The 144,179-nt window shown below is 36.7% G+C and overlaps 9 protein-coding genes, 3 long non-coding RNA genes and 1 pseudogene across 19 annotated transcripts in view; 6 read left to right on the forward strand and 7 right to left on the reverse strand.

Annotated features, from left to right (window-relative positions):
* Positions 1-5,996: 5,996 nt before the first annotated feature.
* Positions 5,997-6,548, reverse strand: LOC111400749. The gene is made up of 2 exons (XM_023028136.1): positions 6,256-6,548; positions 5,997-6,129 (listed from the first exon to the last, which is right to left on the reverse strand). The coding sequence occupies exons 1-2, from the start codon at positions 6,546-6,548 to the stop codon at positions 5,997-5,999; spliced, it is 426 nt and encodes a 141-aa protein (XP_022883904.1).
* A 19,508-nt stretch (positions 6,549-26,056) lies between these two features.
* On the forward strand, positions 26,057-27,365 carry LOC111402801 (ethylene-responsive transcription factor ERF060-like). The gene has a single exon (XM_023031132.1). The coding sequence runs from the start codon at positions 26,134-26,136 to the stop codon at positions 27,232-27,234; it is 1,101 nt and encodes a 366-aa protein (XP_022886900.1). The 5' UTR covers positions 26,057-26,133; the 3' UTR covers positions 27,235-27,365.
* A 16,382-nt stretch (positions 27,366-43,747) lies between these two features.
* On the forward strand, positions 43,748-45,790 carry LOC111402521 (CBS domain-containing protein CBSX5-like). Its single transcript, XM_023030891.1, has 2 exons — positions 43,748-44,286; positions 44,693-45,790. The coding sequence occupies exons 1-2, from the start codon at positions 43,865-43,867 to the stop codon at positions 45,543-45,545; spliced, it is 1,275 nt and encodes a 424-aa protein (XP_022886659.1). The 5' UTR covers positions 43,748-43,864; the 3' UTR covers positions 45,546-45,790.
* Positions 45,791-47,898: 2,108 nt separating this feature from the next.
* LOC111402522 (nuclear/nucleolar GTPase 2) lies at positions 47,899-54,645 on the forward strand. Of its 3 annotated transcripts, none has more exons than XM_023030892.1 (12): positions 47,899-48,050; positions 48,122-48,368; positions 49,104-49,237; positions 49,363-49,492; positions 49,622-49,779; positions 50,072-50,173; positions 50,279-50,383; positions 50,838-50,966; positions 52,182-52,322; positions 53,340-53,440; positions 53,753-53,810; positions 54,176-54,645. In XM_023030892.1, exons 2-12 carry the CDS (start codon positions 48,137-48,139, stop codon positions 54,473-54,475), a joined length of 1,590 nt encoding a protein of 529 aa, XP_022886660.1. In that variant the 5' UTR covers positions 47,899-48,050; positions 48,122-48,136; the 3' UTR covers positions 54,476-54,645. The 3 variants fall into 3 exon arrangements, with proteins under 3 accessions (XP_022886660.1, XP_022886662.1, XP_022886661.1); XM_023030894.1 differs by having other exon boundaries at positions 47,942-48,050; positions 48,137-48,368; XM_023030893.1 differs by having other exon boundaries at positions 47,998-48,014.
* Positions 54,646-75,765: 21,120 nt separating this feature from the next.
* Positions 75,766-76,790, forward strand: LOC111402803. The gene is made up of 3 exons (XR_002704357.1): positions 75,766-75,897; positions 76,021-76,449; positions 76,559-76,790. It is a non-coding gene; the product is annotated as an uncharacterized LOC111402803 (long non-coding RNA).
* Positions 76,791-84,459: 7,669 nt separating this feature from the next.
* LOC111402524 (choline transporter protein 1) lies at positions 84,460-91,141 on the reverse strand. 3 transcript variants are annotated; one of them, XM_023030895.1, is made up of 10 exons: positions 90,737-91,141; positions 89,752-90,110; positions 89,380-89,525; positions 88,168-88,351; positions 87,575-87,648; positions 87,385-87,498; positions 86,689-87,045; positions 86,247-86,507; positions 85,566-85,793; positions 84,460-84,862 (listed from the first exon to the last, which is right to left on the reverse strand). In XM_023030895.1, the coding sequence occupies exons 1-10, from the start codon at positions 90,931-90,933 to the stop codon at positions 84,677-84,679; spliced, it is 2,106 nt and encodes a 701-aa protein (XP_022886663.1). In that variant the 5' UTR covers positions 90,934-91,141; the 3' UTR covers positions 84,460-84,676. The 3 variants fall into 3 exon arrangements, with proteins under 3 accessions (XP_022886663.1, XP_022886667.1, XP_022886664.1); XM_023030899.1 differs by lacking the exon at positions 90,737-91,141 and adding an exon at positions 90,247-90,439; XM_023030896.1 differs by lacking the exon at positions 90,737-91,141 and adding an exon at positions 90,223-90,245.
* A 1,131-nt stretch (positions 91,142-92,272) lies between these two features.
* On the reverse strand, positions 92,273-104,693 carry LOC111402525 (pentatricopeptide repeat-containing protein At4g21705, mitochondrial). Of its 2 annotated transcripts, XR_002704294.1 has the most exons (4): positions 104,255-104,322; positions 94,284-94,329; positions 92,583-92,812; positions 92,273-92,507 (listed from the first exon to the last, which is right to left on the reverse strand). XR_002704294.1 is itself a non-coding variant. In XM_023030900.1 (2 exons), exons 1-2 carry the CDS (start codon positions 104,594-104,596, stop codon positions 102,230-102,232), a joined length of 1,569 nt encoding a protein of 522 aa, XP_022886668.1. In that variant the 5' UTR covers positions 104,597-104,693; the 3' UTR covers positions 101,165-102,229. The 2 variants fall into 2 exon arrangements, 1 of the variants encoding a protein (XP_022886668.1); XM_023030900.1 differs by lacking the exons at positions 92,273-92,507; positions 92,583-92,812; positions 94,284-94,329 and adding an exon at positions 101,165-103,456 and having other exon boundaries at positions 104,255-104,693.
* A 1,549-nt stretch (positions 104,694-106,242) lies between these two features.
* LOC111402527 (thioredoxin 1) lies at positions 106,243-109,396 on the reverse strand. Its single transcript, XM_023030902.1, has 2 exons — positions 109,052-109,396; positions 106,243-106,778 (listed from the first exon to the last, which is right to left on the reverse strand). The coding sequence occupies exons 1-2, from the start codon at positions 109,281-109,283 to the stop codon at positions 106,465-106,467; spliced, it is 546 nt and encodes a 181-aa protein (XP_022886670.1). The 5' UTR covers positions 109,284-109,396; the 3' UTR covers positions 106,243-106,464.
* Positions 109,397-109,934: 538 nt separating this feature from the next.
* Positions 109,935-114,388, reverse strand: LOC111402526 (3-deoxy-manno-octulosonate cytidylyltransferase, mitochondrial). The gene is made up of 8 exons (XM_023030901.1): positions 114,004-114,388; positions 113,436-113,481; positions 113,229-113,315; positions 113,015-113,139; positions 111,868-112,007; positions 111,718-111,769; positions 110,855-110,965; positions 109,935-110,282 (listed from the first exon to the last, which is right to left on the reverse strand). Exons 1-8 carry the CDS (start codon positions 114,253-114,255, stop codon positions 110,190-110,192), a joined length of 906 nt encoding a protein of 301 aa, XP_022886669.1. The 5' UTR covers positions 114,256-114,388; the 3' UTR covers positions 109,935-110,189.
* A 7,869-nt stretch (positions 114,389-122,257) lies between these two features.
* On the forward strand, positions 122,258-127,546 carry LOC111402529 (annotated as a pseudogene).
* Positions 127,547-128,425: 879 nt separating this feature from the next.
* LOC111402528 (non-canonical poly(A) RNA polymerase PAPD5-like) lies at positions 128,426-137,006 on the reverse strand. Of its 3 annotated transcripts, XR_002704295.1 has the most exons (15): positions 136,499-137,006; positions 136,144-136,256; positions 135,980-136,036; positions 135,329-135,412; positions 134,028-134,123; positions 133,870-133,940; positions 132,045-132,087; positions 131,876-131,956; positions 131,739-131,798; positions 131,286-131,336; positions 130,410-130,507; positions 130,265-130,313; positions 129,935-129,979; positions 128,798-129,368; positions 128,426-128,649 (listed from the first exon to the last, which is right to left on the reverse strand). XR_002704295.1 is itself a non-coding variant. In XM_023030903.1 (14 exons), exons 1-14 carry the CDS (start codon positions 136,869-136,871, stop codon positions 128,868-128,870), a joined length of 1,722 nt encoding a protein of 573 aa, XP_022886671.1. In that variant the 5' UTR covers positions 136,872-137,006; the 3' UTR covers positions 128,779-128,867. The 3 variants fall into 3 exon arrangements, 2 of the variants coding, with proteins under 2 accessions (XP_022886671.1, XP_022886672.1); XM_023030903.1 differs by lacking the exon at positions 128,426-128,649 and having other exon boundaries at positions 128,779-129,368; XM_023030904.1 differs by lacking the exons at positions 128,426-128,649; positions 135,329-135,412 and having other exon boundaries at positions 128,779-129,368.
* Positions 137,007-140,349: 3,343 nt separating this feature from the next.
* LOC111402530 lies at positions 140,350-141,354 on the forward strand. Its single transcript, XR_002704296.1, has 3 exons — positions 140,350-140,496; positions 140,891-140,935; positions 141,078-141,354. It is a non-coding gene; the product is annotated as an uncharacterized LOC111402530 (long non-coding RNA).
* Positions 141,355-142,890: 1,536 nt separating this feature from the next.
* Positions 142,891-144,179, reverse strand: part of LOC111402531 — a 2,564-nt gene continuing 1,275 nt past the window's right edge. Inside the window, exon 2 of the long non-coding RNA XR_002704297.1 lies at positions 142,891-143,443. This is a non-coding gene — a long non-coding RNA (uncharacterized LOC111402531). The remainder of the gene's footprint in view (positions 143,444-144,179) is intronic.

A 144,179-nucleotide genomic window follows, 5' to 3' on the forward strand; every position in this document is an offset into this window, starting at 1 on the left:
CTTCCCTATGTTTAACCCGAGCCCTTTCTTGAGCTTCAAATGTAGTACGTTTGATCATGGGGCTGGGTTTTCATGTACCTCCTCAAATAGGAGTGCAACACCCGCAACCCTAGATATACAACTAATGAGGCTCGAGAATATCAGAGTGGAGCAGAGATCTCTCCAAGTTCCCAATATGTGTAGTTGATTGTATATAAGAGTGACGAGATCTATCTTGTTACCCCGAACCAAGTGGTACAAGAACCCTGTTGTCTGATCAGGAAATGTAGTCATGTGTGATATGGGCTCGATATTGTGGCACATGAAGAGCCATAGAATGGATATGGATGGGGTAAGCTCGATCTGATTCCACTTAGTAGTTGCAAGGGGCCATGCATTCTCCCGCCCCATCAAAATCTCAGCCACTTGATTCCAGTTAAATTCAACTGGGATAGGGATCACATTCTCCACGGTGAGCTGGTAGTAATCATGAATGACCTTGGGAGAGACCATAATCCACTTCCCTCGCACCCAAGTCTGATGGAAATGCTCAGAAACTGACGTGTCAATTTCACTGTTGAAGTTGGCGAAGAACTTTCGGCATAGATTCTCATAGATTGGATATGGTCGCTCCACCAACTTGTGCCACCCACAGATTTGAACTAAGTTGACCAACTCAAAATTCAAGAAATCAACAAGCTTAACGGGTCTTTCAGCGTGTATAGTACAATGGCGTTTGATATTCTCATATCGCGCCGCGTTTCTGCATTTAAGAATCGTCGAACTTCTCCCGCAAGCTCTCGAGTACGGGCTGTCCCGGTGGAGGAGCTTGCTTCTTCTTTTCCGTGCAAAGTCCTCTTAGGAGGCATCTTGCAAAGTTTGTAAAACTACACGCATTAAGTTTGATGTGAAAAGAATAGGCATGGAGTGAGAAAATAAAGTATGCATTGCACAAATTCCCCATACTTGCTTCAAAATGCATATACATGACATTGATGTGTAAAATGCATGAAACATGTTCCAAGCTAGTGGTAGTATCAAAGGAATGTGAAACACCAACAAAAATTAGCTCAAAACATACACTTTGATAAAAGTAACCCATGACCAAATTAGAACTTTCAGCCCCGGGCATCGCTTAGAAAATTGAAATTTTCCAGAGTGATCTCCTGGCATATGAAAGTGTCCATACTATTCTAGTACATATCCAAAATTTAAGTCAAATGGATGTCATTTGGGTTGGCAAAGTACGGTGCAAAGTGGGTAAAGTGAGGTGCCGTGACGTGACCTAGTCATGTTGTGCCTACAAGTGTTGCCTGCGTATGGTCAAGTTTGGTTCTTGTAATTTCCAATTCATGTGTTACGGGAATTTATCACATTACCCCACTCTCATTCATATATTACTCATGTTAATGCATAGTATGTATACTGTGTAATTCAAGGAATTTATTGAGTGGGTAAACAAGCTCTAGCTAAACAGTACATATTGCAACCATATTCACGAACCCCTCAACTGTTATATCCCATCACTTTAACAAGCAAAGAGAGCATCAACGTTATTCACATCCCAATTTGTATATCCAATGCGCAAATTCACCAAAATGCATAACTCATTTTACATTGACAATTGATCAAACATGTAGCATGCCATTGTATGGGATCTCTAGAATTTCAACAATTGGAGTCTAAGTCATGCCCAAAATGACACACATTTAACAGTCTAGCATCTACTACTATGAGATAAGTGCCTTTCAAGTTAATGTACATAGGAATGCATCACAATATGTATTTTAATTCATCCACCAATCACATGTAATGCAAGAAGCACCATAAAACATAGAATATTCACTGTGGCATTTCATCAAACATATAGCATGCATAATGTGAAGGTATTACCAATATAGTGAATTGAAGTTTCAAATCATCCCATAGTCCTCACAACACAATCACATCAAATCTACCCATACATGAACAAGCCCAATCTCCCTCAATTCCTCAAAATTGAAATTTCAAACGTGACTTACCCTAATGATGGAACCGAGAGGGAATTAAGAAACATTACCTTGTACTTATAGGAGTTGATTTGAGTTCAAAAATGATTTACTTTAAATGATATTGCACTTTAAAAATGATATTCGTGTGTAGTGTATGGATTCGAACTCGGCCGTGTGTAGAAATTGTGCCCTAGAATGCTTGTGGTCGTGAGAGAATTAAGGAAAATATTGAGTAGGAATGAAGGAACCGGGCGTGGGTTAATAACCCACGCCTGATTCTGCCATCGATCGCATGGCTTTAAGCCGTACGATCGCATGGTTCTAGTGGCTTTGGCCACTTAAATCCCGACCTCTGTTTGTGTGGTCACACTGTGCGACCGCATGAACCCTTTTTTTTTTTTTTACCATGCTAAAAAGAAAATGAATTTAAAAATAAAAACTTTGAAAATATATTCAATTCCCCCAAAATCACAAGTTTGATTAAATTGCACCCCAAAATTTGGTTTTCAATTTAGTGGTCGGCCTGACTTCTCAATGACCCCAACTTTTTCAAAGATACATTTCTAAACATTTTGGGGTATGCATAGACCATAAACTTAGTGCCCGAGACCAAATTTTTGAAATTCACAATTACGCATTGACACTTGAAATTTTGAAAATAGACTTTTGCCTTGAAATGCATGAATTACACCCCCAATTACCAAAAACAACTCCAATCAACCCAAACTCGTGTGTGATGCTTAGGACTCGTGTGGACAATGCTTGGACTCTTTTAACATGTATGGATGACCAATGACCTAATTTTAAAAAAATTTAAAAAATGAAATTGAAAATTTTCTAATCTGATGCAGAAAGCAAAATAAATTAAATTAAAAAGATACAGTGGGTTGTCTCCCACCAAGTGCTAGGTTATAGCTAATAGCTCAACTTTTCTACACCTACTTCATTCTGGCTTCTCGAGTTGAATGGTGGATTTTTTGTTGGAGAAGTCACCTTCCCAGTAGTGTTTCAGCCTTTGCCCATTAACAGTGAAGGTACCCTTAGTTTCATGGCTGACTTGTATAGCTCCATATGGTAAGACCTTCGTGATAGTGTAAGGACCTGACTACCTTGATCGCAAGTTATACAATAGCACTTTCTGCCCCACTTCGAACTCTCACCTCTAAATATGCATGTCATGCCAATTTCTTGGTTCATTCCTTGTAAAGTTTTGAATTTTCATAAGCTTCCATTCTAAATTCATCTAACTCATTGAGTTGCAGTAGGCGCTTTTCACCGACGGCACTCAAGTCCATATTCAACTGTTTCATAGCCCAATATACTTGGTGCTCCATTTCTAGTGGCAGATGGCATGCTTTTCCTAAAACTAGGCGGTATGGAGACATGCCTATCGGTGTCTTAAATGCTGTCATGTAAGCCCACATTGCATCGTCCATTTTTTTGGACTAGTCCTTTCTAGATGAGTTCATTGTGACCTCGAGTATTCTCTTCAGCTGTTGATTAGATACTTCAACTTCCCCGCTAGTTTGTGGATGATATGGGGTAGTAACACGGTGTTTATTTATTCAACAGTTGCTCAAACTGGGGATTGCAGAAGGGTTTGCCCCCGTCACTAATTATAGATCGCGGTGTACCATATTGAGTGAAAATATATTTCTTCAAAAATCCAATTACTGCCTTTGAATAGTTTGTTGGTAGTGCAACTGCTTCTACCCATTTTGATACGTAATCCACTACTACCAAGATATACTGATTTGAGAACGATGGGGAGAAAGGTCCCATGAAGTCAATTTCCCAAACATCGAATATCTCTACTTCCAAAATGTTGTTCAGTTGCATTTCAGTCCTCCTCGAGATATTTTCAGTGTGTTGACATCTGTCACACCTCTTGACAAACTCAAAGGCGTCTCTAAGCAGTGTAGGCCAGTAGAACCCTGATTGTAGAATCTTTACAGCTATTTTCGAAGCCCCAAAGTGTCCTGCATATGTGAATGAATGGTAGTGCTCGAGAATCTCATGTACTTCTTCCTCAGGTATACATCTCCTTACTATCTGATCAGCCCCTCGCCTATAGAGAATTGGGTCCTCCAAAAATAATACTTCAATTCAACGAACAACTTTTTTCTCTGGTGACTCGAGTTGTGGTGGGATGGAACTGGACAAGTAATTGATGATATTTGCATACCAAGGTGCTTCATCTACTCTTAACACCTGCTCATCTGGGAAGATCTCATTAATATCCACTAATTCTTCTGTCTCCCCAGGCTCTAATTGGGATAGGTGATCTGCTAATACATTCTCACTACCCTTCTTATCTCGTATCTAGATATCAAATTCTTGCAACAACAGCACCCAACGAATCAACCTCAGCTTTGCATCCTTCTTTGTGAGTAGATACTTCAATGCAGCATGATCTGTGTAGACGATGACTTTAGACCCGACAAGGTATGATCTGAATTTGTCGAATGCATGTACCATGGCCAAAAGCTCCTTTTTAGTGGTGGCATAATTGATTTGCGCATCATTTAGAGTTCTACTTGCATAGTAGATCACATGAAAAATCTTGTTCTTCCGCTATCCTAATACTGTACCCATGGCATGATCACTGGCATCACACATTAATTCAGAAGGCAGTTCCCAGTCTGGTGCTGCAATTACTGGTGCTGTTGTGAGCTTCTCCTTTAAAGTGTTGAATGCTGCGTGACATTCTTCATTAAACTCAAAGGTTACGTCCTTCATTAGCATATTGCATAGCGCCTTAGTGATCTTTGAGAAATCTTTTATAAATCTCCTGTAGAACCCTGCATGTCCCAAGAAGCTGCTAACCCCTTTAACTGATGTAGGTGGTGGTAACTTCTCAATAACTTGAATTTTTGCCTTGTCCACTTCAATTCCTTTTTCTGAAATCCAATGCCTGAGTACAATGCCTTCCTGCACCATAAAGTGGCATTTCTCCCAATTTAAAACCAGGTTAGTCTCCTTGCATCTCTGTAAGACCAAATTTCGGTGTTATAAACATTCATCAAACAAAGATCCAAACATTGAGAAGCCGTCCATGAAAACCTCGATAAACCTTTCAATCATATCAGAGAATATTGCTGTCATACACCTCTGAAATGTGGTTGGAGCGTTGTAAAGACCAAAAGACATCCTGCGATATGCAAAAGTACCGTAGGAGCAAGTGAAAGTGGTCTTCTCCTGATCATCTGGTGTGACAGGTATCTGATTGTAGCCCGAGTATCCATCAGGGAAGCAGTAGTATGAATGTCCAGCCAACCTCTCCAACATCTGATCAATGAATGGAAGTGGGAAGTGATCCTTTCGTGTAGCTGTGTTTAGTTTGCGATAATCGATGCAAACTCTCCATCCCGTCATTGTTCTGGTGGGAATTAATTCATTCTTCTCATTTTTCACCACTGTGATTCCCTCTTTTTTCGGTACCACTTGAACTGGACTGATCCATACATTGTTTGAAAATGGGTAGATAATTCCTGCATCCAGTAATTTCAATATCTCTGCCCTGACTACTTCCTTCATGTTCAGATTCAATCTTCTCTAACCCTCTATACTTGGCTTGCAATTTTCTTCCATTAGAGTTTTATGCATACACAGAGAAGGGTTGATCCCTTTAATGTCAGCTATTGTCCACCCAATTGCCGTCTTGTTCTCTTTGAGTACCCTGAGCAATTTTTCTTCCTCCACCTCACTAACTGTGTTTGAAATTATTACTGGAAGTGTATCTGACTTCCTCAAATATGCATATTTGAGATGTGGCAGTAGTTACTTGAGTTCTAAAACTGGCGGCTATTGGATGGAGGGCAGTGGCTTTGCATTTCCCGTCCTTAGTTCCTCGAAGTGTCTCTTTCGGGTGTATGGTGGGTTGGTCTCCATAAACCTTGCATATGTTTCAACTTCAAGAGAATCTGACTGGACTGATTGGAATTGTACAATGCATGCCTCATAGGCATTAGATGGGCCATGAAGTAAGAATGTTTTTTGTACTGCCTTGTCAATGATGTCAACCTGCTAACAGCTATCTGATTCTATTGGCAGTTTCATGGCCTTGAAAACATTGAACAATATCTGCTCCTCTCCCAATCTTAAGATCAACTGCCCCCTATGGACATCAATTATCGCTCTCCCTGTTGCCAGAAATGGTCTGCCAAGTATTAATGGGACGTCCTTGTCTTCTTCCATATCCAAGATAAGAAAATTCGTTAGGAATATGAACTTCTCAACTTTGATAAGCACATCTTCAATTATTCCTCTAGGATGTGTCAGTGACCTGTCGGCCAGCTGAAGTGTCACAGTAGTCGCTTTAACTTCTCCCAAGTCAGGTTTCCTAAAAACAGACAGAGATATTAAATTAATTCTTGCACCGAGGTCACATAATGCTCTATCGAAAAAAACTTCACCAATAGTGTAAGAGACAGTAAAACTCCCTAGATCCTTCAGTTTTGGTGGGAGCTTTCTCTGGATTCTGGCACTACATTTCTCTTTCAGCATCACTATCTCATTGTCTTCCAGCTTGCATTTGTTTGATATAATATCTTTGAGAAACTTCGAGCAGCTGGGCATTTGGAATAGTGTATCGGCTAGTGGGATGTTGATATGAAGCTTTTTGAAGACTTCTATGAATTTTTTGTAATGTTGCTCCAATTTTTGCTTCTTCAACCGCTGTGGAAAGGAAATCGGAGGCTCGTATGGGTTGACTATGAGTTTGGCCTTATCCTATGACTTTTTTAAATTTTCCTTTAGAGTTGATTCCTTTGGTTGTTCATCCTATACAACAATCTCTTCTTTAGCAGGAGAAGATGTCTCTACAATCACACCCGGTCTCTTAACATGGATTTCAGACAGTTGTACTCCACTTCGAGTTGTAATGGTCTTGGCTTGCTCTTTGGGATTGATTTCTGCGTTACTAGGCAAGTTACCCAGCGTTCTACCAGTAAATGAGATGGCTAACTGCCCCACCTAAGTTTCCAAATTTTTGATGGCTGCATTTTGATTTTGAAATGTAGCTTCGGCTTTCTCTATGAATTTTCCTATCATATCTTCCAACTGAGACCTCTTCTCTTGTTGTTGAAATTACCCCTGTCGCCTATTTTAATTCTGGTTGCTCCAAGAGAAGTTGGGATGCTTCTTCCAACTGGGAATGAAAGTTTCTCCATATTGATTGTGTTGTTGGTGTTGTCCCCACTGTGCATAGTTTGCTTGCTCAGTTCCTCACATGAGTATTGGGCATTTCGATGTTTTATACTCAGCTCCACATTTCTCGCGATTGCTCTTTTTTGCTTGTGCTGCTTGTGATATGATTTCCTCCTTGTGAGACAGAGAGTCAATTTTTGCAGATATTACTGAATAAGTATCTACCTCGAAGACTCCCAGAGTTTTTCTTGGAACCACCCTCTCAGAAGATCACATGGCTGATGTGGCCATTCTTTCAAATAATTCCAATGCCCTATCAACTGTTCGTGTGGATATTGAGCCATCTGATGCTGAATCCACCATGCTCTTGTGGTATGGAAGTAACTCTGTGTAGAAGAATCGGATTTGAGTCTTTTTGTCAAACCCATGTTGAGAGCACTTTCGAAGCATGTTCTTGAATCCGTTCCAAGCTTCGTCAAATGATTCGATTTCTCCTTGATTGAATACTGATATGTCATGTCTCAGCTTCGCTATCTTGGCTGGTGAGAAAAACTTTGTGCAGAATTTGTGTGCCAACTCGTTCCATGTAGTAATATTTGCAACTGGAAGAAATCCATTCAAGTGCTCTGTTTCGTAGTGTGTGTGGAAACAGCCTTAGCCTAATAGTGTCGTCCGAAATCCCTTGATATCTAAAATGTTGGCACATATCCAAAAATCAAGATATGTGTGTATGTGGATTCTCCTCGGCTTTGCCACAGAACTGATGTCCATTTTGAAATAGCTGTATCACATTTGTCTTCAACTGGAAATTTGGCTACCCAAACGGTGGATACACTATTCTGGATTGACTTTGAATTACTTGTGGAGTCAAGAAATCTCCCAAAATCTCGTTTCCTTCGTCCATTGGCTCTCCTTCATTAGCTTGAATAATGGGATTATTCAGTTCGTTAGCCATTTGTACTTGTGCTTCTCGGTGATCTCTTTGTAGTCGATGAAAGGTGCGCTCGATTTCGGAATCAGCTGGAATCAATTCTCCTCCAGTCGATCGTGGCATGCAAATTGAAAGACAAACCAGTACGAGCACTGAGATTCAAACAATTTAAATAACAAAAACACAAATAAAGGATAATCACCTAAAATAGAAATAAAAACAAAATTATACTAGCAAAATAAAAATTGAAGTTCGAATTAGTGCCTAGAAGAATAAAATTAAACTAAACTTAATCTCCGGCAACGATGTCAAAAACTTGTTCACAAAATATTTTCTTTCGATTTAAAACTATCGCAAGTGTATAGTTCGTTAACAAGTAGTAAAGTGGATTAAATGAGTCCGAATATCGTCCTACAGAGATTGATTAGTTCAAAATTAATCTATCGTAGCCTTAACCGAAACTAAATTACCAAAGTGAATGTAGACTTAATTAGACCCTGATTTTAGAAAGAAACTCTAATTATGCGAATTTTATGATTAAATTGAAATTAATATGCAAAGCAATATTTTAACACTCTAGAATGAAATCAAATTTTGAGAACACACGTTGTTGTAATCAATAGAATTTAAACACACTAGGATCACGATTTCCCATGCAATTATCACTTTAAACCCTAGTTTCACAATATGACAACACACTTCAATTGTTGACGAATCAATATTCCTAAGTCTATCCAATACTCTCTTTTGAGATGTATCGAACTTATTTTTACAAACCACCTGTCTATATTTCTATGACAAATGCATATGTAAAAATGCATGCAATTTTATGAACACTTAAAGATTTACGTAGGGCATATCGGTATATTTCTATCCCCTATTAGACTCTACGATGATTTATATTATGTTGAATATATACCAATTCTCTCGAATGCAAGAATAAATCACCCAAACTCACACAATTACGGGCCCTTAATTGCGGAAATAATAATTGCATTTAAATCATTCAAAACAATAGAAATATGTCTTAAAGTCAAATTGCAAAACTAGAAAATTAAAGATCTAATGACATGTTACATCGATCTCCTAGCACATGAGAATCTAGCCTAACATAGATAAAATAACAAAATACATCAGGTTTTGAATAAAAGACATTACCGGGTTATGAAATCTTGAAGAAATCTTGAAGCTCTTCGTTCCAATCTTTGTTCTTGCACTCAAAATCCTCTCCAAGAAGTGTTTTTCTGCCTCCAATTACGTTTTGCCCTTTCTGGACATATTTTGGTAGTTATATCGCGTGAAAATTCGATGACCAAAAGAGTTTCAATCGTACAAGTAAAATTTTCGCGTCGAAAACCTACCATGCGACCGCATGGCTTTAATCTGTGCGGCCGCATGGTTATGCCATGCTGTCTCCAAAATTCTCTGCACTTGCTCGTACAACCGTACGAGAGTTCTACCATGCGGCCGCATGGTAGACTCTAACTTTCATTTTCTCCAATTTGGTCCCTCTACTTGAATTTTTCACTTTTTAGCATCTTTTCTTCATTCTTTCCATTCCATCATCCCAAGATATCATCAATTGGCATTTGGCTCAATCAATTTCTTGATTTGTTCATCAGGTCAACTTTTGGATAATTGCACCTTGGTCCCTAAACTTTCACCTTGCGTCATTTTAGTCTTTTTCGCGTATTTTCTCTTGAATTTCACCATGTTCATCGTTGTTCCCTATAATCAAAACTGTAACGAAATTAAGTCACAATTCAATCATTTTGCTCGTGATTAAGTCATGTTTGTGACCTAAATAAGTGTGTAAGAACACACTTATCAGACTCTATCATCGGCACCTATAAATACATAACCTGAGCTCATTCTTGAGGTACTTTTTCATTATCTCCAGTTTATAATCTCATGCACTAAATTTCCTATCTAACTTAAGCATTGGAGGGGCGACGAATACACCCTCGTTGCCTTTGTTTCAGGTATTCGAAGATCGTTTGTGTTCATCCAATCTTGAAGTTCGATCATCCAGTTCGAGATCATTCAGGTACTATTTTTTGGTAGCATCATTACCTATTTTGCATTTTCAGGTCAATTTCTTTATCGTGTCAAAATTTCTGGGTAGTCAGTTGCTTTGCTGGCTGGTGAATTACTGAATTTCATATATAGTGTCGACCCTGGCATAAGGCAGACAAGGCAACCGCCTAGGGCCTCTGATTTTCTGGGCCCCCTGATTTTCTGGCCTTATCTAGTAGATGTCATTGTTGCAACAGCAAAAGTTTCTATATTGCAGGTTGAAGACGTTGAAGATAGGTCATTGTTGGGCCTAAATATTATTTTTGGACTTTTTTTTTTTTGAAACAGAGGCTCATATTGATTAACTGTATATTATTCATAGCCCATATAGGCTACCCCATATACCTCTTAAGAAGTTAAGAATTGAACAGAACTGATTGCAAGCACCAGGTTAGCAAAACTGATTGCAAATGAAACCTATTTGTTGTTGTTTTGTTTCGAATTAACATGGATATGCCATTGGGGAATTTGTCATCTGTGATAAGTTGAAAATTTAAACTTGATCATTGTCCCAAGACTCCCAACCTTGTTCACAAATGGTTTAATTTATGTTTAACGTGTTATTTATGTTTAATTTTCATAAACATCCTCCATACTTTGATATTTCCCTTCAGAGTTGTAGATTTGTTCGCTCTACAGGGGTGGCCTTTTGGGTAAATGATAAAATGTCCAGTGGTATACATTCCAACGATAAAAAATTGGATTACGAATCTACAAAGTTAAAATTTTAGCAATCTTACTGAGGTGGGTAAATTTTCATAGAGAAGTTTTTAAAATTCCATATATACTTTTACTAGCAATCCTATGTATACATTTTTAAGTTGTGGTCCTTTTGTAAAAAAAATTATTTTTAACACCCACCATATCCATTTTTAAAGTAGTATTACATTTGTAAAAAATGATGCTTAAGGGCCTCGTAATCATTGGTTGCCTATGGCCTCAAAATTCTCAGGGCCGGCCGTGTTCATATGTATTTACTATTGCTGCTGAACAAAGAAGAAGTACTGAATGTCTTCTCTTTCTTTTCCCACTTTTTAAATTTGTTTATTCATCTACCGCATTTGGATTAAGTGTGATTATGAATGTGTGGATTTGCAGTAAATTTAGGTTGTTAATTCAAGAAATGATTAGTAAGATAATATATATGGAATGTTATTTTTTTGATGAAGGACAAACTTCAATTTTCAGTAATCCCCGCTAATGCCACTGCGCTTGCAAGTGTAAAAGCGAATGAGACATGGTACTCTATGATGCCAACAAGAAACTTAGAACGACGTGAACTTTTGGCAGAATTGAAATTAGTGGAGTTTTGTAGTAGGAGCATCATTTATTTTCTTCACTGGAATTATCTCCGAGATCTACGATGTTTCTTATTCTAAGGCTCGAAGAAGCCCTGGACCATACGGAGGAGAAACTGATGTTGGTGTTACACTCCTATCTGATACGCCTCGGAACGCACACCACCATATATTCCAACCAGGTAAAGACCCGTCTGAAGTGTTTCCGAAGCGATGCCAGCAATGCCTGCAACCTAGTAGTACTGACCTGACCAAAAGTACCTCGCCCCCGAGGCCGAGGCCAAGTGGACCCCGGTTAGAAAATCCGTCGTCATTTTCAGAAAGAGATTTGTGCCAAGATCTTTCCTGCACCTAAGGTTTAAATTCATTTGACGTCTCCATGAGACTAGTTGATGTGACTTATCAACTTTATGTCAATTCAACTCAGAAGAGACAAGTTGTTTGCCCACTCTACAGACGCGGCTGATTGACGCCTATGAGCGAACGCCTTGTACCATCAGATGTATACACGCGTCCCACATCCAATAGCTCATACCACCTATAAATACCCAAGGTTTGGCAAGAGACAAAGGTAATGAAATTCTTACTACATAGCACAGCAAGCTTATATATTTTCTCCTCCCCCTTTATCATTAATTTGCACAACCCCTGGGTACTGTTCCGACCACTTAAACCTGACTTGATCGTCGAAGTGTATACGGCCGCCACCATCCTCACTGGTCCCGGTCGTGTGAGTCTGACCATTCGCTGATTGTGCGCAGGGAGGAATACGTGGAGTAGCTCTTTGTTGGCCACGTGGAAGGACCAATTTTCAAGGTCAACAGATTGGCGCCGTCTGTGGGAAACACTTCCCATTCGAAGTTTTGCATTCTCCATCGGAGAAGTTACCAGAAAACTAGCGACTAACCCTGAAAAAGGGACATTCTTGAAAAAGAACAAAGTCGAGTTACAATCCAAGTTCTCACCACCCTTGAGATAGGATGAGCTATAGCCATGAAGACGACAACCCCATGAGAGAGGCCTCTGAAGAAGAGGTTCTCCATAACAATGTTACTCATCAGAGACCATGAGAGAGGCCTCTGAAGAAGAGGTTCCGGCGTCGCAGAGGTGGAAGAACAGCCATACTTATTGAAGGAATGGCTCAGATAGCTGCAGGTATGAGAGACATCGCAGCTCAGAATATGGCAATGCATGAACTCCTCATGCGAGCCCAGGGTCATCAGGGCTATCAAATGTCCCAAAGATCTTATCCAGTGCGGGAAGTCCTAGTATCTCACTCTCGAAGCCACACTAACTGGCACACAGAACGTCCCCTCGAAAGTGAGATGAACGCCCAAGCCACATCTTATGTACAAGGGAGTCAGCCATCAGAACCACACTTGGGGGACAATTTTCCTCAAGAACATGAGGAACAAAGGTCGGTAAGCGTCTTCGACCGAATAGGGGAGGGTCCTAGCAATAGGGTCCACCAAGAAAGAGGATTAGTTCGTCCAGATCGCAAACAAGAACATGCTCCCCCTCCTCCTCCTCCTAGGAATAGGAGAGACAGGAGGAAGCTAGTCGATTGGGAAAGTCGAGGAGAAGCACCTCCACCTCCCTAGAACATCCAAGATGATGAAGGGTCAGATGGCCCTGTCGATCTTATGAGATTGACGATGATGATGATAACCTTCCTTTCTCAAGGGAGATCCAAAGCTTCCCAATGTCAGCAAATTTCGTGCCTCCTAAGATCCTCAAGTATGAAGGAAAGGGGGATCCGGAGAAGCACCTCACCAAGTATATGACATAGATGAGCCTAAGGGGAGCCTTGCCTGCTTTAAAATGCAGAGCCTTCCATTTAACGCTAAGTGGGGCCGTCGAGGTATGGTACAACAGACTTCCTCCCCTAAGCATCAGAAGTTGGCCAGATTTGAAGAAAGTATTTTTGAACCAGTACCTCTCACGTAGGGAAGAAGAGGCGCCAGTGTAGCGCCTGCAAGATATGAGGCAGGCCCCTGGGGAGATGCTGAAAAGCTATCTCGTCAGGTTTACAAACGAAATCACCTACTGCGAACAGGTCACTGACAGAGAAGCCCTTTCATCCCTAATAGGTGGGCTCAACATGAACACTTTGTTCTGGAGGGACGTGTGCAGCAAGATTCCCTCCACATATGACGAGCTGGTGGAAATGATGAGAGTGGAAATTCTTAGTGAAGAAATGATTGATCATCGCAACCATGCCGCGCAGGGACTCCCTCTTTCTCAGAGGCAGGTAGGTCAAGGACCCGCAGCACACCTTGTTACTCAGCAATGGGCCCAAGCAGGTCATACAATAACTCCCACATCCGGACATGCCCTGGCTTCCGCCACATTGAATGCAGTACCGGTGTTGGCATATGATAATGCCCCTGCCGAAGCGAGACCATCTGGAGGAGCTGATAACAAGAAGAAGAAGAAGAAAAGGTCAAACAGACCTTTGGAAGGGCCAAGGTTTTGTATGTTCCATCAACTCTATAGACATGACACTAGTGAGTGCCGAGACACCAATCAATACCCTGATCGAAGCAACCCGTACCCTTCCAGCAAAAACAAATACCCTCGTAGATTCGCCTCCCCGAGGAGGGGAGGGAGAGGTCACAGGAAACAATCTCCTCAGAGAAGAGAATCAAGGGACCGAGGTGAATCAAGACAGGGAAATCAATACTATCATTGGGAGACCCCACGTCGGTGGCAACACCAGGAATGCCCAGAGAAATTACACAAGGAAAGCAAAGGACCCCCCAATGATCACTTACATTGTCAATGAATCTCAAGCAGCAGATAGGATGACCTCAATCACCTTCTCCCAGGAAGACTCAAAGGGGGTTCACCACCTCCATTGTGATGCATTGGTTGTAAGAGCCGTAGTAGCTAGAAACGGATTAAAATGCATGCTCGTTGACAATGGCAATTTCGTGAACATATTGTTTGGCTCCACTTTTGACAAAATGCAAATTGAACATGGGTTGATCCCCATGACCGACCCACTATTCGGATTCACTGGAGACAACATCATCCCACGATGGTGGATCACCCTGCCTATCGAAATGGGTTCGGCACCCCTAGTGGCCCAGCACTTCATGGAATTTCTGGTGGTAGATCACAGATCGGCTTATCATGGAGTATTGGGCAGACCTGCTCTGAAAGATCTTTAGGCTGTCATGTCCATCCACTACTTGTGCATGAAAATTCCAACCGAACATAGGATTGCTACGGTTCGAGGCGATCAGATGGGCTCCAGGGCATGCTACTTAAACTCGCTGCGAAAGTCTGAGCCCCGAACTATTAATGTAATCCTAACTGAGGTACGCGCTGAAGTCAGTACGGACGTGAAAATGCTTGACGCCCCTGAACAAGGGCATACCTCTGAACAAGGGGGAGACGTCGATATGGAAGAGGTCCCTGAACAAGGACACCTTAGTTAGATCCCTGAATAATTGATTCTGAACCAAATTCGACCCCAATGGAAGAATTTGAGAGTTTTCCCGTCAACCAAGAAAACCCCAGTCAGGTCTTGCGTATAGGAAAGTCATTGTCACCTAAAGCAAAAGCAGAGATGATACGCTTCCTGAAAGGGAACCTGGATGTCTTTGCATGGAAACATGAAGATATGGTGGGAATAGATTCTAGGATCAGTTGCCATCACCTTAACATCAGCCCCTCATATGTCCCTCATAGACAAAAGAGGCGTACCCTCAATCCAGAAAGGTACGAGGCACTGAAAGATGAAGTAAACAAACTTAGCCGCAGTGGTTTCATAAGAAAGGTCATCTATCCAAGTTGGATATCCAACCCGGTCCTGGTGAAAAAGCCCAGCGAAAAGTGGAGTGTATGCGTGGACTTCATGAACCTAAATAAGGCGTGTCCCAAAGACAGCTTCCCACTTCCAAGAATAGATCAACTTGTGGATTCTACTGCTGGACATGAACTACTGAGTTTCATGGATGCATACTCAGGGTATAACCAGATACCCATGTTCTGACCTGATGAGGAAGCTACATCGTTCATTACGGAATGGGGTTTGTATTGCTACAAAGTCATGCCCTTCGGATTGAAGAATGCCGGAGCTACGTATCAGAGATTAGTCAACATGATATTTTCCGAACTCATTGGCAAAACCATGGAGGTCTACGTTGACGACATGCTGGTCAAAAGTCTCCAGGCAGCCGAACACGTGAGTCACCTCGACCAAAATTTTCAAATACTTAGAAAATATAATATGAAATTGAATCCCCTCAAGTGCACCTTTGGAGTGACATCAGGCCAGTTCTTGGGGTATATTGTCAATCATAGAGGAATTGAGGCAAATCCAGTGAAAGTAATGGCCTTGCTAGAAATGAGGTCACCTCAGAAATCGAAGGAGGTCCAAAGTCTCAACGGTCGGATAGCCGCACTCAGTCGCTTCATCTTCAGAGCCACAAATAAAAGCTTTCCTTTCTTCAATGTGCTGAAACAAGGAAAGAAATTCCAATGGATTTCGGAGTGTAAAGAAGCCTTTGAGGCTCTGAAAAAGCACCTTGGAGAGGCGCCCCTCTTGTCAAAATCTCAACCGGATGAGTCTCTACTGCTGTACCTAGTGGTTTCAGACGTGGCGGTCAGCGCAGTCCTAATCAGAGAAGAAAATGAGCGCCAATTGCCAGTGTACTACATCAGCAAAGTGGTTCTTCCAGTTAAAACACACTACCCAGACATGGAGAAACTGGCACTCGCCCTTATCAGAGCCTCAAGAAAACTGAGACCATACTTCCAAGCCCACTCAATACAAGTTCTCACCAACTTCCCACTAAAGCAGGTGATGCAGAAAACAAACGCATCAGGACGCCTGCTAAAATGGGCAATCGAGCTCAGTGAGTTCGATCTAACGTTTCGACCTCGACACGCCATCAAGGGTCAGGCCCTCGCTCATTTTATGGTTGAGTTTGCCAAAACCCCAGAAATGGAGGCGATAATGGAACCGATCGAGCCCCCCGCATGGAAACTGTTCATAGATGGGTCCTTAGGAGAGGCTGGCGTAGGGGCAGGGATTGTATTAGAAAGCTCGGAAGGCCACAAGCTAAATTGTGCAGTGAGGTTCGGCTTTAAAGCCTCGAACAACGCTGTCGAATATGAGACCCTTCTGGCAGGTCTTAGACTCGCTAAGGAGATGCGGGTCAGGAGGCTCCTGGCGAACAGTGACTCTCAGCTTATAGTAAATCAGGTCAATGGAAACTTTGTAGCCAAAGATGGTAACATGATTGCGTACTTGAAGTTGGTTCTGGACATAATTCCTCATTTTGAAAGGTTCGAACTGACTCAAGTCCCCCATCTAGAGAATGCACATGCAGACGCCCTCTCAAAATTGGCCAGCAACATAGATTCAGAGTTGCTAAACGTCGTCCCTCTTGAGCACTTATCAAAGCCCTCTACCTTCGAAGGTGAAGAGATACTGTGGATAGAAGGCATCCCATTATGGATGCAACCCATCATCACCTACCTGAAGGAGCAAACACTACCTGCTTCTAGAGGCGAGGCGAGAAAGTTAAGAAGAAGGGTTGTACACTTCGTCTTGTAAGAAGATACCCTTTACAAGAGAGGCTTCACCTCGCCGCTTCTTCGATGCGTAGGAGGTGAAGAGGCCACATACATACTCAGGGAAATCCATGAAGGAATCTGCGGAAATCACTCCGGAGGAACGGCTTTGGCACACAAGGTTCTCCGTCAAGGCTACTTTTGGCCGACCCTGAAAAGGGATGCTTGCCAGTTTGTCCAGAAATGTGACAAGTGCAAGCACTTCTCAAACATACAAAGACAGCCTGCTCAGAGCCTCTCCGTAGTAACTAGCCCTTGGTCGTTCGCCAAATGGGGCATTGACTTCATTGGTCCACTCCCAAAAGGGAGAGGAAGTGCAACTTTCACCATTGTCACCATTGACTACTTCATTAAGTGGGTCGAGGCTGAACCCCTTGCCAGAATTACCAAGGCTAATACTACCAAATTCGTCTAGAAAAACATCATTTGTAGATTCGGCATTCCCCACTCCTTAGTGTCTGATAATGGAAGGCAATTCGACAACAGGAAGATGCGAGACTTATGCGATGAGCTGGGCATAAAGAAGGACTTCTCGACACCTCATCACCCCCAAACGAATGGGCAAGTTGAAGCAGTGAACAAGACTATCAAACATACCCTGAAAAGGAAACTTGATATCTCAAAGGGGGCCTGGGTTGACGAACTCTCCCACGTCTTCTGGGCTATTAGGACTTCTTGCCAGACTGCAACTGGTGAAACACCATTTTCCATAACTTACGGAGCTGAGGCCATGAGTTCGGTCGAAGTCGGGGTCCCATCACATCGACGGATACATTTCAACGAGATCAGCAATGACGAGGCTCAAATAAGCGAACTACACCTCCTTGAGAAAAGGAGAGATACCTCTCAAGTGAACTTGGCAAAGTATCATCGAAAGATGACCCGCTATTACAATTCCAAGGTCAAAAACAGAACTCTTCGCCTGGGCAACCTCGTCCTCAGAAGAGTCTTCCAATCTTCAAAACCAATCGGGTCAGGAGTGTTTGGCCCGAACTGGGAAGGCCCTTACCCCATCCGCAGGGAATCCCGACCTGGTACCTTCGAAATCAAAGATATGGCAAGAAAGGCGCTGCCTCATTAGTGGAACATTGAACACTTGAGGAAGTACTATCAATAATGAGACTTTGTTCCGATCCGATCTCAGTATGTTATAATGAATCGATTGTTCTGATCTGATCTCAGTTTTAAATTCTCTAAGTGCTGGAATTGCCTTAGTAAATGGTGGTGCAATTTATCTCAAGTAATGAAGCTTCGGTTTCGAGCCACATCAGCTAGTAAATGGTTTCCTCAGTCCTTCAGTATGTTCATTTAAGCGATCTGATCTTCAATTATTAGCTGATTGACGTTAAGGGGCTCTTCGTGTTTGTTTAAGTGGTCCGCTTCATATTAACTTAAGTGGTCCGATCTCAAATTATTAACAAGTTAGCATTAAGAATCACTTCATACTCGCTTAAGTGATTAAACTTATATTAACTTGAATGGTCCAATCCGCAGTTATTAACTGGTTACTGTTACGAGGCAATTAGTCTGACGCTTGTTATTCATACAAGTATGAACAGATAGAAAAGATAAAAAAGCAGAAGTGCAAATACTTAGAAAAAATTTCATTTCATTGAATAAATTTAAGTACAAGAGGTCGAAGCCATTACAAAAGGTAACCCTACTCTGCTGGAGGGACTTCTACATTGGTCGCCTCCAGAGCCTCCTCGCCAAGCCTATCAGGCCAACCTCCAGTTGCCCCCCGAACTCTGCCTCCAATGAAGAGATGTCCAGAGTGGGGTGCACCTCCTTCAGTTGACCCAATAAGCTTTGGGCACTCCATGAGGCCCAGAAATTGGCGAAGTCGTCATACAGGGGATGGTCTTCAAAGTGGTCGATGAAGTTCTGGATTGCCACCTCCCCTGCAAACTTCAACTCCTCCTTCAAAGAGGCAATCTCCTCTGACTGAGCCTCTGCCTTCTGCCTTAGCTCCGCCTTCTCTTTGTTGGAGGCCTCCAGAGCCTCGGTGGCGAGCTTGTGGTGCTCATTAGCATGATGAAGCCACCAAGTCACAGCAGCCACTTGGCACCCCACCTCGTACAACTCCTTCTTCAGCCGCTCCACTTCTACTTTGGCGGCAGTTAACTGGGCCTCAGCTTCCTTCTTCCCCTCCTCCGCCTGCATGGCCTTGGCCAGGGCCGCTCGCACGGCATCCCCGTAGTGCATCGCCTCCTCGAGGCGCTTGGCGAGGTCCTCCCTCTTGGAGTTCAGATCCTTCACCAAGCCCTCAAGCTAGATGCTTGTACTTAGGGCCCGAGCCACGCAGGCGCTATTGGCAGCCACCAAATCCTCAGCTGTGTAGGAGGCGGTGTGGTCCCTCCACTCCTCGGTCCAGTATTTGCTGTGGACCACCGCCACCATAGCTGTTTCTGGAAGAAGAGCCTCCAACACTTTCCTTACGAGCTCCTCGAGATTGGTGCCCAGAAAGTCGACCTCCTTAGAGGGACGGAGCCTCTTTATCTTCTGCTGCCCCAGCACTTGATCAATTGGAACTGCAGCGAGGGGTGTTGTGGCCGGGGCAGTGGCAGGCTCAGTTGGGACGGGCCTCTTCTCCGGAATGGCCACCCCGGTGGGGATTGTGGTCTACCTCAAAGCAGGGGGTGGCCTCGCCACAATTGGGCATTTTGGAGGGGCAGTACTCTTCTTGTCCTTCCTTCGAAGGTCAGCCTCCAGGTCCTCCGGTACCTCCTCCTACGTCGGAGGCTGAAGCCTCTTACTGGCTTCCACCAAATCCTCCATTTACTTTTTGTACGAGGAGGAAGAGGCCTTCAACGCCCGTGCCTCTGCCATCATCTTTTGGATGGTCTTCAAATCGAGGCGCGCCGATATCTTCTTATTAAAGTTGTCTGCAAAGAGCAAATAACGAATTAGTACAAGTCTTAAGAGTTCAAAATAAAAAAGCAAAGATTTCAGTCCAGTTACCTTGGGATGCCATCAGATCGTGAGTAATGAAGTGGATGTTCTTTCGGATCAGCCTATGGTAAGACCTCTTCTTTTGAGGCAGCTGATAAATGATGCAGATGGTTTCAAAGTCCTCGGATGACAGCTCGTACCAAGGAAGAGTACCTACAAAGGAAATGTAAATGTTAGGCACAATTCGAACCTAAGAGAAATATAAGGAAAAACAACTACTATACTCACTAAGTGTTGAATACTTCGTCGGGACCGTAAGAGACGCCAGGGGGTCCACCTCCATCGTGTCCCATCGCCCTGCAGCCCAACTCCACGAGCTCTTCCATTCTTTGATGGAGCTCGACAGATCGAGCACGAATGGAGTGTGGGAACCCCATGAAGTAAGGTAATACCATCCCCGGGTCTTATCCCACCTCCCCCCCGATAGTAACCTTAGGTATATAAAGGGTCTGAAAGACGGAAAGGGGCATCTCCACCCCTAATGACGCCTCTTTCCACAACATCCAGGAGCCCACCATTTGGCTCCAGGAGTTCGGATTGAGCTGCGTCGGGGCTAGCCCATAGGATCTAAGCACCATCCTAAAGAATGGGTGAACTGGCAACCTAAGTTCGGCTCTAAGGATCGCCTCACTAATGGCCACACAGCCCGGCCTAGGGTAGCATACTTTCTCTTCCGGCCCGGGGAGGATCAAATCTATGCTATCAGGGATCCTATATTCTGTCCTAAGTCTCCCCAGGTCGGCCTCTCTTAATTTAGATGGGTAGTCCGATGCCCCCCAATGCACAGACGTATCTGCTGGGCTATCCGATCGCTTCCATATATTTCCCCCCATTATTGCCCCAGCTATTTCTGAGGAGGTCGTCACAACCGCCTCGTCCATCCTCACTAGTTTTAACCCCTTCCCCGAACCAGAACTTCCCTCCGAGGCCATTCTTTCAAAATCTAAAAGCCCTAAAAGGTATGAAACTTACGAGTTTGAAGGTTTTCCTAGCCGAAAATGGTGTAAGGTCGCCGGAAGTTCAATTTTCTCGCCGAAATTGCTTAGAAAATGCCGAAAATCGCCAATTACTTGAGAGCAAAGTAAATTGTTTGTTTCGCAAAGGTAGAAAGCCTGAGAAAATCTCAAAGTCCTTTTATAGAAAGACAAATCCAATCTCCTCCGTCGAATTCAAATGCGATCAATCTAAGCCGTTCATCGCATCTTCAATCTAGGCCATTGAAATGAAACACCAGATTTGATCTACGCCCAAGATGTCGCTGTGACATTCACGCTTACTTAAAACGTGTCACATCAGTTACAACCAGCCGTCAATAATAATAAGTACCCACAGTAGCCTTTTAGGAGAATGGGCGTGGCACCCAACTGTCACCTTGGAAACATGCAACAGTTGTCAAATCATTTGACATTTGAATCGCCTGGAATTGAGCTCCTCACTGAACTTTACAAAGTTTGGACGCACCTGATGCGAAGCCCCCTGTGGGTCATCGCCTCGGATGCTGCGTTTCCTCCCATGCTTTACAAAGTTTTAACCATCTCCCAACGCGTCGGCCCTATGGCTTAGCGCACCAGTGGCAGATAAACTCTTCACTCAACTTTACAAAGCTTGGACGCACCTGACGCGACGCCTCCTGTAGGTCATCGCCTCGGATGCTGCGTTCTCTCCCATGCTTTACAAAGTTTTAACCATCTCCCAACGCGTCGGCCTTGTGGCTCAGCGCATCGGTGGCAGATAAGCTCCTCACTCAAATTTACAAAACTTGGACGCACCTGACGCGAAGCCCCCCGTGGGTCATCGTTTCGGATGCTGGGTTCCCTCCCATGCTTTACAAAGTTTTAGCCATCTCCAAACGCGTCGGCCCTGTGGGTCAGCGCACCATATTTAAGAAGTTTCGAGGCACCTAACGCGAAGTCTCATGACGGTTACCGCCTCGGACTCTACGCACAGTAACGAAACTTTGGCACATCTGCCTAGGATCATAACCTCGATTATTGCAAAAGATCAACCCCCAAGCTCCCACAAGTCACGGTCCGATCAGGAAAGCAAGTCCACCCATGATATAAATATTCATACCTGGACTTGGGGGACCACTGTTACGCTCCGATCTGATACGCCTCGGAACGCACACCACCATATATTCCGACCTGGTAAAGACCCGTTCGAAGTGTTTCCGAAGCGATGTCAGCAATGCCTGCAACCTAGTAGTACTCACCTGACCAAAAGTACCTCGCCCCCGATGTCGAGGCCAAGTGGACCCCGGTTAGAAGATCCGCCGCCAATTTCAGAAAGAGATTTGTGCCAAGATCTTTTCTGCACCTAAGGTTTAAATTGATTTGACGTCTCCATGAGGCTAGTTGATGTGACTTATCAACTTTATGTCAATTCAATTCAGAAGAGACAAGCTGTCCGTCCACTCTACAGACGCGGTTGATTGACGCCTATGAGCGAACGCCTCGTACCGTCAGATGTATACACGCGTCCCACATCCAACAGCTCATATCACCTTTAAATACCCAAGGTTTGACAAGAGGCAAAGGTAATGAAACTCTTACTACATAGCACTCCATAGCAAGCTTATATATTTTTTCCTCCCCCTTTATCATTGATTTGCACAGCCCCTGGATACTGTTCCGACCACTTAAACCTAACTTGACTATCGAAGTGTATACGGCCGCCACCACCCTCGCTGGTCCCGGGCATGTGCATCTGATCATTTGCTAATTGTGCGCAGGGAGGAATACGTGGAGTAGCTCTCGGTTAGCCACGTGGAATGACCAATTTTCGAGGTCAACAGTTGGCATGGGACTGGTCAAGTGAACTCAAGGTTATGTCTGGATTGTCTGCCTCACGTGGGTTTTTGGTTTGCTGCTTATCATGGTATATGAGTCCACTGTAGTTAAAAAAAGCATAATACTTTATTACTTTTATACTTATTTCTTAATATTGATATTTTTACACCTTGTAATTGTTTTCCTTGTTATGTAAATATGCTTATGAGTGAATCTCTCAGTGTTCCTTTACCTTACGAGAAACTTGAGCACTAGACAAGAGAAGTCTGCATTAAAGTAAAGAAAATGCTATCTCATCGGTAGGCCCTCAGTGTGTTGATCATCAATTTCTAATTTGGCATCGAGGTGCTGTTACTCATAATTAACCAGTTATTGATCTTAGTCAGTGCTGAAAATCTGAGTGATATAGCTAGTTATCAGCCGACCCCAACTTCTGACGCTGATACGCTGATTTCAACCTAAACTAGGATATGTCAGATCGGGGTCAATCCTACTAATATTCAGTAAATATACCGAGCTCAAGATTCATAGAGAAATTATATGTGTTACTAAGTTCGACTTGTCATCAATGTTTAATTGAAATGAAAAGTCTCGCATTGCCATGAAGTATCAAGAGCTTGGCCTCATGTTGGCTCAAGATGCCAGGAGCATGGGCGGAGCCATGCACAGTCCAGTGCAGGCAAATGCCCGCACTGGACTTTTGGCCCAAGTCCATTGTGTTTTTTTTTTTTTTTTTTTTTTTAAAGGTATGTTTCTTATTTATTTAAAGTCCAACCCATACACTAATTTGCCCCAACTCCAAGTGTACGGTGACATTTTCTGACTCTCTTCCCTCAGCAGGAAATTAAAAAATTTTCTTTAAATCTGCTCTCGTTTTGAAATATTTTCAAAGTCCATTTCTTTCCTAAAACCCACATGTTTTTGGACCCTCAAATTTGCAGCAAAAATTTTCTTTATCATGTGATTTTTCTATTTAATATTAAGGATTTTGATTATGTGAATGTTAAATATTGGTAATATTTGTGATCGATTCTTGAAATTTTGATTTTTGTCAATTATTTAAACAATTAGTAATGATTTTATGGTGTTTTACCAATTTGTAAAAATTAGTAGTTCTTTTCTTATCAATTAGTACTTAATTGTCACTTGTGGTTTATTTTAGTGTGAAGTGTCAATGCAGAGTTCTTTAAAAGAAAATATTTCGTAGAAAATGTTGATGTGAAGATAGGGAATAAAATGAATTTTGATGTTGCATAACTTGCTATAGATCCTAGAATAAGGAAGAAGATAATTATCTTATTAGTGTTGTCGTTATGTTATTTTTCGCATTGTCATAATATCATTAAATCCTTAATCGAAAATTTCGACTTTGATTAAATTTTGCCCGCACTGAACAAAATTTCTGGCTCCGCCCCTGGCCAGGAGCATGTCCCAACAAGTAAATAGGGACAATATCTATCTTAGTTCAAGAATGTATTAGACACGTAAAGACATTATGACCTACTAAGGAGATCATATTTATGAAACCCTTGTGACGCCCGTAATGGCTTCTACTAGAAATTCAAGAAATAGAACAATTTAACAAGACAAATCAGTGCCTCCTAGGACGGTTGCCAACCAAAGTGTTGACTGTGAATTTCAACAAGTGTATGTTTAGTATATAGTATTATACAAATTTAGAGGGTAACCATATATGCTACAAGTCTTTTAAATTTTACGGTGTTTTAAGAGAAGAAAACGTAATATGCAATCTAACAGTGTGCAAAGTATTATTATATTTGACTTAGATTGTTTGTTACTAGTTTATTTCATAGGTGTGACAAAAAGCAGGTAGACAGATTTGAGAGAGACATTTTCACCAACCATTGTCATAATGTGGCACGCTTCTATTTTAGTAATGCAATTAGTAAAACTCAATGATATCACACTTTTTCACTTTCATTTCTCTCTACATCTTTCTTGAAAATAGTCGAGATAACATTAAAAGATCCTAATTAATTTATGATGTTAGTTCTTGAAATTATCCAAATGAATCATCCTTATCGTGGGGTTGTAACTGATGAATGCAAGTTGTAAGTTTTGCTTCAACGTTATGATGCATTGCCTTCATAAGCCTTTGAAAATAAGCAACATTGTGATTACACTAAAACCCAACTGACCCAATATAAAAATATTATTCAATATATAAAAGATTATATTACTCGTCTTAACAAGATTGACATTTTAAAATGAAATTTTAAATTTTAATATATTCTCATTTCTTATTTTGGAATTGCTGGGAAAGCATACAAGAATGGGGCTAAATTCAACAATTAATTTTAATCTCACATTTTATAAGATCCACAATGTTTATCAACTTTCAACAACACATTTCATCAACATTCATCAATATCTTTTAAAACTTTTATCAAAAACTTTGTCAAACGACCCTTTTATATACTTCAGGATATTTACTACCTTAATATCTACATTTCTGCTATATTAGTGACAATTGAATTGAAAAATTTGTCACTAATTTGTTTAGATTCAGAAGTAATGTGTTAGAATTGATCAAAGCTTCCCTATAATGTTATATAGACAATGACTGAATGAGTACATACAAAGAGACGTTTTGACTCATATTATATATCAAGAGCCATGCATCAATTCTGTTAACACTTTTGAATCATCCATAGAGACACTTTCTGTTGATTTTGGTGATTAGACTACTTTTAGAGTCTTAAATGTCTTTAGACTGTTAATAAAGCCCAATGGAGCTCTTATGGGACAATCTCTTTCATCGTGGTACTTGGAGATGGTCAAGAGATCATTTAAAAGTTCAACATTTTCAAAGTTCAAATAATTATATATTCTCTCATTTATAATAATAAACTTAAATTATAGATGAAATGGTTCAACATGATATTAGAACATATAAAAAGTATTCAATTCAATTCCTCGTGACTCGTATCTAAAAATTGTGCGCATATCAGGGTTTTAACTTTTCAATAGTTTCTGATCCTAGTGACATTACATGTATCGTGCGTGCATTTTCAAGCAGTCGTGCTAGGGGTCGATAAATTCGTAAATTCATTTATGCATATATGGAAGGCTAAACTTAGATTTCTTTAACCTCTTAAACTTTTAGACAGACAAATCTATATATATAAATAAAATAAAATTGTTTCCAACTTGTGAATATAGTTCTTGCTTTCTTCATCTCTTAAGCTTTTCAAAGTCACCTCAATTTATATAGGTCTTCAACCCATGCATAAGCCTTTCATCAGCAAGCATGCCTTTTGATTTATCTACTCTCACTATCAAAATATTATTCAACTCTATTTTTGAACTCTTCTTAATACAACTTTCTGCTGCCAAAATTAATCGATTCGATACCATCATCCATGGAACGTCCTACCAATGATAGTAGCACGCACAAGGAGAATGATGACAAAGAGATTCCTCAACCTGGGCAAGTTTCTTTGAATCGGCCTCTGAAGAAGATTCGGAGTCTTCAATTTCAAAACAATCGAAATCATTTTCAATCTTCTTGTTCTAAACTAGTTTACCCTTTCGCGTTAGACGAGCCTGATGAAACAGGCCTGTTTTCGTGGTTTCACTCATTGACACCACACGAGAAGAACCAAAACATGATTTCTTTCGAGCCTGACCATCATCGCCAGGGACTATTTGGCTTTGATTTACACAATCAACCTCTTCAGAATCGAAATGGCAAACGTAATCTGGATCCAACAGAAGGATTGTTACCAAGAACAATGTCAACAGATAGAACTGCATCTATCCCTAAACTCTATAGGGGAGTGAGACAGCGCCATTGGGGTAAGTGGGTGGCCGAGATTCGTCTCCCTCGCAATAGAACTCGACTCTGGTTAGGGACATTCGAGAGTGCTGAAGCAGCCGCTTTAGCCTATGATCGACAGGCCTTCAGATTAAGAGGCAGAAAAGCGCGATTAAATTTCCCACAACTTTTCTTTGGCCCAAAATCGGGTGAATCATCAGCAGCCTCAAATTCTAGTCATACTGCCCAAAATTATTTACTCGAAAACTTTCATCAAAACCAAAAACAGCCCGATTTTCAGCCTGATTGCAAGGAAAATGTTGTCGAAAACAATTTTGAAAAGGGCTGTCCGTCAGTACCAAATGAAACTGAAATTGAAGATAGTCAAGAATCGACAAGAGAGTTTGTATTCGGGGAAAGCTGTAATTTGGAATCATTTGATGAATCACATTGGGTGAATTCGTCAGATGTTTGGATCAATCCATTGCAACCCGATTTTTTTCCAGGCGGTTCAAATTCAATTTGGCAAAATACTACAAACAACGATTCGCTGTCCTCTGTTCCTGGATCCATTGACGAGGTTTTGGATGATACGTTTTTCCAGATACAAGAAGAGAATTTAAGTTGGAAAGGAGATAATTTATCATCCATAACTTTCGACCCTACTGAAGACAAGATTTTAATGAATACACAAGACCGTCTTTAAACTTTGGCAGAATAATCTACGTTTTCAGATTAAGTTAGCCATATTTTCTACTTACGAATTGCTCATTTAAGTTCTTGAAATTGCTCTTTGTTCTTGATAAAATAGAATCATGCACGAGTTGATGGGGTGAATGGCAATATATCCTTATACTGTATGCAGAATCATGCATGAGTTGGTGGCTTGAACGCCATTATTTTTTTCCACTAGAGCATGCTTGGAAGCTTAAAAATAACTAAACGTTTGTAAGCAAACAAGTAATAATTTAATTTATTATTATTTTTTATAAAAAAAAAGTTAAAAATAACTTGTTTTTCAATAATTTGCTCATAACATTCAAGTTTTCTTGCAAATGGGATAGGATTGGAGATTGTGTGTAATTTGAGAAATGCCTTTATCGCACGAAACAAATTTGACTATGAGTATTAATGGTCAGATCAGCAAAAGTCGTAATTAATTATGAATATTAATTGAAAAATTAGCAAAAGTCGTACGTAATTATATAACTCAAATCGTCATGAACCATTCGCATGGAAATTAATGACTAGACACAAATTTGGTCAGCGTATGTACATTATTGTTAAACCATTATTGAATTGGAATTTGTGATGGTTTGTAAGCAATCTTTAGATGCTTAGATGCTTGACAATTTGTAATTGTTGATTGTTAAGACTTGATATTCCATCTTAAAAAGTCAACATTATTAAGAGGAATAATCCAATCCTTTATAAATTATAAGTTGGTCTATATTTTCATCTTTAATCGATATAATATTTTATTCTTTAACATGCCCCCACAAGATGGTAGCTCGCTTGAGTGGATCAATCTTAAAATTCAATGCTCATTTATTGAGTTTGATCGAATTGCTCTTTAGAGTTTAATGAACTCTGATACCATCTTAAAAGTTGGAGTTCTATCTTAAAAGGTCAACATTGTTAAGAGGAGTAATTCAATCCTTTATAAGTTGGTCTATATTTTCATATTTAATCGATGTGAAATTTTATTCCTTAATATTGACTTTGGTCTATATTTTCATATTTAATCGATGTGAAATTTTATTCCTTAATATTGACTTGTGAAGTCCTTGGCTGTTTTCGATCGAAATCGAGAATTTTATGACATTAGAGTCTACAAAACAAGAATTGATTGGTCAATTTGAACAATGAATATAGCGGTGATCAATACGATTTTGCAGTTTAAATAGCAAACAAAGCTTTTAACATATTTTACGTTGGGCCTAACCTTTACAGAGAATGTCAACCATATATCTTAGAGTATGTTTGGCGAAGCTTAAATTATAATTTAATTTAATCAAATATACTTTTTATTCATACATTTTATAGAACTTGCAACTTAAAGTTCACTTATTTTTACCAACTGTAAGACTCATAGTTCATAAATACATGACAAAAGCACTATCAAGTAAGCATTTAAAAGATCAATGGTGAAGATGACACTAATTGAAAAGTTGGTGGCTAATAGTGAAATTATAACAATAAAACACTTTTCTATGACTTTTGGGTGAGAGCTATCTCGGACCATGGGCCCTTCCCTGGGCTTCAGTTCTGGAGGCCCAAGTTGGAATGAAGCAAAGACACAACATCGCCAATGAAAATAGAGACACTCAGACACGCGAGAGGCCCAAATTAACACTCTTGGGCTGGAAAAAGAAAATGGTTATGTAAGTTTTAGATATTTACGCCCGGTTAGCAGTTTGATTTAACTAAAAATCATGTTCTTAGTCAATTTTGATAAAAGATAATGAAAAATATGGATGAAAAGTTGATGAATGTTATGAATTTCATGAAATGCGTAATTAAAAATGAGGACTAAACAAGGGCTTTAGTTTCAGTTTGTTCAGGATTTTAGGCATGAAACCTTATATATGTTACAACGGTTCGCTATTTTATAATTTACTGCTGATTTGTGAGGGGGGCGCATGATATTCAGCCCTCGTTTGATACCCATTACTTGAAAATGAAAATGCGGGGAATAGTATTTTTTAGAAAAATGAGTGGTTGAAAAAGTAGGAAAAGTTTTCGATTTACGTGTAATATTATTTTATGAAAAATTGTGTGGTTGAAAATAGGATAGAGAAAAATGTAATGTAATGTAATTGAATTTAATGGGGATCAAACGGGGGCTCATTTTTTGGGGGTCGGAAAAATTTCTGGAAATGTATTTAATTAATTCCGAACTTGGTAGACCTTTTAGCTGCAACAAATTGAGTCCAAAATAGCGAGGGTGTCATTTTGAATGAGCTAGTCGATCGAATTCAAGATAATTCTTAAATTAAGATATTACCTCAGTCCTTTTGGCATCCAATTTAATTTTGTATTTACTGATATCAAACGAATGTACCAACAGGCATTCCCGTACCAAACAAGGTCAAGATTACAAGATTGAATTTAGCCCTTGTTTGACAATCGCTAAAATGAGTTTTTCGAGGAAAAATGAGTTTTGGAATAATAAATTTTTAGAGAATGAGTGGCTAAAAAGTAAGAAAAATTTTGATGTAAAATATTTTATTGTAAGAATTTATGATTTAAAATAAAATTGAACAAAAAAAAATAAAAAAAAATGTTTTTTTAATGATTGTCAAATAATTTCTTAGGAGTACAGAGTCTTATCACGTGGCTGGGACCCAATGTCATTTGAATAATTCAACTGACAAAAAAGGGAAGAAATAGGCCATAGATAAGTTGATGTACATTTCATCAAATTGGGTAGTTAATATTCGCTTTTTGTGTACGGCTTTCAATCTATTGGTCGCAACTTCTTCGAAGTAAGTTAAAAAATAGGAAATAATTGATTAAATTTAACTTGGTCACTCATATTTTGTAAAATTTATTTATCGATATTTTAGAATTCTTTGTAGTTCTAGGAAGAATTAGAATAGAATAGAATAAAAATAAGATCTTTTTTTTTTTTAAAAGTTGGTTACTAAACACCAAAAACTGAATATTCATTATTGTAAAAGTTTCAAATAAAATGAATAAGTAGAAACTCTTATATAGGTCAAAGGAAAATGCTCTTAAATAAAGAAAACAACAACATTGGATTGTTAGAGTGGGAATCTGCAATGACCACGAAAACAAAGTGGAAAAGTTAGAAAATTGCAGCAAACATATGTGGAAGATCAAATCAAAATCAAACCAATGATGAAGATGCTTCACAGTCACTAGAAAATAACAACTCGAAAATAAATTTTAAGGCATGTATTAGCGTATTTCTTAAAATGTTATTTGTCCCTGCTATCAGTTTTGCACATGAAAAATGTAGAATGCATCCAGGGTACGATGAAATCATTACTTTGGTATTTATGTAGCGCACTTGCGAAAATAACCTCAAATACAAAGGAGAGAAAAAACCACCTTCAAGAAGCTCGTATTTTGTATTTTCAGATTAACAAAAGATGAACGAACTTAAAGGAAAAAGTATATGGGAATTTAATATGCAAAAACAATTTTAGGATGAGGACAACAAGAAAGATTTACTTATTTCCAACATCTTTGATCTTCCCATCATCTTCAATCAAAAGATTCATGAAATTATTTATAGATTTGTTCCCAACTCTTCAAAACAATTACAATGCCTCATTAGAGTCACAACTATAGATGTTGTAAGTTACATGTCCAAATTGGGATGAAAAGATATCAAATAAGGGACAAAACATGAATGTGTCAAAACATGATTGTAGAAATCACTGCATGCCACCATCCAGTCGCTTAGATGCATTAGGTGGCTTCGCCATAGAGCCTATCATGGCCCTAGGCGATCACACCCCTGTTAGGCAAGAAACAAGTGGGGACAGGCCCCACATTTTTTTTAAATACGTGGAGCCCAACCCCAAACGGTGAAGGGCTTGTAAGGCCCCTGTGAAAATGTACCTGTACGTGCAGCTTTTTTCTTTCAAATATTCACCAACAATCAGTAAATTTGCCAACATTCGAGAGGAAGGTCATGTGTTTATGCTTTCCCTCCTCCCTTGTTTGTCATATATGGTCTAATCCAGTTGGCAATTTGGAGGAAAATTATCGATTCGTCCAAATTTTGATCAGTTCTTGATGGGGTCAATTGATTTCCGATCCAATACCTCATCGGACCGATTAATGGGTTGAGTTGCTGATTTTTCGATCGATTCAATCTGAGTTTGATAATTATGACCAAAATAATTGCATACATCGTGTTTAAAAGTGAAAATATGAAGAAAAATAATTACATTTGTTATTTAGTGTTCTTGTTCACTACTTCTCTGCCCCCATGAGATATGTAAGGGTTTTTGACAGCTCATGTGTATTATGCACCAATCCGCCAGCTCATATAGAGACCAAAACCAAATTGAATACCAATACTTCGTCCTTCTTTTTTTTTTCCTTTTTTTTTCCCACTATTTAAAATTCTGATGCCCATATGATCTTGTCCTTTTTTCTGGTTTTTTGATTCGTATACTCAATCATTGCGTTTATTATTATTTTTTTTTGCTACTTAATTAATTTATTCTATGTCATTCAAGAATAGTTTGTCGGAAGCAAACAACGAGAACACTGAAATCTTTAAAAGGAATCAAGGATTTAATGAATCAATAAACGAATAAAACTCTGATAAAAATAAGGTATTGATATAAAATAGATGATAAAATCCAAAATCATCCAAAAGGTTCTCCTAATCTTCCAATTAATTTACATTTTTTAATCTAGTAAAATTAAAATAAAACATAATTTATTTTTGTTTCGATTAATAAGTTTTCACAAATAATGCCTTTTTGTTTTAAAAAAAATCAGATTTTTAGTAGATTTTAATAAAAATCGATAGAATATGTGGTTGAAAGTTATGGATCACATATGTGATTAAAATTAATTGTTGATTTTCATTTAATTAGCTAAATCGCCAGAATTATATCGTTTTGTAACTAAATTTTATAAAACGAAAAGGAAATTTGATTCGCTCATCAAACTTCAAATTTAACCAGACATTTTATGAGACTCGTAGTTTTATCAATTTTTCAACCACACATTTCATTAATTGCTTTGATCAAAATTTTTATTCAAAAACTTCTTGACCCAAGGCCTAAATATTATTAGTTGTTTAGCGCAGTAAATTACTTTTTTATTATTGTCAAAGAAATACGCATTTGTTTCTTTAGTGTATGTAGTCAACATCGCAATTGAATGAAGATTCTTCCAAAAAGTATAAGAGGAAGCGGTTTTTGATAAGTAAACATAAAATAAAGAAGATTGATGTGGCAATTAGATATTTTATAGCTCAACTTGCATTTTCTTGTAGTGCGCTACAAGTGGAAAATAGAAGTCTACATTCCTACTTAATAAAGCAAATAATTAATAAACAAGTATTAGCAATGAAATTATTCTTCTTTAAGGCCATGCATGAAGATGAAGATAACAAGTGAAAGTTTGCCCTTATTGTGGAACATTATTTGTTTACGTCTTGTTTGCTTGGTTGGTTGTAATTTCTTTTTGTTTCTCTTGATTTTAGATTGCTTCGACTTCAACTACGATGTAACCAAGTTCATGCCTATACTCAAAGTGTAAAGTCAAAGTTTTTTTACGAAACAAAGTTTATTATAATTTATTTAGCCTCTATTTAATTCTCATTCTTTTCAAACTCTTTTTTTTCAGAATCATTTTTAACTACACATTCACACAATAAAATATTATGTACGTAAACCTAATATTTTTCCTTACTTTTTAACCACACATTCTTTTAAAACACTATTCAAAACTCTTTTTTTTTCTTTTTTCTTTTTTAAAGAATGGCCACCAAGCAAGGGTTTAGTTGAGTTAATCTTCTAGATTTAATTTTCTTTTTATTTGACTCGACAAACAAATATGAAAGGGTTAAATCTTTTATTGTTGATTTGACTAATATACTACAAGAAAAATGACTTCTTTTAAATTTTCAACGTACTGTGTATTGCTATGAGTATGCTTTCTTGACATCAGTTAAAGTAATTATAGGAATGACAAAAGTACCCGTCAAACTTGATACTCCAGGGGCTCTGCCTCAAACAGGTAGGGATTACCCACTTGATCGGATAATCGGATCGGGCCACCCCAGGCCAGGTACGGAGCGAGGAAGCCCGATTTCGTGCCCCTTTTTTTTTTTTTTTTAAATTCAATACTTTAAATGGAAAAGTTTCACGAAATTTCATTAATTCTAATAGAAGATGACAACTAAAATTATCTAAAAAATATGATAAACAATAAGAACCTTAATTTATCAAATATATTCGAATAATTTAACTTTTAAAAATAAATAAATTAATTAAAAATTTTAATAACTATATTATTGTCTCACTTAAATGAATGGGGACAATAAAATAAATTACCAAGAACTAAAATAAATAAATAAATGGATACGTACCCGCCCCACCCGGTTGCCAACCCTAAGTAATTAATTGTAGTCTCTTCATAGTTGGTTAAGTTTTTCGTCTCGACTCGTTGTCGACCCTAAATTATTAATTGTTGTCTCGTCATAGCTCACGAGCTCTGTTATCTTGTAATTCACCTAATCATCATAGTAATGCATTATCAAAGTTTCAATGCAGATTTTTTCCCCTGACATTATGATTGAAGGTCAAAGCAGTCTTTTGACCAAGTTATGGGTAATGAAATTGGTGAATAATTGTCTAGGAAGTTTTTATTGCTCCGCCACTCAAGTTTATTTTATTCATTTAAGGCCCTCTTTTACATGCTAAATAATCGATTTTCTTCAAACAATTGGAGTCGAAAAAGTAAAGTTTTAAAGCCACAATTAACTGAACAACGAAAAAAGGGAAAAAAGAGATTGGGTGACAATCCATTATAATCAGATGTAGTCACGTTTGAGTGGTTAATATGTCCATGTTGAAGGACCCCAGTACCTATAATTAAAATTTATGGCACATGGGAGCGGGTAAACAAAAAGATTTTGTCAAGGAAAATGACAACCTCGAACGGTCAAAATGGTTCCTCTTGTCATATTTTCAATACGAGCGTGAAAGCAAATAAGATCCACTGTTTGGAATTGTTGGATATTGGTTAAATAAATTGAGAATTGAAAATCGATTAAAGTTCGTATCGAATTCGGCCAAATACTCAATAAATTGAGAATTGAAAATCGATTAAAGTTCGTATCGAATTCGGCCAAATACTCAAAAGCTCGACTCAATCCGTTTAGGCAAAATTATTTGCCACTTCGCCGCTTCGGGGCGCACAAACGGTCAGGTCGCGAGGGTCGAGGGGGCAGCGCCCCTCGTGGGGGGTCCGGGGCAACGCCCCCGAAAGAGAATTTTGATTTCTCTGCATGTATTGAAGGGTATATTTGGCATTTCGAAAACCAATATCGGATGAATGAGAAATTACGAAAAAGACCTCAACCATTAGTGAATAGACACCTTTTCATAAAGGTGCATTGTTTGGAAATGGTGCATGGTTTGGTCTCAACCATTTCGTCCACACCCCTTCATGGTCTATAAATAGGACCCTTTGGGTGTCCTATTCCTCACAGTTTGATATGCAAAAACGTCTCTCATCCTCTCTTCTATCCAAAATCAAAATCATTTCATTTATTTTGATTTTCTTTCATTTCATCTGTGGAGTACATAAGCCTACATTGGGTTCGTTGTACTTGTGTTTTGGAGTGCTACAAACACAAGTGTAGCCGTTGTATCTTGGGAGTCGATTGCCGAAATCCGTAGGCACCGTTGCGGGGCAAATTCGACTTAAGGACAAAGAGTCCAACTCTTGCCTCGGCTTTGTCACCATCATTATACTTATTTCGGCGTCACTATTCACAAAATTCTTCCAACAGGAATCAACTTGGATTAAATGTATTAGTTTGCGTGTTACATAAAAGCTTCGCTAGAACAAAAATTTCTATCTAAACGACTTACGGCGAGAGGTTGGCATATCCTCTAGTTCGTTGGTTTGTTTGCAATTTTTCTAGAATCATTTTCAATTACGAATTATATAACCATACTTATATGGGATTCGAATAAAAATCTAATATCAAGGTCAACTCGAACATGCTTACAAGGTTTTCTAGTTGACTTGCTCAATGTGACCATGGCCATGAGATTTATTAAACCTTCTTATCATAATAAAACATATGACCAAACATTTTCTAAGCAAAATGACCGTGTATTACCGAAAAGGTACTCTTCAATATGAACCATTATGTCAAAGGCAATATCACATCAAGCTTAATCGCCCCTCAATTAATTCCACACCTAAATTGATTAATTTTGTTGAAAAATAATGTAGAGTGACATCAAAACTGAAAATATCCTTACCAAGCTTTTACCTAAAATTGGATGGAGTAACGGCAAAGAAGCAATAAAAAAAACAGATGGAAAAGGAAAGAGATTTTAATGAATACTCCAGAAAATGATGCAAAGTCGAAGTAAGAGTTGAACTCTTTGTTTTTAAGTTAATTTTTCCCTATAACAGTGCCTACGGATTATGGCAATCAACTCTCGAGATACAACGATTAGTCTCTTGTGTTTGTAGCATTCCAAAACACAGGAACAATGAACCAGAATTTCGCTTTTGCACTGCTTATATGAATGAAAAGAACTTTTTGGTATGAAAGGAGGAAAGAAAATGTTATGCTATGATTGCATATCATTGGAATCAAGAAATGGATGTCCCAAGAGTCCTATTCATAGAGGAGGAAATGTTGTGAGTGAAGAAATGCAGCCCAAATCTAAGCAACATTTGCCAAGGGTCGCAGCAATTGCCGTCACTCACTAATTGCCTTCACGTCGCTTGAGCATCAAAAATAGTAAGTCCGTTGCTTGCTCTTCACTGAATCGTCGCTCGAGCGACAGGCTAGCACCAAGCGAGCAATGATATTGTTGGATTTTCTAGCCAACTACCCATTTTCCTTCCCAACTTTTGATCGTAATTTCTTATTCATCCGAAATTGATTTTGCCATTTCAAATATACCACGACGATCTACTCGACAAGTAGAACAAGTTGTTCTATTTACTTTTATAATTTGACTATCAGATTAAGTTCGAATACTTGATCAAAAGTTGACAACAAGTCACTTTTCCATGTTTTACTTAACCAAAATTTTCAATTTCTCAAACTAACTCCAACAATCCTCCACATTAATGAAAATTCTGTGATATGTACTACACAATGCAAATGAAATGCAAACTCTAACAAAGAAGCACATGTGAAAAGTTATAGCTTTGAGATAGGTGGCTTATAGGCCTATGGCTTTGAACCTTCTTTAGTCGAGTATAATCAAATTTACTAGGCTAATTGGTGAACATGATGTTTTGAACCATTCAGTCGTTCGTGTAAATCAAAGAAATTGTACCAACACTATAACTCATCTAACCACTTCAGTTCTCATGGTTGTGTTCATTTTGGCCCCGAACAACTCTTAGTTTCATAAGTGCTTTAGAGAATTAAGCCTCAAATTTTCGTAAAAACGACCCCACTTACATAGATGATCTCCTACCTTTCCAATGCTAAGTGATAAGTGTATTTTCTACACTTATTCGGGGCTCTAAACTATATAATTTTATTGTTCTTTTGGCAAAATATGATCTAAATTTTATTGTATTATTTTTCTTAGGTAAAACTCATGTTTGAACGAAGAATTGAAGAAAGACACAAAAAGGGCGAAAAATGGAACAATCTAAAGTAGTGGACTAAGTTGGACGTTGGATGGAAGTTGGAGATCAAATTTTGCACATTAAAAGAATTGAGGACTTGAAGAAAAATAATCTATTACGTGGGCCTCAATTGGACTTGTCCTGGAATTCAAATTTAATATTATTTTGGACCCCTAATTGGGCTCCAATAAGGGTTTACTTGTTGAGGTATATATATACAAACACATGTAGAAAAAAGAGGGGAGCAGCCTGGGGGAACATATAGATATACATTGTCGGCTGCTAAGAGAAAAAAGAGAGAGGAGAATTCTACCTACTGCTGAATTAAAGATACATACACTTAAGGCTGGGAATTGAGCTTTGGGTGGCCAATTTAATATATTGATACGCACAGAAACCAAAGCCGGGTGAAGGAGGCAGCTGCCTTGGAATTCAATTCATAATATACGCGCAAGAAACAACAGTCTGGGAGAAAAAAAAAAAAGGGGCAGCCAATACTTTATATTATTTACACACACTTTGGGGCTACCAGTTGCTGAACAATATTATATATTTCTCACGCAATTTGAGGCTGAAACAGAGCAGAATATACATACGCACAGGAACGGCAGCCTGGGAATTGGTTGCTGAATTTTATTATACAAAGTACAAGAAGGCAGCAGCTATCGGAGGAACAGACGGGCAGAAATTGGAATAGTCGAACATTGAGGCAGAATATATATATATATATATATATGAAGAGGAAAGAGACGGCAGGATCATTGACACAAAAATTAATCAAGTTTCGTCGAATTTTTTGGTGATGTCGTTCCACTTTTATTTATTTAATTCTCGCATCATGTTTGGCTAATTCCTTTTCACATATTGGATGATGACAAAATTGTTTAATTTTTAATTTTAATTCGAGACCTATGTTTTTATGCTAATCATTGCGTTGTGATTCCAAAAATATGTATAATTAGATTGTTTTAATGTTTGCGCATCATTAGGATAATAAGTTGCTTTTTCGTAGTGTTGGAAAACTCACGATAAGTAGAACACTATTATTGAGACACATGGGCAATAAATATTAGGAATAGTATTTGTGGCGTGTGCGATCTTATATGATAATTCTAATTGTCAATGCATGTTTGCCATATGAATTCGACTTAGGAATAGGATCGTCTCGTGGTAATCATAGGTTTATTATATCTTGGGAAAGAATAATAAATAAATAAATAAACGGAATTATCGATCGTCGCAATTGCATAAATTGAGATAATTCTTGGTTGAGAATTAGAACTAAGAATTAATCAATGGCGTCGGAAATCCAATACGTTTACACATTTGAATCTTTAAACCAAATTTAATTATTTTCACAAGTTTTAGTTATAAAAACTATTTAGCTATTCCTTCGATCGTTTTTTTCTGTTACAAATACGAATTAACTATATCAAATATACAAAAATTGATCCTTATTCCCTGTGGGACGATAACTCTCTCATCACGATTATTACTTGTACAACGAACCCGTACGCTTGCGGGAATCTGACGAACACTAAGATATATGAATCATTAAAGTACATACTTATCCTTATATACAATTTACTTTAGCACTTTAAGTTTGCAGTAATTAGAGTAAGTGCTTTGCTTTGAATCTTTTATAACTTTTGTTATCCCATTGAAACAAGATCTCGGTATCTCCAATCTCCAAGGTTGGGTTTTCGTTATGGTGATTCCATTCGATAAGCTTTAGGCCCATTCTCCTTGAAAGATGATATACTTGATATCTTGTAAGTCCTTTCGTTAAAGGATCCGATAAGTTCTCTTTTGATTTAACATAGTAAATCGAGATTATATCATTTGATATCAACTGTTTAATAGTATTATGACTTCGACATATATGTTGAGATGTACCATTAAACATACTATTTTGTGCCCTAGCAATTGCAGATTGATTATCGCAATATATATTAATCGCAGGTACCAATTTTTCCCAACATGAAATGTTTTCAAGTAAATTACAAAGCCATTCCGCTTCTTCTCCGACTTTACCTAAAGCAATATACTCAGACTCCATTGTGGATCGAGCTATACGAGTTTGCTTAGATGATTTTCAGGATACAGCCCCACCTCCAATGGTAAATATATAACCACTTGTAGACTTCAAATCTTTTATGTCAGATATCCAATTTGCATCGATATATTCTTCTAATACCGCAAGATATCTTGGGTAGTGTAACTCATATCCAATCTTGTGTCTTAAGTATTTAAGTACTTTAGTCAATGCCTTCCAATGATCAATAATTAGATTACTTGTAAATCTACTTAATTTGTTGACTATATATGCTATATCCCGACGCATGCAGTTATATATATATATATCAAACTGCCTATAATGCATGAATACTCCAATTGAGATACAAGATCATCAGTATTTTTGACTAAGTTTAAACTTGAATCTACTAGCGACTTAACCGATTTATCGTCACACTTTAAATTTCTTAAGTATAATCTTAATATAGTGTGATTGAGACAATGACAAACCATCAATTACCTTAGTGATCTTAATCCCTAATATTACATTAGAAATTCCCATATATTTCATGTCAAAATATTTTACTAACATTTTCTTAGTTGGGGAAATGACGTTCGAGTTATTTCCTATGATTAACATATCATAAACATATAGACACACTATCACATATTCGTTGATGCAGTTTTAATGTAGATGCATTTGTCATATTCACTGATTTCGAAACCATTTGACAACATAATTTTGTCAAATTTTTCATGCCATTGTTTCGATACTTATTTTAATCCATATAACGATTTTACAAGCTTGCAGAAATTCTTTTCATTTCTTGGAGCAACAAACCTTTTCAAGTTGTTCCATATAAATTTTTTCTTCCCATTCACTGTTTAAAAATGCAGTTTTAACATCTATTTGATGTATTTCAAAATTATGCAACGCCATGATTACAATCAATATACATATAGACGTGATCCTTGTTACTGGTGAATAGGTATCGAAGAATCTAGCCCCCGTTTGGCTCCCATTCTTTTCAAAATTTAATGGTTGGAATAGTACTTTTTTTTTTTTAAATGTATAGTTGAAAAAAAATGAAAAGTTTTTTAGTTGCGTGTAATATTATTTTGTAGAAAATTGTGTTGTTGAAAATAAGAGAGAAAAAAGAAGGAGAAGGAGAATGGGTGCCTAGTCATTCCTTTTGTTTAACCCTTTGGATACTAACTTAGCCTCATATTTGTCAATTGTTCCATCCGATTTCAATTTCTTTTTAAGATCCATTTGCAACCTAAAGCTTTGTTTTTCGGAGGGAATTCAACCAATTCCCAAGCATGATTGTTCATGATGGATTCAATTTCATTGTTTACCTCTTCTTTCCAAAAAGGAGCTTCAGGAGAGGACATTGAATCATCTTCTAATAGATGGGTTATAAATTTTGGAACAAATGTCTTATGAATTTGTTGCCTTTTACTACGCCTTTGCTCCTTATCTACTTGAAGATTTCTATATTTTTGATGATTTCTAATTGCAGTATCATAAGTTTTGTTTGTGTGAACTTGTTTCCTCTTCCTTACAAGGAAAGATATCTTCGAAGAAAGCAGCATTCCTTGATTCAATAATTGTATCTTCATGTACATCAACCATTTTTGATTTATGAACAAAAATAGATATGGATTATTATTATTTGTATATCCGATAAAGACATAATCTATTGTCTTAGGTCCAATCCTCACTTGTTTAGGTTTAGGTATTTGTACATTGGCTAAACACCTACACGCTTTAAGATATTTGTAGGAAGGTTTCCGACCTTTCCATAACTCATAGGATGACTCAACATTACTCTTGTGTGATATTTTATTAAGGATATGATTTATAGAAAGGATAACTTCTCTCAAACGTTTTGAGTTAAGCCTGAACTAATCAATGTGGCATTCATCATTTCCTTAAGGGTTCTATTCTTACGTTCTGTAACCCCGCTACATTGATGTGAATATGGTGCATTAGTTTGATGAATAATTATAGATTTTGAATAAAACTCTTCAAATGGAGCAATATATTCTCCACACTGCGAATCATCTTTATTCGTTTTCCAAGCTTATTTTCAACTTCATTTTTATAGTGTTTGAACACTTCCAAAGCTTCATCTTTGCTTTTCAACAAGTATACATAACAGTATCTTGTACAATCATCTATGAACGTGATGAAATATTTCTTACCACCTCTTGTTTGTGCGAACTTTAAATCACATACATCCGTGTGAATAAGTTCCAAAGGTGTAATGATTTATTCAACCGAATGAAATGATGTTTTGGCTAACTTCGTCTCTACACATATCTCACTTTCCATAATTAAAATGCATGTTATGTAACAAACTTAAATTCATTAATTTGCATATAGAATTAAAGTTTACATGTTCTAACCCATGGTGCTATAAATTAGATGACTTAAGATATAAGCAGAAGAAGATATTTTATTCTTTGAGTTGTTCGGTATAATAGTAAAGATATTCAATTTGAATAGTTCATCTTTTATGTATCCTTTGCCTACATACATATTATTATTGGTAAGTATAACTTTATCTAATACAGAGACTAATTTGAAGTCATTCTTTCTTAACAACGAACCCGATACTAAGTTCTTGTGAATGTTCGGTATATAAAGAACATTGCTAAGGCTAAGTTCCTTATCCGATGTCATCTTTAAGATCACCTTACCTTGTCCTTCTACTTTTGAACTTGAGGAGTTTTCCATGAATAATTTCTCACCCTCAATTAGAGTGTAGGGAAGAGAACATTCCTTTGTCAGCACATATGTGATGGGTAGCACATGTATTAACCCACTATTCCATGGGATTTTCAACATTGTTGCATTCTGAAATAACAGTCGACGGATTCATATCTATTATACCATTTGATATGGCATTAGATTCGATGATATTAGCTTGGCCTTGCTTCTTTGATTTTCGACATGATGTCCAGCATTTCCATAGTTGTAGCAATTGCCCTTTAATTTCTTAGTATTCTTCTTAGATGCTTCAACGGAATGCTTCCTTTTCTAGCTTTTGTTATTGGATTCCACCACATTGGCCCTTGCTTGTGATATGTGATTCCCAATATGCTTGTTCGAACTTCTGTTATCTTCTTCAATTCTCAATGGATTACAAGTTCTTTAATATTCATTTCTTTGGGCTTGTGCTTAAGATAGTTATTGAAGTCCCTCCATATGAATGGAAGTTTCTCAATAATTGTAGCCACTTGAAATGATTCACTTAGAGACATATTCTTCGCACGAATGTTATGGAGGATAACCTGTAATTCTTGCACTTGACTGACGACCGTCTTTGAATCTACCATTTGTAGTCCAAGAACTTTCCCACGGTGAACTTTTCGTTCCAACGTCTCCAGTCTTATATTTTTTTCCAAGGATTCTTATAATTTCTTTGAGCTGTATACATTTTATAACACGTTGTCCAAGCCATTCAGAATGTAGTTTTTGCACAAGAAAACTGAATGTTTCCAAGCATCCAATGCAATTAGTGATGCCCTATTCTTTTCTCCTTCTTGCACGACTGGAGCATCTTCATTTACGAAATTTGCCAAGTTTAGGGTTATAAGATAGAACAACATTTTCTGTTGTCATCTCTTGAAGTTAACCCCAATAAAAATTTTCGATTTCTATCCATGTGGAACGAAATTTGTATGAACAGTGGAAGGAGCAATCACTACAGAAGGGATTGTACTTGTAGGAACATTTTCTCTCGAAGTTTTAATATTCGAATTATCATTCTAAGTAGAGTCGGTATTGAAAATTGTATTCATTTCCGTTTTACACAAAACAGAAGATCAACCAAAATCAAATTGAGTGTGTAGAAGACGCCAAACTAATGAGATCTGTTTAAACAGGAGGAAAAGGTAGTCACTCAAAATCGACTTAAGATTGCTGGAGAATAATGTAGAAAGTGACGTCAAAAATGGAAATATCGTTGCCAAGCTTTGCCTAAAATTGGACGGAGTAACGACAAAGAAGCAAGAAAGAAACAGATGGAAAAGGAAAGAAACTTTAATGGATATGCCAGAAAATGATGCTAAGTAAAGACAAGAGTTGAACTCTTTGTCCTTAAATTGATTTTGCCCCGCAACGATGCCTACGAACTATAGCAATCAACTCCCAACATACAATGCCTAACCTCTTATGTCTGTAGCACTCCAAAATACAAAAACAACGAACCAGAAATTGGCTTTTGCACTCCGTATATGAATGAAAAGAACTTATGTAGAATTTTGGTATGAAAGGAAGAAAGAAAATGTTATACTATGATTGCATATCATTGGAATGAAGAAATGAACGTCCCCAGGATCCTATTTATATTGGGAGAAAGGTTGTGAGTGAAGAAACGAGGTCCAAAACTCAGCAACCTTTGCCAAGGGTCGCAACATTTGCTGTCGCTCTCTTATCGCCTTCATATTGCTTGAGCGTAAAAAACAGTGAGTCTGTTGCTTGCTCTTCATCGAACCGTTGCTCGAGTGACGGGCTAGCACCAGGCGAGCGACGATGTTGCTAGATTTTCCAAACAACTACTCTCTTTTCTTTCCAACTTTGGACCATAATTTCTCATTCATCCAAAATTGATTGTCATTTCAAATATAATACGGCGATTTACTTGACGAATAGAATAAGTTAGTCTATTTACTTTCGTAATTTAATTATTGGACCAAGTTCGAATATTTGATCAAATGTTGACACCAAATCACTTTTCCTTAGTTGTACTTAACCAAAATTTTCAATTTCTCAAACCAACTCCAACAAATTTGACATCAATATATTGGTTAATTAACATTATTTTTGATGTCCATGTTATCGACGAAATGGACGCCGTTCTTGTTTGGTACTTTTGGCCCGTACATTCTAGTCCCACTCCAAGTGCTCCACAGTTCGTGTCTTGCTGTCACCTTCTCTGCTCAAAATTATAAATAACAGGCACTTCACACACCAAATGTACAAAATTCCACTATCTTCTTCAGTTTATTTCTCAATTTTGTACCCCAAATCCACACCCTTTTGGCTCTGTATTTGTATGGCAGCTGGCTTGTTGGCTTTTGAGGTGGCTGATCTCTGCCTAGGCAAGCCGCCGCTCCGTTCCCTTTCTGTCTCCGCTACAGTTGGTGATGCCCTGGCGGCGCTAAAGGCGACAGAGGATAATTCCGTCAGTGTGTGGAATTGTGATCACTCTAAGAGGGATTTGAATGCCGGCGATCAAAACTGTGTGTGTGTGGGGAAGATTTGCATGGTTGATATAATTTTTTATCTTTGCAAAGAAGAGAATTTATCTTCTCCGACTTTGGCCTTGAAGTCCCCTGTTTCAGTTTTGCTGTCAAAGTTTAAGGGTCTTGTGAGGCATGTGGAGGCCTCTTCAAGGTAATTGGATGATAACAACTCTCTCTTTCTCTCTAGATCTATGCTGGAATATTTTGTTCTTTCACTAATGGGAAATTTTCCACTTTCTTGAATTGGACGGGTCTGAATCTTGGATTTATTATTTCAATGCATTGAACTTTACCATGACGTGACTGTTTGCTTAAAGTCCTAGCTGAATTAATTCAAGCTTGAATGGAACAGGGAAATTTAAGATTCATGCCTGACGCGTTAAATTTCACAATCCTTGTGTTATCTACTTTGTTTCATGTAAATTCAGATTAAATTGATATTTCTTGGAGTTGGGATCATCAATTTCTCCAAATTCATGGAAAAAGGTTCTGAATTTAATCGTTGCAGTCTTTTTTCTATATTTTAATCAAATTCTGTTTTGCTATTTTTCTTGCAGCTTACTTGAGGCCATTGATCTGATTCTCCAAGGTGCCCAGAACCTCGTGGTCCCTATAAAGAGCAACAACTCGGGCAATTCAAAGAGAAAACAGCTCCTAAAATCATCATCAATGAGTCCAACAGTTCACAATGGTCTCGAATTCTGTTGGCTGACACAAGAAGATATAATGAGATTCCTTCTTAACTCAATTAGCCTTTTCTCCCCGATACCGACTCTCTCCATTGAAGCCCTTGGCATAATCAGCCCTGAATTTTTGGCTGTTGGTTACCACTCCCTGGCTTCATCAGCTATTGGAGCTCTCTCCCAATCCCTAGTGGATCAAACTTCGGTGGCGGTTATTGATGATGATGGAACTTTGATTGGTGAGATCTCGCCCTTTGCCCTCGCCTGCTGTGACGAGACTGTGGCAGCTGCCATTACAACCCTCTCAGCCGGGGACCTACTGGCCTACATTGACTGTGGAGGCCCTCCTGAGGAAATTGTGAGGGTGGTTGAGGCGAGGTTGAAGGAGAGAAATCTTGAGAATATGCTAGAGGACTTCGTGATCGAATCCTCCAGCAGTACTACTCTCTTCAGCTCATCTTCTGATGAGGAATTGCCATCCCCGACTAGGACATTGTCAAGGTCAGGGCGATATGGTAGATCTACCAGCTACTCAGCCCGAATGGTGAGAAGGGCAGAGGCAATAGTGTGCCATCCCGGAAGTTCTTTGGTGGCAGTGATGATACAGGCAATCGCGCATCGGGTAAACTATATTTGGGTTATTGAAGATGATTGCAGTGTCGTTGGAATTGTAACATTTGCTACCATGCTGGAAGTATTCAGAGAGAAATTAGAATCCATGATCTGAAGCAAAGATCAGTTAGTTCTCGTTAGAGTGAAAGTTCTTTCTTTTCATTGATAAAAATAGGGAGGAACATATTGTGAATATGAGCCTTTACTTTGTGGTTTTTTGTAAAATGTGGTTTGAGGACTTGCTCATCCAGAACCTGGATGGATGGTTTCTTTGGTAATTTAATTTCAAAATGGTTGGTTTTGTACTAAATTTTATGATCATAATCAAATTTACAAATCGTGCAGTGATATTTTTGTTCATCTCTCTCCTTTCTTTGACCCAATTTTTTTGATTGAAAAGGTCATGACAATGGTTGGGCCTGTGTCTGTGTTGAGCCTCACATTTTTCTGCATAAGCTAGCAAGACACGGCCTGACGTACAAGAGCTTTGGTCCTACCTTTTTGACACTTCTTGTTGAATTATCTAGTAAAACACTGTATTAGGTTTGAATTATTCTTATCCATCGTATTGTTCATTCTTGTTCAATATTGTACGTTAAATGTGTTTTGTGTGTAATACAATGAAGAGAAGTTTACGTCATGTCAAATTTAGTTCGACAAAACGAATATGGCTGTGGAGATTTCTGGAGCCACCTTATTCAATGCTAATAATGTACAAATACAATCAGTTGTTAGATCCTTATTGCTTCGATTATGACTCGTATAATCGCACCTAGCAGTTTCTCTTTACCTTCTATTTTCATTTGGTAGGAATGCACATATAAGTTAGTGAACCTATTGGTTTCAAATTGCAATTTCAAATCTACAACCAATTAAGAGGTAACACAGTGTGTCAAGAAGGCTTATTCCAATGACATGATTTTGCAAGATAATAGTACTCTTGTAATGACGAAATTGGTCATTTGGTGAAAATTAAAAAATAACCCTTCGGCTTGACCAAAGGAATTAAGCTCATCTTACTAGGGTTAAGAATCTAACTTTCTAAACACTCGTATTCATGTAGTTGTGTGGTGCATGGTTCTACGTGTTAAAGGGTATGTTTAGTGCACTGTATTAAATCGGATAAGAATTGACTTAAAAGTAAATGTACTTAATATGTAAATTATGAGTTAATAAATAAATAAATATACCTTTATCCTCCTCATTTTTATCGAGAAAATTTTGTTTTCCTTGCACTTGTAAATCAAATATTTGTACTGATTATTTTCTCCAACTTCCACTACGTTGAATTCATGACATTTGCATCCTTATTCTCCAACGCCTGGTTTGAGAAATCCTCCAAAATCACACGAAATCATCTTTATAAACAAATTTACTTGTAAGTAAATTAATTTACCTTAAACTGTTGTTAGTAACTATTCGAAAGTTAGGGGTAAAAAGTAGCAAATCAATCGTTATCCGATTTGATGAGCCATTTCTTTGCACAAGGAAGATTTGATGGTTAATTCAATGACGATAATATGATCTTTTAGTCTTAAAATCTCTAGTGGTGGTGCGGGGAAGGTATTAACAAAGGTGGGTTAGGGTCTAATCTTAATTATCATAGTTAATCAATCATATATAATCATGATTTGATGGTTGCCGATTCCGAATCTTCACTCGTGGCATCTTAATGCTGAAAAATAATTGACAAAACAATGTCGATATTGAATTATGTTTGGTTAATATTTATCGAGATATAAAAATGTAATATGTTAAAATGTGAACATGATTTGACTTTATATTTTTCTTGGATACTTTTCTCACTTTTTAGATTTATTCTTTTTGTATATTTAAATTAAAAAATAAGCTTGTCTTTTTCTATCACGTTACTAGCATTTTTGGATGAAATTGTTACCCAAAAAAAAGCAAAAAAAAAAAAGGGATTGAGGACAAGCTGTGACAAGGGTCAAAATTTGGGGACTACAGCTGTAACTTATGCATAATAAATAACGAGTTAATTGTTCCAATGGTCACTGAATTTATGTCCATGTCTTTGATTGATCACTGAAATTTAAAATGTCGAGTTTTGGTCACTGAACTTAGGTCAATATTCTCGATTGCTCACTGAATTTAGGTTCATATTTTAGATTGCTCACTGAAATTTAAAATGTCAAGTTTTGATCACTGAACTTTGAAATATGTCGTACGTTACTCACTAATATAACTGTTGAACTTTAAAAATATCGAGTTTACAGTGAGTCATGTACAATATTTTTCAAAATTCAGTGAGTAATGTACTTTTCAAAGCTTAGAAAGTAATATAAAATATTTTTCAAAATTCAGCAGTCAAAACTCAACATTTTATATTTCAAAGCAATCAAGACTTGGACCTAAATTCAATAATTAAAATTCGATATTTTAAATTTCAGTCACTAATAAAAAGCATGAAGCTAAGTTCAGTTAACTCCATAATAACATCTAACAAGAGCAGGAATAGGAAACCGGTCAAACCGATTCGGTCTTATGGAATAAAAACGGGATGACCGGTTCAGTCCACCGCTGGGGACAAACCATAACCGAATTAGGGTTTCAAATCTACAAGGTTCTCCATTGAACCACTACAGTAGCCGTTCATCTGGTACTTATATTTACTGGTTTTGAACAATTTCTGCTTTGCCTAGTTTTATGTTTTTGAGCTTTTTTTTGTAGTGTTAATTTAAGAAGATGACGAAGAAGAAAGAAAAGTCTGCGAACGTTTCGGGAAAGCCGAAGCATTCGTTGGACGTTAATAGAGATGCGAACAAAACAAAAAATGGGAGGAGCGCCGCCACAGTGCGTCGGCTTAAGATGTACGACACGCGGCCAAAGCGTAACACAAAAGGGAAGATTTTGAAGAACGATTTGCAGTCCAAGGAGTTACCGTCCACTCGGATTCAGCCTGACCGCCGGTGGTTTGGTATGATGTGTTTTGTTTTGTTTGAGAAGTATTATTTTTGGTCTCAATTATGTTTGATGCTGAATCTAAATGATTACGTGCTGTGTACCATAAGTTGGTGCATGCGTTTAATGAATTTAAGGTGAAATATTTTGTAAACTCCGAAATGCATAAAGTTGCTCACTTTGTAGAACTCAAATGTGTATAAAGACTAGGAAAAAAAAACATTTTGACCTGCCCCCTCTCGGGTTAGACCAAAGGGAAAATCTTGCAGAAGAACGAGCAGGCCAAAACCTTTTATCATAGTTGATAGAGCATATATTGCCATCTAAAAGATTATGGTGTTTCCTGTGGAGAGCTCCTTGCTTAATGTATTTAAAAAGAGACAATGAGGGTTAACTGTTTTATTATTTTTTTTTAAAGGCTTCTGCTAGAAGGTTATAATGGCTGATGTTGGTCCTAACTCAGGACTTGGCTCAATGTGTAGAATTAAAGGATATAACTCTGCTATTAATTGCTTCAATTTACTTTGTATATTTTTAAACTGTAATGGATTTTGTGCGGATGAATTAAACTTGGGGTTAAGTATGAAATAATTGCAGATTTACTTTGAAAACTACTGGAAAAATCTTTCACGTGCATGGATAGGATGCTGATCTCTGTTTCTTTTATTTGATCTTTGTGCCATTCTTCTCTCTGTCAATTGCTTAGGGTGAAGAAGAAATTAAAAAGTTATTTGCTCATTCAATTTTATAGGCAACACCCGTGTTGTGAATCAGAAAGAGCTTGAGTTTTTCCGTGAAGAACTTCAAAATCGTCTTTCAAGCAACTACAATGTACTTTTGAAGGAAAGAAAGATCCCCATGTCCCTTTTGAATGATCATCAGAAGGTTTGAAGCTCTTCTGTGTGTCGATTTCTGGTTTTAGTACGAGGAAATAGTAAATTTGTGCAAGAGTCTTGTCCTTCTTACATCTTTTTGTTTGGTGATTTGATCATTTTCTTTAATTCCCTAAGCAAGCAAGGGTTCACCTTCTCGACACAGAGCCCTTTGCTGATGCCTTTGGACCCAAGACAAAGAGGAAGCGACCAAAGCTGGTGGCATCTGATTACGAATCATTATTGAAGAGGGCTGATGGTTCTCAAGGTAAATAGAATTCATCTCATGTTCTTGTTTTTCCAACCTTTCGCGTGTAACCTGGCTTGACAGATGTCAGTGATCTTTGTGTATCATAATCTTGTTTCCGTAATTCTTGGTTTGAATTCAACTTGGCAGATGCCTTTGAAGAGAAATATGGTGCTAGTACATCTGTTGAAGGAAATGAGGATGGATTCAGAGATCTTGTTCGGCACACAATGTTTGAGAAGGGTCAAAGTAAACGCATATGGGGAGAGCTCTATAAAGTGATCGACTCTTCTGATGTTGTTGTCCAGGTAGGGGAACAAACAATATGTTACTTCCATTTTTTTCTCACTGGTTGAATAGGTCTAAAATATTGTGGGCATGATAATGAAATTTACTTTTTCCTGATTTTTTTTACTACACTTGGGACTTAGGTATTGAACATATCTGAAAGTTTAAATGCCTTTAATGTACTTCTTGTTGCTGCTCGACTTCCTTGAATTTGGACTAGTACTTCCTTTTACTCCTCTCCCCATCTTTTACCTGTAGAGGGGGGAGAAAGGGGAAATAGATGGCACTTATGTCTTGTATCTTGAGTTGCAGGTGCTAGATGCCAGAGACCCACAAGGTACAAGATGCTATCATTTGGAGAGACATTTGAAGGAGCATTGCAAGCATAAGCACATGATTCTTCTATTAAATAAGGTTTGTACTATTATGTTTTGCGTGTTCTGTTTAATTTCTTATACAAGTGTATATTAAGTCCTCACTCTTGTTCTTCAAAACTCGCTATCTTTTCTTTTCCCTCAGTGCGATTTGGTTCCAGCCTGGGCTACAAAAGGATGGCTTAGAATACTATCCAAGGAATACCCTGCTCTAGCATTTCATGCGAGCATAAACAAGTCGTTTGGCAAGGTATGCAACTGACTTTTCACCACAAAAATATAATCCTGGTGAATTTCATGATATTACAACTCATTTATGCTTTTGCAAGTATTTGGTGTGGATTATATTTGGAATTCCTCACTTGCCATAAGGATTATTACTTCTCATTATGCTTTTGCAAGTCTTGTTTAATCGTAATAGAGTAACATTTTCTTGTCATGCAAATATGTAATGTCAAAAAATTATGTTATGTTATTGCCAAATGAACAATATGAGTATAAAAGTGATTGTTCTGGTTTTACTTGGAGCATAATAAAAAATGGAAGGAGATCTTCAAACCATTATCGAGTCCAAACTGTGAGAAAATTTCACAATAGCCCCACACAGCATGTTGACATTGCATACTCGTCTCTTTGGGAGTCTGCCCTTCATCATCAATAAAATTTATTTGCTTCCATATAATTTTGTTGTTTGTCATTTTCAGGGTTCTCTTTTATCAGTATTGCGACAATTTTCCCGCTTAAAAAGTGACAAACAAGCTATATCTGTGGGTTTTGTTGGATATCCCAATGTTGGAAAATCATCAGTTATCAACACTCTGCGAACGAAAAATGTAAAGTCCTCCTCTCTTCTATTTTTGGAGTGAACTAATGAGTTACACAGTCTAAAAGATTGAGAAAAAGAACTGACCTCTACTTTCTACTTTCTTTATTGTTTTGGATCTGTGTGCAAGTTTTTTATTTGTGCAATCTGTTCATCTGTTAGTGACAAAGGACTATCATATGCAAATTGCTGTTTTAACTTAGTTTGAGTTACTATTCTCAGTACCCTTTTTTCTTCCCTGGCATCAGTTATCTTTTCTCAAGGTTTGGAAGCCATGCTCAAGTGTGTAGGCACAAAATTTTGCTTTTCCATGAAAAGTTGCCCCTTTCTTGGTGGTCTATAATAAAGGAAACAATTTGATTACATATTTCATGGAAAAGGGTATGCACAATTTGTAAATGGTGCCTTAAACATGGAAGTACGTGTGAATGGTATATGGTCCAATCTTCATTTTAACTTTTAATGTTCTTGAAATGTCTGGCAATTTTTTAGTTGATGATAATGCTCATTACCTTCCAATGAAAATTTGTATCAGATATTGTCCCAAACATAGGTTATTATCTTTTTATGCACATTTGATTCTGATATCTGATTGTTTGAATTAGAAAACAGCTACATATGACCTTCATACTTCTTTCACAAGTGGCCCTACTGCATAGTCATTTTCAAAGCCATGGTCTTTTAGTAGCCTTGGCGTAAGCAAAATTTAAGATTCAAGCATAGAGACTAAAATTTAAAGCCTGCCAATAGTTTCTCGTCTTTGCAAACTTGTTAAAGTACCCCTTGTGTAACTATACCAATAATCCAACTTTTTATGAATAATGTTGAACACTTTTTAATGTATCAATAGCCCTAATTGTGCATATTTTCTAATTCAGAATTTCAGTCATATAACAATGAAATTTCATAATTCATATTTTCTCCTCTGAAAGCATTACGTGAAAATAAATGCAAAATATATCTTCAGATTTATAGCTCCTTATTGGTATGAAGGGTGAAATGTTTCTGTAAGAATGGTATGCAGGAAGTAAATAAATTTAAGTCCTCAGTCATGTTTGTGCTCACACAGTCTCTAAACTGATTTCCCGTAGGATTTTTTGTTTGACTTGATACAGCTGGAACATTGCTTTTATATTTTCAGAGGATGATATGAAAAGTATAATCATCATTTTATGTTCAAGCTAGTAAATAGTTCATTTTAGAGTGTATATTTTTCCTTGAACAGGTTTGCAAGGCTGCACCAATTCCTGGAGAGACTAAAGTGTGGCAGTACATAACTCTTACAAAGAGGATCTTTCTGATCGATTGCCCTGGAGTTGTTTACCAAAATAGGGACACAGAAACTGATATTGTCTTGAAGGGCGTGGTAAGTAAATCCACGAGTTTGTTGCCATACCACCCTATGTTTACTGATATTGATCTTCCGTTTATGACAAGACTTGATTTTAGTTTCATTCCTACCGTTAAGAGGATTTTTTGGTGTCTATTAACTAATGGTACTTGCTTAGCCAATCAAGCATAACAGTTTTTGAAGGCAAAAAAAGGAAACCAGCTAGGAGTTGCCTTGTTATGACCTAGATTTAAATACACAGTGAATGTTAGATATTTCTGTAGAACTGTGAAAGAGATGCTTTCCAAATCTCCTTTAGTTTGTTTTTATTTTCTTTTATATGTTCCACTTTGCACCATTCAGAACTTGTGTAGAGGCAGACTTTTATGTACGCTTTTTGCTAATGGCAATTGCTTTCCTTAGTAGTTTCAACCTTACTGCATATATGGGTGCATTCCTTTCGGCGTCTGATCAACAAACCATTTCCTATAATAGAAAAGGAGTCTAGATTGATGCCAGAAGAAGATACGGGCCAGAAAGTACTTATGTACGTGGGGGATATACTGTATTTTGAAAGTGTTTCCCCCCCCCCCCCCCCTTTTTTTTTTTTTTTTTTTTTTTTTTTTTTTTTGTTTTGGGGGGGGGGGGGGGGTGCAGTTATGTTTCTAACATGAGGGTATACAAGGGAGTTATTAGTTTTTCGTATGATGAGTATCTGTCAAAATTCCAAATTTGCATAGCCAAATGCCTGCTCGAGGTCAGGGTCTTTGATTACTTGGTGATTTATATATCCAGTGTCAGCACATCCAATGGGAACTTGGACCCTTTTCTGCTTGTATACATGCATGTTACCTGGTGATTGCCTTTTGCAGTACTTCAAATCTTTTGATATTGAACATGTAGAACTTAGTTCCTTGCAATTGTTTACAAGATTCCCATTTAATCCTTGTACTTTTAGCCCTTCTCTCTGGAGAGAAAATGACACATTTTGGTCTGTTATAATTGACTATTTAAACTGGCTTAAAAATCCATTGATGGACTCTGTGCCTCCAGGTACGTGTGACCAATTTGGAGGATGCTTCTGAGCATATTGGTGAAGTTCTGAACCGTGTGAAAAGGGAGCATCTCGAAAGGGCATATAAGATAAAAGACTGGTATGCTTTCTGCTCTATCCACATGATTTTCTTTAATACATTGGTGTATTTTCTCTCCTAGTTTTGTTTTCATGTTTTTAAAGGTCTGTGCTGTTAAGTTCTGTATTTCGAAATGTGTGTGGAGTTGATTTATTGTCGAAATGGTAATTCTCACAGTAAATAACTGCTGAAAATGTGAAACTTGCTTAGTACCTCTGCACATTAGACTAACATGAATATAAAATCGAAACATCATGCAGCCTATTTTTTCAGCTCAATTTCACAGATCTTTAAGCTAAATTCTGGAAACTCATTCTACTCCATGGTTTACAGGGAGAATGAACATGACTTTCTCCTTCAGCTATGCAAGTCTACAGGAAAACTTTTGAAGGTAAGTTCCCCTTCTTACTAATATCTTCAAATTTCAATTTGCTTGGGCAGGGGCAAACGCACGAGCATATAGTGTGATGGGGGCATTCTTGTTGGAATGTTGGGAATAAGGGATTTCAAGTTGGCAGTTTGGGTTATTGCCTTCGCCCCACAACCAAAAAAGAAGGGAGGGGGGGAGAAGAAATCTAGTGCATTTGCATTCACTCTCTCTCTTCCATGGATGTTTTTTTCTTTAATCCTTTCTTATGTGTGATTGTTTTGGGTGGGTGAAGGTGTTTGGTCGGGGTTTGTTCATCTGAGCAGAGGATTATTGATTTGGTATTGTGAACCTCTTGTGAGTTGATAGACTTCTTGTTCTGTGTTTAGGGAGGTGAACCTGATCTGAAGACGGCTGCGAAGATGATTCTCCACGATTGGCAGAGAGGGAAAATACCTTTCTTTGTTCCACCTCCAAAACAAGAAGACGAGTCAACTCAGGATCCCATTGAATTTGATGTGGAGAAAGATGAAGCAGTCGATGATGATAAAGCCTCTGCGGCTAGAAAAGCTATTGCTGATGTTATTTCATCACAACAGCTAAAGGATGTTCCAGTTCAAGAGGATCTTTTTACTGAGAATGAGTTGATAGGCGAGGCGGTCGAGAAGCTTCCAATCATTGGGTCGTAATTATCACTAGTTGTATAACTTGCACAACGATTTTGTTTCTATTTTGGTCATTCTGATTAGTTTTGTCATGTTTAAATTATCTGAGATGGTTTAATATTTGTGGATGTAACTTTATTATGCAATTATCTGGGAATTATACTTACATTCATCGTAACATTGATTTCAGTGAATTCTCTATTGGTTCGTGCTCAAAATAAGTTTATTTTTAGTTGTAAGTATGATCCAGTAATATGTGAAAATATTCTTAAAATTAAATTTAATTACTTGTAACCTTAGTCAAAGATATATCGTCTTTTACTATTAAAATAAGTCATTTATTTTAGTTTAAATAGATATATAATTTTTCAAATTTACTCAAATATGCATGAAATATAATAATTTATTTAGTTATTAAGTAAATATAATTATTGTGAAGTCTTTGATTAAGTTTGAATAATTGGACATTAGGTTTGGATAGAGATTTAGGTCGATTGGAGTAAAATAAAATTTTGGGCTGGATTTGAAAATAATTTTCTTTTACAATTCACTTTGTATGGGGCCCCAACCAACAACACCGAGACTGCCCCCTATATCTGGACGGGAAAATTTCATAACTAAGAAATTAATTATGACACGTTTCAAAAACAAGAAATCAAGTTTCAAATTTCTAAAATCAGATTTTTATTAAAAATTATTTATAATTTAATTAGTTAATTAATTATTTTATTAATTAAATATATTTAGATCATAGATCTATACAATTTGGTCACAAATTAAAAATATAATTAGTTACTTATTATTTTTTGGTCACAAATTAAAAATTTTATTTCACAAATTTTTTTACGATCACATTTCAAAAATTTTGTAAGTCACAGTTTGTTTATTGGTCACAAATCCAAAAATAATTAGGCACGGATTAATTTTTAGTCACGACTTATCATATTATTGGTCACAACTTATTTTTCGGTCACAAATTAAAAATTTTATTGATCACATATTATTTTTCGATCACGAATCAAAAATTTTATAGGTCACAGATTAATTTTTCGATCACAAGTCAATAAATTATAAGTCACAAACACAAATTTTATAGGTCACATATTATTTTTCTATCACGAATCAAAAATTTTATAGGTCACAGATTAATTTTTCGATCACAACTCAATAAATTATAAGTCACAAACACAAATTTTATAGGTCACATATTATTTTTCGATCACGAATCAAAAATTTTATAGGTCACAGATTAATTTTTCGATCACAACTCAATAAATTATAAGTCACAAACACAAATTTTATAGGTCACATATTATTTTTCGATCACGAATCAAAAATTTTATAGATCACAGATTAATTTTTCGGTCACAACTCAATAAATTATAAGTCACAAACACAAATTTTATAGGTCACATTATTTTTTGATCACGAATAAAAAATTTTATAAGTCACGAAATCAAAATTGTTATTGGTCACATCTAATTTGTCGGCCACAAATAAAAAAACTTCTTAGGTCACAATTCATTGATTAATCACAAAATCAAGGTTTTAATTGGTCACAATTCATTTATCAGTTACAAATTATATCTACAAATTATATCTAAATAATTGGTCACAAATACCCCCTCTCAACCCGTCGACCCCCAATCACCACCTGCCACGACCACCTTCATCTCACCTGTATGCAGAACCACCATCACAATAACCGCCCACACCATCATCGACAACAACACTCCCACCTCAAACAAATCAACCCAAAAACACCACCACAACCACGATTGCCATCTCCGGATCCACTAACCGATCTAACAGAACACCACAGCCATGGTGCCACCATCAAATCCATCACATAAGGCACTCAAATAATGCAGAAATCGGAGAAACCTTGGCTGGTCTGAGCACCGCCACACTTGATCTAACAAATTTCTCCAAGTCATTGCCACCACAGTCGCCGCCACACCCCAACACCACAGATTCACATCACCACAGAACACCAACACCGTCCAGCTGAACACACACCATGCCACCATCGCCACAATTTGCACAATGTATCATCATATCCACCTTGCCACAATGTATCACCGATCTACACTGGATCTCACGACAGTGATGCAAGCTGCGTCGCCGATAAAGACGAAGGAGAGAAGATAACTGTGTCATCGACAGAGATAAAGGAGAGAAGAGATGGACATTGAGAGACGAGAGAAGAGAGGCGAGAGGGATGAGAGGAACGGGTTTGGAGAGAGAATAAATGAGGGATATAATTAGGGTTTGGGGTTGAAATTGTGTTATATATTTATTAAAAATAAATATTTTATATATATTAATTAATTAAAAACACCTGATTTTAGAATATCTAAACATTGGGTTTGATTTTAGAAATGTGGATTTTTAATGTAGGGAAGGGTGTAATTTCCACTATCTGGACCCTGCCCTAAGGCTCAGGTCTCAGCTATGCAAACGTATATAAACAACGGTGAAAATCCCCTTAGAAACAGAGAATTGAAACTCTACTTTATGCCGACTAGATTTCCGTGTCTCTGGTGACTGGTGGTACTTTCTCTAATAAGTTCACTAAAGAAATGAATAATAATCGCTACTTGCGTTCGTTGCTCTTGAAAAGTTGAAATTTACGTTTTTCCCCTTTAATTAATGTTATTTATATTATTGACGCTTTGACCTTATTTTATTTGTTGTGTTAATTGAACAAGATGGCGAACAAGAAAATGAAATCGATGAATGTATCAGGAAAGCTGAAGCATTCGCTGGATGTTGATAGAAATGCACGAAAAAACCAAAAGTGGGCGGAGTGCTGCCACGGTGCGGCGGCTTAAGATTTACAACACGCGGCGAAAGCAAAACATCAAAGGGAAGATTTTGAAGAATGATTTGCAGTCCAAGGAGTTGCCGTCCACTCGGATTCAGCCGCTGCCGGTGGTTGGGTATGCTGACATGCTGTGTTTTTTTTTTTTTTTTTTTTTTTTTTTTTTAATTTGAATAATATCATTTTTTTTTTTGTCTCTGTTATGTTTGATTGTTGAAGTTAAATACTTACGTGCTTCCTACTGCAAAATGGTGCAAGATGTTATATTTAATCAGCAGTGTATGGAGTGAAATCGAGTTCTCATATATCGTATTTGTGTTTTAAACACTAGATTCACACTTACCATATTTGACAATTGCTCACCGTATTTGGCGACTGCTCACCGTATTTGGCAAGCAATCACCGTATTTGACAGAGAATTAAACACAGAATTTTCACAACTATTTGTTCTCATACAATGACTTTAGATAACATAGAATTTGGTATTTTTGTTTTCATATAATTTACACAAACACAATTTCGAAAAAAAAATTCACATAAATTTTTTCTTAATTTTATTTTTCACAAATTACTTAGATACAGACTATTATCTAAATAACTATTTGAATAAGAATGACAAATTATATTATTTGCAGAAACATAAAAGCAATATAAATTTCAGAAAGCTAAATAAAATCTGAAATCGTGTAAATCTGTAAATAATTAAAGCACAGATACTTAAACTGAAAGCATATATAATTGGAAATAAATTTTTAACCCAGAGGCCTGTGTAAACACAATTTCCTTAAGACAAATTCGTCATCTCACCGTACTGTTAGAGGTTTAGTTCGAGCGCCTGTTTCCCAGGATACAACGGTAACCAGCAGAATTCGAGCACAGCAGTTCTACTCCGACGAACTGGACGAGTGTTCGAACAATATCACCTTACTGGAATGAACACAGGAGGAGACAAAACAAAAATAGAAAACAGAACTGTACGGAGGCAGACGAAAATTGCAGTGTATAAACTGCTGAAAATTGAGTGAAATTATACAGACTGAATCTGACCATTACTTTCTGCATTAACCATTGCAATTTTCGGAGTTACACTTCGGTTTCGACCATTGGAGTTTTAGGAGTTTCAGACAATCAAAAGTCATTTGAAAAAATCACAAAAAAATAAAATAAAATTGCAAAACGCGGACAATCCAAACTGTCCAGTTTTTGCTCTGTTAGATCCGACATTCGTGTGCGCAGGTCGCGCCGCACCCAAGTTCAAGGTCCGAAGGCTATTTCTGTCCGTGATTTGTACCCCCTGCGCGCGCACATGGAAAGAGCCTCTATGCTACACATGATCACACAATTCCAATGCATAGTCATATATAAAGTGGTTTTGGTTTCCATGTTTTTCTATGTAGGACAAAGTTAACTATAGTTTTTCCACCAATATAGACCATTTCCAATGGTCCACTTTAAACTTCAATTTCTCATTCACCTGAGCTTCATTTTTAACAAATAAATACACGACTTCGATGTTCTCACGGAGGAAAACACATATCAGCTTTGATATTCCAAATTGGACCAACAGTTCTCACCGAAAATTGTCCCAAAAGTGAGCCGCTTACTCATTTTTTCCAACAATTCCCCACATGAATGAAAATTGGATGAGACACGAAACGACATAAGACTTGGTGATAAAGTTCAACAGTTGAAGCTTGCATAGGATAGGCAGGTGTTACCCTTTGAACTTTCCCTTGTGAAAACATATTTACTTTACTGACTGACTAGTGGACGCGATGTCTTTGAACTTTTCTTCCTTTTGTGTAAACGATGATATACTTAGGGTTGGCAATGGGCCGAGCCGACTTAATGCCACGAGCTCGGCTCGTGCTCGTGCTCGTGGAGAGCCGAGCTCGGGCTCGGCTCGTTGAAATTGGGCGAGCTCGGCTCATGGGCTCGCCTAATTTTTTTTTTTATATAGAAAATAAAGAATAGAGTTTTAAAAATAAAAAGTGTTAAAAAATACAAATAATTTAACGAAAACAAATTTTTATTTTTTTTATTTATATCATATTGTAATTTGTAATATTTTTTATAAGGTATAATCGTATAAAATATTTATACAATGAAAACGAATTTTTTTTGAAATACATTTACAAAAAATATTTTTTTGATTTTTTTTTAAAGTTAATAAAAAATAGAGTTTTAAAAATAAAAAATGTTAAAAAATACAAATAATTTAACGAGAACAAGTTTTTATTTTTTTTTATTTACATCATATTGTAATTTGTAATACTTTTTATAAAGTATAAAATATTTATATAATGAAAACGAATTATTTTTTGAAATACATTTACAAAAAATATATTTTTTTGATTTCTTTTTAAAGTTAATAAAATATAAACCCTCCTCCTTTATCCGAGTTTGGGACCGGCTACATCAATTTTAAGTAGGCGGAGTTAAAAATTGTACACGAACAACTTGTTGTACGTGTACAATTTTTAAAAAAATTAAATTTAACGATTAAAAAATAAATAAAAATTTTGATTAATATAACTAAATCAAATATCACTTACCTGACGACATGCAATTTCAGCGTATTTATCTTGTAGTCGAAAATGAGCGTCCTGTCAATCCTTCACACACATTAACGCTTCCAAAATATTTTCTTTCAGTCGGCTCCTGACATCAGTCAAAACCCTTTTACCTCCATAAAAGCAGACTCCGAAGCAACAGTGCTAACCGGAGGTGTCAATATATCTTTCGCAATTGCAGAAACAATTGGCCAACATCTTTCATACTTTCGCCAGAATTCAATTACTTCTTCTGAAATTTTTTTAATCGTTCTTTCTGTTGGCATATTATGATTGAAATAATCAATTAATTCGACAGGCATCGCATTTTGAGTTTCGGCCGATGTTTGATGAGATGCAGATGTAGACGATATGGCACTAGATGTACACATTGCAGTTGCATCATATTTAAATGTATTAATGCCTTGAAATAAATTCATTATTTCCGCAGCATCTTCTTCAATTTCAGTAAAAGGAGTAGGTGCAGTAAAGGGTACCCGACTAACATTTGCACCCATTCTTTCCGCATATAAATCATACATTCCACATAATGTTTGCTCTAAATTCTTATAGGTGATAGGTGTATCAAATATTAAAACTTTATTGATTTGATCAATTACGTATTTAGTTCCCGAAATATTATATCGGGGGTCCATTGCGCATGCTAAAGGAAATAACATAGGCAGTTCTTCCCAATATTTTCTAAGCTTTAATTCCATAACAATTAAAATTTCACTAAAAGCAGGATCATCTTTATATTTATGGAATGTTCTTGCAATTATGTAAAGGCGTTCAAGCACCATACAACTTATGGGATAATAAATGCCAGATAAAATTTTTGTAGTCTCATAAAAAGATGTCAAAAATCGTTTAACTTTCAAAACTAAAATTCAATCGGATTCATTTAACATACCATCATCATTACTTCTAACATGTTTATTATTATAAAAGTCAGTTATTAAACTTTCGAAACCTTCACATGATTTTAATAGCAAGTATGTAGAGTTCCATCTATGACCTACGTTGCTAACAAATGTTTTAGCAGTCATCACCCCTAGTTCGGCACAAAAATCTTCAAATGCTTGTTTTCTACTAGGAGAGATCGTAATATAAACTAATACATTCCTAATCCTTTGAAGTTCATCCTTTATATGTTTTAAACCATCTTGCACAATTAAATTCAAGATATGACACACACAACGAATATGAAACAAATACCCACCAAAATCAGGTTGAAGTGCCCTACACAATTTATCGACGACTACCTTATTAACGCTAGCATTATCAAAAGTAAAAGATCGAATTTTACTCTCACAATGATATTCTCTAACAATACTGATAATAGCATTATATATATTATTAGCATTGTGAGAAAATTCAATAATTCTAAAAACAATAATTTTCTTATGCATGCACCAAAGTGGGTCTATATAGTGTGCGGTTGTAGCTATATATGCTCTTTTATTAACCCCTTCCCATATATCAGAAGTGAAGGATATAACACCCCCATATTGTTGCAAATCCATAATTAATTGTTGTTTTGAATTATTGAAATAATTTATTGTATCGGCACGAAGAGTGTTTCGACTTACCCCAACATACCTCGGTTGTAGATATTCTTTCACGAACGAGACGAAGTGTTGGTTGTCTGCAATAGCCAGAGGCAACTCAGTGGCGGCAACAAATTTCACCATTCCAGTTCGAGTCTCGTCCTCCGAATACACTCACGTGGATAGGGGTGAAGTTGTAGAACCGACGCCTGGACTGCCAAATTGTAATTGTGTTTGATCAGCTGGAAGAAGTCCATGTCTGGCTGCATATGATTTGTAGTGGCGGTTGAGATGAGTAGTACCAATTCCTTTTTGCCATGCCAATCTTTGTTGGCAATATTTACATACTGCTTTAGATTCTGCAAGGCCATCAACGACTTTTCCCGTTGAAATCAACTTAAAGTGATCCCAACATTTTGCTTGTTTTTTGGCCTTTCGCTTTCCCCTCGCATTTGGGATATTTAATTGCTGATCTTCATCTTCATGTTCCGCTTCGGGAACGTTAATATCATCCAAATCAATTGGAATGTGGCTTCCCTGACCGTGAATGTGAACATCTTCAGGTATCGATATGTCATTTAGACCAGCAAATTCATTTGGAAATTGACTTTGCGGCGTACTAGGCGATTCTCATGATGTGGCAATGACTCACATCCTGTATCGAACAAGCTCTCAACAAATGAACGTTGATCCATTTCTGTGATTGTTTATGATGAAATCTTGACTAGATGAATATAAATGTAGTGAGATTGTGAGAATTGAGAATTGGATGAATTGAAATTGTAACTAATAAATTGGAAAAATTGAATTGAATTGATATTGTATATTTTGCAGCACAAGAGAGTAAAAACTCGATAATTGATATAAGAAAAGATAGTTGAGATTTGAGAGAGTTGTAATCTTGGAAGAGATTGATATGAAAAAAAAAATTGGGGGAAGGGGGTATTTATAGTAAAAAAATGGGGGGAAAAAAAAGAAAGAAAAAAAAGTTCAGCGACCGTTTGGTCACTGAACAAAGAACGGTCACTGATTCAGTGACCGTTCTAGTCACTAAACAAAAGTTCAGTGACCAGAACGGTCAGGCTCGACGAGGCACGAGCTGCTCGGCTCGTGGCTCGTTATTTTTAACGAGCCACAAGCCGACGGAGCCACAAGCCGGGCTCGTGGCTCGTCTACACGCTCGACTCGCCTACGGGCGAGGCCCGCTCGACTCGTGCTCGGGCTCGTGATTTCACGAGCCCCAGCCGCCCACGGGCCCATTTTTCACGAGCCGAGCCGGCTCAGCCCAATTGACATCCCTAGATATACTTCACACGGGATTTTTCCTAACACCCTTCAATTCTCATTATTATGTTCCTTTTGGCCATGAACATATGTCTGGTTCTATGAGAGTTTCTAAAAATTCAGCCCCACACAATTCTCTTAGAAGTGGCCCCACTTCTTTCTCACATGTGATTTCTTATTACAAGTAACCCGCATTACTTGGCTTGATTTTCGACGCATAAGAATCATTAAAAACCTATTGCTTAACCTTCATTCTTACGGGCATCACTGTTATATCATATGAATGGACAGGAGGTGATACCCTCACAGTGATTTTATCAAGCCTTTACAGTTAGGTTATCCCTTTGAACCTAGATCTTGGGATCTCTAGTCAACTAGGTTGGGTTTCCTTTGTAATGACTTATTCTTTCAAGGGCTTAAGTCTCATTCCTTTCAATCTCTATTTAACCCTTTGTTTAGCGGATTCACAATGTTATCTTTTGACCTAACATAGTCAATTGTAATAATTCCAGTTGAGAGTGGTTGTCTAATGGTATTGTGTCTACGATGTATATGTCTAGACTTACCATTGTACATGTTACCCTGTGCGCTTCCTACTGCTGATTGACTGTCACAATATATGCAAATTGCAGACACAGGTTTGAATCATTTTGGAATATCCTCTAAGAAGTTGCGCAACCATTCGACCTCTTCACCACATTTATCTAGGGCTATAAACTCATATTTCATCGTAGATCTGGCTATAACTGTTTGTTTAGAGGATTTCCATGAGATAACAGCACCTCCCAAAGCGAGCACATATCCACTGGTGGACTTTGAGTCTTTTATATTAGATATCCAATTAGTATCACTATATCCTTCAATGACCGCTGGATGTCTGGTGTAGTGTATTCCATAGTCACGAGTATATCTTAAGTACCTCAGTATTCTTACTATACCTTTCCAGTGATCATTTCCTAGATTACTCGTATATCTACTCAATTTACTGACTGTGTAGACTATGTCTAGTCTTGTACAACTCATTAAGTACATTAGACTTCCAATAACCCTCGAGTATTCTACTTGAAAGACACTTTCACCCTTATTTGTGGATAGATGTTGACTTGTATCTATCAATGTTCTGGCCAAGTCAGTATCATCCTTACTGAATTTTTTCAAAATTTTGTCCACATAATGTAACTGGCTTAGAACAAGCACATTTGATGTTCTTGAGATTTTGACTCCAAGTATAACATCAGCTAAACCCATGTCTTTTATATCAAATCTCGAATTTAATATATTTTTAGTGAATTCAATCATCTTATTGTTACTACCAATAATAAGCATATCGTCAACATAAAGACATAAAATGACATAGCCATCTTTAGTGTATTTGATGTAAACACGTTTATCACATTCGTTAATTTTAAATCCACTCTCTATCATGACATTGTCAAATTTTTCATGTCATTGTTTGAATGCTTGTTTCAAGCCATATAGTGATTTCACCAGTTTACAGACTTTTTTTCCGGTCCTGGTGACGAAAACCCCTCGAATTGTTCCATGTAAATTCTTCTTCTAAATCTCCATTTAGAAAAGCAGTTTTAACATCAATTTGATGTACTTCTAGATTTCGCAAAGAAGCAATCGCAAGTATCACACTAATAGATGTTATTCTCGTCACTGGAGAATACGTATCAAAATAATCAAGGCATTCCCTTTGTTTGTAACTTTTTATTACTAATCTGGTCTTGTACTTTTCAATAGTTCCATCTGCTTTCAATTTCCTTTTGAAAATTCATTTGTAGCCTAGTGGTTTGCATCCAGGAGGAAGATCCATTAGCTCCCATGTATGATTTTACAGTATGGAATCTATTTCATCTTTAATAACATCTTTCCATTGAGGTCCTTCCGAGGAATTCATAGCTTCTTGATAACTTTGAGATTCGCTTTCTAGCATATAGGTCAGAAAATCAGGACCATAAGACTTTTCTGTCCTTTCTCGTTTGCTGCGTCTAACCTCAGTCTCCTCTTCTAATTCTTCGTCCTGACTATTTTCAGTCATTGTCTCATATGTTCGTCTAGAAGAGCTGGCTTCCTCTTTGGACTTGTATGGAAACACTTCTTCAAAGAATGAAGCATTTCTCGATTCCATTATCGTGTTTTTGTGTATGTCTGAAATTTTTGAATCATACACAAGAAATCGATAAACACTGCTATTACGTGTATAGCCAATGAAGAAGCAGTCTATAGTTTTCAGGTCTATCCTTACCTTCTTTGGTATTGGAACAGCCACTTTTGTAAGACACCCCCACACTCGCAAGTGTTTATAGATAGACTTTTTTCCTTTCCATAACTCATAAGGGGTCTCTTCCGATTTCTTTCGGGGCACCTTATTTAAAAGGTAATTTGCTGATAACACAGCTTCACTCCACATGTTTTGAGATAACCCAGAACTTATTAGTATTGCATTCATCATTTCTTTTAAGGTACGATTTTTTCGTTCAGCTACACCGTTTTGTTGCGGTGAAGAAGGTGCGGTGGTTTCATGTATGATTTCATGTTTTGTACAGAAATCGGCAAATGGTGCTCCATACTCACCACTTCGATCACTCCGTAGTACTTTAATTTTCTTATTAAGTTGAGTTTCAACTTCATTCTTATAGAGAACAAATTTCTCTATAACTTCATTCTTGCTTTTAAGTAGATACACATAGCAGTATTTTGTGCCATCGTCTACAAAAATAATAAAATACTTGTTGTCACCTCTTGTTTGTACAAGTTTTAAGTCACAAACATCACTGTGAATTAAATCAAGTGGTTCTGTGTTCCATTCAACTGACTTAAAGGATGACCTTGTTAATTTTGTCTCAATACAAGTTTCACACTTATGTTCGGAATCATTATAGAACTTGGGTATGTAATTCGAGTTAATTAGTCTATGTAAAGTATCATAGTTACATGTCCTCGTCTACCATGCCCCAAATTGAAAGACTCAAGCAAATAAGCAGAAGAATTTGCTTTATTCATTTTTGGTTTCACAACCATTACATTCAGCTTAAACATACCGTCGAAAACATAACCTTTTTTGACAAACATTCCACTTTTTGATAGAACAACTTTGTCTGACTCAAATACAATGTGAAAATTATGCTTATTCAAAAGCTACCCGGACACTAAATTCTTACGAATTTTCGGCACACATAGCATATTGTTGAGAGTCAGCTCCTTTCTCGAGGTCATCTTTAGAATCACCTTTCCTTGACCCTTGATTTCAGAGGTTGCTGAATTTCCCATGAACAGCTTCTCCTCGTTCTCAATTGCTTCGAACGTAGCAAACAACTCTTTATCAGAGCACACATGCCTTGTAGCACCGGTGTCAATCCACCACTCCTTAGGGTTTGAACGCACCACGTTCACTTCAGAAATGACGGCTACGAGATTCATTTCTGAGACATCTTGTGCCATGTAGTTAACCATATTTGCTTCTTTCGTCTTCTTCTTTAGCATTCTGCACTCCGAAGACTTGTGGTTTACTTTGTCACAATTGAAGCATTTTCCTTGAAATTTCTTCTTAGAAATTTCACCTTTCGGTCCGTGTTTTTTCCACCGGATGGCCCAAACTTATTTTTGTAAGTCTTACTGCTTTAACCATGCTCCACAACATTGGCTTTAGCCATACCAGGATTGAACCACTTCTTTTCTGAACTTTTGTTGTCTTCTTCAATTCGAAATCTAACAATAAGTTCTTCAACGTTCATTTCCTTTCGTTTGTGTTTCAAATAGTTTTTGAAATCTTTTCATGCGAGGGGCAATTTTTCAATAATTCCTGCCACTTGAAAGGTTTCACTCAACGCCATCCCTGTGGCATGAATTTCGTGAAGAATCACTTGAAATTCTTGCACTTGATTGATAATAGTTTTGGAGTCCGCCATCTTATAGCCTAGGAATCTGCCAACTATAAACTTTTTAGCCCCGACATCCTCAATTTAGTTTTTTCGGTCCAAAGACTCCCACAACTCCTCAGCAATTTTCATCATGCTATACACATTGTATAGCGTGTCTGCTAAATTATTCATAATGTAGTTTTGGCATAAAAAGTCCAAATGTTTCCAAACATTAAATGCACTGACTGCTTGAATATCTCCTTCTCCTTCATTGAGTACAGGAGCAATCTCAGTCAAGAATCTTACAAGATTCAAGGTGGTCAGGTAAAACAGCATTTTCTGCTGCCACCTCTTGAAATTTAAGCCATTGAATTTCTCCAATTTCCCTCCATGATTAACCGGAACAGTAATCATTTGGCCAGTTGTTGGAGCCACAGTTTGACTTACAACACGACTAGGCAAGTTAGCCACAGCAGAGCTTGGCCCTTGAGCCATAGTAAAGCCCACAACTTGATTTCCAGTAGGAAGAATTTGGGTCACATCCATGTTGGTTGGTTCGGCAGCCATTGTTGAAAATGAAACAACTATTAGTTTCTAATAAATAAATAAACTTGTTTACTACCGATATATATTAAGAATTTGTCTTAAATTTGTTGTTATATTTAATCGGTAGTGTATGGAGTGGAATCGAGTTCTCATATACCGTATTTGTGTTTTAGACACCGGATTCACACTTACCATATTAGGCAATTGCTTACCGTATTTGGCAACTACTCATCGTATTTGACAGGCAGTTACCATATATGGCAGTGACCGTATTTGGCAGAGAATTAAACACAGAATTTTCACAACTATTTGTTTTCATACAATAACTTTAGATAACATAGAATTTGGTGTTTTTGTTTTCATATAATTTGTACAAACACAATTTCGAAAAAAATTTAGATAAATTTTTTCTTAATTTTATTTTTCACAAATTACTTAGATATAGACTATTTTCTAAATCACTACTTGAATAAGAATGACAAATTATATTATTTGCAGAAACATAAAAGCAGTATAAATTTCAGAAAGCTAAATAAAATCTGAAAGCGTGTAAATCTGCAAATAATTAAAGCACATACTCAAACTGGAAGCATATATAATTGGAAATAAACTTTTAACTCCGAAGCCTGTGTAAACACAGTTTCCTTTAAGATAAATTCGCCCCCTCACCGTAGTGTTAGAGGTTTAGTTCGAGCGTCTGTCTCCCAGGATATAACGGTAACCAGCAGAATCTGAGCACCGCGGTTCTACTCCGGCGAATTGGGCGAGTGTTCGAACAATATCACCTTACTGGAATGGATACAGGAGGAGACGGAACAAAAACAGAAAACAGAACTGTACAAAGGCAGGCAAAAATTGCAATGTATAAACTACTGAAAATTGAGTGAAATTAAACAGACTGAATCTGACAATTAGTTTTTCCATTAACCATTGCAGTTTTCGGTGTTACACTTCGGTTTTGACGATTGGAGTTTTAGAAGTTTCAGACACTCAAAAGTCATTTGGAAAAACCAAAAAAAAAAAAATGTAAAACGCAGACAATCCAAACTGGCCAGTTTTTGCTCCGTTCGGTCCGACATTCGTGTGCGTAGGTCGCTCCCGCACCCAAGTTCAAGGTTCGAAGGCTATTTCTGTCCGTGATTTGCACCCCCTGCGCACGCACGTGGAGAGAACCTCTATGCTACACATGATCATACGGTTCCAATGCATAGCCATATATAAAGTGGTTTTAGTTTCCATGTTTTTCCTATGTGAGACAAAGTTAACTATAGTTTTCCCACCAACATAGACCATTTCCAATGGTCCACTTTAAACTCCAAATTCTCATCCACCTGAACTTCATTTTTGACAAATAAATACATGACTTCGATGTTCTCGTGGAGGAGAACACATATCAATTTTGATATTCCAAATTGGACCAACGGGTCCCACCAAAAATTGTGCCAAAAGTGAGCCGCTCACTCATTTTTTCCAACACAAGATCGGTATCTTTTTTAGTAAATTTAAGGTGAAATATTTTTTTAAAACTCCGAACTGCAAAATGATGCTCAGTTTCTAGAACTCACTTATATATAGACTACGAAAAATTACATTTTGACCTGACTCTCTCGAGTTAGACTAAGAACATACGTTTTTGATTGACGAACTCATCATTATGGGGAAAATCGTGTAGAAGAAAGAGCACGCCAAGTTCTTTAATTATAGTTGATAAAACATATATCGACATCTAAAAGATTATGGTGTTATTGGTCCAGAACTCCTAACTTAATGCATTAAAAAGAGACAAAGATCAGTTTTTATAGGGTTACATATTTTTTTTTTTGAAAAGGCTTTTAATAGAAGTCTAGAATGTATGTGTTGGTTGTTAAGATAAGGCTCAATGTGTAGAACTTAAGAATATAACTCTTAATTCCACTGCACCAATTTACTCTCTATATTTTTTAGCTTAAAGGGGTTTGTATGGCTGAATAAAAACCGCTTGGGGGTTAAATTTGAAATAAATACAATCGTAAGTAAATACTTGAGCTTGTTGACATACCACCTTATGCTTATTTGATTTTGATTTCAATTAAATTCCAACCGTTGCAAAAATCAATGTCTTTCAGATATAGAAGAGATGCACAGGAGTGAGGAATGTGGAGGATTGGGAAGGGATGAGAGGGAGAGACGAGGAGATCTAAGGGGAGAGTTGGAGAGGTTGGTGGAGATGGCTTCCCGCCAAAAATTTGAGGTCAAGTGGTTGAAAGAAGGGGACAGATGCACCCAGTTTTTCCATAGGGTTGCTAATTCCAATAGGCATTACAATTCTATCACTACGTTAGAGGTAGATGGGGTTATTTATGAGGACCCACAGGATATTGGGACCCATATGGTGAATTTCTATAAAAATCTTTATCGTGAGCAATTTGACTAAAGGTCGGAGTTGAAGGGGCTAGATTTTTCCACTATTATCGAGGGGGATACCAATTGGTTAGAGAGACCTTTTAGGGAGGATGAGATTAGGGAGGTGGTGTTCAGCATGAATGACAACAAGATCCCAAAACCAAACGAATTCTCTTTCACATTCTACAAGGCTTGCTGGAATGTGGTGCGACCGGATATTGTAGATGTCCTTACCTATTTCTTTCAGTGTGGCAGATTTCTGAGAAGATTTAATGCTACATTTATATGCTGATTTCGAAGAAATGGGGAGCGATGGATATTAAGGACTATAAGCTTAGTAAATGGGGTATACAAGATCATCGTAAAGATTCTAGCGAATAGGTTAAAGGAGGTGTTTGGAAAGTGGCGTCTAAGTTCCAAAATACTTTTGTTAGAGGGTGTCAGATCTTGGATTCAGTACTTATAGCAAATGAATGCATCGACTCGAGACTGAGCCTAGGGGTTCAGGGATGCTATGTAAGCTTGATGTTCAGAAGGCCTATGATCACGTGAACTGGGGTTTCCTTTTGTATATGCTCAAAATGTGGCTTTAGGGATAAGTGGTGCAAGTGGATTCAGTTTTCTATCTCTAGGATTTCTTTCTCAGTTCTGGTGAATGGCACTTTCAAGGGTTATTTCGAAAGTAGAAAAGGTTTAAGGCAAGGGGGTCCTTTGTCTCCATTGTTGTTATTATAATGAGGTGTTTAGTAGGATGCTGGAGAAAGCTGTGAAAGATAGTTTGTTAAAAGGCTTTATGATTGATCGGCTACATGTATCACACTTGTTATTTGCAGACGATACACTAATCTTCTATGATGCTGACGTTGAGCAATTCAAAAACTTGCGTCGATCGCTTTTGTGCTTTGAAGCTGTATCTGGATTGAAGATAAATCTGGGAAAATCCAAAGTTATTAAAGTGGGAGAGGTTGATAACGTGGGAGAATTGGCTGCTACGTTGGGCTGCAGGGTTGCCCAATTGCCTATGTCATATCTTGGGCTATCTTTAGGAGCATGGTTTAAAAGTATACATATATGGAATAGTGCTGTGAAAAGGGTGGAGATGAGGCTAGCAAATTGAAACCCTATGTATCTTTCAAAGGGAGGTCATCTAACTCTTATTAAGTCCACTCTATCGAATCTCCCTACTTATTTTTTGTCGTCGTTTTCGATTCCTGTTGCGGTGACAAAAAGATTAGAGATGATTCAAAGGGAGTTTTTTTGGGAAGGATTAGGGGAGGAAAGGAAATTTCATTTGGTCAATTGGGGAGCAGTTTGTTCTCCTAAAAGGTTAGGAGGTCTTGGATTGCAGCCTTGTATTATTTGATAAGGCATTGTTAGGTAAGTTGTTGTGGCAGTACAAAGAGGAGAATGAGAGCTTTTGGAGAAAAATTATAGGGGTGAAATATGGTGTTATGGAAAGGGGATGGGGATGGGGTTCAGTTGATGATTGTGGTTCTTATGGAGTATGCTTAAGGGTGTCAATGGACCGAGCCGACTATGAAGCTTGTTTTGAAACGAGTCGAACCGAGCTCGACTTGTCCAAAAATGGGCAAGCTCGGCTCGACCCACGAGCTCGTGGGCCGGGCCGAGTCGAGCCCGACTCGCGAGCACACGTAGTTTTTCATTTTTTATTTTTTTATTTTTGGAAACAAATAGGTAAATTGGAAAATAAAAAAAATTTTAATTTTTAAATCATGAATTTTTTATATAAACATTTTTTATATATAAAAAACTAGGTAAAAAAATTTTATTCGGGCTTGAGATCGGCTACTTAAATTTAGAGTAGGCGGAGTTAAAAAATTGTGTTGTTTGTTTGTTTGTTCGTGTACAATTTTTTAAAGAAAATTTAAAACAGTATTAAAAATTATTTTTTCAAGCAACGCTGCGCTTCCCCTTACATATAATTTTCGAAGTAAATCCTTCTAAAAATTGAAAGGGTAATCGAATGCTCTTTCAATTATCAGAAGTCTTCACTTCGAAAATTATATAGAAATCTTTCAATTCGAAGATTATATATAATCTTCGAAGTGAAAGACTTCTGAAAGGGCAATTATTCGATTACCCTTTCAATTTTCAGAAGGAATTTAGCTCAAAAATTATATGCAAAGGTACGCACAGCGTTGTTCGAGAAAAGAATTTAAAATGTAGACATATAGTAGTAATAGTACCAAGTACTAACAAAAATTTAACTAAATTGACGGAAAGAAATTTTTTTTTTCTTTTTTTTTTAACTAAAAGAGATAGAAAAAAATAAAAATGAAATCTTTATTATTATTTTTTTTTTTTTTTAAAATAGATAAAATATAAACACTCCTCCTTTATCCGGGCTTGGGCCCGATTACTTAAATTTTCAGTAGGCGAAATTAAAAATTATACACGAACAATTTATTGTAGCGTATATATTTTTTAAAGAAAATTAAAAGTAACGATAAAAAAAGAAAAGTTTCATCAATATAATTAAATCAAATAACACACACTTTGACGACATTCAAATTCGGCATATTTATCTTTAGTCGAAAATGAGTGTCCTGCCAATCCTTAACGCAATTAACGCTTCTAAAATATCTTCTTTCAGTCGACTCTTGACCTCGCTCAAAACTAATTTACCTGCACTAAAAGCAGACTCCGAAGCAAAAGCGCAAATCGGAGGTGTCATCAGATATTTTGCAATCGCAGATATAATTGGCTAATGTCGTTCATACCTTCGCCAAATTCAATTACTTCGTCTGAACTTTTTTTTAATTGTTTTATCTGTTGACATATTCTGATTGAAATAATCAATTAATTCAGTAGGCAATGGATTATGGCTTGAGTCCGTAGATGTTTAATGAGAATGAGATACATATGGTGACAACATGGCAGTGGCAGTAGATGAACACATTGCAGATGAATCATATCTATACGAATTAATTCCTTGAAATAAATTAGATATTTTCACATCTTCTTCTTCAATTTCAACGGAAGGAGTAGGTGCAAATGGTACCCGACTAATATTGGTACCCGTTCGGTTCGCATATAATTCATACATTTCACATAATGTTTGCTCTAAAATTCTATATGTGATAGGTGTATCAAATGTTAAGGCGTTTGAAATTTGATCAATTATATATTTAGTTCACGCATGCTAAAGGAAATAACATAGGCAAGTCTTCTCAATATTTTCTAAATTTTAATTCCGTAGCAATTATAATTTTACTAAAATCAGGGTCATTTTGTATTTATGAAATGATCTTGCACTTATATAAATACGTTCAAGCACCATACAGTTGGTGGGATAGTAAACGCCCGATAAAATCTTAGTGGTTTCATAAAAAAATGTCAAAAATCTTTTAACTTTCAAAGCTATTTGCCAATCATGTTCAGTTAACATACCCTCGTCATCACTTCTAACATGTCTATTGTTATAAAAGTCGGTTATTAAATATTCAAAACTTCACATGACTTTAATAACAAGTAAGTAGAGTTCCACCTATGACCTACGTCGCTAACAAATGTTTTAGCATTTTGCACTCCTATTTCGGCACAATAATCCTCAAATGCTTGTTTTCTACTTGGGGAGATTGTGATATATATTAGTGCGTTTCTTATATTTTGAAGTTCATCCTTTATATGTTTTAAACCATCCTGGACAATTAAATTCAAAATATGACATACACAACGAATATAAAACAAATACCCACAAAATCAGGTTGCAGTACCCTATGCAATTTATCGGCAACTACTTTATTAACACTAACATTATCGAAAGTAAATGAAATAATTTTACTTTCGCAATGATATTCTCTAATAATACTAATAATAGTATATATTATTAGTATTGTGAGGAAACTTAATAATTCTAAAAACAATAATTTTTTTATGCATGCACCAAAGTGGGTCTATATAATGTGCAGTTGCACATATATATGCTCTTTTATTAATCCCTTCCCATATATCTGAAGTTAAAGATATGACACCCTCATATTTTTGCAAATCAATAATTAATTGTTGTTTTGTTTTAGTAAAATATTGTATTTTATCAGAACAAAGAGTGTTTACCTTAGCTGCAGATATTCTTTCACATACGAGACGTAGTGTTGATTATCAATTAATGCCAAAGGCAACTCAGCACCAGCAACAAGTTTCACCACTACGGTTCAAGCTCTCTCCTCCGAATACACCAATGTGGATAGGGGTGCAGCAGAACCACCTGCCTTTGGACTGTCAAATTGCAATTGTGTTTGACAGCCTAAAATAAGTCCGTGTTTGGCTGCACATATCTTGTAATGACGGTTGAGATGGGTGATACCAATTCCTCTTTGCCATGCCAATCTTTGTTGGCAGTATTTACATACTGCTTTGGATTCTGGGTCTCCATTGACGATTTTTCCCGTTGAAATCAACTTAAAGTGATTCCAACATTTTGCTTGTTTTTTCCCCTTTAGCTTTCCCCTCGCATCAGGAATGTTTAATTCAACCTCTTATTCTTGATCGTGTTCCGCTTCGGGAACGTCAACATCATCCAAATTAATTGGATAATTTGGATTGCCGCTTACATGATGATGAAGATCCAAATATCTTCAGGTAGTGGTACGTCATTTAGACCTTCAAATTGATTTCGAAATTGACTTTGCGGTATCATAGGCAATTCGTTTCCTCCCACACCGAACAAGTTTTCGACAAATGTGTGTGAATCCATTTGTTTAATTGTAATAAGTAATAACTAGTAAAAGAATAATTGTATAAATATTGTGAGAAATGAAAATTGAATGAAATTTCAATAGATATAGTGATAACTGAGAAATGAGAATTGGATATTGTATATAAAAATTGCACAACTATCAACACAACACAAGAGAGTTGAGAGAAAGATAATTGAGAGTTGAGAGTGAATTGTATAAAATTTTGTGGTTTAATGACACTATTTATAGAAGAAGAGGAGGGAAGGGGAAAAAAAACTTAAAGTTAAAGTTAACGGTTAAAAAAAAATTAAAAAATTCAAGGACCAAAACGGTCACTGACTACGGTCACTTTTTACAAGAGCCCACGAGAAACGAGCAGCTATTTTGCCACCGAACCGGCCCGCTCAGCTCTGCCTAGCCGCCCACGAGCTCCGTTTTCGCGAGCCGACGAGCCGCTCGGCTCATTTGTCACCCCTAAGTATGCTTGTGGCAGTATATTCGATGAGGGTAGAGTGACTTTCGAGATAGAGTGACATAAATGCTGCGGCTATAAATCATATAGACGGGCTACCTAATTTTATGTTGTTCATTTCTTGTTTAAATTGATAATATACTTCCCTTGTATCATCTTTGATTAATAAAATATTAGATTACCTTTCAAAAAAAATTAAATTAAATTAAATTAAATTCCTACTGCTTAGGGGATTTTTTTTATGATTGTTAATGAGTGGTACTTGCTTAACAATTCAAGAGGAACAATTTTTAAATGGAAAAGGAAACCGGCTAAGAGTATCCTTGTTATGATTTTCCGTCTAGGACAATTTCCATTGAGATCTCTCCATTATAGTAAAACTTGTTGATAAATTCAATTTCACTTCACCAACTTGCTCTGGGATAGCATCAATAGTTACTGGTATAACTTATAAGAAACCTCTCTGATTAGGAAAGGGATTCCTACCAAATCTGATAGGTGTTTAATCTGGACGTCGGCATCTAATATTGAAAGTAAAGTCACAATACGTGGTAAACACCTGAATTTCTGCTAAGCGAAGTTAATGATTGCTTGAAAATCCTTTTTTATATTTTGTACTCTAATTTTCTTTTCCTCTGTCAATGTTATACCTTTGATGTGGCTTGGGTCCCATCTCACTTCTCTGTAGTTTATTTCTCTAACCTGGTAATTTGTTGATACAAATGTGCTCATTAATCATCTGCAAAGGAGGTTAACATTTCCTGTCTCGGGCCTGATGCCATTAGATATGCTACCAAGAGTAATGTTTTACAAAAAATTTGTTTTAATCAACATATCATAACCTAAAATTATAGTATCGTATATATAATTTAATAATGAAAAAAGTGCGCATTCAAGGTTTTATTATGAAGAGTGGCCTTTGTTCGACTATGCTCAATGCAAATATGATTTTTGTTCATTAAATCTTTTAAATCAGATGAGTAGCTATTTGTTTTATTAACATAACTTTAAATTAAATTATATATTACACTACCAAGGAAGGAAAATATGTATGTCTTGGAGCGTTTAAGTGTGTCAGCAACCGCATGACATGATACATGTCGGACATGGACATGGACACTGACACATACACATACATGTCGCACCAGAGTGCAGGAGTAAGCGGGGGTTTTGCTGGACCAAGGATTAAACCCAAGATGAACTGTTTTGGTTTAATAAGCCAGAATTATTATTATTATTGTTATTTTTAATACATTTTATCCTTTTCCAGGTTGACAGGTTTCATTGTAATTCTAGTCCTGATTTCTTGTCCTTTTTTTCCTATGATGCTTCTTCTTCTGGTCCAAACACGGTGTATTGTTAATGACTATTTTTTTCTGCGTTCACTTTACAGAATGCATTTGAGCTTGCTTCTTTCTTTTGGTTCTGGGTACTCCTTTCCTCCTGTAGTTCTTATGATTGTTTCAGAATTCTGTCATAAATAATCAAGGGGGCCCGATGACATTAACAAGTTTTACATTGTTGTCATTTTGAATTTTAATCTCTGGCATTCCCCTACCTATGAATTTTCCCAAATACTAATGTGCTGTATGAAAGATCAATGGAGACGCATTTCTCAACGTTAAAGGCTAAAAAAAGTGGATTTTGCTTTTGTGTTTCTTCTCGTTTTTTTCTTTTTCCTTGGGTAGATAGGCAGTTCATGAAAGTGATAACATCATATAAGCAGCTTTGACAAAGGTGTGCTTTTAATGCAGTTGCAGTCCGGGTATAATTCGTGCTTCATAAAGAACCACTTGCTGTTATATCTGCGACTAGTTCTGGGGTATGCATAAATTTTAAAATATCACGCAATATTCTTCGCTATATTCTGCATAAATAAATTATGTTGAGTTTAATAATCGTAGCTTGAGACTGCAGTTTATTTTGCATAGGTTTGTGGGACAGTTTTTATGCAGCTATAGCACCTTGCCACTATATGCACTGGATACTCAGGTACACGGACGAACCGAGAACATAAAATCAGAATCCACTGTTGCCTTGAAGTTAAAAGATGCACTGATCAATTAAAATGCATTGTCCATACGTTTCCTTCTGATAACATTTAAGTGCTGTTTTGGAATGTAAGATTGAACCACTCACAAGAAAGAAAAAGGCTGAAATCTTGTTTATGGTTCTTTGCAATACTGTATTGTAATGTTTACTGTTGCGGAATCTCTCTTGAAAGATCTTCAAACCGATGATTTTCGAGCTCAATCCAACGCACCTTTCTCAACCAACAACCAGTCCAATCGACTCTAAACCACAACCAATTGATTCACCTAGGTTGCTATTTAATCATACCCACGTAGGACAAGAAAATATGATGATTTGTGGCCACAAAGGTTAGGAGAAGACACCACAAAGGTATACTATGAAGGAACCACCAATTGCACACGTTATACAAGCGTTCTGGACACTTTTAGAGACCTTTTTTCTCACACAAAGGGGGGCAGTCGGGATTCTCTTTTTCTTCTCTCAAAAGCACACAATACATCATAAGAAAGTGGCTAGCGTTATAGTCATATATATACTATAGGGTTAGACTTTAAGTCGGACCATTAAAGGGGTAAACAAGCCAAGATTTAAGTCATCCATAAGGGAATACAATTGGGTCAGGTGTAGCTCATGGACTTGGTTGTTGGACTTATTTCATTCATTGACATATGCCTATAAAATAATTTTAACTCACGTTAACATCATAACTAGAAATTTATTGGGTATCAAAAACCCAACAAATCTCCACTTTGATGCCCAATAAATCTACAAGCAATCAAAACACGGTTAGCACTTGTATAATGAAGGTAGCCAATAAAATTGGATCACAAACCTTACCTCGTGTTTCCAACTTGAAACACATACCATACCTGCTCCATGTACTCACTAGGGCTAAGGTCAAAAATACCAAAATAGAAGCAAATATTTAACAGTAAACGATCAAGAGCAAATACACATGCGATGATGATATATTATAGGATAACACACGCGGATCTTTTCAAAAACACGTTCACATAGAACCACAGATTAACACCAAGTCAATCAAACAACGGTCAACCACATATGCAACACATGCATAAATAACCCTAAGAAAAGATCTCACCACACTTATCATATCCCATTCCATGTTGCTCACATTTCGAGAACACATATCTCCTCTTATGGCCCACCAAACTCACTAGACAGATCACTCAACTCATATCTAACTGGCAAGTCACAATAGATCCTAAGTCCACGAGATAATCCTCTATCTCCACAATACTTCTCCCGACCTACGTGGATAATAGGTCTCCACCTAACAGAAGTGATAGAAGTACCTCTCTCACACTTCACCTGATGAGGGTCTCTTTCCAGATAAAGGATTCTAGACATTTGATCACATCTTCACTCGTAATCCAAATGTCATACTCCACATCCCCGATACAAACCACCATGTACCCCTAGACATCTATACTCCACCTTACTAAAAGACACACAACACGCTGTTAATGTATCCTAACCCATTATGCATACAAGCAATTACACAAAGTAATCCTAATGTCTCAAATTCATGCAAATGCACATATCAAGCACATTGAGATGTAGCAGATAATCATGCAACAAAATTTAGACAATCACACACATGCAGAAAAGGATTACACACAGATGCATATGTAATGACTAGATTTATACTTAATAAACCTCAATGCGATCATAACTCGACCCCTTAACCAAATTTGTTTCACCTCTTATCTTACCCTTCAGCTTATCTTTCTTCTTGGGATAGTCCCTAATAAAGTGTCCAGACTTACTACAATTGTAACACCTTCTACCACTAGACTTATCTCGTTCCTTGTTCTTCTTCTTACTACCCTCATCATTCGAGTCATTCACTACTCGAATCACTACCGTCTTGAGTTCTACCCAAATTCATCTGCTTAAACTTCATTCTACTTCTCATCATATGTAACTCGCCACTCCTCTTATCCTCTTTTTCAGCCTTAATCTCCACCTCCTTACTCTTAAGCGAGTCTATGACAATCTCGGGTGTTGAGATGTCCCTACCGTACTTAATTGCATTCTTAACTTCCCTATATGAATCAGGTATAGAATTAAGCAGGATAATAGCCTTATACGTTTCAAACACATTTTTATCACAATTAACGATATCTTGAACTACCTTGTTAAAGACATCCAGATTGTCATCAAGATCATTTGAATGATCCATTTTAAAGCTGAAAAAACGTTCAAGCAAGTACAATTTATTAGGAGTTGATTTAAGCAAATATAAGTCCTCCAACTTTTCCCAAAGTTATTTTGTAGAATCCAGTTTTCTTACTTTTCTCAAAACAGTATCAGACAGGTGTAAAATAATTGAAGTGTATGCAAGTTCATCATACTCTTCTTTTTGTACTTCTGTTAAATTTGTAGGAAATTTGTCATCTATGGCATTTGAAACTTTTTGTTGGACCAAAATACCTTTCATCTTTCGTTGCCAAATTGAAAAATCTCCTTTCCCATTGAAAATTTCAACTTCAAAGTGTGAAGACATTTTTAAGGAGAACGTAAAAAAATAGAACAACCAAGTCACAAATAGGTCACACAAAATAATTCTAAAGTCACAATATACACCGTTCTAGATTTTCAGGGTTTCGTAAGATTCACGATCTTAAATCAAGGGAATGTTCGAACAGATTAAGTCCAGCCGTCCAGGTATTCTAATTGGATAATTAATGCAAACACGAAAGTATATAAACAAAAATTTCAAATTTTCACGCAACAAGTCTCACACAGTGACTATATGACAGATAAGCACAAAATCAACTACCAACTTGCGATCAAAGTTCAACTCTTCAAAAATAGGGCAAATAATTCCTAAATTTTCTAGCACAAGCAATTGTTGCCAAGCAATGACAACCCCCAATCCTAACGATCACCCCACACGATGATCTGCTAATGCTGAAATTTAAATTGAGTTAAGCCAATATACCAGAGCGGACCTATCCGAGTCCGTAAATTACGAGAGTTGCGAATTTATCACTTTAGGACCACCACTATTCGTCCTAAAGCCTTTGGAAATTATAGCAACCAAAAAATCACGATCAAGTCCCGAACGTTTGAAGAACAACGCTGTTCAAATTCTACTGCGTACCCTGAAACAGAAAACTTTCAACATGAAAAATGTCAAAAATAATATGAGGAACAAACTGCCGGAAGAGACCTCAAAATTCCCGCTCACACGCCCTCACGTGCGTCTCCTCCTCTCTGCGCATGGGCCACACGCATCGGAGTTAACCGTCACGCGCCTCCCTGCAGGGTGCGCCTCCTCCTGCACGTCATGTCAGTGGTCTTTGTTTCCCCAAACTCCTTCTGGATTGATCAGAAAATGCGAAAAACGGAGACTGATTTTGACAATTTTTGGACAGCTTGTTCGATTTGATTTCTACTGCGATTTTTGGACTTTTTTGGTATGTTTTACGAGCCAAAACCACCACCTTGAAGTTCTGATACCAATTATTGCGGAAGCTCTCTTGAAAGTCTTCAAATCGGTGATTTTCGGGCTCAATTCAACACACTTTTCTCAACCAACAACCAGTCCAATCGGCTCCAAACCACAACCAATTGATTCACCTCGGTTGCTATTCAATCTTACTCACGTAGGACAAGAAAAGATTATGATTTATGATCACAAAGACTAGGAGAAGACACCACAAAAGTATACTATGAAAGAACCACTAATTGCACACGTTATACAAGCGTTCTGGACACTTCTGGAGACCTTTTTTCTCACACAAAGGGGGGCAGCCGGGAATCTCTTTTTCTTCTCTCAAAATCACACAATACATCATAAGAAAGTGGCTAAGGTTATAGTCATATATATACTCTAGGGTTAGGCTTTAAGTTGGACCATTAAAGGGGTAAACGAGCCAAGATTTAATCCATCCATAAGGGAATACAATTAGGCTGGGTGTAGCTCATGGACTTGGTTGTTGGATTTATTTCATTCATTGGTCTATGTCTATGAAATAATATTAATCCATGTTAATATCATAGCCCGAAATTTATTGGGTATCAAAAACCCAACACTTACCAAAGCAAACTAGCTGTAGTAATCCCAGAAATGTTTAACATTTTCCATTTTTTTATCTTTTTTTGCCTAGCTGGGAACAAACTACAAGGCAGCGCTAATTCCACAAGGAATACGGGGAAGGCAGCTATGAGAAGGAGAAGACGTGGCACTTTCACAGATGATTCAACTATTCATATAGCCACGAGTACAATATTATCAGTCGAAGAAGATGTCAATCAGTTGGTAGATTGTCCTCGAGTAGTCCCTCAAACAGGCACAGAAATCGAGTTGCAACCACATATTGTTATATCAGTGGTCATTCTTCTGTTGCTAATGAGACTTCGAGCAAGATTGGGATGCCTCTCCTTCGATCCATTTCTTCCACAATTTCTACCAGGATTCAGCCAGAAGTAATTACGAGATCCTTGACAATGCCCACAAGAAGAGAATGGAAACGAGACTAACAGTGTTGCCATAAAAAGTCGAGAAAACAAAATCAAATCTAGTCTCCTGTTAATACGTTTGCCGGTGTTAATTGTAACATAAGTTATAGATGAAATAGATGTTAACATGCGAGTTTTGTTGCATTCAAAAATGTTATAGATGCAAGAGGTAAATTATGAAGGAATAACATAGTGTTGAGGAAGTTGTATTGCCAAATCCACTTGGAAAACCTTTATCCATATAATTCCTTTTGTTTTTATTTGCTTCCAAATTTTATTCATTTTCTTTTCTGTATAAATTGCAAAATTGTGTTTTTTTTTTATTGGTAAATGTAAATTTTATTGATCAAAACTTTCATATACAAATACACCGGGTATACCTGAGCAAAACAAAGCCAATATTATATACAATTACTCCGAGCATACCTAAGTGATACAAAATAAGTAAAGTGCATAAAAAATCAATGACCCAATACCAAGGACTCGAAATAGATCAAGACATCCGGATACAAAGAGAACATAACTTTGTATACGTGTCTTGATCCGTCTCACAATACAATCCAAGTGAGGTGAAATGTCTTCGTTACGCGGTAACCAAATGTAGCAGACAGTACTTGCAAGTGCAATCCTTTTAACCTTGCTGAGCCATGATGTCCCACAAGCCTCTTTTTTCATCCACTTCAAAGCGCTAGCAAGTGTTGACGTGGATCTTCTGATGCTAAGCCACTATCTGACCATAAGGAGGATGTGAAAGAACATTCAAAAATAAGTGTCAGCCTGTTTCCGTCATATGCCCACAAAGAACACAATTACGATCGTTCTCCAAGTATTGCAATTTGTCTTTAGTTAAAAGTTTAAATTGAACTCCAAACCAAAGCAAAAATGAGTGCTTCGGTGTTATGCAAGATTTCCAAATATCGACAGCCCAAATCCTCTTAGTACCTGTTGGTTGGAAGTAATCATATGCCATTTTTTGTGTAGAATTTTCCACCAGTTGACCAAGCCTCAAATCTGTCCAAAATCGCCTGAAAACGCTCACTGTTCTGTGCATTCACAGTAGGGGTGAACAAAATTTTCAGACCAAACCAAACCAAACTAAGTGGTTTGATTCGATTCTATCAAAAAAATTAATGGTTTTAGTTCTTTGAACCGAGAACCATTTGATTTTGATTTTGATTCAGTTCTAGTTCAAAAACCAAAACCAGAACCAAACTTAATATTTAATTCTATATATAATAATTAGTGGAGACCCTAATTTTATATTCATTGGAGATAGCCCATTAATTGAATACAATTTATTAATCAATTTTTTGGATCATTAGAGATAAACAACTCATTAGTTGTCTATATCCTAATTTTGTATTCAGATGAATTATTCCTCCTTCACTCCTTTTCAATTTACACAATGTCGTAGCATACTAGTACCGCATTTCATCAAGTCAATGAAGTGTCCTTTAAGATTGAAAAATAAAATTGTAAACTCTTTTTTTACCTTGATTGTTTGATGAGTTATTTGAGTTCTTCACAAATAGAGGAATACCCAATAAACATTCATGAAATATTAAACGATTAACATTGCATGTAAAAGTTGACTGTAAAAATTTTGATAATTCATTATTTATTGTAGGAGGGTGCCTTCAAAACTACTACAATTAATTTAGTGAATCATTGTTATTACTTTTTAAATAATTTTTTGTATGAAAACGAAAACTGATTTGTGTATTCAAATTATGAATATATTTTGTTTGTTAGTTATGATTTTTTTATCTCGATAATTGAAATTTGAACTTCCTAAATGTTTGATGTTTATTTTCTTATTTAGGTATACATTACTAATTTATATAAAGAAAATCTAAAAATTTAAGAAATGAAATTAGAATCAAACCAAAACAAATTAGAACCGAACGGTTCGATTCAGTTTGGTTTCATATATTTAAAAAAACCATTTGGTTCCATTAAAAAAAAAACTGTTGGTTCATGGTTCGGTTCAATTCTTTTGGAATCAGAACCATATGGAACCATGTCCACCCCTAATTCATAGTAGAGATGGCAATTTACCTTGTCCCACCCCTTGATTTTTTTTTATTATTATTTTTTTTTGGATATTGTTTTTTCGAGTGTTTCTTTGAATATTGATGTTAATTTGAGTATTATTTGTTTTGAATTTTTAAATTTTGAATTTGTATTTTATAATTTAATAGTATAACTCGAAATTTTGAAAATGTGTTTAAAAAAAAAAAGGTTAAATGGGGCAGTAAACGGGCAAAAAATTGCCCTGACCCCGCCCCGTTTAAGGCGAGGGGGGTTGGGGTGAGATGGGGTGGCGTGGGGCGAAACCCCCCGTTTCCAGCACTAATTCACAGCATTCTGATTTGTGATTCTTCCAGTATATGTAATCAGATTGCTGCCACCAACCACTTGAACTGACAGCACAAGCAGCCCTTGTGCATGAATTTGGGGTCGTGCAGCAGTTTTTTGCAGCATGTCCCTGATTTTCAACAGTTTTTTGGAGAGAGAAGAGTGATTTTTCCTTGGTAAAACATTCTAAATACAAGTCCCTTTAAGAAAAAATTAGTTAACCCAACGTATCCAAAGGGTATCATTTTTTTCATGAATATTCCATAGAGACTTAGTAAGTAAAGCTAAATTTCAACTCTTCAAATCCTTCAGCCCGAGACCCCCTTCATCTTTTGAAAGGCAAACATCCCTCCATGCCACCAAAAGCTTCTTGGATCCCCAAAGAAATTTCCGCCGACGACGACTAATAATCCTTGAGATAATTGTAATCGGGATAAAGAAGATAGAAAGATAAAAACACTCAAAACCTTGAGGGACGACTCTAATAAGTTCCACCTTACCTTCATAAAATAGCGAAGAGTAATTCCAAGCAACAATATAAGCTGTAATTTTTTCAAGAAAATGAGTGTAACAACTAACTTTGAGCTTTTTCGAAACAAGAGGGATGCCCAAATAACGGAATGGCATAGTACCCTCCGTGAAATTTGTGAGTTCAAAATATCATCAAAGTCTTGACCATGAATACCAGCTTATACATGCTAGATTTTTGAATGTTCATCCTTAAACTCGATACAAGACCAAAGTTTGAAAGGCAATCCATTAGAATTTACGACGACATAATCTCTCCTTACAAAGAACATTAAATCATCCGCAAAAGCTGAGTGAGTGATCAACATCTTGAGCAGCTCTGTATTATAATAAACATATAAAAAGTTTTATTGACTTTTTAGTATGGCCTCCATTGGTATTGAAGCCTGCCTAAAGGGCTTAAACAAGTAATCAAAATGAGTGATTTTAAAATTTTGCAGGGGCAATGTAAAGGTAAAAAGTTCACATTTCAGCACTTTGAAATTCCTTCACAAAGGCTTCCTCTATTCCTCAACTTTAACATACACAATGAGACATCACATGATATCAGAAGTGAGGCCAAAACCAACATAATAATATATCGAAAATCAAGCTACATTAAGCTAATTTGGTACTTTAAAGAAAAAAGACATTGAAGGTCATTGAGTAAGTCTCTGCATCTCATTTTGATCATTCAAAGTCTCCATGAGAAGGGGAGGAGCATATTGAGCAGTTCCTTGATGTTCATCAGAATCTTGGCAGAAAGAAAGAATGATAGTATCAATAGACATCTCCACCACACCAAAGAAGAGAGTGGCAACTATGTATCCAAGAATCCAACATACCTGTACAAGGATGACATTCATTTCATTCTAGCTGTTCTTTGATATAGGAAATATAATTACGTTATAAAACATTAAAATGTAAGAAGAAGAACACTATATAAGGAAGCCAGTAGACTTGGCATGTTTGGCTAAGCTTAAAATGTTTTCTTATAAGTAAATGAGTAAAGTTTTAAGACAAATCATTTTTTAGTGGCCAAAGTTGAAAGTAAGCAACTTATTTGGGCATTAAGGTGAAAATTAAACTAACAAAATAAGTAACTTTTATACTTAGAAATAAGAAAAAAGTAACATGATGAAATCGTGTTCGGAAATAAAGTAATATTTACTTGTTTTAAGCTTAGCCTAACGTAATGGCAATAAATTCAAGATAAGCGGTGTATTCAATAAGAAGCTCACTATCTCACAGCTATTAAAAATTATGATAAGCAATTACTTAATCAGAATTGCTAACCAAGCCATTTGTGTATACAGAATAATGATTTTAGAGTTTTGACTTGTCAGGCTACTATTCCGTCACAGTTATGGAGTAAGACATTTGAATTCTCAATAAGATGGAATAGTTTTTCAGTTATTTCTTTTCTGGCATTTGTTGATTAGCCTGATTAACACTAGTACCTGATCGCTAAGGCAATCTAGTACTAACAAATTTTGGAATGCTTTTGTCTGGGGAAAAATTTATTACATGATAATTTAAACGACATACCAGCACAGGAAACAGCGGGGAAGAAATCTTGTTATGTGCAGATTTATATCTGTGGGTGTCCAACATTAGAAAAGCAAAAAGGGCACTTGTAAGGCTGACACAGAGCTTCCCAAGGAAGAGAATCACATCTCCAAGAACATTCACCTTCCCAATCCGAAGGATGTTACTCATGATCAATTCTGTTGCAATCTCGGAAGCTTTAAAGAAGCCTTTGCCTGTTATTGCAATCTGCAACAATAGTTACACCATGAGAGAGAGAGAGCGCAATCAAACATATTCAAGTACTGCTTCAGAGACTTTTCAAGGAATAGTACATTCTTGATTGAATGACCAAAGATATGATAAGCAATAAGTTCCATTTTTGCAATGTGTCGGCCTGTCCTTTTTATGCATAATATCTATTCCTCTTTTTGGGTTCAGGTAACCCCACATTAGTGTCCACAGGTTGAACCCTCGACACTTATACAGGGCAAGTGATACCAGGACACACATGAACCTCATTATAAGAGTGACGAGGGTTCGAGTTGTGGGGACATCACCTTGAGGAATGATACTACCAGAGCCAAAAGGGGAATGAGAGTATCCAACATATAACCCTTGTAAAGGACTAATCACACTGAGTGGGAGCTTGAAGAAACGTGTTGTGCAACTGCATCTTAACTAGAAATGCTAGGTACTTACCATTATGTAAGCGTTGCGGTTCACAGATTTGATGGTCCAACTAATACACCTCAAGCAACCGTGTGAAGTGTGAAATACCATCTTACCAAGCCAGCTTCCAGGCATAGAATTTGAAAGTTTTAGCCTGCGACGGAGTGCTTCAAGTATAAATCGAATTGATTCAATGAACGACACAATCAGAGAACCAAGTGCAATAGACCCAAGACTATAACGCATAAGCCGCTTCATCGATGAGAAAACTGGAAGGAAGGGGATCTCAGGCTGCATTTACAAATAAAGCAGATTAATTACGAGAAAAATATGTGATCAGAACATAAGGCACAACAAAAATGATCAATTCTAACTGCACATAAAGCAGATGAACTCCATTTAGAGCATGAATATGATGAAGCCACACTTTATTGTGAAAGAGCATGAACTATATTATTGCTCAGATGCTTACCGATGTTTCACCTCGAGCCCAATAATATGAAGCAACAGAACCCGCAAGCACAGTTGAAGAGCACGCTATGAAAAATTGGGTGGCCCAATAGCCACCGAATAGGTGGAAAAGAATTGCTGCAGCAATATGAGAAGTATAATGGAGCCTATAACCACAGCATTGATCACAGCTTAACCTTTTCGATTTGAGATCATATGCACAGCAATTAGCACTGCATTCATTCTGTTGCACCGTTCCAGAACTGAAAAGATAGAGAGCAGCCGAAATCCACAACATAAAAAAAACTGCAAGCATGACATATGGTATAACTGGGAAAATTATCAATGCCTGGACTTCTCCTATAACCTTTGCAGCCACCTAGGATTTAAAGTTCAACTGATTAGAACAAAAAACATAATAACTAAACAAAAATATACCCGATTTTAAGATAAACAGAACAGTAAAACACGACAAACAAATCAAAAAGCTACATCAGGGCCTTAAGTAGCTAGGCACGTCTTGTTATCTGTGAAATGTCAAACTTATTTCTATTCGGACGAGGCACTAAGTGCATGTTTGATATCAAGTATCGAACAAGAATAGATAGGACAAAATACAAGATTTTAGCTTCTATTCCTTCCATAATACAGTTTGTACTGTAAAATCCACTTCAGCAAACGAGCCATAAGTATATTGGATAGATATTACGTATCATGCCTTGAGGACAGAGGTTGCCATAAGGATGCGACGGACTATAGCAATAGATGATAGGAAAGCAATTATCATCACGGCGGTCATGACAACAGCAGCAAGGTGGAGATGACTTGTTTCCTGGACAATGCATAATCTATATCAGGATAACAGCAGTGGGTAAAATAACAAGAACTTCATGAATTCAGTATCTCACCCTTGCAGATACATGATAATAAGGATCATGCTCGCCAATGATGGGAGAGATGGCATCATTCCCAATCCATCCAGCTACAGAGCAAGGAAAAAAGCATTTAAGTAATATTGTCTTTGACTCTTTAATATAGTTGTCACCAAAAATTCAAGCTCATACAACAATAATTAGGGAAAAGGAATTCAAGATTATACTTTGACATCTGGCAATCCCAAACCTTAGAGAACAATAAAAATTTACTCCTCCTTGGGCCACCAAAATACCCAACAGCTGCTCAATGTGCTAAAAAACTATAGTATCTATATTATAGCAAGAAATTTACATAAGCATAGCAAAGAAGATTGACAGAAACAAAGTACTTTAAAATGTTGTTCTATATTGCAAAGTGCTTTTGGTTTCAGAATTTTCCTAAGATATCTGTTCAAAACTCTAAGAGTTAAAATTACTAGTAAAATGATCATCTCATACTGCTATAATTTCCTTCAGCAGTTCAAAATTTTGTTTTTAAAACCCTAAATATTGCCTTGGTTAAAACAAACTCCAATTGGATTTCCCAATAAGCCACTTAGAAAAGCATCTTAAGAAGATGTCCTAACCTTTCAAGTAATAAAACATTGTCACCGATATTACGAGAATATTAAAAAGAATGACAGTTATCCATGGCATTCCAGCAACAAAATGACGGATCATCAAAAGCCAGATTACTGATAAGAACAGCGGCACAAGTCCTCCACAAACAAGCAATACGCGCCATGATTTTCCAACATCAGCGACATATCTCTGCAAAATAAAACAGAAAGGACAAGTTTTCAGTACGCCAACTGTAAAATACAATGGCAATGGATAAATAGTTTATTGCATTAATACAAATATTTATAGCAGGCTAAATAACAATCTCTAATCTACAATTCAAAACTTATCAAGCCTATTATCCATACAATAAATAACAATCAAATTGCATTTTCTCACTTAATTTTCACCAAAAAGTTTAAAATTATACTATATTCTGATATTGTTCACAAATAAGCACAAAGTTGTTTAAGAATATCACCATCACAGGATGATACCAATTGGCCATATCCATACTATTTTTCTAAAGCATGGAACAACCCAGACATGGCGTACCACAAACAGGATGGGTAGCCCTGTAGAATTTATTGTATTTTTTTAGCGGCTTTGCCGAGAATGCCTATTTAACATCAAAGGATTCTGATTGTTGGTCTAGAAACAACAAACATAAACAAATCAAGTTTACACGTAAAAGTTACATCTTATATTTCATTGGGGTTGAAGACCTTACAATGAGATTAAGCAGCCTGTTTGATGGCCAATATTTTGAAAATAAAAAATAATAAAAATAAAAATAATAAAAATAATAAAAAAAATTAATGTCTTGAATAGTGATTTTTTTAAGAATGTATGGTTAAAAAGTGAGGATAAGTTTTGGGTTAAATTGAAAAATATTTTATTATTTATAAGTGTGGTCGAAAATGAATATGAGAATTAAAGAGTTTTGAAACAATGGTTGTCAAACAAAGGCTAAATTTTATGAAAATATTCAGAGACATCAAATTTCTTATTAGGGCAGCAGAGCCACTGTATACAGCAAATCATCAATAAAGTGGACAAGGACTTCCAAGGAAACAATATGAAATAGAATTGTTTTCTGATGATGGGAAACACAAGTTACCCAAATTTAAAGAATATTGAATATAATTTCACCATAATTACTAGCTGGCTTTGGGATTCATTTCAGGGTTGAATACTTCAAGAAGCAAAGATAAATGAAGCATAGTTGTTGAGCCGACCTTCAGAACTGCCGACCGCGAGTTAATGGATCTGTGGACGGCTTTGTCAATTGCAATGTCCTCTATAATGCTCACTCCACCCATCTGCTGCCAATGCCTCATAGACACATTCGATACACGAGCAATAAGCTGGCAGGTCCAATAAACTGACAATGGGAAATTAAAGAATAGTATCAACAAAGGAATGCTTATAACATATATTGAATAAGATTTTACGTACAGTACTCCCAAACAAACATAATTCGGTGTTAAACTGGAGAAACAGAAACAGCAATGAACCACAGATAGTAAGACAGTAATATGCTAACCTAGATTCTCCTCCCCGTCACATTTTCATATGCTAAAAGTCAACACTAGAAATTACAAAATTACCATTAACACTTGGAAATACAACTGGATAGCAAGGTCCCAGAAGCTGGAGAGAAGTGTTCCTAAGCTCGGGAGTGAGGTCTGCAAAATAATCATAGTTTCTATCAATCCAGTCATCAATCGAGAGACGGATATCTCCTTCTGGATAATCACAGACCCAATTAAGGGAATCTTCTGATGGGATCGGACAATCCATTAAGCAAATACTCCGGGCATTGGAAATATGAAATTTGCTATCCTTCAAACCACTTTGGTAAACCTGGTTTGGGTTTAACCAGTATCTGAGTTCCAATTCACGAAGATCCCGATCAGCATGTCTGTCACCACACACGTTTCCTTTATAGTCCAGTCCATAATTTAGCCTGATCAGTCAAATCATACACATAATATCAATTAAAAATAGAGTGTAGAATGCAAAGAAACAATTCAGAAGTAAAATGAAAAACAGAAGCATTAAAAAAACTCAGAAAGTACAAACACATTCTTCAATAGAGAGACCATTCATGTGGAACCAAAAATTTTAGCTTCTCTTCTCCTCCGGTAGTATTTATGACTTATCAATTTCAATGAAAGCGCCCCCAAAATGCTAAAGAACAAATGGTCATAGAGCCTATAATCCAGCTTTGACAAAATTCACAGAAATTAAAAAGAAAAGATTTTAAAAACCACCGATCTGCATTCCCCTAAATTCTGGAAAAAAAATCCACTAAAATATCTGGTAGCCAGAAAATCCGCCTATTTTCCTTACCCCACCCCTTCAAACGAAAAAATAAAAATAAAAACAGAAAAGCACATAAAAGTTAAAACCCTCAAGTCAAGTATAAAGATGCAATTTTTACACAAGAAAATGAAAAAAGATTCCATTTTTGTTACAAGGGGGAGAAAACAAACGGATCAGAACTGCAAAAAGTAAAGCACACGATTTAGGGAATCTTAAAAATGGAAAGAAAAAAATAAAAAAGCAAGCATCTTTTCTTGTTATATGTACCTCAAAGGATTCCCCAGGTTGAAACCAAAGCTTGAATTAACAATCATTGCCACCCAGAACCCAATGAACATGACTAAAAACACCACATCTCTGCATTTTCTGTTATGCTTAATGATATCCTTATTTCCAGTCCCCATTCCAGCATTTCCATCACTTGATGGGTACCTCCCTATCACTGGCCCCAATGGCCCTCTCATCTTTGCCTCTATATAACGTATATATCTGCTGCAACTTTAGATAGAGAAGAAAACAGTGTATCTATCTCTGTTTATGTGTATATATATGCTTGTATGTATATGTTGGGGAGTGGCGTAGATGGAGAGTGTAGGGGCACAGTAGAAAAGATAGAAAGAAAGGAAAGTGTGAAAGGTACCAGAGTCCAACAGGGGTTAAGGGGAATATATTTAGTGCTATATATTTATTTTGTTAAAGTGGTAATGTTTTGAAATTGTTGAAATGAAAGCAGCTTTATTGTTAAGACAGAGATATAATTTGGATATTATTTTAATTCTTGTATGTAACGGAATCCAAGTCTCAGCCTGCTTGGCTGGGTCATATTGGGAAGTCGGTGGCGCCACCCGGCTAACTTGAGTTGGTGAGCCTGTTTCCATAATCCAAAGATTACTATTCTTAAATAAAAAAAAAAAAAATATATATATATATATATATATAAATAAATATAATTTTTTTTTTAATCCAAACCTTCTTTATCTTTTTTGTTTTCAAATATATAAAATTTTATTCTAATATATTACAACGAATATGTACAAAACAAGTAACAAGCAAGCTGCTAGTGGGATAAATAAGCTGCGCTAGGAAGCCGTTTGCAAATTGGAAAATCATGGCTTCCACTAAATTAGTGTCGTAATTATTATTTTACGTAAACAGTAAGGCAGTAATTATATATTACATATAATCTAAATCCAAATAAATAATGTAAATTGCCGCGTTTAATAATGGACTGCAAAAGGGACAGTGTTTGTTTGAAAAATTCCAATTGGTGGGCCCTCTGTTTTTCTCGTACACCGAGGGTGGCTCCTTGGAATGCGTAGTTGTGGGCTTATGCAGCCCATTTTTTGGACCATTAACAACTATTTAAAGGTCAAATTCCAAATCAAAATGTCTCCTTTTTTTCTTTTTTTATTGCCCGTAGATCGTTTGCTTTAACTTTTATTATATTCAAAGGACTTATCGTTATCTCAATTTAATGAATATTAGCCCCCGTTTGAACACCATTATTTTGAATTATAATGTTTGGAATAATATTTTTTTGAAAAATGGATTGTTGAAAAAGAAAGAAAATTTTTTCATTTACGTATAATATTATTTTATTGAAAAATATGTGATTGAAAGTAAGAGAGAGAAATTTAATTTAATTTCATAAATTTTAATGGATGCCAAACTGGTGCTAATAAGAAGTCTTCCACTTTCTTTAATTGTCATTTTCACGACTTAATTATGTTCCGTGTACCATATACTACCTACAACACAATGCACAAAGAGCAGCAAAAAGTGGTAAGCAAACACAATTCTCTTTCTTTGTTGATGATCAAGTTGGGCAAAAGGGCCGCCACCTTTTCTATCGCAGGCTCCCAACTCAAGAATTCCGAGCACAAGTAAGATCTAATAGAGGAGATTACAGATCGAGAATCTGAACGGAAGGTCACATAAATCTTACAAAAATTCTAAAAGATAGTAACATGAGATGAATAATACACTAAAGTTACATAGCAAAATCTGGATCCAATCTTCTCTGAATAGTAGCTGCAGCCTGTCGATTAAAACTAGTTAATACTACTACATGGGATGAAAATCGACTTGCAGATCTTTTCAAGATTATCCTCACCTCAAAGTTGCCAAGCTTGTAGCCATCTCTTCGTTGAGTCGGGCTTGTTCTTTCCTTGCTTGAGCCTGGCATCCAATCTAGTAAACAAAACCGATTAATTGGCATTGTATTGTCTAGAAAATGAGTTCTTATTGCTCATGCAGAAGAATTCCATTCCACTCTGCATCTCCCGCTTCAAAGCTTCCACTTGTTCTTCCTTCCGTCTTTCACTTTCTCACAAAAGTTCTAGCCTGCAAAGGGGCTAAAAAATTAGAAACCCGCAGAACTGAAATCAGCAACAAATAGTGTTTCTAGTACAGTAAAGCAAATATGCGGGTCGTTTTCATTGATAACTGTCTAGATTCTGTGATTGGATACCGTCCTGGTCAAAAAGTTATCCAAAGCAATATATCTTGCCATTGCCAACATAGAGATTAGCAGCATCTCAAAGAAAATATTGAATATTGTGTGTGCATGAGTGCAGGTGGCTGTGGCATTATTTATACCAAGACAGTTTGAACAGAGAAATGAGTAAAAACAAAATCCAAAGTACCAGTTGTGTCTAGCCCATTTTTTAGTTGCACTAGCAGGGGACATTTGTAATTCTTGCCTAGAATATTAGACACGTCTTCAAGTTAGGCATGGACACGATAATGATCACTCAAACCAAACCAATAAATGCATTGTACCGTTTGATTTGTCTTCGCTCTTTCAACCAACCAAATCTTTATCATAGTGAAGATGTTCTACTATCTCACGAATGCATCTTTTAGAGTCCAAGTGAAAAACTTTTATGGCTATAGCTCTAAATTCTGGTTCTAAAATGAACTCGATTAGAGTTGCCTGAATCAAAGGAATGAAAGAATTTTCTAAAGATGTACCTATGAATGACGAGACAAATCTATGAATGATCAAAGCAAAGCAAGTATGCAACATGCACTAAAAGCCTAAACCAATCTTCATTGCTCTTCATCATCGTTAAATACAGTACGTTATGTGTCTGAAACTTTCTTGAAACCTCTTTCTATTTCCTTCTCCATTTTATGCTGGTTAAGCATCAAGGTCATAATATCAGCAACCATTAATGACAAAAAAATGGAAAAGACTCTTGACTTAAAAAATTATGCGACTGACTAAGCACTTGAGAATATCTCTACATTACTACATCCTTGAGGTAGCAAGTCATATTGAAACTGCAAAGATTATCCTCTCAAAGACGAGCCTTTTGTATCACTTTTTTCCTATTTCAATATTATAAGTTGGACATAAAACACCCAGGTAGACATGACATGCTACATACATGCTTATGCATATTAATCTACGAAAACCAATACATATATGCATCTGAATCAAATCCACTACCACCCTAGAAAACTAAATAACAATAGTGATGATAACGATATAGAGAAACATGCTAGGAAATAAGAAGAGGAAACAAGATATAAGATGTATGAATTGACTAAAATTTTAGATGGAATGGTAGTCGTGCTGTGATCTTCCACGAACTTGAGCATCATATATGATTTGAAGTTACAACACAACAAAGACTGAGGATGAACACCAAGTTAATATAAATTATTTATAATATTGCCACTAATGCAATTGATGCATAAAAATATAAAAAACTTAAGTAAGGAAATGTGCTCGACAAGTGTCACAAGGGCACAATGCATCAATTTGCTAAAGAATAAAGGTAAATTAAATGGGTCAAAATGGAAAAACCTGTTTAACTTCTGCTAACCATGAGGTAAACTCGGGCCTTCTATTCCTACAAGAAACCAAGGCAATCAAACAAAAGTGTATGAGAAGTAGTGCAACCATTTCTAAGTAAACTGACTTGGAACAAACACACAAGGAATTAATTATCTGCATTCAAACTGCATTCACCACGGGACCAAAAGTCCAGTCTTTTGAGCTCACTAAAAGGTAAGTGCAAAACTAAATTCCTAGTTCAAATCTCACCATAGTAGTCATTGAAGCTAAGGAAACTAGTGAAAGACTGACAGATACAAGCCATGAATCATCGTCAAGGGATCCACCGTTAACACATGGTAAGGATTATCAGGTCATTGCACCGATGGCAAAGATGAATACAGAACAGGCCTTACTATCTTCGGCTTCCAATCTCAGATGGTCAATGTATCAACTAAATGTAAATCTTTTCACACAGAGAGCAGGAGGAAAAATATTTGTGGACCCACCACTAGAATTTGGAGCAGAACTTAGAAGGCTTGCATATTTGAATAAATCCATGTACGGCTTGGTACAGTCACCACAAACACGGATGGCAAAGGTAAGACCTCTGTTCTGTTTGAAGACCTCTGTTCTGTTTGTCTATGTTTAAAATAGGGAAGACTTTAAACATGCAGTTAAAAGAATTAAAAATTTTGAGGTTAAGTATATTATGTATTATAAGCCTAAGAGGTAATATTAGAGATCAACAAGCTTCTTGAAACTTGCAGAATACAGTCTTGCCCCTTCACCACCCACCCTTCCCACCTGGATGATATCATTGCCCCAGACAGCATGGATATTAGAATCCTACAAAACCATAATACACAGGCTAATGGTTACTACTTTTAAGTACGCATGAGATTGAAAGATGCACTATCACACTTCCCACCAGGATGATATCATGGTCTTAGACAGCAAGGTATCAGCATCCAACTAAACCCTAAAGTAAAAGCATCCAATTCACTACTTTTTGGTTATGCATGAGACCTAAAGGTACACTATGAAACCCAATGTAAATGGAATGGTGTGATGCCACAGAATCACCAAGTGATCCTCCATCAAAATCCAATCTTTGTTCAGCTGTAGCGAAGGTGGGATTGTGGTTGGCAGAGGCACTGAACTTGTTCATGATGTAGTGCACTTTCACAAAATTTCCAATCTTTATCACTTGTGAAATATGCCCTTTCAAAGTAACAATTGAACCAAAATTTCCAATATCAAAACAACCTGACTCCACTCCCCAGTACTGTAATTTTTTACAAAATTTTAAATTATCATATACAGAATAATTTCCACCCATCCTTACATGTAATCATTAACCATCCATGGAAAATTATAGTATTTTCATAGTCTTCATAATTTATGCACATAAGTACAATTCTTGAAGGAAAGAAAAAAGGACAACAAGCAACGTCAATAACACAATTTCACAGGAAAGTGAAAAAGTAGCAACATACCACATATCAATTTTTCTAATAATGCCAAATTTTCCCTAAGAATTAGTAACAGCAGCTTTCTTCCCTTTCCCTTTCTTTTCATCCTTCCATTTCCTCAACTTTTTCTTCTCTTCTATTCTCTTCTCTTCTCTTCTTCTTCTTCTCCATTTCATTCTCCCTCCTCCACCTTTCCTTCTTCTTCTCTAGCCTCTTTCTCTCCTTCCTCCGCCTTCTTTCCTCCTTCGAACCCGAGTAATACAAACTACCCAACTCCGATTCTGACTCCAAATCACTAGAATCATCATAATCAGACGAAAAAGAGTAGGTCTCACTATCTCTTGACCATTTTCTCTAGGGGCTGGAGGTTCAAGTTTTATTCTTCTTCTTTGTTTGTTTTCTGCTGCCCCCTATAAGAAATTGCTAAAGAAAGGAAATAAAATAACAGGATTGATAGAATTTTCTTGTAGTATTCATTCACTTGTATCTATAGTGTACAATTCGATAGGTATTTATCAAGAAAACAAAAAGAATATTCCATAACTAATCAATTACAACTAGCTGGGCAAAAACAAGAAAGAAAAGAGCTATACAAAAAAATGAAAACCGCATAACAGAATGCCAGGTAATCAATTAGATTCCCTAGCCTCCTCCTTTAGTTTCCAGAAGCTTTTGTGATTGTGCTTCCAAAGAGCTACTATCCAACTCATCATCCATGTAGACTAATGATGTGTGCTGGGATTGCTGACTTACATTTTCTAATAGCCTCCGCAAGATGGAGAGTAGATATCCTCTACTTCTATCTTGAGTAGATGAGAATAGAGGGTTAGAGAACAAAATGCCTCAGTCAAAAGATCTGCAATTTGCAGACCATTACTGACATGTTCTGTGACTATGCTCCCATTTTGAATCTTGTCTCAAATGAGATGGCAATCAAGATCAACGCGCTTGGTTCTCTCATAAAAGACAGGATTTGAAGCTATGTGGAGTGCAGCCTTCTTATCACAAACATAGTTGCTGCTTGTGGATATTCGACTTGTAAGTTATGAAGAAGATATCTTATCTAAGTCAATTCGCAACACAGATTTGCCATTGTCCAATATTCTGCCTCCACAGAAGATCTGGATACAACTCCTTGCTTCTTAGACCTCCAAGACGCCAAAGAAGACCCTATAAAAACACAATATCCAATAACAAATCTCCTTGTATCCTAGTAAGCCCCACGAACCGAACTACAATAACCTATCAATTGCAAAGCTAATTGTGAAGAGTAGAGTAGGCCCTGCCCCAGTGCACTTTTGATGTATCTTAAGACTTTTTGAGCCGTATTAAGATGAGGTAACCTTGGACTATCCATAGATTGACTTAATAATTACATTGAATATGCCAGGTCTTGTAATAGTTAAATACAAAAGTCTCCCAATCAGCCTTCTGTAAATTGATGGTTCAGGGATAAGCTCTCCATGGTCTTTAGAAAGTTCCAGATTTTGATCAAGTGGAATACACGCTGGTGCAACACCAATTTTACCTCCATCTGTCAAAATATCTGGTGCATACTTCCTTTGGCGTATGTGTATGCCTCTATCTGACCTTGCTACCTCAATCCCAAGGAAAAATTTCAACTGCCCCAAATCTTTGATTCTGAATTTATCATGCAGAGAAGCTTTGAGAGCATTGATAAAGTCTAAATAACTAACTGCCATGATGATATCATCAACATATACTAAAATGGCAGTGAAAGAATTTTTTATGGTCTTTGTAAATAGGCTGTAATCTACCTTAGATTGTGTGTAATCTACCTTAGACAACATAGAATACCATTGCCTAGACGCTTGTTTAAGACCATATAGGTTTTCCTTCAACTTATAGACCTTTGATCCATTAGCACTGGAATATCCCGGAGGTAGCTGTATATAAACTTCTTCCTCTAAACCATCATATAAGAAGGCATTGTTTACGTCAAACTTGTATAGATGCCATCCTTTAATGGCTGCCACTGCTAATAAAGTTCTAACAGTAACCAATTTTGCCACGAGAAAACGCTTCATCATCAGGTCCTTGCTATGTATAGCCATTAGTAACTAGTCTAGCTTTGTATCTCTCTATGGTTCCATCTGCATTGGACTTTATCTTATACACCCATTTGCAACCTATAGCTTCTTTATCGGGGGCAGATCAATGATAAGCCAAGTGTCATTCAATTCAAGAGCATTTATTTCAGCTTTCATGGCACTACACCACTTAGGTAATTCTAAAGCTTCCTTAAAGTTTCTTAGTTCTGTGTGCGCGCTAAGGGAAACAACAAATGCTTTGTGAGGAGTGGACAATTTATGATAAGACAGAGTAGCTTCTAAAGGAAAGGGCTTACCTGGTGAAATGTTGACCTTTTCCTTGTCCAAGTCTTGTAATGGGGGAGTGCAGCTGCTTGTTGACAAATAAAATCTTGTAAATGTGCAGGAGTTCTTCTAATTCTATTTGATCTTTGAAGAAGAGGCTCATCCAAGGACTGGTTTTGAAAAGATTCAATGTTGTCTTTTGAGGTATGTGGAGGGTAAGGTAGATTGGGATTTGGTTCAGGCAAAGATGCTGAAGTGCTAGTTGCATATGGAAGAAAAACTAGTTGTTGCCTCAGTTTGATCTGAAATCCCTGCAAAATTGATGAGAGTCGAATTTGAGTTATTGGTCTGCTCAGATTCTGAATTATTTATTGCTGATTCATGGGAATCTAAGATAGTGATAATGGGACTTTAAGAAATCGAGTTTTGAATTGGATTTGAATCACAGTCAACATTATTATCAATTCTTTATTTAAAGGGAAAAACATTTTCATGAAAAATCATATTTCTTGATGTGAAAACTTTTCTTGTTTCTAAATCCATCAATTTGTACCCCTTGACTCCAAAAGGATACCCAAGAATATGAATTTTCTAGCCATAGAATCAAACTTATGTCCCTCATTTACCAAAGTGGTTGTAAAGGCAAGATACCTGAAGACCTTAAGGTGACTGTAGATTAGTTTGGACCAAAAAAGCATTTCAAAAGGGGTTTTGTGGTCCAACAGAAGTGTAGGGGTTCTGTTTATGAGGTATACAACAATGAGGACACAGTCACTCCAATATTTCGAAGGCATTCCACTCTGAAATTTTAAAGCTCGGGCCACATTTAGTATATGCCCGTGTTTTCTTTCGACAATGGCATTTTGTTGTGGTGTTTCCGCATATGTTCTTTGGTGAATGATCTCCTTTTGCATATAAAATCGTTTCATGTCAAATTCTCCACCATTGTCTAATATGATGACTTTAATTTTAGTTTCTAATTGAGTTTCAATCATGGAGCAAAAACCTTGTAAACTAGTACTTCTTGCATTAGATTTCAATTTCAATGCATGTACCCAATTACATCTACTAAAATCATCCACTTTAGCTAGAAAATATCAAAAACCATCATAACTGATTTCACTACATGGACCCATAGATCACAATGTATGAGATCAAAACACTTTTTTTTTTTTTTTTTAATTTATGTTTACTAAGAGAGAATGGTAGTTTCTGCAGTTTAGCAATAAGGCAGACTAGATATGGCCTTTTTGTAGCTTTAGAGGTATGTTTTGGTAGTTCTATTTTGGAATAGGTAGAGTGTCCTAAACCTATAGTGCCAAAGATCAAATCTTCAGCACCATTAGAATCAGTAGAAGCAGACATGGGCATTTTGTGGGTTGACTAAGCTAACTTTTTGGCCAAAGCATGTGGAGAAACTTCCTATAGCAGCAAGTGATACAAGCCTTGCTTTACTTCACGCATTCCAATCGTTTTCGAAGTTAAAAGGTCATGTATGAAGTATAAATCAGAGAAGAAGATGAGACAAGAATTCATGGTTTGTGTTATTTTCCTGGCTGATATAAGACCGAAAGAAAATGAAGGAACACAAAGCACATTGTCAAGAATCTAAGACTGAAAATTTGACTGTCCCATTATAAATGACTGGGACAACCTCACCATTAGGTAGAGCAACAGAATAAGAAACCTCGGCTTTGATTTTGGAAAAAAAAAAAATTTTGAAGAAATTGCCCCTATATCTAAGATCTAAGGAACAACATAAGAATTAGACAGTTTGGTGCTATGAACAAAAAGGCATAGAGATATACCAAAAACTTTTGGGATGTTACTATCATTGGAATGGGATGGAATAATGGAATGAACTTGATTTGCTGAGGCTGTGTAGGTTTGAGAGCTTTGTGGTTTTAGCAGAGCCATAAGCTGAGCATATTGCTCTTGAGTTAAGAGACATTTGATTCTTATCACTTACCTGCTCTTGGCCAGTAGATACAAGCACAGTGGTTTGATTAGCATAGGATGCTGGCGACTTGTTTCGATTTTCTAACTTATGGCCTGGTAGATAGCCATGTAACTTGAAGCATTTATTCGTGGGATGGCCTAGCATTTGACAGTAAGAGCAAGTTGGCTTGTTTGGATTAGCTTTGAAACAACTTTCAAGGGAATGACCGGCTATCCTACAGTAGGTACAGTAATACTTGTCCTTTTGTCCAGATCAGCTCCTCCCTCTATCTCTAAAATTTTCTTTCGCCAGAAGTGCTATAGAATCAGTAACAGTAACATCAGAAGAAATATGCCTTCTCTTTTCTTCTTGTTGTATGATCGCATGTACATCATTCAGAATTGGGAAATGTTTAATCAATAGAATTTGGGCCTTGAGAGCCTTATAAGAATCATTCAATCCCATTAAGAATTTCATAACCCAATCTCTTTGTTGGTCACTGATCACAGTCTTTAAAACCCCACAAGAACAGTTGGGTATCGACTCATAATTCATCAATTCTTCCAAAAGAGTTTTGAGCTTGGAAAAATGGACACTTACATCTTGATTTTGGACAAGAGCTGTTACACCTTGCTGGATTTCATATATTCTAGGAGCATTTCACTGTGCAAAACGTTGCTCTAACTCGATCTATAGCTGGTGGGTTGTTTCTGCGTATACGGTACTACATTTAATATCTAATGACATAGTGTTTTGAAGCCAAGTGATTACAATGTCATTGCATCGCCAGCAATGCTCTATCAGGATAACGCTTGGATCAGCTGGCTCACAAATGCACCCGTCGATGACACCCAGCTTGTTTTAAACCCTAAGTGCTCTTTTCATGGACCTTGCCCAAGAATACTAGTTGCTTGCGTCGAGCTAATGAGTGACCAATATGGCACTACTGCCATTACTGGTGCCAAAGTAGTGGGGTCTATTTGGTGATGTAGGGTAGCAGATGCAGCTCCCGATTCACTATATGAGCTTAGGTTCGTATTTGGACTTGGATTTGGAGGAGGATTGAGTAGTGTTTGGATTTACAGAATCAATTTCTGCCATTGAGGCTCAAATACCATATAAGAAATTGCTAAAGAAAAGAAATAAAATAACAGGATTGAGAGAATTTTCTTGTAGTATTCACTCACTTGTATCTATAGTGTACAATTCAATCAGTAATTATCAGGAAAACAGAAAGAATATTCCATAACTAGTTAGTTACAACTAGTTGGGTGAAAACAAAGGAAAGGAGCTATACAAAAAAAATGAAAACCGCATAACAAAATGATAGGTAACTAGTTAGATTATCTACCCTCTTCCTTTATCTCCCAGAAACTTCTGTGCTTGTGCTTCCAAAGAGCTACTATCCAGCTCATCATCCATGTAAACTAGTGATGCCTGCTGGGATTGCTGACTTACATCTTCTGATACACTCGGATTTTCTAGGTTCTTCAAAATCTACATTTTTTGACACCCTCGAATTTTCTAGGTTCTTCATCGAATTCTGAGTCTAAACCTAGATCGGGTTCCGAATCGTATTTGTAGTAGACACGTCTATTGGATGGAGATGCTCTACTTTTATCTCCAGGAGCTTCTTTTCGATCCCTCGCCATAGTGTGAGCTATCGCTCGTCGAAGAGAATTTGTGTGGACTCAAGCCGCCTATCCTTAAAATCGCATTCTAAATAGGTCGAAACGCTTTTCAAAAGTATTCCTTCACCACGACTTCAGTTAGAATTTATTGTTTCACACTTCTGTTCATTGGACTGGAAAAAGTACACTACACTGATCATACTGTGAGCCCATGTTTGGCTACTGTTAATTTCAAATCACATTTTTCTTTTATAATTTCTTTAGTAAGACAGTAAGAACTCTTCACAATTACAAAATAATCTCGAAAGATACAAAATTGAAATGAAAAACACTAAACTGTAAAGACATTAAAAAGGCATAATCATGCCAACAAGAGAAAAAAAAAATGTGAAGAAAATTCAGCTGTGCAAAGCGCATAGTGATGCTGCATGCCTTATGCTCCCATGTTTGTGTGTGATGCATTACACAGTTTTGATTTTTGATGAAACTGAAAGTATCTCATGTCTCTCGGATAAATATTCTAAACTGAAGACAATCAAACACGCCGATATAACCAAACAAGACGTGTCTGAAATCACGATTCAATAACATCCCTTCATCCTAAGCTAAGAATCTTTTCTGTTTCTTCATCTGCGTCTATTTGATCAGCTTTCATGCTTTCCAAAATCGAATCTACTTCTCGCCCAACTCTTTTATTCACTTTTATTAAGGTGTGGTACATATGTCTATTTACTGGAGACACCGTCCTCAGTGACCTCAAGAAAGCTTCAACCTGTTCAGGATCTGCTTTTTCACCAAGCCAATTCAATATCCGTGTAATTATTGTGGGTTTTGGCATCCATCCTGTGTTTTCTTCTTTCACGGCGAGAGCTTCCTTCAAGCACTCAAAAGCCTTCTCCATATTGTCCTTATTCAAATACCCAGCAGTAATGATTGCCCAACTGTTTGGTGTTGGAGTCTTTGCCCTAGCCATAATATCTCGAAGCATTGTCTCAGCCTTCTCGATTAGACCTTTCTGACAGTACCCAATCAGGAGTATATTTGGCACTCTGAAATCATACATGCGACAAGAAGAATCCCAATCCTTTAGCAATGTCTCAGCCATCTCAAACTCACCGAGTTTCACTAAAGAACCTAGCATGGTTATGTAGTCTCTGTTAATTTGCTTTTTACATGCGTCCTTCTGCAAAACCCACAATCTCATCATCTCGTCCTTATTCCCAAGATGTGCGTATAATGAAATCAAGTGATTATAGCCCAATGCATCCTTATCGAGCTTTTCTTCTAGTTTCTTCAAATAATGAAGTGCTTTCTCCTTTTCATTAGCTTTTATAAGACAATATGCCATATTAGAATAAGTAGCCCAGTCAATGGAGATGTCAGGTTGGTTCCTTATTTCTTCCGCGAGCTTCTCCATTCCATTTAGATCAGATCTCTCTCCATACGATCTTATGCAAATTCTGTAACTGAAGTTGTTCGGGGCAATACCATTCCTCTTCATTTCTGACAGAACATCAGGAATTTTCTCGAGTTGGCCTGTCTTTTTGTATAGGGTCATGAGATTGTTGTACGCAAGAGATGAAGCATATCCTTTATCTTTCATCCTCTGCATATGGGTAAGGGTTTTGTCTAAGGAGCCTTCTCTGACATAACAGTTTAAGAGAGCACCATATGTCTTTTCATTTTTCTCTAGGTCACTCAGATTACCAAAGTATCTCTCCGCAGCTTCCCATCCATGGACCACACCAATAAGATCCAAATGCACAGCAAAATCACCCGGCGTAAATTCAAAGATATCTTTACAAGACATCCACTCAGAAATCTGCTGCCCCAAGCATCAACCAGCAGAAATTTAAAACACAAGTTATACACAGAAACTGAAACTGGACCAAGTATCACAGATTGAGTATGTCACAGTTGAAACAGGTGACAAGGTACACCAACAAAAAAAACAAGAAAAGAATATATAAGAGCACTTTCATAAAAAATTTATGATGTGAGTCTGGAGTTCAATTTTTCTTTTTCTTTTTTGGTGCTATTTAAATTTAGGAATGAAATATACGAGTTATACTTATAAAAGCTTTCATGGCCATAGTAATCTTCAATTTTTAGAACAAAAGTAGTTGTAATGTTTGGTCTGCTTACTCAATTTCATTACCGAACAACTCTAGACCGGCACTCCTTCGTTCTTAAGCCAGTTGCAGTTGATGCTAAAGTTAGAACCAATTAGGAGTTTCCATATCTCGATGTAGGGTACAAGTGTTTCAGAATCTCATAGTCGTGTAATTAGGAGAAATTTTAGCAATCTCATATGCGATAATGAAATCATTATCTTCTTCATCCATGGAATCAATCCAAAACCAAGGAAATGTTTTATGTAGTGTCTACACTTTTCCATCTTTATACCCTTAATTAACGAAGTAAATATTTTCTTAACAAATGCCAATTCCTCAGCGTATAAGAGGTTCGTGGGACTGATGTAAACGAAACACGATTCCGAATCGGCTTTGTCTATGAACAAGGAAGCCATAGAAGTACAGCTATCAATATCATGAAGATTTCAAAAGGACCCATAAATTCCAGTAACAAAGAAAAAAATAATGATAACTTAAAATCGAACCTGAAGGGCCTGAGAAAAACGTCTACGGCTTCGAAGATCCCGAATTATCCGCTGCAGCTCAAGATAATTAATCTTTCTACCCTCAGCGACCCACTGATCGAGCACCGGAACGATATGACCATCCTGTCTGATAGGGCTAATTCTGGAAAACAAATTTCTACTCCTTGAGGCTGAGAATTTTACATCAGTAGTAGGTGAAGCAGCAATTATTGTGCAGTAAGTTTCCAAGGACAAAGCTTTTCTGAGAAAAATGAGATTTCTAGTGTTTGAAAATGAATGTGATCTATTTAAGGTACTGAACATGGTGGGATTGGTAAAAATTTGTACTTTGCAATGCGACATGGAGAAGTAGTTTAGGGTTTGCAGATTTCTGTTAGGGTTTAGGGTTTTACAGCGAGCGGACAGTTTAATGACGATGACATGATCTGGGCAATTAAACAAGTTCTAAAAGGGTGTGTGTGATTGACTCATGAAAAATGTTTTTTATTTTTTTCGAGTGTTTGATTTACATTCTTTTTTTCATGAAAAATACTTTTCAAAAATTAGTCACGTAACTATATCTTTCTAAAAATAAGAAAAATATTTTCTTTGAAGAGGTACATATTTTTATTTTTCAAGTAATTCGTTTCTATCTTATTTACCGACCATTAAGATATTGAAAAGTATAATATTTTCTAAACTGAAAATTAAATCAATCACAAATTTAATTAATAATTTCTGTTTAAATAAATTTTATTGTTTCCATGTAAATTTAATATTTTTTGAAATCAAACACACGCTAAATGTTTTAAATTTTTTAATTAAAAATTAAGTAAATTATTTACGTGAAAGTTGAAAATTATTACTTTTTTCTTGACGATAAAAGACAAATACTTTAAGTAAATTTTAAAGTAAATAAATATTTTACATTTTCAATTAAATATAGTTACTTATTTATGTGACAGTTGAAAATGATTATCTTTTTTCTTCACAACAAAAAGTAAATACTTTGAGTAAATTCTAAAGTAAATAAATGTTTTACATTTTTTAATTAAGAAAAAGTAAATTATTTATGTGACAGTTAAAAATACTTAATTGTCTTTTTTCTTTTTCTTGAAGACAAAAAAATAAATACTTTTTAAAACGTTTACTCATACATGAACTAAATTTTACCTTAATGTTAAAAATGTTATCTAAAATGGTTGTCATCGTATTAAAAAATCACCCTTATATTTTAGTTTCTAAAATTATCGTGTATATTTACTATTTAGTTAAAAAAAACTTTCTGAGTTATTATTTCAGATGAATTATGTTATATGTACATAGCAATTTACATAATGATTTATCAATAGACAATGTGGCTGATTTTAATTGGATCAAATTCTCATCAATCAAATAACTTCCTCACCCACATTTTGACACATCGACATTATGTAAACAGCTATGTACAACAAGCATTTTCCATTTTCGATTTAGCATGTATACTTGCGTAAAATTGAAGATATTACATATAAGGTAAACTAAGATATTACATACAAGGTAGACTTGTACACCTGCAAACCTCGAGACGTAGTGATCAAACTTGAGTGTAATGAAAATCATGTCGAAGTATCTTAGTAATTCAACGATAGTTCGATACATTTTTGTGCTTAAAATTTGTGATGACTTTTATGTATTTCAATGTTTCGAATATCTATCGTTATACAGAGTTCAAGAATTGTCTTCATGCCTTTCTTGTTGGACACTGATTTTTCTTGTACTCGAAACACTTTGCCGAAACTCAATCCTTATCGAGTAGGAGCGACCAAAATAGATCAACTAGCATATGAATTGGTTCGATATAGTATTGCTTAACAGAAAAATCCTCTGGTTCGAATAAATCTAATATATCAGAGCTAATTGGACCGTGATCAATTGCAAATTATCCAATCAAATTCAGAAACGAGGCATTTCTGAATGATACAATTTTCGCTTCACTCAAATCAGCGTAAAGAGCAGAGAAAAACATATACAATAAAACCCAGTAGAGGAAAAATATACGAAGACAATATTAATAGGTACATTAATTTAAGAACTAACGTTATGTTGAAGAAAACGTGAAATACAGAAACATCAACTATACAGGAGCATATCATGTTGTCATATAGCCATTCTTGCCATGTCATGAGATAAATTAAAACAACAAAAGAGACAGCTTAACTCCCAGGAAAGACATTATTGTACTTACCAATCTACACAAATTTTTCTATGGAGGTTGTCAATGTGGATTCCGGAACTGCTCCAATAACTGCATCTTTCTTCTCCCCATTCTTGAAAATTAAAACAGTTGGAATGCTTCGGATTCCATAATCGCTAGCAATTGTAGGGCTCTCATCTGTGTTAACCTTGTAGCATTTAAGCTTTCCAGCATATTGCTTAGCCAGTTTATCAATGACCGGGTGGATCATGCGGCAAGGCCCACACCATGGTGCCCAAAATTCAACTAAAACAGGTAAATCGGACTCGAGTACAAGGGACTTCCACGCTGAATCCTTAATACCGGGCACTGCAGTTTGGATTAACAAACCACTATTATGATCACTACTTACGATCATAATAGCAAAGTTATCGCAAGAATGAATTGCTGAATATGTAAGTCACAAGCCATAACATATATATCGAAGTGCAAATCAAACAATACATAGCAATTACAAATTTACAGAAATGTTAAAAAAAGCAAAAAATGAACGGTGTATCATATAGATGCATCTTATTTTCCCTCATTGACATTCATCGTCATTTGGGTAAAGAAGAAGGGTAGACGTAGAATAATTACACTCGTTAAAACAGCAAGTTCATCAGATGATATACCCTCATCAGATAGTATATTACTTGGATGTAGGTCACATTAGCGGGTAGGTTATATAGGCTGTAATGAATTTGGTGGAGTTAGGTGGATATCCGGGCCGAGTTAGGTTTTATGCAATTTTGGCATATGGGCTAGGATTGCAGGAATATACACCCCTGGGCTTCTTTGGGTGGATTGAAATTGAGTGAAAATAACAAAGAAAAGGTGCCTGCAAATAAATTTTAATTTTCGACTTTTTTTATAAAGGCTGCTTCACATGTGAACAGTTCTGGCATACACAGAAACAAAAATGACAATTTTCTTTTTTTGGGTCAACTAATAACAATAAACAAAACAAAACAAAGCGGGAAACTTTTATGCTTTAATTTTATTCAATGATCAAAGGTAGTTTTTAAAAAGCAAGATCCTCTTTGTATAACGTCTAGACTAGATAAAATAAGGAAACCTAGTGTTTCCCACATAAGGAAACAAAATTATATTGCTTTAAAAAGTACAATAATTGAAAACCAAGAAAATAAAGTAAACTCTAATTAACTTAATTTATTCTACATCTGGAATAGACTCCTAACAATGCATCAAATATATTCTAAGAAACTACTAAGAGACTTCAAAGAAGGAAAAAGAAAATGCAAAATGAGACAAAAATCTTCTCCTGTATGGATTTCCTTTAAAAATGTCCAAACCAGTATCAAATATCCAGAATATCTAGTTGAAATTAATCCATATATTGCACCCAAAGAAAAGGAAAAAACAATAAATAAAGATGGAGACAAGGCAACTGAAGTAAAAGAGAAAATATTAATATACTCTGATTACATGTCATTTATGTCAATGTTCTTTCACCGTAACTACAAATTTGCAGGATCAGTTTCAACAGCATTAGAAACAATTACTTTGAACAGGTCATAAACGCACATTGATGCCTCATGATTACTGATTAAAGTACTTGGCAGGGAAACTAGGTGAGCAAGACTCATTCTTTCAACCAATCCAGACTCTTTCTTTCAACCAATCCCATGAGCGTGTAACCAGGGAGAAGAAAGATGTGGGGGGTACATTAAGGGATGGAATTCGCCCATGCTTATAAAGAAAGCTGGTACCAACCTAACTACCACATCTCTCAAGTTATTTATGTTCGTGTTGGCTAAGCATTTGCTGGCCTGTTTTGCAATTCTCTTTGAATAACTATACAAGCACAAAAAAATGAAAAAGGAAGCTTAGTAGTAATTTCTCAGCTTTTCCAGTGAAGTATTACTCAAAGACCACAATGGCAGTAAAGTGCATCCAAACAAAAGATCAGTAATAACTATTTGCTTTACATTCTAAGTTTAGGGCGCTGACGATGGACTTTAGAATTATTAACGTGTCCCTTAGATGATATATCACTGTAACTAGTAAATAAAATTTATTACCCTAGATCACTCAATATTTATTTTTGCCATCTATTTCAAAAAGAAAAGATTTGGACGCCAACATAACAAATAAACCTTCGCAATATAAGCAGAAATTTGCAGTCTGACATAAAACATTAGCAAAACTTGTTTGGAATGTCAAGCCATTTCGAGTAGATGTCGGCATTTCCTAAAGAAAGCAATTGCAGTAGAAGTAGCCCCTGGGGCACTAACTCGAAATTGAATATCACCCAAGTAGCACTGTATTCAGAGTTTAGAGTTGGTAGTGTGGGGAAATAGTTCCAAATTCAAAAGAAACTTTTTGGAGCTTCAGTTACATGCCATTTTTTAGGGAAGTATAACAAATCTATCAATTCCATTAAGAAACAATTTCCGGCATTTTTTTAAAGTAAATTCCAGCCAAAGTATTGTCCGTTGAACGAGTCATAGGTTACATCTCATTATAAGTAAAATTGACATCACTAACGTATAATTAAATACACAATCTAAAAGTATCGAGCGCTGAAACAAAACATAACGAAAAAGGGAACAAACAAACAAAAAAATACTAATACAAACCTTCATCAGCTGTCTTTTGTGCCTCGCAGACGATTCGACTACCACGGCATGGTAGTTTTGAACGTAAACTCAGCGATGCGGATGATCGAGCCAGATGGATCTTCAGGCCTCTAAACTCGGGTAATTTGATGGAGCTTCGGCGAGAAAAGGAACCTCTGGTTACCGGAGCCAATGAGGCGGACTGGAGAGCGGAGGCGCGCGGGACAGTTAGGGTTTCCAATACACCAGCCATAGCGTAAGAAATCAAAATTCTCGTGCAGAGAGATTTCGCGTATGGATAATTGGGTTGGGACTTGGGAGCGTGGTGCAGCGAAATTTGTTTGGTTTAGGGATATGTTTGGGAGGATTAGATGATGAATGGATGAGAAGTAGTTACAATCTATTATTGGGGCCCACATTCTAATTAGAGGCATGTTTGGGAACACGACCGGTTTTGTTCGATTTGGTTATCGGTTTCGAAAATAATCGGAAACTTACTGAAACTTTACACATAAATCATCAGTTCCAAATGTAATTATAGAATCAAAGCAAATCATTATAAAAGTTCCATATTGATATCGAGAGAATTTACATAAATATAGACTTTTATTTGATAAATGATTGAACAAACATGTTAAAATGGTTTGTTTCGAGTTTTCAATTTCCAGATAGTAGAATCGAGAACTTGACTTTCAATTCTTAATTAAATAAAAAGGTAAACCCTAACCTTAAGAGTCCCCCACCACCCCTGCCCTGGAGCATCGTGAGGGAGGTAAATAGAATCTTTTTCTGGTTAGTCACTCGGTACTTTCGTCCACCCGCACATATACCCGAGCATGACCCATTTTGAGGTGGTTTGAATCTTGTCCGTGTAAAGTAAAAATTCTATTGTAAAGAACTCAGATATAACAAAGATGCGTCGACTATGGTTGGATTAGGCAAAGGACACACATCTCGAGTTCGGAAAATGATACTCCTCTTACAGACTATACAAGCCTGTTTACACCTAAAGAACGCATTTTACACACATTACAGTCACCATGTACATTATTCTACTAAATGAAGATGACTCACAATACATAAATTGGATCCCTGTGTTGATCTCAACTGTGGGTATTCCCATAAGATCCCTCTGCAATGCGCAATGGCATTGAAGGAGCTAAGATAAGTTTTTCTCTTGCATATAACGTTCAATTTTCTCTACATCTTCTGGGGTATCAACACCATGGGCCTCATGGTCGACTTTAATTACCTGCACAGGAACAAGAATGGAAAAAATATTTAGACAACTTGATTTTTTCAACTGTAAGAAACAACGAGTTTATATTTTCCATAAGTACAAAATTACGGTCACACCATGATGATGATCTAAAGAAGCAGAGTAAGTGTTCAATAGTTAGAAGACTAAAGGAAATCTTGCTAAAAACAGGTACGAAATCACTTTGTTTCCTTGATGTTCATCTTCTACCGTTATGGTTATACAATTATCTGAGTAATACAACTATTGCATGTTACTTATATAAACATATTCAGCAGTGAAGCATTTATGAGTTTAGGAGGATTAAGAAAATTAAGTCAACTGACGTCTTGGACTTAGTGATCATACGAGGAGAGTGCACAAAATGCAATGTCATACAAGTTACAACATGCTTGGGTGTACTAAAAAGTAAAGTCTAATTACCTTTTTAAGTTACTTGTGCAAAATATGTTTAAATGGCATCTAAATTCAGTGGCAAGATCTTGGCACGTGCACAAGAAAATAAAGAACTGAGAAGAAAAGAGGGAATCAGTAAAAGGAATCATGACAGAAATTCTAATTGCAACCTTCATTTTGTATCCGTTTTCAAGGACTTTCAGCTGTTCAAGATCTTCTTCCAGTTGAAGTGGAGTTGGTGGCAGCTCTGGATATATCTCTAGGAACTTTGAATCAAGGCTCTATGCAAACATCCAAAACTTAGCATTATATACTGACAATTACAATCAACTATGACAATAATTTCTTGTCATGTTCTTGTCACATTCAAAATCGCTGCCCTCGAAGATAGGCAAACTCAATACCCTTTGTCAAAGTTTAATTCTTTAGTTATTATATAATCACAAATATTATTAACTGCGGCTACGATACAATTTTGACTTCGACATATGGAACAATTCACGGTTTTAAAAACCATATTTTCCTTTTTCACATCCTAATTCTTTAACTTGGTCCTATATATGCATAAATGCTTCTCAAGTAAATTATATATAATAATATAAATATAAACATAATATTAGAGATGTCAATTGAATTGGTCCATCAAAGTTCAATCATTTGATTCCATCTATCCCACAAGTTACGTTACTTGTCCAACTTATAATCTAAAAAGTAAATTCTCTTCAATTTTCATTTCAAACAGTAGTGGTAACACCTCAGGATTTCAACTTGAACAAGCAACAAGTGTTGTAATTGGTACAGGGAGTTCGAAATTGGTAAGTGAAACTTGTCCCGCTAAACTCAATGTTAATTTATGCATGCATGATTAAAAAAACCAAAATCGCGGGGAAAAAAAAAAAAAAAATCTATACAACAATAGGTGCCATGTAGAGGAGGAAAAAATGGCTTTAGAGAACCAACGTTGATATTTCAGGACATGATTATGGTACAGAAAGTATTAATGACGAATGCACCACAATTCTTTAATGGATACCTGAATCCCCAAATGAAGCAAGTATGGAAATTGTGGATTGACCTTTCCAGACCTATCTCAAATACATATAAACAAATGTCAATATCTAAAAAATAAAGCGTGTCTGAGAAATTCTTTCGCATACTGATTGCAAAGCAGAGAAACACTAACTTGTTGAATGGTATCAGTCCTCGTGAAAAATAAATTGCATATCCACGATTGTCCACCACGCACTTGACACGATTTGGATCAAATGCATCTTCAGATTTCAAAGAAGTAACCGCAGTGCTGAACACTGCATCTGGAGTAGCCTGCACAAGTTACAAATCTCATTTGAGTTGCATAAAGTGGTCATGAAACAAACACACGTAGAAACCCATTAAGAGTAGCATATTTTCCTACTTCGTAATAATTGTAATTCAGATTTTATTTTATTTTTTTATTAAATACCACAAATCTAGCAGTTAACGTTTGTATTATTATCTTATAAGAGAAGAGAAAGCTGATCAATGGTGCATCCAGATATTTTGATCCACTACAGTTGGCTTTATGGACATTTGTTTCCAAATTGTGATTCCATTCTACAAGAAGATAATGTTCAGAAAAGAAAAGTATTTAGTTCTCATTGCAATTCAAAAGTACCATGAGAAACCCACAAGAGTAGCCCAGAAAGAATCAACAACCCCAAGACCTGATACTCATGGGACCCTGAGGGTGCTCTGACAGGAAATATATGACCAAGGATTGGGTCAAATTGTTGACTCCATCATTGGGTTCAGGCATACCAATGAGACTTCCTTAACACCCTGGTACATATGGAACGCTAACCTTTTGGATTTAATTGAAAATAAATCTGGGAACTTGTCTATGCCATATAAATATTCAATCTCCTCATACACTAGCCTATTCTATGTTGAAACCATCATGCATACTTTTATTTTCACTTAGGTTAATAGCAGAGTGTGTGTGTGTCTACTATAAAGCGGTTATCCTTCCAACCAATGTGCAGTTGACCGCTATGAACTCCAAGTGTTATCTACATGCTTCAATATAGACCCGTGGATTTAGCACCACGAGTTGTAGATTGGCTTGGAGCGGTCATAAATGACATACCAAATAAATACTGTCAATGCGTCCACTGCTCATTGCAGGATCTAGGCATCACATTTTAGAGATGCTATTGACTGTTATCTTGATGGAGAGAAAAGATAAACAAATTAGAGCTCAACCTTTACTATCCCTATCTTTTCCATTTTTTTTTTATTTGCTATACCACTGAATTCATTAGCCAGGGAGTACATACGACATAAACAACTACCTGAAGAGCCTTTACTATGCCATCTATTATTTCAGGTTCAATAAGAGGTTCATCCCCCTGAATATTGACAACAATATCATACTTGTTCCCAAGCTTTTGATGTGCTTCATTACAACGCTCAGTGCCTAGAAAATTTATAAAAGCAAAAAATTAGCAATATATCCAACCAAGACAAGTTTCCATGATTTAAAGCAAATTGAAGGACTTATCTTACCATTTCGACATGATTCTGATGTCATTATCACATCAGCACCAAATCCTCTACAGCATTCTGCAATCTTATCATCATCCGTCGCCACAACTATATCAATAAATCAGCACCCAATTAGAAACCACAAAAACCAAAACTTTAACATAATTTTATTTGTATTTTTCTATCTATACATAAGCATATATGGAGCAAAATGAAGTGAAGCTCTACCAATATGATCCAATAAAGATGCCATTTTTGCCCTTTCCCATGTTCTCTGTAATTAAGAATTGAAAGGTGAATAATCATATTTCAATAACACTGTAGTCTCTACAATTCAAATATCCATTTCATTGTTCTAATTCGCCTTCTAGTCAACAAGAAAATTGCACATAAAATTGTATCTAATGTAAAGTAAATAGCTTGATAAAACCAACAAGGATAGATTAATTCTCTGTTTTCTAACAACAATGCAAATGAATAAAAATTCATGTATGATCTAAAAGCTTATGCCTTTGTAAAGTTGCCACATTTATTTATTTAAATTTGAGCTTCAAAAAGCGGCACACATACAGGTCGAATTCATTTTATCATCAGCATATCACTTGCACAAGTTTCACAAATTGGCGGAGGCAAATATGAACCCAGGTCTTTGGTCTAGTTCTATCACCATGTTAATTATCGCATCTAAATGCTTAACCCATTCCAAAATGGCTATATTTACAAATTTAAGTGTGATATTCAATAATTCAAATAATAAAAGCAGTTGTACGAGTAGAAGAAAAATAAGCAGAAATACTTGGATCATGGGCTTGCCAAGGATGTGAACGAGTGGTTTGCCTTGGAACCTAGAGGAAGCGAAACGGGCAGGTATGATCCCGACAACCCGGCTCCGGAACCTTCCGGATCGACGATAATACAAGTAGACGTGAGCACCAAGCGCCACCGCGGCGGCAGCCCCCACCGCCAGGCCGTGAATAATCCATGATTTGGTTGACACGGAGCTAGAGCCAGAGCTCGAATCGGAAGATGACGGCGTGCAGATCGGCATTTGGATACTTTGGCGAAGAGATTTTTTACGGATAACTGGACAAGAGAAGATTCAATCGCGCTTGCACTTGGATGTAGGTTCTATCGGTGAGTTAATTAAACGAGTGCCCACTCAACTTTATCCATGTTAGTACTACTTGCTCACACGATGTTGACTGAAATACTAATTAGTTTACCCATTCATCAGCATAGCAACTTTCACTCGTACAGGTGGACAAAAATATCTACGTGGCAATGAAAAAAATGATGTGGCATACAAAATGTGAAAAATCATAACCACATCATCAAAAATTTGTATTTCGTTAAAAATAATAATAATAATAATAATAATAAATAATAAATAAATAAAAATTGAAGGTGAAATTAAAATTAGTTTCTGGGTAATCTTCACCTCATCCAAATCACAGTCAAAGGACCTAAATTCTACTTTGACTTTCAAAATCATGAATATTATGACATTGCTCTCTTGTATGGTAAAAGACAAAAATGTCCTTAAATATTTTGTACAATTACAAAACAATATATTGTTAAAAGGATTATACTACCCTTTTAGTTAATAATTGAAAATCAAACACTTCTCTCTTGTAAAAATTTCAAAACGAGCTTCCAACACAGAAAAAACTCTCATCTTTTCATCTGTTTGAACCTCAAAATCTAGAAAAACTTTGAAACGTTGAAGCCGGAATTTTTTTTCATATCGATTACTTCAAATCGGTAAGTAAATTTACGCATGTTTAATTTCGTTTTCAGTAAATTAGTATACGTTTGAATAAAAAACTTTTATGTCGACATAGTAGTTAGTATAAAAAAAATTTAACAGATCTTACCTATCAAAAAAATTTTGAACAGATGTATAATATTTTTCTTTAGAACCGTATTCTCCTGCGCAAAAACAGCCGATTGTTCGGCTGTTAAACAGCCAATTAACCGACTCTACACTGATTTTTGTTGGCACTGATTTTTTTTATAATTAATAAATGAAGTTGATTAAATCCATTTTCTCATGCAGATATGATAATTCCCGTCTTTTATTTCGGTGATTTCGAATTGAATGAAAATAATCGGAGGGAATGGAGATGGACGAGTGACATACGTGGTTGTATTGCAATTCTCATAACAGAGAGTACACCATACTTAGAAATGCACCACGATTTGCAAAATAAGTTGAATGTCGATCAATCTCAATACGATATGCAATTGAGATATCTATTCAACAGTTATGGGGATTCATCCATTTCGATACCACTGGTATTCGTACTAATGATGTTGAATTGAATTATCTATTAGAATTGAATAAAATGCATCGAACTCCGACTGTTCTTGGTGTGACTTTAATTACGAAGGATATTATCGAAGGTGAACGCGAAAATTCAGATAGGGCGGATAACAATGATCGAAGTTTTTGAGAGACAGTGGAGATAGTTTCTGTGGATGATGTGGTTATTCCTGAGACAATTGCTTCTGATCGTGATGTCGCTATTACGCGCAGAATTTCGTCGACAGTTGAAGACAATGAGAATATAAACGAGTTTACAAATGAGAATTTGATTGCTTTATCCCCGACAGAGATACGAGCGGGTGGGAGCTCACAAGTTGGAACAAGTGGACCGTCCTCCAATTCTTCCCGTGTGGCTCCCGATGATGAGGACTTGTAGGTCGAGCAACTGTTTGAAACCAAGAAAGATTTGCAGGAAGCTGTGCACCGACTGACATTAAATTATAACTTTGAGTTCAAGTTAAAGAAATCAAACAAGTCATTGTTGACAGTTGCCTGCGTCGAAGACAGTTGCAATTGGCGCTTGAGAGCAACTAAGATGGACACGAATAATTGTTTTGTAATTCGCAAGTATTCACGGGAACATACTTGCGAAGTGGGAATTCTTCGAAATGATCACAGGCAAGCTCGAGCATGGTTTATTGGTCGACGGATAATGCACAAGTATCAGGATCTACGGACGATTTACAGACATTCGGACATCGTTAACGACGTCCGTCGAAAGTATGGAGTGGTCATGAGCTATCAGAAAGCGTGGAAGGCCAAAGAATGTGCGTCGGAGGATTTAATGGGATCGGCTGAAGAGAGCTATGCTAAATTGGTTAGGTATTGCCATAACATGGGGACAACTAATCTTGGCACAGCATTTTTTATTGAGACGGGGGGCGATAATTATTTTAAATATTTCTTCATGGCTCTCGAACAATGTATTCGGGATTTTCGAAATGCAATGCGACCCGTAATTCTAATTGATAGTACAACTCTGAGAGCTAAATATCAAGGTAAATTAATTATTGCTACATGTCAAGATGCCAACATCCAAATTTACCCTATTGCATTCGGCATAGTTGACAGCGAGAATGATCTGTCCATGCGTTAGTTCTTTTCTAAACTGAGGGAAGTGATCGGGAAAGTCGAAGACCTTGCCTTTGTAACCGATCGGGGACAGTCTATAATAAACAGTATCGCTGAGGTTTTTCCCGGGGCACATCACGGGTATTGCATGTACCATATACAAGGTAATTTGAAGACTAGGTATCAGGGCACAGGCATCATTTCATTGTTCAGGAGAGCAACCGAAGCTTACAGTGCTGAAGAGTGTAATAAGTTCATGCTCGAGATAGGAAGTAAATCATTATCGGCGTTGGAGTATCTGACAAAGATGGGGATCGAACATTGGGCGCGGTCATACTTTCCAGGACGTCGATACAACATGATGACGTCGAATAACGTGGAGTCTCTCAATGCATTGTTTAAGAAGGATCGAGAGTTATCAATTCTCGCAATGATTGAGAACATTCGTAACAAGCTACAACAGTGGTTTCATGATCGACGTGCGACATCATAGAGTTGCAGTAGCATGTTGGCCTCAGTTCAAGAGGAGAAACTGTTTAAGGCGACAGAGGTTGCGAGGAAATTGAATATGGAAGCACTAGATGAATATAAATGGTGGATTTGACTGATAACACATGCAGTTGCACGAGATTTCAGTTGGAGAGCTTTTCATGTGAGCATGCAGTTGCGGTGGCCATGTATCGAGGCTTTGCTGCGAGAACGTTATGCTCTTTTGTATTATACGACTGAGTGTTAGAGAACAGCATATGCTGAGACTATATTTCCTCTGTCGAATGAAGTCGAGTGGGAAGTTCCCGAACACATTCTCTCATTTCATAATTTGTTGCCACCAGCAGTTGAACCGCGTGGTCCTGGACGTCCAAGTACATCTAGAATACCATCTATCGGAGAGTTTCCTCGACCGCGTAGGTGTAGCAGGTGCAGAGCCGTAGGGCATACTCGACAATTATGTACCAGTCAAATTCCCCTAAATGACGATTAGACAGGTACGTTAAATGAATAATATTTCCTTTTACTTTACATTGTTCAATATTTATTTTTTTATAAATCTTCGATGTTCAATATTTATTCTTGATAAACTGTATTTATCATGATTCATATGAAAAAAATAGTCCCATACTCGACCTACATGTAAAATAATAAAATATAAAATATAATTAAATTTTCAATGTAAATGTTATATACATTGAATACAAATTTACAATTATTTCATAATCACATAAAATAATTAAATTTACAATTGAAGTGTTACATATATTTAATACAAATTTACGGGCCAACATTAAATTTGAACAAATCACATGCTAGCTTCTTTCTCTAGTTCTGTATCCACGACTGGTTGATTCCATCAACCTTATGCCCTATACTTAAAAATTAGACGTACTTAATGGCAAATATGCCCCAGTCGCCGCTGCAATTGAACAAGAATGAATCAATTCAGTACTGTGTAAGTAAAAACTAAATTTGAAAAATAAAAATAACAAATTTCAAACACTTACCATACGGACTGTCGCGCTGTCGTCGTATTCCGAACAATCAGCAATCTGTCCTGTACATTTATCCCCACTCGTCCGACCATCATAGGAACAATTACGGCCACGGACTCTAGGTTTTGCTCCAACTGGCCTTGTGTCAAATATGAATGATCTGGGTTGTATACATATATAGTCGAGTCAGCAAAAACGATCTCCAGCGTAACATAGTGTTTATTGATGCATGCTGGAATGTACATATGTGTACAACCCTCCCATGATTTTCCCTCGACACTCGGTGACAGTCCTATCACCCACTCGAGCATATATTTTGGCACGTGTACTCGTTACCCATAAGTTCGAGCGACTGATACTCTATGGTAACGACACGCAAGAACTCGGTGTTTAATATGACTCGACCATGGACATCAAATGATTTTGGATGTCTTTGAGCTCGATCTCATAGCAAGTCCATGGCCAGGTCGATGTGTTGCAGCAGGAAATACCAAAAAAGTATGAGTTATTCATTTAATAAACACAAAGTGACGTATACATAAAATACACGAAATGAATAGTTCACTTACATCGTCAGCGAGCCAAGCTCCCGCAGTGGTGATATCGTGGAACCACTTGTAAGGGTCCGAGACCGTCCTTTGACCTATCATGCGGCTAACTCTGTAAAAAATAGGGAAATGTTAAAATAAGCGTAGACGAGTTAGCGTACAGTGCTTTATTAAAATCATACAATACTTACCCGGGGATACTTCTCCGCCACTCTATCTCGAACGCTTTCCACTTGGCATTGTCCACCTCCCAGAATAAGTTCGGGTGCGTCCCATCGATGAACGTCCTCCTCTTGGCCTCAACCATGAATGGGAAACAACATATTGTGACGGCACTCTAAACCTCTTGCCAACCACCTACTCCGTCTCGTCAACAGCATGTCTCTTATCCTCAATCACGCCGGGTGTCCTCTCGACCTCCGGGGCTGCCTCCTCCGTCGCCGCCACCTTCCTCCCTCCCGTCGAGACCTCCCCCTCTGTCGTCACCTCCTCCGTCCCTCCGTCGGGGCCACCCCCTCCATAGACAACAACAATGACTCCAATGTCTCATCACGCTAAAAATGTGGGTGACCCTCCTCTCCATCACCATCTCTGCCACCCTCTCGATCATGATCTCCGCCATCCTCTCTGTCCCCCCATCGTCTGCCGGCTAAATCTCCTCTAAGCGCTGCTACTGTATCCTGAAGGTCAACAATGAAAGACTGTAGTATTCCAACATCATGGGATAGATCGTCAACCCTCCCTGTCAACTCTCGTCCCAGATCATCGACCATCTCCGTCAAATCTTGTCATAGCGCGCCAACCTCCTCCGCTATAAATCCAGTCAAACGGGCATACAAATTATCACTGTGTGCCGGAGACACACGTGGGAGGTGTCTGGACGGAGGTGATGCCAATGGCGGCGGCAATGCCCTCAGCGGAGATGATGCCACTGGCGGCGGTGATGCCCTCAACGGAGGTGATGCCAATGGCGGGGACGATGCTCTCAGCGGAGATGATGCCAATGGTGGCGGTGATGCCCTCAGCGGAGGTGATCGTGGATCAGCTGGACCGCCTTCCTACATAAATAACATTACAAATTATTCAACATATTTATACGTCAACGATAATCAATAAATTATATTTCATTCACATACCCAATCTCGGTCTAAGCTCGGATCAGACATCTCCTCGTCTGAGGTGTGCGGAACGCCTAAATCCCGCACAAGACCCCGAGCCTCCTCTTCCATCGACGGTGTCAACTCAGGTATGACTTCAAACTGACATATTGACATTTCAACTATTTAACGATTATGTAAACAAAATTTTAAACTACGTATAATATAAATCACAAATGCATAATACTTACCTGAGGATCGTCGAGGAAGGCCGATAACTGCTTCCCAGTGGGAAATCCCTTCGCTTGTGATGATCTCCAATGAAGCATTCGAGGGCAACGTGTCTCCCCTTGTTGCGCAAAGCGGGCCCCCAGTATAGGGACTGTCTCATACACCCAAATCTGTAACACATACACTTATTATGCACAAATGTAATAAACTAAAACTTTAACTTTGATTACATTAAACATTTACCTGCACTGCTAAGGGCAATCCATATGTATCGTATTTACGCATCGATCCCCTAGGTCTCGAGTGTGCTTTGGTGAAGACATGTACAACGTCTTCGTAGCATCTCCGGCCCCATGGATAGTTGTTGAACGCATCGATGTCGTCAACAACTTGCAAGTGAAAAATGTTGATGACAGTCTTCTTGTGATGACACCTCATCACACTCTCGAGGATGTAGACCAGCCCAAACTTCAATCTATCTAACATCTGGTCGCACCCCCTAATCGTGACCATCAAGTCGGGTAGAAGCACCGACCCATGTCCCTGGAAGTACGTCTCGTACAGCCTATTGCTTCTCTCAATGGCTGTATCGTCGCCCGTAATCCTCAGTCCAGTAATCAATGTAAACTCAAATGTCGAGAAACTGGCGACCTTGCCCCCGAGGTCGAACTGGAGGGAATCGCCATCGACTGGTCTCAGAAGCCGACATAGAAGTGCATCGATGATCTGTCCTGAGTACTGCACCTCTCGCAACTGGTACAGTGGCCATAAGAAAGACTGTCGTAACATATCTCTGTGCTGATCATCGAGCAGCTCCAACACAGCAGTAAAACTCTCAAAACTATTGTTCCAAGTAGCATTCCCCGCCATCCGTCTCAATTCCCCATCTAAATGATACTCTATCCAGCAAAAATTCAAATGTTAGAGCATTGAACAACATATAACAAAAGAAAGCATAATCTCACAAAATTAAGGGAATCGAGTTCTAACTACCATACAATACGCATTAAAATAAATTAGTTATAAAGAAAATTAATCACAAATATTATATTTGGAAAATATATTTAAAAAAATCAAATTAAATACAATTTCAAAAAAATGAAAGAATATAAATATTATTTAAATAAATTCGAAACAAAATCAAAGGTAAAAGAACAATAAAAGGAAAAAAAAGAATTGTTAATTTCGGACAACATTATCTATTCAATTATTAAATTATATAAAAAAGGCAATTATAAAAATTAAATAAATAACATAACATAATATTATTTAATCAAATTAAAATAAATTAATTATAAAGAAAATTAATCTTGTAATCATTTGGAAAATATATTTACAAACAAAAAATTTCAAATTAAATACATTTTAAAAAAATGTAAAGAATATTTATATTATTTAAATAAATTTGAAAAAAAAATATGTTAAAGATTATTTCATAAAAAAAAAAAGGAACAACACAAAATTGTTAATTAAAAATAATATTCAATTATTAAATTATATAAATAAAAGACAATTATAAAAATTATATAAATAAATAACATAATTACTAATCAAATAAAAAATTAAATTAATTACAAAAATTAAAAAAAAAATGAAATATATATTTTTTTTTAAAAATTAGACTGTTAACAATCGTGGGCCGACTGTTAACAGTCGGGTTAAACATCACCGTGTTCCCCAATTCTGGCCGAAAATCGCCATTGCCCCCGCCATAGGTTCAAAGATTACAAAAAATATTACATTTTTCATCCCAGCATGCCCACAATCTAACACTACTCATGCTCATGATCTAATTAAATCGAATATTCATCTAATTAAATCTAATAAATCTAATATTATTCAATAAATTTTCCACTGGAACTCTGTGCGAAAAAACTAACCGGTATTCTTTCCGGTGTAGATGCGTGGTCGTCGATTTAGCTCACTACGACGGTGGTGTAGTTGGCCGGTGGTTGATCGGACAAATTTCAGGTGACTGTGCGTCGGTATTCTTTTTTGGTTGGTCGGTTAGAAAATGAGATTCAAATAGTAACTAGCTGAAAGGTAAATTCGCCCTTTTAGTGTAAAGTTTTTTTTAAACTTAATTTCTTTTTTTTTTAAAATTCATTTAATGGGTCAAAGGCCAATACCTTTTAGTGTAAAGTTTTTTTTAAACTTAATTTCTTTTTTTTTTAAAATTCATTTAATGGGTCAAAGGCCAATATGAAAATTTGCTACAGTCGAAAGTCCATTTTCGTGTATTTACCCCCTCCCTCCTCAATCCCAATCCCAATCCCATGCTCATAATTCACACCTTAGATTCATCCAAAATTCTGTGCTTCAACTCTGAAAGTGCTATTAATTTATCAACCACAGCTTGACATGGAGATCGTACGGCCTCATCATTGTACGGAAATTAGCCATTCGTAAAGCTCCACTTTTTTTATGGAGGTAAGCCTACCAACTTATCAACGGATTCTCCAGATTTATTGATGCCCGATGATTTTATTGATAGCATTATCAACTGCTTCATTGGCACTTCCGAGAGCAACAGTCGCGAATGAACTGATAGTATCGAAAGAATTGTTCAGAGCATTTTCTCCTCTATTGGTTGTATTAGCAATGGATTCATTCAAGTTCAGCAAAAATATCAATAGCACTTGTTTTCAACAAAATTAGAATAGAAACATTGGAAAATTCATCATTGCTAATGACTGTTACTAGAATGCTTGTTTCAACTTCCAAACCTTTCCACTATATACATTCAAAAGCTACTCATTTTTAGCTCCATCAGCCATTTCAACTCAGCTTCTTGATGGAGTCGGACAAGGCTTTCCAATACTGGTACTGCCATAAATTAAGACCTGCACACTGGACATAATCCATCCAAGGAGAAACACCATTCTTGATCCAAATCCGCACAGATCCTCAAGCGCCAACGACTCCACTATGTTGAATACGCTTCTCAACCAGTCAACCAGATATGCTCCAACATAAATGGCTAAAGGCCAAAGATCAAACATACAAAAGTAACAGCCTAGTTGCCGTGAACCAATTGACTAATTAGCCTCCATCAGAACAGAAGTCTCTTTCTTCACATTGGGGAGGAAGGTGATTTGGAGGAGATGAAACCATTTTTAATTTCAAGTTTTTTTATTTACAAAATACAAATTTTTGATGATGTGGCTATAATTTATACATTTTGCATGCCACATCATTTTTCCATATACCACGAAAATATATTTGTCCATGTACACAAATCAAATTGGCTATGGTGATGGATGAGTAAACTAATTAATATTTCAATAAGCATTGGATAACCATTTAATTTTCAATGAACAAGTAGTAATCATGGATAAAGTCTATGGACCACTTATTTATTAAAAAAAGAAAAAAAAATCAACCTTGAGGGCCCCCACCACCCCACACCCAGAGCCAGTCCTGCCATGAGGCAAATGAGGCTGGGGCCTCAGGCCCACAATCTAAGGGGGGCCTATTTTTTGCCCAAAGTGGGGGTTTTTTTTTTTTTTTTTTTACAGGTTGCAGAGACCAAATTGTGGAAGAGAAGCTGAGGAAGAAGATGAATGTTTTGGCCCTTTTGTTTGGGTTGATGAGTGATGTTATGAATAAGGAGCGGATCCAATCGGAGTTTATAGTGCCGCCGAGTGGAATTTACAGCAGGCGCTGATGAAAGTTGGAGAAAGGAGGAAGAAGAAACGACACAGTTACACAGGTACAAGATCATGTTTTGAGCCTCTTTATGTTTACGTTTTGGATCTTTTTTGGGCAATTGGACCTCTTCCGTTCTAAATAAAATCAAGCCCAAATCCCAATTATGAATAAGAATAATAACCATTGTGCACTCGACATTCCAATTGAAAAAAATCAATTACAAATTTTGCAAACCCTTGGTTGTTCTTCCCTGCGATTGCGAGGCTGCAATTGCTATTCTGCACGCAACCGAACACGATAGCCGGCCTTCCCAGTTCCCGGTGACTGCTGCGGTTGTGGGGGCCCTGTCGTCTGCCTCTCCACTCTCCGGCTCTGTGACGATAAGACCCTGTCCCGCTGCAATTTTTATTTTTTTTATTTTTTGTCTCTCTTATACTAAGCCTATAGAAAGTTGAGTTTTAGGATAAGTTTGTGTTTATTTCCTTTATTTTGTTTTCTTTCAAAATCTTATTGTTGTCATATTTGATTTGATTACTTTCAGAATCCCAATTATGAATAAGAATCTTATTGTTGTCATATTTGTTTTCTTTAGGATAAGTTTGTGTTTATTTCCTTAATTTTATTTTCTTTCAAAATGTACATCTGCGGCGTAGGAAGGTATAAACTGGGTAGGACGCGGGGCGAAGGGTCATTTGCAAAAGTGAAGTTTGCAAGAAATGTTGAGACAAATAAGAATGTGGCCATCAAGATTCTCGATAAAGAAAAAGTTCTTAAGCACAAAATAATTGGCCAGGTACTATTGGATTAATTATTTTCTTGTTTCTATATCACTTTCAACTCTCTTTTTTTCATGGATTTTACTTAATTGGTGTTTGGGTTTTGCTTTAGATTGTGTTTATGTACTGAAGGAGTTTCCATTGACTTTTGAATTTTATGCACTGATTTTTTTTCCTTACCATTTTATTAATCTATAGTGTAGAATGATTACTAGTGGTATCTGATTAATGTTTATCAGGGTGTTCTTCCTAAAAGAAACAGAAAAATGAAATGTTTATCAGTGATGTTCTATGTTCGCAATCGCTAATATAATGCATCAAAAATCGTTTCCTCAAACATTGAAACAAATTTGAGTGGATGATTGAAATTTATTTTGATAGATTGAGCTATCATACGTCGATGTACTCATGGATGATGCGGATAAGTGACTGTAAAATATCTTACAGCTGCTACATTAACTCTCAATTATAAGTTGATCGCAATGGAATGAATTTTCTTAAAGTTTTGTTTCACAGGTCTTTTATTTTGGGCACTTCCCATAGTTGCCTAGGTGTATCTTTGTTCTTATGCTTCTTTATTTCCCCACCTTTGACATATTTAAAACATTTCTGATTGATCTTAATGTTATTTAACTTGTAGATTAAGCGCGAAATCTCCACCATGAAATTAATCAGACACCCAAATGTCATCCGCATGTATGAGGTTGGAATTTAACTTGTTTAGCCAACTTCTCGAGGAATAATTAGGCATATAGTGTCGGATGTTCCTGGAGATGTGGATTTTATATGTGTTTCTTGTATATTTCGTTTTCTGACTGATGAATATGGCATAATCTAGGTTATGGCCAGCAAAATGAAGATATATATTGTTATGGAATTTGTTACTGGAGGTGAACTCTTTGACAAAATTGTAAGTTTATGATTGCTTCTGCTTTATGATTCCAGTATGATAATCTAATTAGATGTAATTGAACAAAGTGCAAACATGGTATCATTTTTTGAGGCCAGGCTACTAAAGGCAGATTGAAAGAAGATGAAGCAAGAAAATATTTTCAGCAGCTCATCAATGCAGTAGATTACTGCTTTAACAGAGGCGTCTGCCACAGAGGCCTGAAGATGAGGATGTAACTTTATTTTTAGTTGCTCGCTTCATTTTTTATTTTTTATAGAAAATTGGAATTGTTGTATTTTTTGGGACAACAAAAGACCGGTTTTAATTTCATTTCATGATTTATAGCCAGAGAATTTGTTGCTGGATGCCAATGGAGTTCTTTAAGTTTTAGACTTTGGATTGAGTGCTCTGCCTCAACAAGTTCAAGTTAGTATTGTACTGCACAAAAACTTGTCATTTTTTTGTAATCCACATTCTTTTTTTTATTTCCTTTGGCACATAAGGGTATTTATACTTTTACATAGAACCAGTACGAGTTATTTCGTAGGTTCTGTACATTTCACCATAGAACATAAAAGTAGGGAGCAAAATCAGATTAATTAAAAAAGGGCAAACTTGCACCGCAGCTTATTTCTTTTGAGAGTATTTGTGTTATTCAATTAATGTCCCGAAAGGCTTGTGATTTTGACAATTGGTATCTATCAAAAGCAATTTCGACAATGAATGCTCCTCAAAAGTAAGTATATAGACCTAAAACATATAGAACATGGCTAATCCTAATCAATAAGTTAGTGTACCTTTTTGTTGATCATAATCTTCTATTTTTCGATATAGTAACATTAACATAACTAAAGATGCACGAGATTTTTCACGCTTAGATTCTCAATTTGCTCGTGTAGGAAGATGGGTTGCCTCACACAACATTTGGAACACCAAATTATGTTGCTCCTGAGGTATATAATTAGCTTTTGGGGCAAATCCTATACTTTATATTTTCTGAATAATTCTTGAGGTATATAATATAATTAGCTTTTGGTGCAAATCCTATAATTTATATTTTCTGTATAATTCTTCACGCTCACTCTTTTTGGTTAGCTAAATATCCAGGTGATCAACAATAAAGGTTATGATGGAGCTAAGGCAGATCTCTGGTCATGTGGTGTTATCATTTTCGTCCTTATGGCTGGCTATCTGCCTTTCGAAGAATCAAACCTTATGGCATTACAAAAAAAGGTAATTTACATGTCTTCATTTTCCAGTTCGTCATCTGCGCAATAGTTTTACATGGATTTTCCACCAAGTTGGTGAAACATTGAGAGAATTATATTTCTATGTACGATGTGCTTTTGTCCACCAAGTTCGGGTTAATTGTTCCAATGGGCTACCATTTCTTATTATGAATTTATGACTGTATGAGAGAAGAAAGTAGAAGATTAATGTATAGAACTTAGTTGGATCCTCGTATATTAATGTATCAATCACTAACTCAATTCTTTAATCTCTTAAAATAATCAAATATTTGTCTTGATGCATTACAAATTTCAAGTATAAAATGGTTTCGTCATCTTGCCGCAACCAAATTGTCAATCTTGAGGCCCTTCCCCTGTTCCCCAAGGTGCTGTTGGAATTTGGACCTTTCATTTCAGATTGTTGTTTTCCTTTACTTGGTGCTCCTGTTCAATCTCATGTTGTATGAAGACTTTATGCACACGATTGGTGTCATAGATATTTTATGTTTGTTGTTTTTGTGAGATATGTCAGTAGTAAGGTAAACAATATCAACTTGAATGAATTTTGTCTATGGTTTGGTTTGGTTTCCACTTTTTGATTTTGGTTTTGTATTGGTGGTTGATGCTAAATTTTTATTTCAGGCTTGTAAATTGTAATGGTGGGATTCTCAACGGCATGATTCCATCATTCTCGTCGAAATTCTGCTTCTCAAGTAAGCAATGGCTTACCTAACTTGTTATTAAATATATTGGAAATATTTGAAGTCTTGTCGGCTTATATAATTGTGGCCTAGTCGGCTTATATGATTGGTTATTGTAAGATCAATTGCACAGGCACACATAGTAACTATATTGAAAACTTTAATTGTGAAATGATTGAGATATTTTGTGAAAAGAAGTTTCTCCAAATTGAAATTGATCAAAACTTACCTCCGATCAACTATGTTACAAGAAAAATTGAACGGATTAGCTATATTGTTATTAGAGAAAGAAATGGTTGAACAACTAAATTATTCATATTTAATGTTTTTGCATCTAAAACAGCAAGACAATTATTGTTTAAATGATTGTTTGAAACGTTGTTAGTTTTGTTATTTTATAATAAATATATTTTTTTGTTTTACTATTAAGTTTTAAGTTAGCAATATGTTGCATAATACACAATAAATTTTGTTGAATTTTGCATTTAAGTTGATTTTTGGGGGGGCCTAATTTTTGGAGCTCGCCTCAGGTCCTAAAAACCACAGGACTGGCTCTACCCACCCCTAGAGCTTTGTGAAGGAGGTAAATCGCGAGATGTACCCCCAACAGGTCAGGGAACGAGAGCTTCATGTGCACTGCGCGTACAAGGAATCCAATTCCATGTCTCAGGAATCGAACCTCCACACTATAACTATCAGCAATGCGTAAGATAATCTCACTCTTATCCTTTGTAACATTGGGCTATGCCCCGAGAGGCGGACCACTTATTTATGTATCTTTCTTATGGTAGCTCCAACCAATATAAACTACTCATTTGTTAAATAGTTTGGAAGATACTTTTTAACTAACAGTAGAACTCTTCTGAAAAGCAAGTCCAGACCCTGGACGGTATATCAAGTGCTTCGAAGTGTTTATAAACAAAATAAGTAATTTTAAGCACCAAATTTGTTGCAAAATAAGATATCACAAGTAATCAAAACTATGTCTAATGTGATCATTTGCCTTCCAAATCCAATATGGATCCATCATTGTTTCGGTTTTGCAAATAAATTGTTATTATGTAAATAACGAAGTCCTTAAATTTTCATATTAGCGCCTCAATTTCATTAACAGTTCCTCCAGCTCCTCTTTCTTGTCACTCCCAAAAGTTCTTTCTCGTACGATGACTAGGGGCTCATAAAAGATAAGGCAATGACAGTAGCACTTGATTTAAAAATAAATAAATAAAACACTATATTGATGGAAGTGGGAAAGGAATCACAATCCCAACCATTAGTTACTTTTTCTCGATTCAGAATTCTAGTGAACGGATAAAAAGGCAAGCTAAAAGAAGAGGCAAGGAGCCTGCCTCTCAAAACTGAACAGGTCCCTCTTGATTGTAAACATTTCAACAGAAGGAAGCTCTAGCAATCGTATCATAAGAAGGGTCGGAATTGATAAACCCATCCTCAACTACATTCCTCCCCCCCCCCCCCCCCCCCCCCCCGCCGAATAATAGTTTGGGGGTTCGAGAACCCCCTAACCCCCCCCCCCCCCCCCCCCCCCCCCCCCCCCCCCCCCGCGGGGGGGGGGGGGGGGGGGGGAAGTACCTAATCGCAGGAACTACATCCGCTTAGAAACCCGGAAGACTATTTAAGCACATAAAACTAATTAATAAACAAGATGTGAAGAGGATGAGCCTCCGCCACCGCCACCACTTTGTCTGTTGCTATCACCATTACGTTGGTGATGTCTCCAACGCTGTTTCTTTGCACTCCTCTCCTTAGTTGTGCCAATTTCTTCACGTCTGTCCCTATTTTCTTTCACCTTTTTCGCAGGCTTGTTCTCCTTAGAAGCCCTTCTTTTCTTTCTCGAGAATTGGGCATAACCATCCTCAGAGATCCCATGTCCCCGTGGGAGTGGTTCTTCATCATCATCTAACTGCCAATTACAATAAATCTCCTGCTTGTCGGAAAATTGTTGCTTCAATGGCTCTCCAGCACCTGGAAGCAAGGTCTGAAGTGTTAGTTCTCCGCTAGACCCTCGTTTCCGTTCCAGCAATACTGCATCGGGTCTGATTATAGTGCCAAGAATGCTCCTGCTGGGGCCTAGTCCCATTATGGCCTTTGCATTTGTCAACGTAGTGAAAGCCATTGCAAAAGCAGATCTAACCTGCAGTAACATAAGTCAACTTCTCAAATACGATCCAGAAAAAAACTTGGCCTCAAACAAAGTAAATGGAAAAGCAGAAGAAATATTGAGGACCCCCTAGCATGAACATAGAGAATAATAAAACTAGAAAAGTTACAGGCCCACAAATTATGCAATCAACCGAAGAGCAAGAGCAAAGTCAAATTTGATCTGCTATTAACACAGCTGTATGACAGCAGTTTCTCTCAGTTGCGAGTCCAGACGTTACCGCAATTATTTCGAGTAACTAAAAGAAAATCTGGTACTCTTAAACTACAGATTAGGAGATAACAGGAAACAGCAGAAATCTCCCCCAGATTTTTCCTTTTTTACTTTTTATGGTTTTTTGTTTTGGGGTAGGAGACAAAGCAGCTATTTGCGAGGCCAAGGAAGCAACCAGTCATGACCTTTGTACAGGTGAGTCACTCAAGAATACAAAATACGTTTTCGTTCCTAATTCACTTTATGTCTTCAATTCGTAAATAGTTATTGAAGTCAGGAAGTAAAGCAAAGCAATGCAAAAAATATGGTGTTAGGAAGGATCTTACCTGAAAATAGTTGTAGGAGCTCTTCCCTATGTCATTATCTGGATCCTGTGCCAGAACAAATATGTGAATAATTACAGAATATAATAAACTGTGCAAGATGCTCGTTTTCTGTTTTTCCTCCCACATAGAACTATAGAAGTCATATATAGTCTCTCAAATATCTCAATGAAAGCAGCAAACCAAAATAATGAATAGAGAGAAAAAAAACACTGAAAGATGCAGCAACATAAATCCTGTGCTCAGAAACATATCCAATGAATGTGTTCTGTGCTTTCCAGAGAGTTCCTTTGAGGAGAAGAAATCAAAATGTATCGAAATTTATTATGTTACCTGTGGGTCCTCAATGGCAATAACAGAGGGCTTTCCTTTAACTAAAAACCTGAACAGAAGAGAAAGCACCTTGGTAAAACAATCAAACTCAATAAAAATCACTAGATCAAGTTAAGAGTTTCAACACCATTGAAGAAAACGTTACCCCTTGCTGCTTTTTAAGAAGAAAGTGCCTCCCCCATTGCAAGATACACCAACATCAGTTGTATTCAACTTGCGACCATATACGTCAAAAAAGTTCACCTATATTCCAAAAACATAAACATTATAAACTTTAGAATCCATAAGCTTACTGTAATAAACTAATAATTATTATTATAGTTTTATAGAGAAAGTAGTTTGTTAATTAGGAAAGAATGTCTTTAAAACAAGATTTAATCCAAATTCAACTTCATCCAACAAAAATGAAAGAAATAAAAAAGACTAGACTATGCACAATGTAATGCTGTCACACTCTTCCAGGGTAAAGAAAGAAGAGAAGTTTCAAAGGTTAAATTGCTTATAACAGTAATCTTTCACTGAAGTTTCTCCAAGAAATAACTTATTTATTTTAGCTAAAGGAACAGCAAATCTGCAAATCACATCCACTACTTTTAGGCTTGTAGTACTCACAGTTATAACAAAACATCAAATGTGTATTGAAGTTTTGACTGATGTAGTATGAAATTACATGGACTACTTTCATTTGTACAAAGAGAATCCTCCATTCCGAAAAGGGTGTCCTTAAATCTTCCAATGCAACCAACTAATATACAGTATCCTGGTTTACATGCCATTTTCCTAATTGACTAAAATGATCATTCACTACATTCTCAAGAAAGAAAAAAGACCAGCACATAAATCTGGCTATTTGCCTTTAACAAAAAATATACAACACATTAGCTTTTGGGTCAATGTGAAAATGAAAATATAAAATGGAACAATTTAAACAGGAATCTCAAAGTTCAGAAAAATAATAAAATAAAAAAATAAAGAAAAGAAAAAAAATCATATACTATATACGATCACCTCACAAGCTTACCAGCAGAATTCCCAGGTTATATTCCGGAGAAGCCTGTCGATCTTGCTGACTCTGAAATATTAGAAGTGACAGGCAAACAAATCCAATAAACAGCTAAAGCAAGGAATAAATATAAAGTTTAAAAGAATTATGACTCTTTTCATCCAAGAATTGATGCTTTCCATAAACATGCCCAAGGCAAGGCAGAAAACATCACTACTTCTGAAATATTGGAAAGCAGACCTATTCTGTTGTTTGTTTATGTTTATCAGTGCTTTTGGAAACAGAAACTACTCCAGTAACCAAAGGTATCACTCACTCTGTTTCAAAACAGAGGCAGGACCTCCAATGGCGCAAAGGATCATTATTTTTCTCTTGTCGTAATTAATTTAATGATAAAGTTTATGTATCTTATAGTTAGCATGCAATAGAATAGTCATATCAATATTGGAAACATTATTCTAGTCTAATTACCTGCAACATTGCTATGAGCATGACAAGGAGCGCATATGAACCAATTCCACCAGTGTACACCTACAGGGAAAAGTGCTCCCGAGTAAAAGAAAATGGAAAATATTTCTGGCATATGAACTTAAAACATGAATATTCACCTCGTTCAACTCTCTTTGCTGCAGAAAAACTTTCAAAATCAGACACAAGGGTCGTAATGGGGGCCATTTAGATATAGCATCCTACGAGAGAGTTAAAAAAATTAATGGAAATATCATCATAGTACCAACAAAAATATAATAAAATTAACTAAGAGCTAATGGAACATACAGTTATAAACTCTGCAGACTTCGGCCCACTTTGAATGTCAAAGCTGTTGACAAGACATAAGAAATCAAACCAAAAAAGAAGTCAAAATGTAGCAGAAGTATAGACGATAACATTGAACATTTGAGCAGAAGATCATTTCCACGCATCACGGAGTGTAAGTATAGGATACATGAGGGACACGAACAAGGAACCAAAGAAGCAGTGTTCGTGCATCATAATTTCTGGGTTATTGCAACTTAGGACGAAACGATGACCATAAATACAATGAAGAAGAACAAGAAAAAATTGCCTAATTAAGCGTCCTTCCAAAATAAAGAAATAACAGCCATGGTAAAATTTTCATTTGTCCAGAGATTATTCTTAAAGGTTTATAAATGCATTGGCTCCTGTCAAAACTGATATCGAAGTTTAAGAAGGCTTCATTTCTAATTTGATATTTCCACCGTTCATGGTTAAGTTTGTCAGAATTGGCAGGGAGTTTAGATGAGAGTTGAAAAAGTGGATAATTGTTGTTAACTTTTTGGCTTTACAATCAAAGTTTGTCTTAGAATCCTTGTTATCATATTCTGCGAGTACAGGTATTTAGGAATGAGAACCTTTAAAATAACCATATCGTGCACATTATCAACACCACCACCACAACAAACTAAGAGCATATTTGGCAAAGATTTTTCAAACTGGTCAAACATCATTTTTAACCTTTGAACCCCAAGCACTTAAAAGTTTAGCCAAAACAAGCACTAAGCCTTGTTCCTAAGAATTTGTACTGACGACATGATTCCTTCTTTGTTATTCCATTCTCTTTTTCACTAGATCTAATGAAAGATCTAAAGTATTTAGATCCATAGAAACTACCACATGCCAAGTTAATTTTTCTTTTCCTTTAAAACCAAGAAATGAAAATAAGAGCATATTTGGCAAAGCTTAAATATTATTTAAGCTGGCAAAACATGTTTTTTATTCACATATTTTTTAAGATTCGCAATTTACTCCCACTTACTATCCACATTTCATCACTGCTTATAAGCACTTAAAAAGCACCACCATACAAACACCCCAACCCCACCCAAAAGGAAATAATACTAATGATGACGACGACGACGAACAAGAAAAAGTCACTGAATCAAGTGTTCATTACCAACATAAAGAAATATTAGTCTCAGTCTGATTTTCATTTGTCATGTTCACCAAAACATATATTAATCGGTAAGGTTTTATCAATGCATCGGATGACTTCACTTCTAATTTGACTCTCCCTCCATTGACGATTGAGACAGTCGAAATTGGCATAAAGCTTTGGATGATATTTGTAAAGGCAGAAAACTGATGTAACTTTTTCGCTTTACCCTCAAAATTTGTCCTTGAATCCTTGATATCATATACTACGAGTAGCCAAGTACCGGGTAATTTGGAATGAGAATCTTTAAATGAAGGTCATATTGCAGAAATCAATAACAATTGCACAACAAACTAAACCTTGTTCTCAATTAATTTGGGTTAATCGTATAAATCGTTTTTCGCCATTCCATTCACCATGTTTCCAGTAGAATCTACTAGGAGATGTAAAGCATTTAGATCCTTAGAAACTACCAAATGCGAAATTAATTTTGGCCTAGTCTCCCTTCTAACTTGGTCTCCTGAATCTTGACAGTTAATTGCTAGAGATAAATCAACAAAGCTATCCTCTTAAACGCACTACTTGCTACAATTGAGAAAAGAGTGTCAAAGGCATGGTAATAAGTAGCAATCTATGATTCATTTCTCATAAACCAATCAATAGTGGAACTGTGAAATCTAATAAAAGATGAAGGTTGAATAGCCAAACCTTATATCAAAGGAAACACCACTTTTCTTCTCTACAAATTTAACAATTGGTACCCGAGCCCTTGCAATAACCTGATATTGGAACAGACAAAAAGACAAGAAAACCTTGAAAATGTTTGAACTTACTTACAGTGAGAAGTTTACTCTACAAAAACAGACCTGTATCTTCTTAGCGATTCCTTTTTGAGAAAGGGCCCTAGAAAGAGCCTGTAAGCCAAGCTGAGGACTTCTGATCTCTGAACCCAAGATCACAACCTGCCACCAAGCACCAAATTATAAGTCAATTGTCTACAATCCATGGAGAAACAACCTTGCATAATAAGAAAATTAGTAAGCTTGGAAGGAAAACTCTTCCAACAATGCAAATTATAATCAAAGAACAAAATATTGCTCATGCCTTGGGATAACAACCATCAATGACCAAGTACTCCAGATATCATGTTTATTGTACAGAACACATGATTAAGTGGAAGATTATTTGAAATTCACATTTAACCTATGATGTCAGCAGTGAAACCCAAAAAAGATATGAAGTTTGCAAGACAAGACCGAGTGTTCAGTTCACAAGTTCTTATTATGGAAAATAATTGCATTAATTCACGTGGAAAGAGATCATGCCCAAAACAAGACAAAACCTATCTACTCCCAAACTGAAGTTCAAATCTGAAAGTAAAAAGCTAGACTCTACTCTCATATGGAAAGAGCATGTATACCTCTCAAATTCTAAAATTGCATTCTCTTGACTTCCCCAGTTTCCATTTGCAATATGAACCACAATGACATATAAGCACTGTGAATTTTAATATTTTCCTTCACCCTTTAATTTTTCTCCTTTCTGAATCAGTCAACTCCATGAGTAGATCTTAAAATTGCGACGAAATGACTAACTAGAGCTTCAACAAGGACCTGTTAGAAGCGTCAAGTGACTCCAGTAGGGGGCTGTGACTAATTTGGAAAATAAATAAATAAAAACTATCCAATTCATTTAAAAGTCAAGCCAGAGAAACTTGTTTTAATCTAGCTAAAACCAGAAATACGAGCTTCCATCCAGCAATAAATCAAGTTCGGCTTGCACCCTTTTGTTTTAGAATAACATGTTACTAAATTATTTATTGCTATAGACTAATTATAGACACAATTATTGGTTTAAATAATATACTTCACTATCACAAATTTTAAAAATAAATTTATCAAATGTATTCTTCTGAACCTTACTTAAAATTAAGGAAATGTTGTTGGATGTAGATATATTCTACTGCTGTATTAATTAAAAATTAGAAGAATCAAATTTATTGATTTTTGACCTAACTTGTTATGAATGTAAGGAAAATCTCTTTGGATGTAGAAGTAAATCAAAATTTTACAATTCTATCACTAATATCTATCATTTTTCATCACCAATTCCCATAGATTATTCAGGAGTCAACTTCAATTGAAAAATGAAACATCCTATAACAGACCTTTGTTGTTTTGACAGTAAATTGTAATTGTAACTTATTGCTTGGACTTGTGTAAGATGTTGAGAACCAGGTCCGTCCATTTGGTTGCACAAAAGGATCATTTTAGCGTTGAGTGTAAGTTTTGTCACAACAGAATGCAGTGTTTTAACAATAGTGTTTGAGTAAAATAGGCTTTGGATACTAGTGTTGCTAAAAGCTTGATGGGCTATGTTTTTTACCAAATGGTCATACCCCCACCCCCCCCCCCCAAAAAAAAAAAAAAAAAAAAAAAATGTGGCAAACAAATGCCAATTGTTTGCTCCAAGTTCGTATTAGTATTAGCATGCAACTTTTCTTGTCTCGTACTGAACGTACTAAAAGCCTATTGGTTAGTAATTGTGAGGCCCATTTCTTGACTAGAGGGGACACCAAAGGCCTCGCTCTCTATTTATCCCTTTTGTAAGGAAAGTAAAAGTCTGTTGCCAGCTTTCAAAAATAAATAATGTCCCATAAAATGTATCTGGTTTTTTAAGTCTAAATTTTCCACATCTTCAAAAGACCAGTGACCTTTTAGCTTCTAAGATTAAAAATGCTTAATTGGAAGAAATATAAAAAGAATAGCTCTGCAAGTTCATTGTTCAAAGAATAAGAAATAACAAGCAGCAAGCTTACGTCAACATCGCTGGATGGAAGATAAAGTCCCGTCTTAAAAGAACCAAAAACTTCTACCTGCAAAACAACAGATAACTTCACACGTCTCAATAATTCATTATCTCACAAAAAAAAGTGCATGAGAACATATTTGAAGTCTTGTATAGACATATAACCAGACGTACCTTAGCATTGCCCCAGATATATTTTATAACATCAGAAACAGATTCTATGGCAGCATTGCGTGATGTTTGCTCTTCCGGTGTGGGTGATAAAAAGTCACAAAAATCTATTATCTCTGCATGCACCAGCATCAGAAAACAACTAAATTGCTTCTTTTTTGGCGTATTTTCAAACAAAATTTTATAACTCCCTACTACCACAAACTAGCTAAATTCTTCATGCTTGCTAACATTTCATGCATTTAGCTTTCATATTCCGATATGATTCAACTAAAATTCAGCTCAGATTTTTTCTCCATGGCATAGAATTCGATTAATGTACTCAGAAACTTAAATAGTCAAACAATTTAATTCAAACCTCTATGGAGCTGTAGCATTGGGCTTTTGAAGCGACAATTAGCACGAAACCAATTCCCTTCTAGGGTCCTCTCAGGCTTAGTAATGGCAGCCTCCTGCGCCTGAGGAGGCGACGGCGGACGAGGAGTAAATGGCGGAGTCCCTTTCGTCTCCTCAGCATCGTTCAAATCGAGAGAGAAGTAATCCGGAGCTAATGTTGCCGGAGAAGGGCATCGAACGGATGAGAGCGAAATCTCACTTCGCAAGATGACGTACGGTTCATCATCTTGTGACAGCGGCGGAGGAGTGGTCGACGGAGGCGGTGTTGGCGTGTCGGTGGCACCAGCGCCGAGAGGACTTAGGGTTTCATACAGAATAGCCTGCTCGTTTTCCATTGACGGTGTTGAAGTGTACGGACAGGATTTGACGGTCTTCCCTATTTATCGTTTGCGGGGTTTTATGCCGTTCAGGGGCGAGTCTGCCAATTCGGAGCGGCTCGAGCTCGCGGCGTCGCGCCTTGATTTTTTATGTTTTAATTAATGCTTTTTAAGTTTTTTAGGAAAAAGCATTTAACAAAAATAGGATTTAATTAAAAAAGATTTCTTTTTCACTTTTTGTCCCCAGTCTTTTTGAAATATTATTAATTTATCCCCAATCTGTTTTTTTCTTTTTTCTTTTTGTATCAAACATCTCCAACCTTTCACATAATCATAAATCACATCCTCATCGACAAACACCGTCCATTTGATTGCGAAGATCGCATGAAAATACAATTTCTTTCACCCTTTCATGAAAAAATTAATTAATGAACAAAAAGATATATAAAAATTTTTCACATAAAACCCCGGATAGTCACCCCCATGTCCAAATCCAACCCAATCCACACTCACAACCCCACCCGAACCACCATCACTGGCCACACCCAGATTTTAACAAATACATATTTAGCAAACTAGATATATCATGCACATTCGTCGGAAAACATTTTGATTTGGTTGTATATGTATCATATATTATATTAAACTAGACATGATTATAGAAAAATATTTTCTATATTTTATTTTTTTAATCAATGTTTATGCTTGTGTTCAAACAACATATCAAATATGTTAAAAGCTTCACAAATTGGATGTGTTCAATTGTTGTGTTTTATTTCTATTTATTTCTTAATCTGTTCCAATCACCATGTAGACACTGTTTGAGGTACTTGAGCAACCAAACCCTAGAAGCTTCTTTTTTTGGTAGAGTATCTCATTTTTCAAATATCCAAAGAATAATGGCCACCTTCTTGTTGTCCATATTTGTTAAGAAAGTTGAACCTTCTTTTTCAAATTTGCAACATGGCTCAAAAGTCATGTTTGGGAACGACATTTTTCTTTTTTGGGTAATTGACACAAAATGTCCTCACCTTTCAATGTTATTGTGCAAAACGTCTATATCTTTCATTGTTTGGCATTTTCACCTCTACCTTCCACCTTTCATTGCAAAAAGGTCATTTCCATCAAATTTTCCAATAAAATGACGATTTTACCCTTTTATTCAAACAAAACAAAAATAAAACAAAACAAAAAAAAAATAACTAATTGTGATCATAGTACTAAATTTTTCAAAACATTACTGTTTAATCCTAAATTTTTCACCACCACCACTTTCACAACCATATCAAGCCGCCACCCATTGATCCACATAGTACCACCTTCTAGCCACCACGCCATCGGACTCCACCATCACCAACCTCGCCTCACTCTCCCCTACCTCGAACCCACTTGAATTTGCCAAAAAATCAAGCCAAAACAGCCGGCTCACATTCCTAACATTCCAATGAATTATACACATCAAGTCGCGGCTTGCCACGGTCACCAATCATCCATAGATGCACAAGATCAAAACTAGCAAGTTGCGTCTTGAAAAACAGCTACTACGCGACTTTCATACGAATTTTTGGACGATGGTGGTGGGACCCATAATCGCGGACCACCACCACAAGCATCTACTCTTCATGACACGTCCAATGAACATATGGGTCGTCCCCAATTTGCCTTGGAAATGGCAGTTCATGGCTGAAGAACAATCCGCCCGTGCGAAAGAGGTTTTCTTCCATCAGTTCATGGCTTAAATATGATTTAATACACAAATCAACATGGAAGAAATGAAATTCAGGGTCAAAAAGCAATGGGTAATTGCAAAAATTGCAGCACTTATTTACGAAAATTTTGAGCCAAATGACGTTCATCACAAATCGATAATTGCTGATCCAATACCTTAACTTCTAGGCATATTCCTACAAATTGATACAACCATTACAGCCCTAGTGGTGGTGGAATCCGGCAAGGATGGTGGGCGAAAGGTGGTACTATGTAGATCAATAGGTAATGACTTGGTAGATTTGTGAAAGTGGTGGTGGTGGTGGAGAATTTAGGACTAAGCTATAATATTTTAAAAAATTAAGGACTACGATTACAATTAATTATTTATTTTTTGTTTTGTTTTATTTTTGCCTTCTTTTATTATTGTTTTATTTCAATAGGAGAATAAAATCGTCATTTTATTGAAAAATTTGATGAAAATAACATTTTACACAATGAAAGGTGGAAGGTAGGGTGAGAATACCAAAAAATAAAAGACACGGACGTTTTTCACAATAATATTCAAAGATGGAAACGTTTTGTGCTAATTGTCCTTCTTTTTTTATTCTCGTCTTCTACTGTCAGGATTAATGTACCAAAGATTCCACGAACGCAGAGCGATGAGACACCTCAATATCATGGCAGTTCTTTGATTCGCCTGAATTGCATCTGTCAGAATAAATTGAAGAAGATAACCATTATTTAGGCATCTCCTTTAGATAAAAAGAAGATGGAATATGAATATTTGAATACATATTTCGACATAAATTGTCCTGCGCCCCCAGACAAAAACAAGAAAAGGAGAATCTATCCATTTTTCAATTTGAAATGATCAATTTCACTAATCTTCTCAACAATGAAATGGAAAAGGCTTGGGTAATTCTAAAATTCAAATATTTTTCATATTCTTGTGGTTAGTAAGAATTCTATTTATTTCATTTATTTGCAAGGGGCGAAGATGACTTTGATGCTTAATTCAGTAAAAGTTTCAAAAGTGATGGAATGAATCGACCTATTTGACTAGGAGAATCAATAATTAGTCCAAACTTCAATGATTTATCTTCACAGCATTGTGGTAACTCGAAAGTGTAGAAATAAATAGGGTTTTACATTAGATTGAAGGGGCGTTTGTTTCCCATTTTTATAAAAATGAAAATGAAAAATATAGTCGTTATGGATCCACACAAGAAATAAAAATTCAAATTTGATAGTTTGATGTAATGGATAACGATCATATTTTTCATTTTAATGGGAAAAAAGGGGAAACAAACAGGGGCTGAGAATATTTCAACAGAAAAGCTTATATTTCAAAAGTAGAATATTTAAATCCTTCTTTGGACAATTCCTTGGGAATAAAGTAAAAGCGAGAAAAGCATTAAACTTTGTCAGTAGCGTTCAAGAATTAATTTGAATTCCAAGGTCTCAGTAACATCCATTTATGAAAAATTGTCACATATCAAGCCTTTGTAATTTGACACGTATGAGAGGAGTGTGTCGAAGACAACACTTAACCAATATATGTATAATTTCTTTAACAACTTAAACTTTTCAAATCATGGTTGGGGCTCTCTCCATAAGAGAAATGAAGTCAATATCAGAGTAGAACGAGTTACCATAAAACGTTCGGGTCAAGTTGGACTAAGCAACTTTGTAGAGGCCTACAAAGTCCTAACACGCTTGACACAGAGAAGGCATGGACCCCCACCCGGTCCCCACCCTACCTCCCAACTGCATTCCTTCGACTATAAATAGCAGTTCCAGCATAGAGTTTGAAATATATCAGCAACACCAATTACAAAACCACTCCAATTTCCAGTTCCCTCTTCCCTTTTAACACTAAAATCATGTCGGACAAGTGCGGAAGCTGCGACTGTGCTGACAAGAGTCAATGCGTGTAAGTATTTCTTATTCCTAAAGGGCCAATATTATAAATAAGATAATGGTGCTGTGTTTTCTTGAATCATGTGTTGAATCACCTCGTTAAAAGTTTAAACTTCTAGCCTGGTGATATGGATTGGAGAACACACATGCCTTGGGTTCGAATTTCAACACTAAACCTGGCTGGCACGAGGAGCATGTTGAAGAAATGATTATGAATAAATTTCTCTCCTCTCTAACAGATTAAACTTTTAGATGAAGTGATTCAATACATAATGGAACGCTAGACGCTAAACACCAAGATCCATAGTCCTTACCCTTTGTCTTTTTATCATTGCATGCAAAACTATATACACACACTACTTGTTTAACCATGTATACTGATCGAAGCAATACCGGCTAATTTGCAGGAAGGGTAACACCTTCAGCATGGACATTGTGGAGACAGACAAGAGGTACCTTTCACGCTCAACAAGAAATCTTCAAAAACTTATTTCTATTGAACACCCCACGAAATATCAGTACAAAAAATTGCTGTCAAAATTTTCACACACTTATCTCTGTTGGTAACTGAATCAGTGGATTTGTATTTTGCAGCTACGCTGAGACGGTTCTGTTGGATGCTCCAGCAGCTGAGAACGACGGCAATTGCAAGTGCGGTCCAAGCTGCGCTTGCATCGACTGTACCTGTGGTGAATGAACGCAAAATAATTAGTTACAGGGACACAAAAACTTTATACTATTTAAGTATGTTTGAATAAGGTTTTATCGTTGTACTCCCCTGTTGTGTCAATTTGTGTCCCTGTCTGTCTTTTACATTTAATTTTACTTGTGTTCTGTCATTAATGAAATATTATTAGTGTCTACATGTTCTCGACTTCTCTTATTATATTCTTATTCTTCATTGAAGTGTACTGCAATGCAAAACCTTACAGCACATTTGCTTTGAGAAAATTTGACAAAAAGGGAACAATAATAAAGAAGAAAATATCCAAGAAAACAAAAAAACTGAATAGAGTTAAAAGCTGGCAACATATATTTGATATTTTCTATTAAAAATAACCAAAATAGTGCAAAAAAGTATTTTACAAACAGATAAAGGCGTATGCATAATATTGAAAATTAAGCAAACTCAAACAACAAGCTATATATCAGTCTGCAGAATGAAACAGTTCGTTTAGCAGTGAAATTTTTGTCCGGAGTCATTTAGCAGTGAAATTTTTGTCTGCTGAATGAAACAGTTCAACAGCTTGAGGCATTGCTCTCTGAAACTGAAATTTTTGTCTTGAGTCACAAGTAAAGAAAAGCAGAAGAAAACTTACAATTTGATCATAGATCTGTGTTTACAGCATGGTTGATACATGGTACACTGGATTGAAAAGGACTGGAGTCGACAATTGACAAACATCTCATGTGCCATTAATGTTTGCTGTTAAAGGGACCCGAGGTCCAAAGTAAGACTCCTCTTAGTAGCTTGACACCACTGAATAGTGCCTCAAGCCTCACCAGAGGATTCTTTCACTATTTGCAAACAAGCTGTTGAATCTAAGAACGCCTAGAGCTTCTTTCCAATTCTTCAAGTTGATAAAAATATCAGCATATAGCGACCTTTACATAATATCATAATGGAAATAAGAAAGAAAGATGGAGGTGAACCAGCAAAGATGGTGGCATGCAAACCAATGGCCAAACACAACAATGTTGACTCCACTGAGCAGAGCGCAATTGGAAAAGAAGAAAAGAAAGCTCAACTTAGCCAATCAGAAACAATTTTGCAGACCTTGATTTTCAGATAACGTCGGTGCAAAACTCACAGAGCAGATATAGAGATGGCGGTTTATGAATACTGGTAATTGGGATAATAATCCTCAGCCAGTGGAGAATGGAGCAGAGGCCAGGTATAATTTTTAGCACAATTTGTTATAGATGAAGTCCTAATCCCTAATTCCTAGAGGATGATAAACAAATGAAATTAGAAAACCACAAAGAAAATGGACAGAGTTATAGTAGTTTACACTTCACCCTCAACAAGAGAAAGTTGCTTCCACTTACCATGGCAGATTTTCACTAACATCAAGAAGTTCATAATAAAGATTTCAAGTCTTTAGTCTGAGTAACTATATATAACAGCCCACTCAAGTTCCTTTATACATCATAAGCCATTAGGGCGACCTAATACAAAATATAAATGCACAATATACCTCTGTAATAAAAAAAATTAAAGGTTGAGGAGACAGTAAGAGACTGCATACAGCCCAACACAATTGAGTTCCCAATGGCTGCCAATTATGTTGAGGGGAAGCAAAGGAGGTAACGAAATGCGCAGTTTCTGGCCAGTAACATGATAACATGAAACAGCTGTATTTCACAGTGCTATTTAAGGAGATTAATTTAAGGAATGAGTTAACAATTGAACCAGAAATTTCAAGAACATATTAAACTATCTAAATAGAAAGTGATGAAAATCAACAATAAGGGCATGTCATGAGTACTAGATCAAGAGTGTACAAATTTTGGCTTCAAATTGCTAGCACAAACTGACCTTGCTTTATTTTGAATTTTTGGGAGGCTGGTTTTTTTTAGTGCATTCAGCCCAAAAGAACTGGGTCATTTTCAAAACTCTATAAAGTCAAATCAAACAGGCCATTATACAAAACTTCCATTGTTCTTAAATTTCTATAAGTTGAGCACTGCATAAATTTCAAACATTGAAGCCTTCTGCACGTAGGCATTTGATATGAGCCTCAATCCATTTTGCACAAGCAGCTTCACCATGTTCAACAACGCATTCGTCCCTCAGCCTCTTTGTCTCAGGGCAAGCACAACAAATCTTCTTGCGCTTTGGATCAGGTCCAGATGCCGAACCTTCTGACCCCCCTTGATCTTTCTGTGATTGTAAAGATATCACAGAGGGAGAGTGCTGTATCGGTAGTCTACCCATTGCCACACGTCGCTGAATAGTTCTGGACATCAAAGAATTTTATCAGTAACCTAAAAAAACCGCTTAACTTGTTGAATTATCCAGGAAAACATGGAGCACCATGAACACTACAGTATAGTCAGAAAACCACATAATATCGAAATTGTATGAAGTAAGAGATTAACAGATTTATATTGAGCGTCCTATAACCACAGCACCGTAAGCTTCAAAACAGAACAATACTCAAGAAATATGAGCAAAAAACAAGAGCTTGTTTGGCTACTATTTATAAGCTTGAGCTATTTCAAATTTGCAAGTCAAGCTTTTGATGATCTGAACCAAGAGAAACTTCTTCTCGTAAAATCATTTCCCAACTTTGGACAAAATGATGATCATCTTCACATAGAAAAATCATTTGAGTATGAAGTACTATTGAAATATCTGTCCTTACAATTTCTCTCCCAAATTCTTAATCCTTCATCTCTTCTCTCTCACCGCTTCTTTTTCTGTGTTTCTCTCTCCTTTTTGCATCACATAACTTTCCCCATTTACTTTCCAACCTTCAGAACAACATCCAAAGCAAGAATCTAGCAAAATCATAACAGGTCGCTATGATCCCACTTTATCACGCCCAAAATCCTTCACAACATGTGAATAGTTAGCACAGACACTGTTCTTTGAAAATAAATTCACTAAAGATCTTTCTCCTTCTTAATATAACATACACATAAACGAAACTATCAATATTGAAAAGCTAAAATCCTAATGCTTCATCATTC

The sequence above is a fragment of the Olea europaea genome, chromosome 10, assembly GCF_002742605.1.
Source record: "Olea europaea var. sylvestris chromosome 10, O_europaea_v1, whole genome shotgun sequence".
NCBI classification, from domain to species: Eukaryota; Viridiplantae; Streptophyta; class Magnoliopsida; order Lamiales; family Oleaceae; genus Olea; species Olea europaea.

Excerpts from the sequence above, each read along its gene's own strand:
- LOC111402525 (XM_023030900.1), bottom strand. The coding sequence starts at position 104,596 with ATGTCGCATTGCAAAGTACAAATTTTTACCAATCCCACCATGTTCAGT. Across the intron at positions 103,457-104,254 it reads GTTTTTCTCAGGCCCTTCAG|ATTTCTGAGTGGATGTCTTG; the intron begins GTTCGATTTTAA and ends TTGGGGCAGCAG.
- LOC111402527 (XM_023030902.1), bottom strand. The coding sequence starts at position 109,283 with ATGGCTGGTGTATTGGAAACCCTAACTGTCCCGCGCGCCTCCGCTCTC. Across the intron at positions 106,779-109,051 it reads ACAAAAGACAGCTGATGAAG|TGCCCGGTATTAAGGATTCA; the intron begins GTTTGTATTAGT and ends TCCAAACTGCAG.
- LOC111402526 (XM_023030901.1), bottom strand. The coding sequence starts at position 114,255 with ATGCCGATCTGCACGCCGTCATCTTCCGATTCGAGCTCTGGCTCTAGC. Across the intron at positions 113,316-113,435 it reads ATCTTTATTGGATCATATTG|TTGTGGCGACGGATGATGAT; the intron begins GTAGAGCTTCAC and ends TTATTGATATAG. Across the intron at positions 112,008-113,014 it reads GCATAGTAAAGGCTCTTCAG|GCTACTCCAGATGCAGTGTT; the intron begins GTAGTTGTTTAT and ends TAACTTGTGCAG.
- LOC111402801 (XM_023031132.1), top strand. The coding sequence starts at position 26,134 with ATGGAACGTCCTACCAATGATAGTAGCACGCACAAGGAGAATGATGAC.
- LOC111400749 (XM_023028136.1), bottom strand. The coding sequence starts at position 6,548 with ATGCCCAGCTGCTCGAAGTTTCTCAAAGATATTATATCAAACAAATGC. Across the intron at positions 6,130-6,255 it reads ACACTTCAGCTGGCCGACAG|ACCATTTCTGGCAACAGGGA; the intron begins GTCACTGACACA and ends AATACTTGGCAG.
- LOC111402524 (XM_023030895.1), bottom strand. The coding sequence starts at position 90,933 with ATGAGAGGGCCATTGGGGCCAGTGATAGGGAGGTACCCATCAAGTGAT. Across the intron at positions 90,111-90,736 it reads AACCTGGGGAATCCTTTGAG|GCTAAATTATGGACTGGACT; the intron begins GTACATATAACA and ends TTGACTGATCAG. Across the intron at positions 86,508-86,688 it reads GGGCTCGAGGTGAAACATCG|CCTGAGATCCCCTTCCTTCC; the intron begins GTAAGCATCTGA and ends TTGTAAATGCAG.
- LOC111402522 (XM_023030892.1), top strand. The coding sequence starts at position 48,137 with ATGACGAAGAAGAAAGAAAAGTCTGCGAACGTTTCGGGAAAGCCGAAG. Across the intron at positions 49,780-50,071 it reads CTTCTGATGTTGTTGTCCAG|GTGCTAGATGCCAGAGACCC; the intron begins GTAGGGGAACAA and ends CTTGAGTTGCAG. Across the intron at positions 50,174-50,278 it reads TGATTCTTCTATTAAATAAG|TGCGATTTGGTTCCAGCCTG; the intron begins GTTTGTACTATT and ends CTTTTCCCTCAG.
- LOC111402521 (XM_023030891.1), top strand. The coding sequence starts at position 43,865 with ATGTACAAAATTCCACTATCTTCTTCAGTTTATTTCTCAATTTTGTAC. Across the intron at positions 44,287-44,692 it reads CATGTGGAGGCCTCTTCAAG|CTTACTTGAGGCCATTGATC; the intron begins GTAATTGGATGA and ends TTTTTCTTGCAG.
- LOC111402528 (XM_023030903.1), bottom strand. The coding sequence starts at position 136,871 with ATGGAAAACGAGCAGGCTATTCTGTATGAAACCCTAAGTCCTCTCGGC. Across the intron at positions 136,257-136,498 it reads AATGCTACAGCTCCATAGAG|AGATAATAGATTTTTGTGAC; the intron begins GTTTGAATTAAA and ends TGGTGCATGCAG. Across the intron at positions 131,799-131,875 it reads AGCAAAGAGAGTTGAACGAG|GTGTACACTGGTGGAATTGG; the intron begins GTGAATATTCAT and ends TTTTCCCTGTAG.